This window comes from Callospermophilus lateralis, unplaced genomic scaffold (assembly GCF_048772815.1).
Source record: "Callospermophilus lateralis isolate mCalLat2 unplaced genomic scaffold, mCalLat2.hap1 Scaffold_349, whole genome shotgun sequence".
NCBI lineage: Eukaryota > Metazoa > Chordata > Mammalia > Rodentia > Sciuridae > Callospermophilus > Callospermophilus lateralis.
Window position 1 is genome coordinate 408908 of NW_027513993.1, and position 144179 is coordinate 553086.

Below are 144179 nucleotides of genomic sequence, written 5' to 3' on the forward strand. Positions count from 1 at the left end.
TCTAATATAATGAAAACAATTATCATGATACGTCATAGAGTGAAATAATTACAATAAAATGTATCCCTCTAGATTTTCTGGGCATCTGTTAGAAGAATTTCTAGTCATGTGTAGTGTTTCACTATAATAAAATGGTTTTCTATTAAATAGTTATTTTCATCTCCTAAAGGCAGAATAATAAATATAATATACTATATATGTAACATAAGGTACATAAAACACATTTAAAATGGTACATAAGAATTTTGATATTAAAATGTATGTTAATATATAAATATTTAATTTAAAATGCATGAGTTCAATTTATTTGTTTATTAAATAATCATTTTTTAGTTGTAGCTGGATACAATACCTTTATTTTATTTATTTTTATGTGGTACTGAGGATCCAATCCAGGGCCTCACACATTCTAGGCAAACACTTTACTGCTTAGTCACAACTCCTGCCCAAGTTCAATTCATTTTTTTAGCTTGAAATAAGTTTAGCATTTGTTTCTAAGAATACCCTACATAAAAAGTCATAGGTAAATAATTACTGGACAAAAAGCAAAGTAATAAACAGCACATACAAACGCGAATTTTTAGGAAGACACTCTCTGGAGTGCTATTTATGGATTTTAGTCTGAATATATTTTGTGTGCCCCTTTAAATTAATGAATAATCATTAATTTTCACTTACTTTCTATAATTTGCAGGTATGGGATGGATTCTTTTGTCACAAACACCTTCGTTAGAATAAATGTTTCTCGAGGGTTTCCATGTAACCTCAATTTTAGAAAATATATTAAAAAATAAATGTGAAAAAATATTATCCTGCAATGGTTTGCTTTCTCTAACATAAACAATATTGAGTATTTACTATATGATACTTGAGACATGCCAACATAGACTAGATGAAGTTTTGTTTTCCACATAGATTATTTTTCCTCTGGAAAATATGGAGGAAATAAGAGCTGCCTTCAGGGACTCACAGTGCAGGAAGTTCTGACTCTTTTAGAGTACAGCTAGGACATAGGGCAGTTCCAGGAGAGGCAGAACAGGTGAGGTCACTAGAAGGAAAAGCACAAAGGGAAACCTAGAGGGAGGGTTATGGAAGAAGAAATCAAAAAAGAGCAAAGAGAGCAGCAGCCAGAGAGCTCTCTGAAGTAAATTCTGCATAGCCTAAAGTAATTGGACAAATCTAGATATCTATATTTGATAGAATCAACTTGTATTTGATGTTATCTAATAGTAATATTTCTGATAGTGACAGTACCTAAATATTCTCTTAAACATTATGAAATTATTAAGGAATTGTGGAAAAGTGCCATAATATAGGGGGATACTGAATCATGACATTATTTCCACCTGCACTGAACTTACAGGTTTGGGGTTTCTCCAGTGAGCAATCTAGAAAAGACAGTGCTAAAAACTCTTAGTGGAACAAAGTTTCAATGGTGCTTACATTCTTATTCTCAGATGGAGGGTGAGTTGGAGGTGGTTACAATCAGTGTGCTACAGACAAGAAGGCATAAGGATATAGGAACTGATAATCCATCTAAAAGTTTGGTGATGGGCTTTTCTGTATAATTTTATCTTAAGTATTGTAGGAAGGAACACATGGAGCTTGGTTAACATATCTCAATTGTCCAATATTGGATCACTAAATTTATCACAGAATTGTGCCTGGAAGAGCAATCTCTGGCTCTGCTTAGGCTCCCCCAGGCACCTGGGATAATCCAAGAGAGAGTCTAAAACCAGTAAATTTAAAAGGAACCTTGAGATAAACACTGTCAGACCATCTAGATTCTTCTGGGGATATAGAGTAGTATTCAGAATTCAAAGTTAATAAAGTATAAACTGAAAGGAGTACAAATACCCATCTAGGAAAGAACCATAATATGAGAAGAGTTGTGTTATTCATTAGAAAATTCCAAAGTGAAGGATAATGTAGCGAAGGGAAACAAGTATAAGTCTAATTATAGGTATTATAGTAAAATTGGGAGATAAAAAAATAATTATTTGTGAACTGAACATAATTATTTGTGAAGAAGCTGGACCATGCAGATCAGAGTAATAAAGATAATGGCCATCAGAGCTCCCCATCTTGTTCAAGAGATCTTAAAGTGCCAAGTTAGCAAAACCTACAATACTTCGTATTAATCCTGAAAGTGTCAGAAACAATCATGCTTTAAAAGTGGTAAACTTTTTCATTATTATAGTTGCATTATAATTATATGTAATATAGTGGGATTCATTGTGACATATTCATTTATACATGTGACAATTTGGTCAAATTATCTCCTGTACCTTCAGTTTTCCTCCCCTCTTTCCTCCCTTCCAAATTCACTCTCTCTAGTTTACCTTAGTACTTTTAGTATTATTATTTTAATTAGTGCATTAGTGTTATATACAAAATATGTATTCCTTGTGATATATTTGCATGTGCACATAGAATAATTTCTTGGATTTTGTTCCCTAGTATTTCCCCCATGCCCTAACTTCCTCATTTTCTCTGAATTCCTTCCTCTTCCTTCTATTTTTGTGAGCTCACTAACTGAAGTAACAACATTTCCAGATCATGCAATGTTTTTATCAGTAATATTGTTTCATATTTAGTGACAAGATACATATGAAAAAGTCTAATTGAATCAGATCCCTAAAGATAAGATTATATAAACAAATCCATTGCAAACTATTTGACCTATATGATTGAAGACTAGAATTTAGAGTACATAGTGAAGAGAGTTGCAAATCACTTCAGCAAGTTTTCAATTTTTATTATTGTTCATAAACCATAAGTAATGAGTCCACACTGATAATTAGATTGTCGGGAGAAATTTTTGCATTACAGTTTTTTTTTTCTGTCCATTGTAAATGTATAGACTATTCTAAAGTGAATTAGTGATTCACAATCTTCACAACTTTAGTGGGATATATTTGACATGCCATAAATTTTGTCCTTGTTTTAAATGCACTATTCAATAAGTTAAAGGCAATGCTATATTGCATTATGTGTCATTGAACTTTTTAAGAAAGTCTGGACATACACAGTTATTAATGAAAGAGGAGAATTATACCTTAATTGAAGATGTAAAATCTTCTTGTTATTGTTTGAAGTGCAGACTGGACTCATTCTACTGCATTTTTTAATGTGGTACAATACTCTTCTTATTAAAAAGAATTAAGGAGAATCCTAAATCCTTTTTGCCCCAAGTTGGATCCACAATGATTTGTAATTTTAGTCTCTGGTTTAGTGCCTGGTTATTGTGAAATTGAGTTGAATGCAGAACTATGAGTTTTAAAAGCCAAAGAAAAATCAATGGTAAGGTTAAATTTTTTTTTATAAAATAGGACAAGTTGAATAATATTGTTCCTTCAATGGAAATGATTCTACTAGAGAATGATAACTGGGCAGAGTTAAGAGCAGACTTTGATCATTTCACTTAGAGAAATGGCAATTTCAAAATGAAGTTTAAGGATTTAAGATATACATTGTGAAGCAGGTGCATGGTATTCTGGTTTGAGTCCAGTGAGACAGAATACACTTGTAGGTAGCAAGATACATTAAGTAGATTCATTACTTATAAGGAGGCTGCAAGGGACAACAGAAGTTTAGGATTCATTGCATTAATTTAAGGTAAAAAATGTATGTACATGTTTAAAGTATTACATATTTTCTTTGTGATTCCATGACTATCTACCAGTTTCAAGATTTAATCAAAGTAGTCAAATGATTTACCCTAAGTCCATATTTACAGATAAGATTTATGACAATAAAGTTAATAGGAAAAAAATTCAGAAAAACAATATATATATATATATATATATATATATATATATATATATATATATATATATATATATATATACAAAGTCATATATAAGTCAGAGAGGTCATATGCAGTTTCTTTGTCCCTACTCTTATAGAAGTTAAAAGAAAACATCCTTCTCACTTCTTCCAAATGGCAGGAGCATATAAGAGAAATTCCTGACCCTGAAAGTCCTTTTGAAAAAAAGTTGATAAAATGAACTAAGAATCATTTACTTTTACTAAAATGATACAAATATTTATATTTCTCTTAAAAATCAAGGGAAGAAATTGCAGGTTATTGTGGACAAAAGTAATTTATGTTCATTAGTAAATGAAGTATAATATTCTTTATAAAAATACAAGGCATCTCAAATAAAAGTTGGAACACATTCAAAACCAATAGTCTTAGTCTATTATTTTAATTCTCAAATTAGTTAGAAATACTTACACATGTTTTTGTATAATGATGACCCTCTTCTTCCACCATCCTTGCTATTCCCCTTGTATCTCCCTTTCCATCCCACCCCTATTCCCTATCTAGAGATAATCTTCTTCCCATGCTCTCCCTCCCTACCCCACTTTGAATCATACCCCCTTATATCAGAGAAAACATTCAGCATTTGTTTTTTTTTTTGAGATTGGATAATTTAGCATAATCTTCATGTGAATTTGGTGTCAACATACCTTATATGCAAACAGAGATCTGATAAATTATGGTATAAAGTGTATTAAAAATTGCAATGCAAAAAAATAAGAGAGCTCAGTATAATGGCATAATTTGGCATGAACATACTTTATATACAGAGTTATGAGAAACTGTGCTGTGAATGGATAACTATGAATGTAATACATTCCACTATTGTCATGTATGAAATAAATAAATAAAAAGAAAAAAATACTTACACATGTTCTATTCCCTATGTTTCATTTTCAAGAGTAAAGTTGACAAGTGAAAATATTTATTCAATGTCACAATAAGATTTAAACCATTTTTCCAAATGTAATATGTTATGTTTAAGGCACTATTGTTGAACAAAATGTCTTTCAATAATTTTGTTCTCTAATACTCCTAGGTCTGCATAGCTATTGGCAAAGAGATGTATCACTGCTATGATGGACAAAACCCAATTTTTAATTTTATATTTTATTCATTTTAATTCAATTAGGCCCATGCAAATAATGCCCCCCATATGGGCAGCACAACTTGCAGTTATAGATATGGATATTCTTCTGGACAACCACTTTATCTGGAAACCTGTGGCACATGCTATCAGTGTCCACTCATTGAATATTTTTCATATTGTTCCTGCACTTTCTGTATACTCTCACCCACAAATAGGGAAAACTGTAGGGAAGTTTATTTTCATGAAATATAGCCTTCAGGAAAGAAGCAAGTGGATCGATAGGAAAAGACTATCATTCTCACACTGCAGTGGGTGTGGAGATATTCTGAGGACAATGCTATTACTGGTCTGAGGATCTGCAATAGGATTGAATCCAGTTGCTCACTCCAATTATTTATTTATTAATAGTCCTTATTCTTTTTTCCCTGGTATTCTTCCTTTTCTTAAATGAATTCATTCTTTCTTCTTACCAGTAATTCCTGGAATCATCTCTCATATAAATCCTTGCTTTAGGAATAACTTCCTTATTTACTCGAAACAGGATTAATAGACTTTAACTTCTATCTCTCCATATTCATGATATTCCTTCCTTTTCCCCTCACTAATACATTTGTGAACCATGTCAATATTTTCATCACCATTGCTACTCAAATATTGATATACTGCCTGACAACATCAATGAATATAAATATTTAATGAATGATTGGTTGGGTAAGTGAATAAATAAATGTATGCATAATCAATAAAAAATTAAACAGAGTAAATTTCAAAACTCAGTGGTAGTTTTCCACTTTTCTACTGCCTCTAAGCTGATGTCAGTTTTCCTTTTTCTTATGATTGCTAATTAATGTATTTGTTATCTACTTTTTATATTATTGGGTTTTGTGTTTTTATTTTTTTTTTTCATATTTTCACTGTTCTCTCAAGAGAGCTTATGCACATATTTTCTTTGCTAGATTAACATACTTAATCTAGGTCTTATATAGTGCTTTCTTCCAGTTTTATCCTCAGAATCTACCCTGTATGCACAACCTTCTGATTGTTTTGTTATCCAACACTTTCATCAGTGCACAGTTTTTAACAAGCACATAAGCTGGGAATTGTATTTCCTTAGTTTTGCAAATGAGGTTAAACAATAACAATTTTTAAATTAAATGTTGAGAAAAAATTCAGATATCCTAATGTATCTGAGTCCCAATAGGAAACACACAACACATTCTAATTTGAATAATATTACCAAGTGGTTAACTGCAGAAGCACCTCAAGAAATAATAGTGCATAAAGCTGGACCTGATCAAAATTGCTATCAGTGTCCCTAGAGACCTTTTATTGAAGAAATCTAGTTTTCTGAGTTTCTCATACAAGCAGAACCAAGGAAAAGTTACTCTCCCTCTCATTTCTCTGCTTTCTTGCAAGGGCTCCTCATTGGCCAACCCCAGCAGAAACCAGAGGACCCAGGTCTATTCGTCCAAACTATACAGATTGTTCTGTCAGGATGGTTGAATAGAGCAGGAGAAGTTACAGGGTAGACCTGGAGTAGCAAATAGAAGACCTAATACATACTCATGAATAGAAAGCTCAATTCAAAGCTCACTCCTATTCAGACAATTTCTACACTTCCAGATCCCCTTTAGCGAATAAATAAAAATATTTTGAAGAACATCTTAATATTTTGATAATTAGTATAATGAAAAATGTGGTAAGAATATCTTTCTATTCTGCTTCAATCACATTTAAGATATTATAAGGAAGCTTACAACTGCTAATAGCATGCTAATGCTTAAAAATAACAATACAGTTATGTGGCATTTTTAAAGTTCAGAATTAAAGCAGAATTAATAATTCAGGTATGCGATTGCTCAGTAGGGTGACTATATATAATAATAGCATATTGTGTATTTCAAATGGTAGAAGAAGAGGTTTCTTAAGTATTCATTACAAAGAAAAAGTGATAAATATTGGAGAGGGAGAGATATGTTTAATGTGATTCTACAATGTGTACCTATTACAAAACATCACTTGCTGAAACATTAATTGTGTATTTTTGTCTTTTTTAAGTATCAGTTCAAGATAAATTTATTTTAAATAACAAAATTTAAAAATAGTAAAATATTTATGCAAAAGATCTAAAATCAGCATATTATAGTGATATAGTATTCATAACAGCACAATACACAATTGCAAATTTATGAAAGCACTCTATGTGCCCATGAAAGGCAAATGAATTAAGAAAATGTGGCATATAAACACAATGAAGTTGTAATTAACCATAAAGAAGAATGAAAAGATGGCATTTGCAGGTAAACTCATCAAACTGGATAATTTTGCTTAAAAAGTAAAGCAACACATATAATACCATGTGATAAAAACATTTTTCTACCTTCTCAATATCATATGAATATTTTTATTAAAAAATGTAAACTAATTCCCAAGTATTTGATATTTTTATGTTTTTACTGTATTATTATATTTTTTGTTATGTAGTGAAAAATGAATGTATTTTTAAAAATCATTTTTGTGTTCCTGATATTAAAAAATTATAGTTAGTTTTTTGGCTCTTTTATTGTCTACTCATTCAATATATTAATTTTTACTATGATCATTTCAGAAATTCAATTCTATACTAAATACATTCAAAGATTGAATACCATTTTCAGACACGGTAAAGGTGAGATTCAGTCATGCTAATATAGTTTGTTTAGTAATGGTGATGTTTAACATCACTGTGAATTATCCTAAGGAAATGTTAGGATAATATCTCATGCTTTAACAACTGCAGCTAAAATTTCTAAGAACAAGGCCATTGTCTCTTTAAAGTTGAAAAATATTAACTTTTTCCCCATATAATCTTATAAGTACATTTTCAAAAGCAATTTTAAATATTTGGACATACTTTTAAAATTTGTTGTAGTTGAGAAAATACTTGCCAAATTCCCACAACATAGTTTTAAGTAAAATATAGAATTTATTTTCTTTAAAATATTGACTCGTAGATAATATTTTTGAAAAAAAGTTTTAAGAAATTTGATTTAAAAAATCCATGATTAAACAAATAAAACAAATAACAGTATCCTCAGAAAAATACAACATAACTTATTTCTTAAAACATTAAATATATACTAACCTCAATATAAAAGTGTTGAGAATACACATTACTTTAAAAAAATTGAGTTTTATTTCTTGGAGAATAAGAAAGACAAAAATATGTTTGAATAAATCACACACTGATAGTAGACCTTGTGTTAAATCCAAAAGGAAACTGATTTCTTCTCATGATAAAGGTCCATGTAATATTTATAATTCTCATCCATTCCTCCTTCTTGCAATAATCCTTGGCATCACAGTCTTTCTCCAAATGACTAAATGGTGCTGCATCTACCCTGAAAACATTACTGGATTCCAGTTCAGCTGCTTGCACTCTGTTGTATTACATTTTTCACCTATAAAGTCTGAGTCAGTTAGCATCAAACACACAAATTTCCTCATTGAGAAGGAACATTTAAATCAGAAGTGTAAATATCCCTTTGAAGGAAGCTCTGATTAAGGCAAAGCTCTTGATTAGGACTTATTTTATTAGTATTAATTGATATTAACATTAGTATATTACAAAATATTTTTCATGCATTAATTGACTTACAATATAAAGATTATAGTATATGTTAATATGAAATAAAAGATAAAACAATACTATGCTTATTTAAATTTTGTTTACTGTGGTCTTATTTTGTAAATTCCTCCTACATGATGGTAAAACTCAATGTAAACACATTTGAACTAAACACAGATTATGGCTAACCATATAATCCGACTTCTGCAAAATGTGGGTGTGTGCTGTGATATGTCATATTGCTTTTCTTTCCTTTAATATGAAGATACTACAAAGGCTTTTCTATGAAAATATTTTATTATAGGATTCTGTTTCTCCTAATGTTAAGTAAACTGAACTTTTCTAAGGCTGTGTGGTATCTTGGATGTCTTTGCAAGTTAAGTACATTCATTTAAAATGTTTTATAATTGTGTAAGTTATAGGCAATGAAAGGTTCTAAATTGTGCTATCTGTGTTTTCATTTAACCAGATATAAGTTGTAAGAAACTTTAGAAATATCAATAATTTTTTTGCACATCTGAGTCTCTCTTTGCCAAAATATCTATCATAACAAAAGCAAAATCTCTAAAACTTAGGTAAGTAAAATTGTTTCAGTTTTGAAACCTAAAAAGAGCTCAGGTGGAAAATGGCATTGACAACCAGAATTTTCTCTCTCACAAATCACATTAATTTTGCAATATGTCTCTTTTCCTACAAAAATATGGTTTATTAAATGTTTTGCTAATTTGATTGGGGAAAGATCTGTAATATTTATTTTCCTATATGTACCATTGGTAAAACCATGCTTTGTCCCTCAATGGTGCTTAATAAATAATTTGATAATATTTTGTAAAGTGAGATTGAATTATGTGATAAGGCCTAAGGAAGTTCAGACGTTGAAACAATTAAAGATAATCAATGATGAGAGAATTCCCCAATATATTTTATTACACACTTCATAAAGTTAAAAAAAATAGTTTATATATTTTTTTCTGATGGAATCCAGATTCTAACACAAACATTTATTGAAATATATTTTCAAAATTCCAAATACTAAAAATTAACTCAGATATTGCTGTCACAAGTGAAATAAGAAGTCAATATTCTTACATGTGAATTTATTTTTTTAATTATGGTGCTTTTTTCAAAAATTGCACAATCTTAAATGATTTTATTTTTAGAATATTAAATATGAAGTACCCTTTGATATCCTTATTTTGGTAGAAAGATTCTTACTGTTATTTCTGACAAAAACACCCGTGAGGCATTCCTCCTCACTTCTACTCTGGCTGGAATCCACATGAGCATTAAGTGGGCTCAGAACTTCTAGTTAGCACCATGATACTTATAAACAGGCTGAACATGTCAAAGAGTTAAATACATCATACTCCAGAAGTTAGTCTATGTTCTCAAAATAGTATCTGGTACAAATACTGGGAACTGAGACTATTTCTTTTTTCTTTCTTCTTTTTTCTTTATTTAATTTATTTATTTACTTGTATTTATTTAAACTTCTTGTTGAACCTCCAGGGAAAAGGAGGTCAAAAATGGTCTCTTTGGAGAATCTTTAATTTGATTACTTTTTTAAGCTGAAATTTTCTAAGGCTGTGTATTATCTTGGATGTCTTGGCAAACTTCTTATTTTCTCTAAATTTCAGAACTAAAATTGTGTTGAAGAATAATTTCCTGAATGTGTTTTGCAATACAACTTACTAAAGCTCCATTTTTCAGCATAATGTTCAGTTATAAACCATAAATAGAAAAGTTCTAACTGGAATTAGACTTAATATTCTCATTGCTTTGCTGAAATTTAAAGGCCCAGGTGCTGTTACTCTTAGATCCTATCACCTGAAAACCTATTTACCACTGCTGAAATCAAATGCAGAATACTTTTACTATCAAAATAGCACAGTTCATTAATAATTTTCTTTCAAATAAACTTCTGTCCCTGGGCTATTACTTAAATACCAAATGATCTTTATTCAGAGCTTTAAAAGGCAACAAAAACACATTGAGAAATGGTTTATTTAGCACAGGTTGTACTGGAACACATACAAATAAAGTCAGCCGCTGGTTCTCATGCATTGCAGTAAATCCCACTGTTTCTCCTCATTGCTCCAATTCAGAGATTACGAACATGTATAAACTATTTTCAACTAATAAGATATTCTCTCTGGAAATGCATTGACAATTACAATGAAACATAAATATTAAAAACAATTTTAAAAACAAGACATGATTATATAAAACAGAGACTTCAACCTTTGTGTGTTTCTCTAATCCTCACTGAAGTACTTTAATCACGCTTGTAATCAAATTGGATGCATAAATTTGCTTTATCTATATACTCTATTTTCTATTCCGCATCAAGTCACTCTTGTTTCTGGTATTTTCCTGCCGTTTACATCAATAAAAAGCCACACTCATCCCCACGGAGAGCATTTTATTACCAAATACATCTAATTTTCTAAAGTGTAAACAGCTTTGTATCAGTGTTATCCATGCTGTCAACAATTAGCCTGGGAAGCAGCACTATAAAGCACATAGGGCTGATGTTGATCAAATTTCAGTACTTTGACTCAGGATATAATTTTGGAACTAAGTGCCTGACTTGCACTGATAAGGAAACACTATCCTCATTTATCAATGTCTATCTGAGGGGTCAGAATTCCAAATATTCTCAGATGGGAAGTATAGTAGTTAAGACTGGGAAAAAAGGCTATCTTTACTAATAATGTTAAAAATAATATGAGTTTCTTGGAGGTGTTACTCAAAATGTGAGCCCTAATGAAAAGGAACTTATGCTATTTAGCTCTAGTTAATTTTTCACATATGGTGCTGGTAACCTACAGCAGCATAATTTTTTCATCTCTATGTGTTTTTAGGAGTCAGAAAATTTAAATTCTTTTCTGACTTCTCCAATAGTTAAATGTTAGCAAAAATACTGACAGTTCTCACAAAAGACTAAACACTATATAACTACTCTTGTGAGCTCTCAAGTAAAATAATAGTTTTTTATTTAATACAACACATGTCCTTAATTGAACACTGGTGGTACAACCAGTATGGAAAGTGGGATGTATATTTCCCAAGAAACTTGGAATGGAACCACCACTGGCCCAGTTCTCCCACTCCTTAGTATATAGCCAAATAACTTAAAATCAGCATACTACAGTGATGCAGCCACATGGATGTTTAGAACCGCTCAATTCACAATAGCTAAATTATGGAGCCAAACTAGGTGCCCTTCAACAGATGAATGGTTAAGAAATGTGGAATGAATATATATAATGGAATATTACTCTGTCATAAAGAAGAGTGAAATTATAGCATCTCCCAATAAATGGATGGAAACAGATACTATAATGCTAAGTGAATAAGCCACTCTTAAAAAATTCATAGGGCAAATGTTCTCTCTGATACATGAATGCTAACCCACAATAAGGCAAGGTGTGGTGAGATGAATGGAAACTCATTGGATTATATAAAGAAGGATAAAGGGAAGAGAAGAGGGATGGGAATAGGAAAGACAATAAATGAATCAGACATAACTTTCCTATGTTCATATATGAATACACACCAGTGAAACTCCACATCATGTACAACCATAAGAATGGGATCCTAATTTTATACTCCATGTATGTATAATGTGTCAAAATACATTCTACTGCCATGCATAAAGGGAAATTGCATGGAAATGGAAGGAGACCCTCAGTGTTATACAAAATTACATATAAGAGGTTGTGAGGGGAATGGGAAAAAAACAAGGAGAGAAATGAATTACAGTAGATGGGGTAGAGAGAGAAGATGGGAGGGGAGAGGAGGGAAGATAGTAGAGGATAGGAAAGGTAGCAGAATACCACAGTCACTAGAATGGCAATATGTAAAAACGTGAATGTGTAACCGATGTGATTCTGAAATCTGTATTTGGGGTAAAAATGGGAGTTCATAACCCACTTGAATTTAATGTATGAAATATGATATGTCAAGAGTTTTGTAATGTTTTGAACAACCAATAAAAAATAAAAAAAAATAAAATAAAATAGAAAAATTTAAAAAATATATTTTAAATAACAAAATTAAAAAAAAAACTTTAAATAATATTAGAAGTAACCTTGTGACTTTCTCTTATTTTACATATAGTATGGATCTAATCTTGTAGGTTATTTGCCTTTAAGTCAAAAGAGTATATCAAATTATGCACACCAGCAAGGGACATGTCTCTCTCTTTCTTTCTCTCTAACTCTCTCTCTGATTTCATTAAAATGTGAACGAATTAAAACAATGAAAAACTTTCTTTGTTTTAATGAAAATGGGTGAATGTAATGCATTAAAAATTGAGTCTGGGGTTGTGGCTCTGTGGTAGAGTGTTTGCTTGCGTGGACCTACACATGCAAGGCACTGGGTTTGATCCTCAGAAGCACATACAAATAAATAAATAAAATTAAAGTATTAAAACAGTTTATTTTATTTCATTTTAAGTCACATAAATTTTTAAATGAATCAATATTTTAGGAAAAGAGTAAGACAAAATAAAGCAATAATAAATTTTATAAACATCTTTTAATCAAATCAGTATTTGTAACAAAATTGATAGAATTCCTTTCACCATTCATATATAATACATTTATATATTCATGCAACTAACATTGATATTTATAATTATGAACTTAGAAAGACCTAAAGAGAAACAGAAAATTTGACTAAAATCTCTATCCTTCACTGTTAAAGCACAAATAATTTAATGTGGTTAATCGAATTAATTTCTTATTGAAATGCAAATTTAAACTACATTGAGGACTGGTATTGTAGCTTCGCAATGGAATGCTTGCCTTGCAAGTATGAGGCACTGGTTTGATCCTCAGCATCATTCATAAAATAAATAAGATAATAAAATGTATTATATCCATCTACAACTAAAAGTATTAAAAAACAAACAACAACAACAAAAAAAACTACACTGAGATTTTTATCATAATCCAGTCAGAAAGGCAATTATCAAGAATATAAGTAACAATAAATGTTGGCAAGGATGTGGGAAAAAAAGATACATGCATACATTACTAGTGGGACTACAAATTTGTGCAAACACTCTAGAAAGCAGTATGGAGATTCTTCAGAAAACTTGGAATGAAACCACATTTGACTCAGTTATCCCACTCCTCAGCATATACCCAAAGGAATTAAAATCAGCATACTATAGTGACTCAGCCACATCAATGTTCATAGCAGCTCAATTCATAATAGTTATGCTATGGAACCAACCGAGGTGCCATTCAACAGATAAATGGATAATGTGGTACATATATATAATTTAATATTACTCACCCAGAAAGACAAATGAAATTATGACATATGTCAGTAAATGGATGGAACTGGAGACTATCATGCAAAGTGAAATAAGCCAATCCCTGGAAAACAAATGAGTGTTCTCTCTGGTAGGTGGATACTGACTTACAATAGATTTGGGGGTGGGCAGGGAGAGAGGAGTGAAGTTCATCAGATTACATGGGGGAGGGGGGATAGGAGGAATGGAAGATGGATAGGAATAGGAAAAACAATAGAATAAATCATACATAACTTTTCTATGTTCTTATATGTATATACCACCATTGTAACTCCACATCATGTGCAACCACAAGAATGGGAAGTTATACTCCATGTATGTATGAGATGTCAAAATAACATTCTACTGTCATGTATAACTCAGAAGAACAAATAAATATTTTTCAACCACTGTAAATTCCTAAAAACTCAATTTCAACTTTTTTAAGAAAATAAGGGATTAGACTTTAACAAATTAAAAAATTCAAAAGCATGGCACTGAGATTTAGCTTTGCCCGTTTTACTTCTGACTTTCCTCTCCCTTAGTTCTGTGAATAAATTCTTAGACTCTATTGTGATCAAGTAGCTATTTGTTGCTTCCAAGTTCATCAAAGTAAAGGGATTTTTTTTTCATCTACCAAGAATCTCAGTTTTTTTTTCATGTATTTAGTCTTGTTTTCATATTTTAAGTGCTCTCTGTGGGGATCTGACTCACCAAACAAACAAAACAAGGTTGTCACTGGTCTAGTGGGTGTGTTCAGTGACATCAGAATCAAAGGGCCAACAATGTGAACTGTATGTAATTCACAATTTCTTGGGAAGAATGAATGCTGACTGGGTGATAAACCCTTCTATATTGAAAATATCTTATGAATTGCATATTTGAATAATTTGATAGGGAAATGGAAACTGAATAAATAAAAATCAGTGAATTATTTGAGTTTCTGAATAATTTAAATCCAAATACAAGTAAAATATGTCAGTCCTCCAATGAAAATTCATCATCTTCTTTTCACCTTCAAGCATGTTCAAAATGTCATTGAAAGTCTATAGTCATGCTACAGCTGTTATCAGTGGGTGGTGGGCTTACCACTGTAAATATGTCCCTACCTGCTGCTGCTTCTCATGGTGACTTAGATTTTTCTTTATTTTGGAGGTCATTTAAAATGTTAATTTAAAAGATATTTTAAATTTTATTTCTTGGCAAAATGTTGTTTTAATAATTTTCCATACATGCTATGAAAAATTACATTTGTTGGATTTGAACAACAGTAATTTATGTTTGCACAGGTCTGGAGGAAGAAGTTTGATATTAGTTCCAGTAGATCAAAACTGAAATATTGGCAGGGCCACATGCCCCCCAGAGGAAAAGTTGCTCCATTCCTGTTTGCCTTCTGATGATTGGCAACGGTTTTGGTCTGTTGGCTCTGTGCAGCGTTCAAGGAGAACATCTTCAGATTTTACCTTACTTTGTATTGACATCACCTTCTCTCCTCTGTTTATTAGACACCCTTTTTCCCTCTTTCATAAGGTCACATGTAATTGTATTTAGAAACCAAGCACAAGCTGAGATAATTTCTCTCAAAGTTCTTTTCCTTATCACATCATTTTGCAGGGAGACATTTTTTAGCATAGCACAATAAAATCTGATTTATCAAAGATCTGAATGTAAACCTTTGTAAATATACTATTATTGTCTGTAGATTTAAACATTCAGATTTTCTTTTTTCTACTAAATACAGTCAAGCACTATAATTTTGAGTTATTTGAATATATAATTGCTTGATCAACTATATGAAATAAAATATATAATTTAATTGCATATAATTGTAATATTTGTTTTTTTTTTTTCAAGATTATCTTTTGTCTTTGATTCTGCTGATGGTCCACTGCTCATTAAACACTTTCTGGACCTTTGCCATATGCTACCCTTAGTTCCATAGGTATGTGGTATAGCAGAAAACAAATGAATAAAAACAATAAGAAAGAAATTTTAAAGCCATAAAAACTTAGAAGTCTGTAGGAACAAGCAAAAGAGTAACTGTGAAGGCATATTGCCTCTAAATTGCTATGCAGATATTATATATTATTTAATAAACCCCACACTAATCACATAGTCCCTATAGCTAGAACAATCTCAACATATATCTTTGTATCATGCTGTTATAGAAGAAAATTCTCTAAAATGTAGGGGTTTAAAAAAGCATTTCTTCTGTCAGTCAACAGTGTGCCTTGGGCCAACTTTTGTGGTTGTTTGCTGGTCTTCTATGATTACTCAAAAGGCTGTGATCAATAAACTTGGCTTGAGCTGTATGATCATGAGGGCCACGTTCAGGATACTCATGATTTTTCTTCTGGCCATGTGTTTCCGTAAAATCAACATAGGCATTCTCATAAGGTGAATAAATCCAAAGCAAAAATGGAACAGAGCATGCCCCAGGTGCAGTTTTGGCTCCCTATTTACCCAAATCATGTCACATGATGAGGTCCTCAGGCAATGTTCAGAGCATGGATATAAAGAAGCATGTATCATTGATTATTGGTGTTATAATATTCTCCCACATTTCTTGTTTTTTTAAGCAATTTATGCAGTGTCATTAAAAATGCTTGATTATTCCATACCCGGGACCTAAGGGAATCTTTAATTATTTACAGGAAAGATTTTATGCCCTTGAAAATGCTCAATTTATTAGTGTCTACAGCTTCATACATGAAATATTATTACATTGTTTTAAATTAAAAAGGGTCTTCTGTTTACCCTTTGGAAATTCAATATATCACTGAACAAAATATTTTGGAACAATGATATTACCACTGTACAAGAGTTACTAAGTTTCTTAGACATGTAAGCCAAAAGAAACCAGAAAATGTGGATAGAAAACATACTTGGATGAGACTGTAGAATGAGATGCTTTCAAATAATGTACTTTCATAATATCTAACCAAATAGTTTCTTATTAAATCCTCCTCAAATTTCTCTCATATCTGAATGTTCTTGTTAAAATTAACTACCTGTTCATTATTTTCTAACATGCTAAATTTTGTGTTAAGCATAAAGAAAACAATTGAATAGTTTATTACTTCATTTATTCTTGTAAGAATTTGTTTCCTGCTTTATGGACAGAATACTAAGATAAGTCTATACATGCCATACTCTGAACAGAAAAGTAAAACAAATCCACATGTGATTAATCCACATGTGATTAGTTAAAGAGAATTAGGCTACATAATAAAGTGAAAGTGTCACCTCATTAATTTTGCAAAGATAAAATTCATGAATAATAATTATGTTTCATGACATTTATTGACTACTTTGCATGGATTTCAAGAAGGTACACTAAGCACTGGGAAAATGTGCAATTGATTAATCCACAATATAAACACAATTTCCTTCAGATATCTAGTATATATACATACAATCTGATGGAATTCTTTTATTTTAATAGAATGAAAAAAATAAGAATGAGCCACATGCGGTGGCTGGAATGCCAGTGGCTTGGAAGGCTGAGACAGGAGGATCCTGAGTTCAAAGCCAGCCAGCAAGAATGTGAGGTACTAAGTAACTCAGTGAAAACTTGTCTCTAAATAAAATGTAAAATAGGACTGGAGATGTGGTTAAGTGGTAGAGTGGTCCTGAGTTCAATCATCAGTATCAAAAAAAAAAAGGAAGAAAAATGACTTCATAATTTTTACATTTCCTTGTGTAATATAACATCTCAGCCTACTAAATTATCAATAAATATTTGTTGCAAAAATAAACAAAATGTTGAATTATTGAATATAAAGCTACCTGCCTATTTAATAAAATGCTAAAATTTTTAAAAATTATGACTTGAAAAAGTTTTATATTGTTGTAGGCTATTTTTAAAATGAACCTGTTATCTGATTGGATAAATGAGTTTTGGTACAGCTACTATGAAAAAAGTTATTTGTTTATCTGAAGCAAAACATTTCATATAAGCCCAAGAAAAAAATCATTCTTAAATACTTCAGTAACTTTCAGTGATAATCTTAGTAACCTGAGCCTGAAAACTTGCAAAAAGAGATGGCTCTATTAAAGAAGCTTTATACCATTTATTTTTGTGTGTGTGTTATCTAAAGAAAAAACAATTGAATATTTGTTACTTATGTTATATGGATGTATTAAGAAATGAACAGTTTTGTGTCCAAATTATTTATTGTTTATCTGGCCTAATTCATGTAAAGACATATAAAAATGCCATCGTTTTTATTTTTCCAATGTAGCTTCTTTTCTGACTGGCACAAAATAGATACACAAGGAATGGTATTTCTTGAAAGAATTTATAAATGACAATGACAGCACTCAAGAGAATATTAACATAATTCTGATAGTTGATCTGAAAACCCTGACAACTTGATAATCAGCAAAATAAAAGATAGATAAATTCTTAGAAGAAAAAAGATAAAAAAAAAAATGTATAGTGACTTGAAAAATATCTTCCTTGGAGCTTTATCCGTTAAAATAATTTTCAAGAGTACAAGCAGTGTAGTATGCTTTGGCTCAGATACTATCAAATTGACACTACTGAAAATTGTGCAAATGCTATCTATAAGAGACAACGGAAGAAGGATGAAGTGGGAAACTGTGGAACAAAGAGAATTACTAGTTACTCTATAAAGCTGCAAGTATGATTTTCTGCAGAGGTGGGTGTGTGCCAGTGAACGTAAATGAAACCACCAGATAATTTTTAAACAACTTCTATAACAAATGACAAGAGAAACCGGCCAGGGCTAAGTAAGTGATTATCAAGCTTAGGTATGTCAAGAAGAGACAGAGAAATGAAATTGGAAGAGCTTAACTCCTGAAGGAAATTCAACAAAAGCTCCTATTAGAGTTTTCAAAATTATTAACTTTGAGGCCGTGGAAAATTGTATAACTTCTAGTGTCTCAGTTTTCACACCTGAAAAAAAAAATTAGACGTTCAAATCTGACCACAAACAAATTGACAAAACAGCATATTTTGCTTTTCCTTCAGAGTGAAAACTGAATCTTAAAACAAGACTTTTGTTAGGGAAGAGGTTTGCCTGTCTAATTGTACTGATTGTCAATGAGAGTGGCTTCTTTTGATAGAAGGGTCCACTTCAGAAGTGAAGTGCCTGAGAAGGAAAAGAACAGACATCAGAGCAGATGAACTTCTACATCTTTATGCAGAAACAATTCTTTGTGGAGTTTAAAACTGAGCATTTTTTTTTCTGATCTCATTTTTATCATTCCTGTTTTTGTAAAACTGGGCTTTTTTTCTGACCTTTGTTTTTACTGTTACTATTTTTATTTTACCTTTTTTAAGAGAGAGAGAGAGAGAGAGAGAGAGAGAGAGAGAGAGAGAGAGAGAGAATTTTTTAATATTTCTTTTTAGTTTTTTGGCGGACACAACATTTTGTTTGTATGTGGTGCTGAGGATTGAACCTGGGTCGCACCCGCACGCATGCCAGGTGAGCACACTACCACTTGAGCCACATCCCCAGCCCACTGTTATCATTTTTATTGGAAATACTTTTCTCCTCAGAAAACTTGTCACGTAAGAGTTATGTAACTGTAGGTGCATTTTAAACTCAAGCTGATAATTTCCATAAGGTTTTTGTGTAGATTAAATGAAAAGATGGCAGTAACTGAAACATGAATGTTATTGCTTAATATTCATTCAAATAATTATTCCAGTAGAAAATTACATGTATATATTTTAAAATGCATTTCACTAAGTCTTAAATATTTTTAAATTATGAATTGTGCTATTGTTTCTTTATGAAGTTTTCTTAGAACTCTATAAATTAATCATATTATTTGAATATCTACAAGGTAGCATTCCTTGAGAGATAAATTCTCTGAAACAAAATACAGCATACTTATGAGAACAAAGCTTTAAGCATATGTCTAATTTGCTTTGTGAATTTGACTTAATCTTTTTTAGCCATTCAGAGATGCCATAATGAGGCTGGATTTTTAAGGGTAATAATTTCAGATTTTCCTCATTTTCTATCTACAGCTGGAACATTCATATGCTGTGTGCATGATGTATTTTTATCATTTTAGTTTGCATATGACCTTTTCATTTTTCAAGAATTTAAAGGAGTTTATAATAAATGCTCATTATTAACCACTAATGAGCAAAGCCTAAGGTTTTTCTCTGCTCATTTTTTGTGTCCATAGTTTAATAATTTGTTGAGAAATGGCATCTTCCATGTTTTATTCCTAAATAACAACTTGGTATGTGATATTGCCATAATTGAACAAGTGTGTATAAAATAGCCAGCCATAATATACCAAACCCTACTTCCATTTCATAATGTTGCGGGGTTAAAGAACAGTACATCCAACGTGTTTAATATTTAGAGGAATGTGTATATGTATACACACACACATAAACAATGATATTTCAAAAATCATCTGAACAGGCTATTATAATTGAATGTTCAGCAAATTTTATTTGTTTTTTTCTCATGTATCATCAGCAACTCACTTTTATTCTAGTATATATTTAGGCAGGTCTAATTTTCACTTTTTATTTTAACTTTGCATTTTTGTATAGAGAAAATTGAAGCAACAACTTATAAGAGTATATGTTGACAATGAATGAAAAAAACATTTCTGAACTACAAATAGAAAAAAAAATAGTTTGGAAACACTAAAGAGAGTAAACACCAGATAATAAAATAAAATTCTTTGTCACAGAAAAGTACTTTGAAAAGTCATAGACTTGAGATATATTTTTAGTGAAACATTGATATTTAATCAGAAGAGTAGAGAAATCTCCTAGTCCCTCACACTCCCCAAATGCAAATGAACTGTAGTATAATATTTCATATATGCCAATTAAAAGTCATAGATGATCAGAGTAAAGAAAAAAGAAGTACTGATTTTTCTATATAAATACTGAGTATACAAAAATAAGAAATGGATGCAACAAGATGTGTTTCAGATTTTGGTTTATTTTTTGTATATTTGAATATTTGCATGTGCATAATGAGATATCTTGGGGATAGAACCCAAACCTAATCATAAAATGATTCATTTGCAATTTATATTCATAATCTCTTGGTATTTTTGTACCATATTTTTAGAGTGCATATATTTTGACTGTGACTTCTTCCATGAAGCCTATTATGACATTTCAACTTGTGGTGTCATGATGGTAATCATAAGATTTTAGATTTTGAAGCATATTGAATTTGGCTTTTCAGATAGCCTGCACTTGAAAATAGGTTTAAAATTATTAAGAGGTAAAAATAAAGAGGTAAATGTATGCAATGCTAGCATTAATCAAAAGAAAGCTGTATTAGCTATACAAAATTTAGAAAAAGCTAATTTCAAAACACAAATTTTCAGGCATAAAGAAGGACATTTATCAGGTGTTAGGAAGGTATCAACTCTCCAAGAAGAACCACAATTATAGATAAGTGAATGAGGCAAAAGAAACAGACATGGGAGAGAGAGAAAAATCCAAAATTTTAATAGGAACTTCCACATCTATTTGTTGGATAGATATTTACAAATCAAATTGGTAAAAAAGTCAGTGAAGATATGAATGAGATGTACCTACCTGTCCATTTTATGTAATTGACATTGAATATTCCATCCAAAGACAGTACCATGCACATTCTTTTCAAACAGGTATGGAACATTAACCAAAATAAACCATATTCTTGGCTAAAATCTTGCCCGAGCAAACTTATAAAATTAAAAATAATACAAAATAAAATGCAGAAGTCAAACAAAATATTTTCTAGATTTTCAGTGGAATTAAAAGTATAAATCACTTGAATCAAAGTGTGAAATATGATATATCAAGAACGATGTAATGTTTTGAACAACCAACAATAAAAATTAATAAAAATAAAAATAAATAAAAGTATAAATCAATAACAGAAACTTGGAAAAAAACTTAACTGTTGATACATTAAAGATTCCTCTCTAAATAATACATAAACTAAGGAAGTTTTCAGAGAAGTTAAAAATATGTAGGACCCAATAGAAATTAAAATGTATCCTGTTAAAATTTCAGGGACACGGTGTAAATTCTCTCTTCAGAGAAAAGCATGTATGAAGTTGGACCACTGTGGAGTGTACCTGCAATCCCATCTCCACATAAACAGAGAAGGAGCATCAGGAATGCAAGAAAAGCCTGGAAAACATATAAAAACCCCACCTCAAAAATGCATATGTTTAAAAACTAGTTAAACTGATGTTCTACCTAAAACATCATAGAAAAAAGATTAATATAAACCACATAAGGTAAAAGAAATAGTAACAATTAGAACAGAAGGTGGGAGTGGTTGCTCAAAACTGTAATGTAGCTACTAGGCATGATGAGGCAGGAGGTGCAGGAATTCAAAGTCAGCCTGGGCAACACAGTGAGACCCTGTCTTAAAAGTTTGAAAAAAGGTGCCCAGGGATATCTCAGTGATAAAGTGCTGCTGAAGTCATTCCCAGCCCTGCAAAACAAAAACAACAACTATAAATAAAATAAAATAAAATAGAGCAGAAATAAATGAAAATAGGAAACAGTATAATAAAAAATCTGTTTCATTTAAAAATATAAATGACCAATTTATTTTTATTTAGCAATCAAACTAACCATGAATAAAAGTAATAAGACAAAGATTAGCAACACCAGAAACAAGTTAAAATTGATCACCATTGTTGTGAATTTGAGAGGCATAGAAATTATAACTAGTGAATACTGTGACCAAGCCTAGGGTCACAAATTTTATATCCCTGATACCAGAGTCCTATTGTAAGACACAAACTAAAAACAAAAACAAACAAAACCCCACCGCACACAAGGAGAAATATATATCCCTGAACCTATTAAATCAATTAAACACACAATAAGTTTATACTAAAAATGTAACAGGTCCTGATTATATCACTTGGGATTTCTTACAAACTTCAAGTAAGAATAATACCAATTCTAAATAATATGTTTCCAAAATATGCAAGAATATATAATACTAGCTAATGTATTTTATGAAGCTAACATTACCCTAATATCAAAACTACAAGTGATATTCAAAGAAAGGAAATCCAGGTTATATGTATATAACAAACACAGGTGATTCATTTCAAGTCTGCTTCGATATTCAATATTTGTAAATGTTATCTACAATGCCAATTGATTTACCAAGAAAAATCATTATAATCATACAATGAATAGAAAAAATATTGACAAAGTCCAACAATCATTCTCTATTTTTTAAAAAGTCTCAATAAATTAAGAATAGAAAGGAATATTCCTAACTTGATTTTACCTAAAAAAAATTATCTAACATCAATCACAATACAGGAACATGACAAGAATATCTGCCATAACTATTTCTTCAACATTGCAGTGAAATTCTTACCTAGAATAATGAAATAAATAAAAGGATATATTGATTTTAAAGGAAGAAATAAATATTTGTTTATTTGAGTATGACATAAATGTCTATGTATAAAATTTGCAATGTACAAAAATCTCAAATGATTAGCAAATATAGCAATATTACAGGATGCAAGTTTATTTAGAATGAGTCAATTGCTTTCCTATATACCAGTGAACAATTAAAATTTTAAAAGTTTTATATGCCATTTACAATACACACCAAAAAAGAACCATTTGTGTATAAATCTAATAAATTATATACAAGGTCTTTACACAGACTACAAAAACTATTAAATAAAGTAAGAGACATATAAATAAATTGAGAAGTAGTCAATGTTTAAGGATTAGGATATTCATTTTTGTTGAGAAGTGAATCCCTTCCAAATCAATTTAAAGATTTGAGTCATTACAATGAAATTCTAAGAAAATTACCTCCTGACTATCAACAAATTTGTTCAAAATGAGTATTAAAAAGCAAAAACCTTCAATGACCAACACAACATTGAAAAGAAAAACAGGAGTACTCACATTCTCTATCTCAAGACTTAAAGAAAGTGATGGTGATCAAAAGACTGTGGTTTTGTGAAGGAGTAGACACAAAGATCAATAGCACTGAACAGAAAGTCCAGAAATATACTCCTAAAAGCCACTGGACTTCTAAATATTTTCCCAAGTAATTTGAAAATGTGTGTTTACACAAAGACCTGTATGTGAATCTGTATAAATCTTTATTTACCATCTCTGAAAGCTAGAAGCAACCAAGGTGTCCTTCAGTAGCCAAATTGATAAACTGGTACATCCATACAGTGGAATGAATTCCATAAAAACAAATGCATTATCACATCACACAAAGTCAAAGATGACTCTTAAATTCATATTGCCAAGAAAAACATCCAGTGTACAAGGGCTACACAATGTATTATTCTATTTATATAACAGCATGGAAGTCAAAAACACAAAGATAGTTCATAATTTATGTTTCACAGTAGTCTAGAGAAGTCTCTGGAGATTACGAGAAGTGCAGCAGATTTTCTTTTTTAAAGCAGTAAAACTATTTTGTTGAGACTAAAATGGTAAACTAACAACACTATAAATGTGTCAAAATCTATAGACCATTATATTACAAACAGTAACTTTTAATATGCAAACTAGAATTTTTATTTAGGAGATAAAATGATCTAAAAATTGAAAGAGAATGTGACAAAATAATCTCACTGTTTGACAAATGGTCAAAACTGCATCACTGGTAAAGTTATGATGAGTGACATTGAAAAATCTAAGACTGAAGGCTAAAGAATTCTGATAAAGTCGTCTTATGGCTTAATAGTTCTTAAACACTATACTGGGATTGAAGAATTCCTAAATGGAGGACCGATGCTAAGAAGTAGTTTTCTCAGTAATGGAGTGAACGTTTTTCATAAACAAGAAAGACTACAAACAATGATGTAGGTGGTAAAGAATTATAGATGTGATGTTACCCTGACTCATTCTGAGCCTAATGAAGCCACCACAGATGGTTACACACTGCAACACTTACAGACAGATTCTGATCCTCACACATGTATTTTCTTGTTCTATTATCTGAAGACCTGAAACACACACCTGGTAATGAGAAGCACTTTTACCTTCCCACAAATTTGTAAGATAATTTCCAACAAAAAGAAATAAGCCTTTTTGAAGAAATGGCTAATTCCAGAACTCTGTCAAAATAGTTTATAAGACAAGACTGGAGATTGCAGTGGCAGACTGTAAGATAGTGTTCAGAATATACTAACAACCAAACACACACACACACACACACACAAAAAAAAAAACTATTGAGGACATGCAAAGGGCTATATGAATGAATGGAAATAGGTTTATGAATAAAGTAACATTGAATTATAGGCCAAAATATCAAATATCTATGAGTCCATTGTCATATAAATAGATGACTAAATATTTAAATTGAGAATAGACACATATCTCATGCAAAATTAAAACGTTTTATGATGAAACTCTGCTCTTAAGTCACAGAACATAGCTCCATGCCTCTTACATGTGGGCAACATGAATTAACTCTCTTGCAAGAACTGCATAAGGATTTGGGGAAAATTAGCAATGTACAATAAGAAAACCTGAAAAACTAACTCAGCCAGAGGGTAAAAGTTAATATCAGCAGTGATGTCATTTGAATAGCATATCATTCTGATCTATGTGAAGAGAGTGGCACTTTATCTCTCTGTTCTTCCCCAGAACACATCCTCAGTCAAATCATGAAGTGAAAATATCTGACCAATACCCAGTGAGGGACAGTCCACAAAGCACCTGATCAGTAATCCTTCAGACTTCCAAGAACCTGTGAAGTAGAAATCTGAGAAACTGTCACAGCCATGAGAATCTTAGAGTGACCATATGAAATGACAACCCTGCATGGGATCCTGAATGGTGAAAGCACATTAGGTAAAAATAAGGAAAAATACAGATTTTAATTGACTGAAAATTATCAGCACTGGTTCATGTCTGTAATCCCAGCAGCCCAGGGAGCTGAGACAGGAGGATTTTGAGTTCAAATCCAGCCTCAACATAGTGAGGACTTAAGCAACTCAATGAGACCCTGTCTCTAAATAAAATACAAAATAGGGCTGTAGAAGTGGCTCAGTGGTCGAGTGCCCCTGAGTTCAATCTCTGGTACCCTAACAAAAAATTATGTAAGAGTAGGGGAAACTAAATATAGGGTATTTATATGTATATATACATATATGTTCATATTTATACATATATAAGTTTTCTGCACTTAGTAATTTTAAAAGTTTATTTTTAACAGTTGTTTTATTACTATAACAGCAATACAATGAGAGAGTGGCAATAGTATTGGAAATAAAGATTATTCATATCTCGGTGGAAGTATATTGACATAATAGGGCAAGTGATAGGAAGGTTTTGTGTGTGTGTGTGTGTGTATGTGTGTGTGTGTGTGTGTGTGTGTGTGTGAAAGAGAGAGAGAGAGAGAGAAAGAGAGAGAGGGGGGGGACAAAGAGTTTAGAGTACATTAGAGTTCATTTAATAACAGAAATATTACATTCAGAAAGTGGAATACATAGATTTGGATCTAATGAATTCAAAGCCAGTGAATTGCCAGGAGTATATATTTAAAAAGTAGCAAATACTACTTACTTATGAATATGTTTTATATATAAATACATATATATATATATATATATATATATATATATATATATATATATATGCTATAGGAATTATATGTATGTATATTGTGTATATAGATATACACACATAAATTTAAGAATTCTTTGAATGCTATTTTCTATAGAGATAAAAATTGCTTCATGAAAGAACTCCAAATGTTGATGATACCAAAACAAAGAAAGAAATGAAAACAGAGTGAGCACTCAGTGGAATTACCTCTGTAGAACATGCGAGGGTATAAAATACTTAAAAAAAAGAATGAACCGAGGGGTAGAAGCAGAATTTGAAGATGAGAGATGACAATGTGCTTAAAACCATGGAAATCACAGGAAGATGAAAGGAAAGGTCGTTGGAGGGTTTCAATTTTGAAGTTACTAGTGAGCTTCAAAAGAGACAGACTTCAGGCTGTTAGTCATGAGTGAGTGAGGTAGGAGAGTACAGTACACTGTACCTCATTACTGACTGAAGTGTGCATTTCAGAATTCTGTTAGGGTCCTGGCTCTGCCACTTGCTTTTGTCTAAATAGAGGCCTTTCGTTACATTTTTAAACCTGATATACTAATTTACAAAATAATAATGATAATTAGTGTCTCATAAATGTATTCTAAGAATTAAATGTTTATAGTATAATTGTTAGCATAGTGTGTGCTCAGTAGAAACTCTATTTTAGTTGTTGCATTCTTTAAAAATGGTTACAGAGCAGAAATTTGGAAAGAAAAATTTGATAATTGTTACTGACCATCTTAAATCATTCAGTGACCAAAAATATATAGTAATTTTCAATCAGGTCAAGCATCATATTCAGTGAATGATGTATTGGGAGAAATATAAGGTAAGTAAATTACTTTTGGAATTTGTATCTTTAGTGTTGCTAAAGGTTAAGGTAGAAGTGCACTCAAGGCAGCTAAAAAGAAATGACGTTGAACATAACTGCATTGAAAAATAAAGGCCAAGGTTGTATTTAGATGACTTATGTGAATGCAGTAAAAGGTATAATGCAAGGTGGTTTCATATATTTGGATTACTGGTAATACACACATGGATATCTTCAATTTTGTAATAGAGTTCTATTTGTACTGGGGAAAAATATTGTGTCATTCAGTCTTGACTCTTGGGTAAGATATTGGATATCAGAAATAATGATGTTATTTTCTTGATTAAGTATAATAATATGTTGTATTATGAACCATAATTCCAAGAAGTTCCTGTTGTTTTTATTTTTCATTGTAGAGTAGTAAATAACAGTGTTGTGGTTGGAAAATCAGTGAGAAAATACCAAGAATGGAAGTTAACATTAGATTTATTTAACTCTCCATGAATAAAGAACTTTACTTCCTATTCATTTTTTATTTCTCAACTTTGCACAAGTTGTTTGGGTATCAGTACATCCCATAACATTAATTTTAAAGTGAGAGAATAAAAAATGTGATTAAACATAAATACCTAAGGAATTTAAGAACTTTGGAAAAAATAGAGATTCAGACTGACTGTTATAAAAATATGTGCACTAAGAATTTCAAGAAACTTGAACAACGTGGTGGTTCATAATAAAATTTAGACTTATTAACATGCAATGGCTAATATATAAGTGTATTATTTATATAGTGTAACATATATTAACCAACCATGAGGATTTAGTCTCACTGTTTTATAACAAATGTCAGAGACAAATTATTAAGGTTTTCCAAGTCTTTAAATAATTGTGACTGTTTATATGTCTCTGCCATAATTAGACAGAGTGATGAAGATAAATAACATAATGTTAAGGAAACAAATATTTATGAATCATCTAGATATGCTATTTTTATATTATTCATATATGCACATAAGTGTATTTGTATTTTTACACAATAAAGAATGTGGCATATTGTCTAATAGCAGTCAAGAGTTTTGGGTAAATGACTGGAAGTTTGGTGTGAAATTATAAACTCCAGAACTCATATTGCTGCTGTTTGAGATTCTATCTTCTCAACAGAAAACTTAAAAGTTTCAGAATTTGTTCATATCATGTTTGGCAGAAAACTGAAATGAGATCTGAATTTGAAATGGAATACATTACAATTAAATCTATAGTTCTTTTTCCTGTACTCATTTGAAGCTCATAATGTATGAAAGAATAAAAAAGTGTAACTGTTTTTAAAAAGAAACTACAATTAACATCATCACAGAAAATGAAGACTCATTTAAATATGACTCATCTAAATATAAGAGCAGAGCAAGCAGGAAAAAAAGAGAACTACCAAGAAAATTATTATCACAAAAATAGGATAAAATATTAAAAGATACAAAATTAAGTATAAGACAATGAGCCATTACATCCAGACCACCAAACAAACAAACTAACAAAACAGCAACAAAATAATGAATACCAGAAAATCTGCCAGAAGTGAAGGTTCTGAGGCTGCATATTTACAGAAGCCCTCAAATGTCTAGTCCTAAGAATTAGGAAATTCTCATCCTTGGCTCATTAGTATGAAATTTTGTAAATCCGAGGGTAAGAAAAAAAATTTTAATATCATCCAACACAAACCATTTCACATACACATGAAAGAGTAGTGCAATCATATTTGTCTCTTCAGCTGAGTTGTATGCCAGAATATGATAGCATACTTAAAATAATGAGGAAGGAACGATTACAACAAGAACTGAATATCCGGACAAGCTGCTGTAGTTGAGGAGGCAAAAATAGATATTTTCAAGCAGGGGGTGATTTATACAATGATCCATTGTACAGGCATACTCTTTGGAAGGATACTGAGACTGTTTACTGATTTTTTTTATCACCTCGTTTTTATTTCTAGTCACAGTTTGACCACCTCACATATAATACATACGCAGTTACATCTGTTATTAGTAATTCTCAGTTTTATACAATAGCTATTGAAAATTTTGCAAAGATTTCTATAGGGAATAGTGAATATCTTTTAATCTTTGCTTTCGATGATTTATTTTTCCTCTTTGCCTCAAGATCTGGGCTGTAGCTATTTTCATACTATTTTCTCTCTCTTCCTATGCACACCTAAAGAACTTCTGCATCTGTATTTTAAAAATGACTCCTTTCTGTGATAGAAGTGGAAAATTTTAATGTATGATCAATCAACAACATACTTCAAAGATTTCTGTGATTTATGACTTAAAGATCTCTATGAGTCTCAAGATTATTTTGTAATCCACAAATGATTTAATGGACTTGTGATTATAGCTAGAATTTAATAGCCAATAAATTTCAGAGGAAGCTTACAAAACATTAGGGTGCAACAAATTAAGTTTACCACAGTGACCACTAGAACATTGAGAGATGAAGAAGGAACTTGCCTCCTTGGACATTACTAGCCAGAGACAGAATTTGGTACAAAAGCAATTTTATATTATTTCTAGTGTATCAATCACAAAGTTTCACTGCTGGATGTTGATAAATATTCTTTGAATAAAATCAAAGGTAGTATATTTAAAAATTTATAAGTAACATACTTACTTATATATAATATGTACATATATATTTCTATAAAGATACATATGCAAGACAATAAAATTATAGTTTAATTATAGTTAATAGTCAATATTTACCCATATAAATATAAATTATTAATAGTTTTATATTGCTTAAAACTTGAATGAAGTTTTGTGATTGTTAATATAAATTTTTTAAAAAAATTGACTGGGTATCTGGTTCAGTGAGAGAGTGCTTGCCTGCTACATTGAGGTACTGAGTTCTATATTCAGCAGCACATAAAAATAATTTAAAAATAAAGGTATTGTGTCCATCTACAACTAAAAAATATTTAAAAATAAAAATATTGATATATTAAATCTATTTTTTGTCATACCATAAAAAGTATTCTGTAACACTTCTAATTAGTTAATACTAACAGATCTCTTTCCCCATATCGATTTTTCTAGTTTCCCATTGTAATGAAGATTATTTCCATCACTTTCTTTTGACATAATTGGGTGGTTGGCTATTAGAAATCAAATGCTTTTTTGGTTGAAAAAAAGTTTGCTGTGATTATCTGTATTATTGTTATATGCCAAATCCCTATGCTGAAATCTATCTCCTAATTTGTCTTTGCGACTGCATTCAATGCTAGGGACCTAGAAGAGATAAGTAAGGTAACAAAAAGGTTACATGACTAAGACCAAATCTAATATTCAGCAGGTTCTTTTAAAAAAGTAAATAAAAACATAAACACAGAGTGAAGACAATGTAAAAACACAGAACAAAGAATTTATCCTAAAGCAAAGAGAAATGCCTCAGAAGAAACCAACCCTCCAGAACTGTAAGGAAAAGCACCTCTTGTTAAGCATTTCAATCTTTGATATTTTGTTAAAGTAGCCCTACCACACAAATAGTGTTGAAAATGTAAAAGAGATAGATGTCCTAAAAATAAAATTTATTAATATGATTAAAATAAGATCCACAGGTTTCATACTTTTGCTTAGTATTTTAGTCACATGGTTTCACATAATCTGCCCCTCCTAATTTTCTTCACGTCACATGGCTTCTGTTGAATGTAGATCCAATGATATTCCTTTACAAAATGTCAAATGCAATAATTTCTGCCAATAATAATCATTTCAAAAGGGAATGATATTGCACATTAACCTTCTTCAGGAGGTTTTTCTTCATTACATAGTGAATCATGTTGTGTGGGCAAATCTAGAAATTATCTTAATTTTTCTCTTGGGAAAGATGATGATATTATAAGCTTCCTAAAAAAGTATGTAAATATTTCCCAAAGTGTACTATATTAGAAAGTATTATACTACATGAATATTGTAGTTCTCAGGAATGAGACTGAAGTAAAAACTGGGTGATCAGTAGAGGAAAGCAAGTTCGTCAGTCATTCCTCAGAAGGAGAAAAGGAAACTATGCAACTGGTAGAAAGAGGAAAAAGATGGGAAATGCAGATTTGAAGGATCCCATTGCCATAGCATCAATAATAGATAATTTTAAAGTAAGCATTTGTGTGTGCATATGGCTGAGTATAATTTACCAGTTATTCATATTTCCAGGTGATTTTCCTATATGTGAATTCTTGGTTTTATGATCTTGTAAATGTTAAATATATTCATAGATATTTTAAAACTATAGTTAGATATTGATCTTAGATTTCAGATGGAACTACAACAACTTTAATTTTCTAATTATACATAGTGTTTATCTTTCAGAAGACACATTTATAGGTTTAATATTGAGAAATATACAACTTTAATTAGTTAATATCTGTTATGTGTATTTCTAAATAGTATACAATCCAGTTGAAATTAACATGAGTGAAGTTTACTAATATGCTCATTAAATTCAATATTTCTTAGGAACTTGTATCAAATTAAAAATCTATTTACAGGGAAGTTGTAAGGGATGATGAATCTGAGGATTGTTGTTTGTGAGATAGCAAAGAGTTAACTCTGAGCTGTAGTATAGAAGAGCATTCACAAAGTACATGTTAGTAAGTGCATCAGCTGACTGATTTTGCATTTGTGTCCCTTTTAAGATTTAGTCATTGGATTCAACATTCTGAAGTCCCTGACTTATTTGTTCAATAACATAAAAAATATTTAGAGATGTATTGTACATCTAGCCTATGTTATTTGATATGTATTTTTTTCATTGGCCAAGAAAGAATCACTAGAATGTAATAAAAATCTAAGAAACTGTAATGAATTGCTCTTTCTCTATTTAAATTAATAGTTGTTGTTCCCTTTGAAAATATTCATAGAAATAGAAGCTGGTATTTTATCTACAACTGAGAGTTTAAATGATTTGGTGACTTTTTAAAACCAATTTCCACACACCACTACAGTATAAAACAAAACCAATATTTATTTTAATGTGGAATTTTAGCCCTGAGGCCTCCCTTTATAAAGAAGGATTTTTTTCCATTTCTTTTTTAAAATTTTATTTTTTTGGAAAAAAACTAATATATTAATTAACATTCTTTAATTTGAACTAATGTTACGATCAAACATTGCTTTTCAAATTCATGGGTTACATATTTAATTTGATATTATTATATTTATTTCAATTTTCTGAAAGGGTAGGAAAAGCAAATATGTCTTGGCATACAGTTTTAAAAAGAAACACCTTTGAATTATAAGAAGATGGAGATCAGAGTTTCCTTTTTGTCTCAAAAGGAATGAGAAGAGTCAGCAGGGTGCTGTTGCTCCTTGAAGATGACTTTGTTTATTCCTCTTTATCACTGAATCCTGCAACCACATCACAGCAGAGTGTAGGGTACACCACTTTAAATGATAAGAGTTTCAATAGGCACTTTAGTGGAATTAAGAAAAATCTAACACTCTTCCACCGTGATGCCACATAGCTATCTTCGTTGTAGGTTGTCATGTCAGTAAATCGTATTTAATAGGCCTGAGCTTGTCTCAGCGTGTTTCTGAAATAACAAAACAAAACAAAGCAAGTACATATTATAGGATTTATCTTGTGACAACAGAATAAACCAAAACTTACAGTGTGATAAATACAGCCACTTGCTAGAAACCAGATCGTCAAAAGAATCCTGCATTATAAAGCCTGTGTGTGTGCGCGTGCGTTGATGTCTACTTGTGTTGCTCCTGTTAAAAAATCTCTCCTCCTCTGCACCTAGCCTCCGCCTCTCCCTAAGTGACTTTGTCGGGGTTGTAGCTCTCTTCTTCACGGAACATGTCAGCAAGGACCTTGAAGCCCGCTCCCCAGTCCGCCGGGTAGTCGTAGTCCTGGTCAGCATCAGTGGCGAGCGAGTCAATGGAGCTGAGCGACCTGGCTAGCGACCCTGCGCCCTCGTAGGCGAAGGTGGCCAGCGAGTCATAGGGCGGGGCAGCAGGGTCCAGGTCGTGCTCCTGCAGCCTCTGATGGATGAAGTCCCTGATGTCCGTGCTGTCTTCCACCGGGGGCCTCTGGCGGGGCAGGCAAAGTGAGTCTGGCTTGATATCCCTGCGGGTTTTGTTTTCTTCGACTGCTGTCGGGTTTCTCAGCGCCCCATGTCGAAGGCCTGCGTGTCCTCCTCTCCACCTCCTTCGTCGTCATAGTGAATAACGTTGTCTCTTATGTCTTCTTTGGAGGTCATCAAGGTATCCTTCTTCCTCTGCCTGCGCAATGCGATGTACAGCACAACTATGGCTGAGAGGAGACAAATTGCAATTGGGGAAAAGAAGGCAGATGAGTCATTTATCATTCCAAGAAAGTTAAAATTGATCAAGGCATGCTGTTTCCAATCTTAGATTAAAAACACTACAATCAATAGGAGCACGTATGTGTTTATGTTTTTCTCATTGTCTGAAGTCAACAACTTTATTTGGAAATGATAACAAGAAACCACAGAACAGTTATTCAAAATATCATTTTTGTCCTTATATTTCCATATTTTAGATTTCAGTTTGACAAAAATGCCGGGGTGGGTGGGGGTGGGGATGTTCTAACCATACAGAGTTGTAAGAATTGATACCAAAAAAAAAAAAAAAAAAAAAACTTAAATATCATCATCATCTGCAAGATGTAATTATCATGGTTAATTTCCAAATTGTAGTATTCTCATTTGGAAATTGGAAATTTGTGTTTTTAATGAAATAAATAATTTTTTGAGGTAATCAATTAAAAATAATTAGGGGAGCAAAATCATTTTGATTTACAATGGAAGAGTCTGGAAGACTCTTGTCATAAAACTAGAGAGAAGAGAAGAATACATCATGATGAAAGTACATTATTTCACTTTCTCCAAAATTAGAGTCAGGGCATTGGAAGAAGGGATGGAACCTAGGGAGGACTTCTGTACACTGAGACTTTGAGAGAAGTTTAGCAGCTCTGCACTTTCCCTATGACTTAGAGAATCCCCAAACCTAAGAGACTGTTGTTTGATTGCCTGGGGAGTATGTGAGAGACTGAAAGCCTCATAGAGAATTCCTGAATGCAAACTGGTTTAGGAGTCATCATGGCAGTAAAGCAGACTATTATAGACTTCCCTGAAGTCCACCTAAAAGAAAATCAAGTAACACTGAATTCTTGGGCTTCCCATCAACTCACAAAGGAAATGAAAATGGCAGACCTAGTGAAGTCTGTGATTGGTTACAGAAGTCAAAGAATAGTGGATATTTAAGCAGACACCATGGAAAGATGAAGAGTGCCAATATTCACTACTCTGTTCGAGTGAATTCACAGCCTCTAAAATAGCACAGGTATTTTGCAGGCATTAGGAAGCATAGAATGAAGGAGTGCATGGTAGATTTCAGGGCTTTGTAATGATGAGCAGACATGTTACTTGCTACCCTGTTTCAAGGTAACAATACAAATAGACCAATACACTCCCAATGTGCCTTCTCATTTTAATCAATTAAAAATAATTAGGGGAGCAAAATCCTTTTTACTTCTATTGGAAGAGTTTGGAAGACTCTTGTCATAGAACTATAGAGTTCTTTCATCATGATGAAACTCGGTTATTTCTCCCTAGGCAATCAAACAAGTCTCCTAGGTTTTGGGATTCCCTAAGTCATAGGGAAAGTGCAGAGCTGCTAAATTGCTATGGAATTACTCTGGCATTCCAGTAGTCACAAGACAAATGAGCAGAATGAGAAAGGAACACTTGATTTGAACTTAAACCTAATTGATTATGTTCAATTCCAGATGTTAGAATTTTTTTGAATGTGCTCTTTTAAGTTTTATATCAACAGCACAAATAGATACTAATAATTATTTATTATAAATTATAAGGACATAATATTTCATTATGCTTATGAAAGTTATTTAGATGTAATTAATAATACACATGTAAATTGGACTACAACTTTATCATTCAACACAGCATGAACATTTGACTCAAGGCATGTTCCCACAAGGTATCATCGAATTTCTTACTCCATGTTCTACCTCCTACAAGTGGTTTAACAGTTTTGCTTTCTATCCTATAGTTACTAGAAAGTGTTCATCTTTTTCAGAATATTTTTTCCTGAATGGAAAATATGCATATACAAACTTATCCCACAGTGCCCAGCAGTGCATCTGTTGTAATTTGATTTTAAAATTGAAATCTCTCTGTACTAGTGTGAATATGGCAATAAATTAGAAAGTGAAATAGAAAAGCTGAACAGTTGATGGGAGAGGCAAAGCCCTGAAATTGGTTGACAGTCACCATCACAGAGATGGTGAACACATTTTACTTCAGTCCTTTTCCTTTGTTGTGTGCCTAGATATTTTAGTCAGTTTTCTTCAGAGTAGGAATAGCTAAAATTTTGATGTGAGGGGATGTGGGAAAATTGGAAGAAGAATTGCTTCTGAAAGGCAGTTTTAACTGAAGAAAATAAAATTTGGGGATTCCTGTATATTCTATTTCTTTACTGCCCTTTTCTTTCTTCTCTTTTCAAAATTTGAGACCTTTTGTTCACCTAGTACATTTCTTAGAAGACTATAGGATCTTTTATTCAATTGTAGTAATTACTAGAATATAAAATGAATTGAGAAATTGTTGCCAAAAAATAGATATATTTAGAGAGAATCTCATTTTGCAAAGGCCACAAACTTGAAAATCCAGTTTTATATTTTAAATTATGTGACTTATGAGGGATTAAATAAAAAATATATCTCATAAAATATTGTAATATAGATAAATTATAACAAGAAGTGACAGCTCACTGAACAAAAATCTATTTACATGGTAAACTGAGAGGGAGAGCATGCCCGCTCAAGAGAGAGAGACAGACAGAGATAGAGACATAGGAGTGTGTGAGAGAGAACTTGATCAATGTTGAAACTAACCTAAAAGTATAACGATACATAGTAGGATTGCAATTAAAGTGCCAGTGCTCAATCCAACAGGCAGAAAAATTGCTTCCACATTACAAGACAGGATGGTACCGTCAGAGTCACACCTACAAACATGAATAGTCCTTGTGTTTGTACTGCTCTGGACAGGGTAGCTGCTGTCTTCTATTACAACAGGGAGAAAATACAACTCTTATTGTCTGCGGCTGTATCCATTTCTTCTGGTTTCAATTCCAGCTGTGTTGTCTACAAAACAGGACATTCAGATAACATGGTTACTGTGAGTTTCACTTCAATTCTTTAAGTTGGTATCCACTAAGTATAAGAAGACCTTCTTGAATTGGTAAAATGCAACCTTATATTAGTTATGTCATATATCATCATGAAAGCTGCCAGAAAAATAATCCTTAAAGAAGGAGGAAACACTAATCTTGTCTGCTACAAGAATTACCTTTCGTATTTGGAAAAAAATACAGAAGGTTTTATGAGAAAAGAAGTCGTTGGGTTACTCTTTTTTCTTTTCTTATATGAAAATGTCATTGAGGAAAAGAATATTTCCACACATATTAGCATAACAAAAAAATTAAAGCATTAATCTGTTGAATATCTTATATAAGAATCTATTCTTTAAAATTCATTAAAAATCTATTGACGGAGGCTATGGTTGTAGCTCAGTGGTGGAGTTCTTGCTTGCCTAGCATGTGAGGCATTGGGTTCTATTTCAGAACCACATAAACAAAATTAATTAATTAATTAAAGGTATTGTGTCCATCTGCAGCTAAAAAGAATATTTTTTAAAAAATCTATTGACTCTTTCAGATTAAACTTGTGATTTTTCCTGTGTTTTACATGGATCATTTATACATAAACAAATAAACATGTTTATATACGGACCCCCCATATTCACACATTCCATAGCCATGGATTGAAAATTTGAGAAAACAAGCAATGGAAAAAAATTTCCATTGCTATACATAAAGAGTAAAATTGACTGTTTATTTTTGTATCATTTACATTGTGTTAGGTATGATAAGTAACATAGAAATGATTTGAATTTTTCAGAAGGCTGTGCACAGATTATGTGTAAATATTATGAAATTCTTTATAAGAAATTTGTATTTCTGAAAACTTTGGACTCTATGGGTGTTAGGGTCCTGGAATTAATCCTTAACATACCAACAGACAACTGCAGGTATGAGTGTGTGTGTGTGTGTGTGTGTGTGTGTGTGTGTGTGTGTGTATGCATGTGTAGGTATTTAAATGCTTTCACTCTTGCACATCAGATAAAAAAAGAGAGATGGAAAAATACATTCCAATTATAAATGTAAAAATACATAACAATTTGTGAAAATCATGAACTATTACCACTTTAATGTAATTAAAAAGGAAAATCATTTTAACTTGAATAAAATTAATAGTAGTGATATTTGTAGAAATAAAAGACACCAAAATTCCATTTCATATAAATTTAATTAATGTTTCAATTGAAAATATTATTTTGCATTCATTTGCTCTTTTCTTATATGTTTCTATTCATGAAAGCATAAATTTTAGTTTATTTGAAAACTCTTCATTATTATTTCCAATAAACTCCCCCCAAATGTTTTATTTTTACAAATAAATTGACATGTAGTTTATTATTTATCAATATATTAACATTCATAATTCCCACTTGAAAATAGATTTAAAAAATTAGAAAAATATATTACTCAATAAAATATAAGTCTGTTAAAAATGTTATCATTTCCATTATGTTACATTGTACTGTTTGTTGATACTCAATGGAGCCAACAGAAGTTACTGAAAAATGGAGTACCTTGATGAACAAAGTATACATGTGATAAGATCAGGGTTTGTTTTGGTAAGATTACTTTGTTATTATTACAGACATAACACTTTAAAATTAAGAAACAAAACTTTAAAATGCCAGGTGTCTACTAGGATACTCCCAATTAAATTTACATGTCAAATGATTGTGGGGACAATAAGGATAGAAAAGTGGAGACTAGTTGAAGCAATGCTAAAATCTTCAGCACTTGATGTTTTTCTACATGAATCTGAGGAAAAGGAACAAAGATTAAGTGTTGTAACCTGAGTGAAAATAATTAATAGGTTTATTTGTGTAGCAGTACTGAGGATTGAACAAAGGAATGTTCTACCTCCCAGCTACTTCCCCAGCCTTTTATGTTTTTATTTTGACACGGGTCTCGCTAGTTTGCAGAACCTCAAACTTGTGATCTTTCTGTCTCATACTCTTGAACTATTGGAATTACAGAAATGCACCACAGTGTCTAGAATCTTTTGGGATATTTAAAATATTTATTTTCAGTTTATTATTTTTTGAAAATAGATTGCATGAAAATTGTACATTGTCAATAGTGAGAGAAAAAAGATACAGTAAACCTCATTTCCCCACTTAAAACATTTTCTGTACCCTAAAAAGTGTACAAATATAGCTTGCAGTAAAGAAGAGCAATAATTGACATTAAATTCTGTAGCAGGTATATGTGCAGTCTATAAGCAAACACTGCTCCTGAGACCAGAGGGTCTGGTCCATATTATCATGATTATCTTGGTCTTCCAACAAAGATGAATTAGGGGGGCATAGCAGATACTCAGAGTGAGTAAGTGATATGAGCGTCAATCTTATGATCTGGAAATCTGATTTGTCTGCATTATATTCATGAATTAAACCAAGGGCATCTTGCATTGGGCTCTATGAATTCTTTCTCCATCCTGTTGTCTTCATCTTCACAGCCAGTCTCACATGATAATGCAAAGGTGCCAGGACTAATCTTTTCTCCCTCTCATGTCTTTTCCATATTACATAAGACTGATCTTCCCAAAATGAATATCTGAACATGTTATACTGTTGCATAAACTTTTCAATGACTTATAAAATTAATCTATTTGAATTACTATACCTTTAGCTTATTTATAAATAGTGTGAACATAATGACCTGATTTGTTTTGGACAGCTCTATTTTAGATGAGTTGCTCTAACTGAAAACTATAAATATTGTCTACTTCTGTTCTCAGAAGTGTTACCATTTTCATGATAAAACATGTGGTTGTTTTATTCATAAAATCCTTCAACTTTGGGGTGCTGTTTCATGTACAGCTGTTCTTCAGTCATTCTCACTCAACTTTCTTTGGTGACAATACATGGGTACTCCAATTTCTTTCTGTAATTATTTAAAGCAAACCCAGTTTTCTCAAAACATCCTTGGGCGTCTACCAATAATCACCATCATTATCATCCCATTATAATTTAAGTACTTAGTTCTAGAAACAGAATTTATTAAAACTTTAGCTTCTCACTACCCAATATTATAAAAATTGGCATTTTAATTCTTATTTTTTAGCATATAGAAATTTTGAAGCCAGGAGCAGTGTGGCACATGCCTGTAATCCCAGTGGCTCAGGAGGCTGAGACAGGGGAATAACAAGTTCAAAGCCAGCCGCAGCAAAGGCAAGGCTCAAAACAACACATTAAGAACCTGTTTCTAAATAAAATATAAAATAAGGTTGGGGATGTGGCTTAGTGGTCGAGTGCCCCTTAAGTTTAAACTCCAGTGGTCACTTTATTTATAAAATCAAAAAAAAATTAAGAGATAAAAATGTCAAAGCAAAAAACAAAAACAAACAAAAAGGCAAAAAGCAAAACTATAATTTGCAATTACTTAATAGAGAACACATAAACCTTAATATAGACAGTTCCCAACTTCATGGTTAAATATTTTTAGTCCATATGTTGTATGAAAGCATACCCATAGTATGAAATTGTTACCCTTTTCATTTTTAGTATGATATTTAAAAATTGCATGATATATTCCAAACTTTATTCTAATATAGACAATCTGTTAGATGATTTTGACCAACTGCAGATTAACAAACTGTTCTAAACACATTTAAGATAGGATATGCTAATCCCTGATGTTTAGTAGGGTATGTATATGATATGCAATTTCAATTTAGTATATTTTCAACTTTACGATGAGTTTATGGAGACATAATCCTATCATACATTGAGAAGCATCTGAAATCCAGTATTCTTAATGTTTTTTTGTAGTGGATATAATAGTGTCACATGCAATAGTAGTAGCAGAAGTAGTAGCAATGTTGGCGAGAATAGTAGTAGAAAGTAAGTGTAAACATGGTATATGAGGGGATAACTAAAATTATAGTGGCAGTAATATATTATAACCATTATGTTTTATACTTTGTATACATGAATTTAATACAAGTAGGGTGAAGTTCTCATTGTTTAGTACAATTTTCTGAGCGTCAACCATTTTGGTATGGCCTGGGAATCATTCTGATTACAATATCTACATTAGTAACCAGTGCTATACTGAGTGTTATTAAAATAAAACAGATACTATAGAGTTACCTATTTGTATGTACAAGAAATATGCATGGGAGCCAAAGGATATATTTGATAGGGACAACTTTCAATTTGTCTGGTAGCTTTTTACATGCATGGCTCATTAAGAGACATTCCTTTGTATGGTGGAAATACATTGGCCTTCTAGATAGATCCATATAGATTAAATATTTAACTTATTACTATTTAGGCAATGTTGAATTTCTCATATGTGGATTTCTTTATTTTACAAAATTGAATGCTTTTAGGAAAAGTATTGATTCCTCTATGTGTGCCCTTTGAAAAAGCTACTTGAAAAAGGTAAATCTTTAAGTGTTTATACTTACTTCTGAAGTCACGGACTGTAAAATTTGGTTTGATGGCAGCCTCAGGGGATAATCTAAAGGAGAACTGCTGCCCAGCAGGTGAAAGATCTCAATCTGCAGCACTGACTATCTGAATTATCTGAAACAAAGTTAAGATTAAACTTGAAGTCAATCAGTTTTGAAAGGAACTTTACATAACAGGTTTATAAATCCATTTAATAAAGTATGCTACAGAAATTATACTTTTTGAATTCATTTTAACAGGCCAATTACTCACACATAATTTTTTTAAACAATTTTCTAAATGTTTACAGGTTTTAATAGCAGGCTCAATTATAGGACACAGGTTAATTCTAAATCAATATATGTCAAACTGAAAAGCTTAACAGCATTGAAAATTCTCACTAATAAGCAAAATGAAATTAAAATGTACTTGTTTGCATTTTAAATTAGATGAATTAAATTCTTTCCAGCCTAAACATGAAGCTGCTTACTGGAAACAAATATTTGATTATCTAAAAGTGATAGAAATAGCAAAATTTTAGAACTGTTGTTTGTTAGAATGAGTTTTATTTTCATGTATAAAACAATGGGAAACAAAGAAAGAATGTGTATATTGTTTCTGTTGTTACGTTAATTATCCTTCATTGGTTAGGAACAAAAATATGTTTTTATAGATTTCCATAATAAGCATTACAATCCCTATTTCAAAAAATGTTCTTCACTGTCACCAAAAGTAGCACATAGTCTAGTTAAATTCCTGATATTTCAGTAAGAAGCTCTTAAATTTGAAAATAATCAAAAAGTAATTTCTCAGAGCCAAACTATTACATTCATAATTCACTACATAGATAAGCAAGTTACAATGGCTTTAAGTGATTAGACAGTCAGCTCAGTGGTAGAGTGCTTACTTAGCATGCACAAGAATATGGATTCCTTTCCACCAAAAACAAAACAAAACAAAATCAGAATGGCTTCCAGGCACTTTTGAATCAACATATCCATTAGCTGTGTGCCAGAAAGACTAATTTCAGGAAGCATGTGTGGGAAAAGACAAAGGATGTGTGCTGATCAGAGGATCATGCTTTTGAACTAAATTTTAATCTGGCAGAGGAAGACGTTATATTCAATTATGGTAACCTGCCATAATTGTAAAAAATATTAATCATATGGCTGATGCTATTAAACTGATGCTTTTGATTTTTGTTTTATTTCTGGTTTTTATTCCTGGTTAAATCCAGTCTCCGGACTACAATTTACCTTCCCATATATTTGGGCACACAGAGAGATACCTAAATAATGGATAGATGAATCACAGTTGTTATTGGCATTTATGTATCAGTGCAGCATTAGTAACAAAATTAGGGATTTTGGATTCTGGATTTGAAATTTTAATTTCTTACCATAGTGCAAACTCTTTGCACAGAATTTATTTTCCTTGTATAATTGTCATAAATGAGACTTTTATAATTCATCATTAGACAATGGAATATGATAATTTAGAAAGAATCTTGATACATATCCTGAAAAATTAACTTTTTTGACTCAGACCAATGTACTCCAATCATAGAATTTCACCCCTAAAAGTTCTGTACATTACTTAGGGATCAATATTTGATTGTCAATTTTTATTTTGTTTTCTTAATGTTGTTAGCTAGTGCCACTATTAAATTAAAAAATATTTAACAACAAAATATCAAGAACATATTTTTGAAGAAAGAAAATCATCTTAGGACAGCATATAGAAACTATTAAAGACATTCATTTATCTGGAAACGTTATTTGGATAGTACTGCCCTGAAGAAAATAACTCTCACATAAATTTTCACAGGCTTACATAAGACCAACTTATTCCCTACTATTTCTCTCCTTTTTAGAAAAGTACACACACACACACACACATATATATATATATATATATATATATATATATATATATATATACCCATATATGTATTTTATATATATTCAAGAATAATCCAGAAGAGAGAGCTATTTGCTATGCATGGTTTGTAGGCCAGGGGCACTATAGTCGGGTACCCAAAGCAGAAAATGGCAATATATCACACACCCTGCAAACTCAAGGGACATTTCAGCACTGTGCTTTGAACATAAGTATTGAGGAGTAGGACACAAAAACCCAAAAGATATTTTTTGATATAGAGTTCGCAAGAACACAACAGATTTTTCACTACTTTGTCCACAAATAAGAAAATCTGGTTGATCTCTAGTAACATGGACTTGTATCAGTATTTCAAATCTTTTACTTTATTAGACAAATAGAGCTAAATAGAGCTCTGTTCCCAGAGGCTAATTTCATTTGGAGCATTATAAGATTTTGATTAGTCTGATATTATTGATATTCCTAAGTATCCAGAAGACAAAAAATGGCTTTTTTATATACTTTGGCACAGTGGAGCTCCTCAAAAGTGAAAAAAATAGTTAATTTGTAGAAGTTTTGTAAACTTCTTTTAATTTTCCAATTATCAAAAAAATTAATTTATGCTCAAATACTTATGTAGCATCTACTATTAAAAACATTGGAGCAGAACAAGCGAAACAGACATCCATATTGTGGATGCTTTCAAGGTGATAAGGTTTAATCCATTCTGTGACTATTATAAATTAATGATGCAGATTTCTTATTTGAGGTAACATGATGAAAATATGTAGTAATGTAATTCATTTAGTCATTTCCTCACATCATCTATGAATGATTGGGACAACACAGTCAATCTAGAAGTCTCCATGCTTATGAAAATGTAACTTTACTCAAGAAAATGGTGTCTACTTGACACATACAATTACTGAGCACTTGAAATGTTACTAGAGTGAACATGGGCTCTAAATTTTATTTAAACTTCATATAATAGTTATATTGATAGTACATATCACTGGTGCACAGCTTTTGGACAAATAATCTACTAAGTAGTATTACATGCACAAATTGAAAGACAGTAAATTTTAAAGCGTGCCCTTTAAAAATATTGTTTCAAATGTAAAATTTATTTCAAGAATTAAAACTCATTCAATTTACCTAAGTAAGTGGTTATGTTATTTAAAAGTGATTGAAGTTCACATCAATATATCAGCATAGAGTGTTTGCTCACAGTTAAGTTCTTTAGAAAAGCCACAGTAAGAGAGTACAAAAATGGCAGAATGCATAATCCAAAGAACTTGCTAGGAAATCAAAACTTTATTTCCCATGGGATTATTTTCACATCCATATTCACCATAATCCACTCAAGTTTAATATCTCTTATGATGTATTTTATGAGGACTTGTTCTGAAATATGAGCATATGCACATGTATATATGTCTGGACTTAGAGTTGAAAATATACACATATGATGTGTCTTTAAACATTTTTTTTGGCATGGGGCAGTGGGTTCTGGGATTGAACCCGGGGTTTCTTTACCAATGAGTTATATTTCACTTTTCTCTTTTTGAAATAGGGTTTCACTAAATTTCTGAGGCTGACCTCAAACTTGTTATCTTCATTTCTCAGCCTCACAAGTCAATGAAATTACAAGTGTAATTGGTGTACTCTCGATTCACACTATTTGTAAGATACTCTCGATTCACACTATTTGTAAGATACCTGTCCTGGTTTTGCATTTTCACAGACGGCTGTCTCCTATGGCACAGATATTTCTGGAGGAAATTCATTGACATCTAAGACATTAATTAGTATGTTGACTTTGCTGGTAAATAATGGATTACCTGTTGAAACATAAAAACATAAATTATGATTAAAATTGTTTTAGTTATTCTTTATTCAATAAAGAACATCAGTGCAACACTGATGCTTAGGTGTCAGAACACAAACAAGGCATATTACCAGGGTTCATCCCTGAAACTCACCATTAGGTAAGACCAACCACTTAGCTGGCATTTTATAAGTTCAGGGCATTTCTGGTGGAATGACTTACCTATCTTACCAGGATTAGTTCACAAGACTAATCTTTGCCATTAGCAATATTTTTTATTAGATTAAAAAAATATAGTTTTCTAAGTTTTACAAATGTAGTAAAAATTTTACTCTCTGACATGTTTTACATCTTAAATTACCCTTTTGAAATTAATCATCTCAGAAGTTTCTTCCTGAATAAAAGAATGATGAGTATGAAGAAGAAAGAGAAATTGATTTACATAAGTTATAATTAGAAAAAATAGCTTTAAGGGAGTAAAATCAAGGAATATCATAGAAAGCTAGGATATCCTGAAATTACTTGTTGATTATATGAAAGAAAAGAATAAGCAAACTTTTGTTAGAGAATAGGTTCTTTCTACAGTATCAAAATAAATCTCAACTGAAAAGGTGTCAGTTAAAATCCCATCACAGGGTTTGGGATCAACCTAATAACTTACCCTTTGCTACCTGTCATTTGCTGAAGTATGCTCTAAATAATTTCTTACAAAACATAAAAGTATTACTTACAAAACATAAAAGTATTATGTTTTAAATAATTAGTTTAATGAATTATAACATAATACTTTAATATTTTGTAAGTTTTAGCTTACAACATACAAAATTTACCTTTAAGATTTTACAGATGAATCAGTTGTCTCAAATTTTTAAAGGCCTACCCAGATCACACAGCTAGAAGAATGGGGAGTTAAAAATGTAAGTCCAGGAGTATGAAAATTGAAAGACGTATATATTCTACCATACATTCTGTCTTGATTCTTCTGTAGAAGAAGTTAAATTCTTCTATATTGTTATTGAAAATTCAAGATATTCTTATACACCTCTATCTGGAAAGCTTTAAAGAAATGAGTACACAAATATTTTGAATGACTGATTGTCATAAGTCTATAAAATTCAGTAGAAAGAAATTTTAAAATGTTGAACGTTAACACAAAAAATATCTACACGTTGCCATATGTCACTGTGAAATCTACTCATGTATACCAGTATGGACAGAGAATATATGAAATGAGGATACTTGGTGTAATTATGAAAACTATGTTGTTAATCTTGAAGAATGATTGTGAAAATACATATGATGTAGACATTGATATTGGTGAAAGCATACTAAATTATTTGATAAGAAAAACTTTGGCTTAGTTTTCAAAAGTTATTGAACCTTTCTTATTCAGTTATTTCACTGAGTTTCCCCATATAAAACACAGGATATCAATAAGTCCTACCTCATAGATTTGTTGTATTAAATAAGATGATGTTTTACATAACTTTCAATGTTTTGGTGAAATTCTTATTATTCTTATGACCAGTTATATTCTGTGGAGATTAGCTAGAGACAGTTATTTTATTAGTACTTACATTTATGTAGTGCAGAATAGGGATAAAAGTCAATTTGCTAAACTTGGTTTAAATTTCTAAAAAAAATCTGTATATCAACAATAAAAATAAAACAAATGCTTAATACTTTAAAAAGTAAACAATGAATCAACAACATTCTAAAACACATTATACAGATTAACTCATTTATGGTTCATGGTAACTATTATATAGACACTATCATCAACCCTATTATGCATATGGAACTCTTAAAAAAAATGGCGAGTTGTGACTTTTCCAAAAACCACAATTGAAGGTAAAAATCCTGACTTGGAATCAGATGTTCTGGCTCCTTAGTGCTTCTCAATTCTATTATTTATTATTATTTTTAAAAAGCACACTGATAATTATACAGCCACTTAAAATAGATAAATAATTTATATTATGTCTTAGATTTTGCTGTTAAGAAGAATGACAACCTGTTCAACATCTGGACAATGGGAAACAGTCTACTTCCTATTTTACATGGTAAAGTGGGTTCAAGTCCAGAGCCCACATGAAGAGGAGAATTTCTTTTCCACTTTTTTCTAGGGTAGGAGTTTTATTTCATTAGGTTAGAATGAGAGGGAATTTCTTCAAGAGGAGACAAGTCTTATCCCTCAATTGTATTTATCTTAACAATCTACTTTTATAATATGTAAAAAGATTATCAAAATGAATTCAGGCCTACATTCATTCATCAAAAATTCTGGGTATTCTTTGAATTATTGAATTATTGCCCTAAAATGTCATTTTAGTTGATGTTTTCTATGAGTAAATTTTCACAAAAAAAAACATCAATACTGTAATAACTTATTATTAATAGTGTTTCTCCAGGGGATGCTTTAAGCGTTTTAACTAAGACAAATCTTTGTTGTGTGAAACAATTCTGTGCACTGCAGGACACCTAGATTTCCTGAAATTAAATGTCAGAAGCCAGCATTGCAAAAGCCATAAAATAAATGTTCAATCAAGGATAGAGGAAAAACAATAAAAACAGCATGTTCATATTGCTGAAAATGAGTAATGGGTTTATGGATTTAATTCTGTTATTTTTTCTCTATTAAATACATTTTTAATTTTTCAAAATTAAGGGCTTAAAAACAATATACTGAATTCCATAGTGCCAAGCTAGGTAGGAAGAACATCTCTGTTTGAGAACTACTGAAGTCTAATAAGCCTTGAACTTTTTGCCATAGTATATAATTTATAAAAGTAATGCAGCATTCTTTCATTTAGGTATACAATTTACTAAAGTATGTTGACAAAGTAATGACATATTTTCTTTCTGACCCATCTAATCTATATTTCACAGAGCAATAATGAAATTTTATTTAACTTTGATTCAGCAAGAGTATAATGACCAAATATTTGACAACAAAATTATACAGGGTTTAGTTATTATTTAATACTTAAAAAACAAATTCAATTGTTGGCTTAGTAAACATTAAACAACTGATGTCACACATAATTGTGATGTTCCTAATCGACCGTTTAAATTTCCATTATCATTAGTCTACTTTGTTTATATTTTAATTATCTGCTAATTAATAATTTGTGGTCCATTTATGATAACCAAGATATAATTCTGGTCAGGTGCAGGGTGCACATATGGCTGCTTTGAAGGCTGAGACAGGAGGGTCAAACAAGCCTCAGCAATAGCAAGGCACTAAGCAACTCAATGAGACCCTCTCTCTAAATAAAATACAAAATAGGGCTGGGGATGTGGCTCAGTGGTTGAGTGCCCCTGAGTTTAATCCCTGGTACCAAAAAAAAAAAAAAAAAAAAAAAAAAAAGAAAAAGAAAAAAGAAAGAAAGAAGAGAAATAAAAGAAAGTATTCTGTATTTGTCTCTCATGCCTTCAAAATATTTTGTCAGATGTTTGTCCAAATCCTAAACGATATTGCAGTCCGTTCTCATGCTCACTCAGTGAATGAGAATTAGAATTGTTTATTCATATTTAAAGTACAACTTTAAAATAAGGAAAAAGAAAAAAAAATTACCAAAATCAGAATAAAATAAGAAATATATTTTAATCATAAACAAAACAAAATATTGTAAAGAAATATGATAAGTTATTTTATTGCAAAAAATAGTAAAAAAAATTATGGTCAAATTCTTATAAAGATTCAAATGATCAAAACTGACAGAAGAAATAGGAAACATTTGTGTTCCTAAAACAGGTATGAAAATTTAGGTATAATGAAAAAAGATTTTTCACGATTAAAAGCCTTTTTCCAGATGTCTTTACTAGAAATTCTATCAAACGTTTAAAAACCAAATAGTGTAAATTCTTCAAAATAGAGGAAACATTTATCACTTGATAACAAAGCCAAACAGAAACTTCACAAGAAAGCAAAAGTACAGACCAGTATATTTTATAAACAAAGGCCTTTACCCCCTAGCTCAGCAACAGAGCCCACTTCAAGCCCTACCTGGGCGTTACTTAAAGGGAATGAGCAAACCCCTAAAACCCAATCCTTGCCTTATTTGAGTAGAATATTCTTGAATATCTTTTCCCCAGTAAACAGAAAGTTTCTCCGTGTGCTCACTCTTTTGTCTTTCCAGGGCTGGAGCTGACCCTTGGGTTCACCGAGCTGAGCCATCCTGTCTTATGTTTCTGTACTGTGTGGTTAATTAACCATTTTCTTAGTTATTGATACAGTCAGGTCCTTTGATCCCTGCTCATCGCCAGTCCAGCTAGGTGGTGATAGGAAAGGAGAACATTCTCAAGGCAAAAGCTGGGTTGGTCCTCTCAGAGAATGAGAATATTTCCTTTCCTGCCTTTAATTTTATTGGGGATCCCAGGGAAGTTTCCAGAGAATCCTACCCAGGTCCACCTCTTGTCTTGACTGATAGCAGGATGACATTGGACTTTCAAGTCCTCACTGTCATCACATCTGTAGGTCACTTTGGACCAAGCTGCCTGTACTCACAGGAAGCTGTTCTTATAGATTCTATGATTTGGGTGGATCATACTTTTCATCCTGAGTTACAAGATCTGGTATGTGTAAAAAGCCCCCCTTTTCAGAGAGAATAATTTGCATTCTAATTGGCATTTGGGTCTGCATTTTTCCTTCATATAATAGATAGTGTGCTGAGGACTGTTAACATATTCTGTCAACTTAAGCCAGGCAGGACTGCAGGTAAATTGGTTTTTAAAAAAGAAAGCATGTGGGAATTAACACAATTAGTACATTTAATAAAATTATTCCCTTCATGTTCCCATAACTCTAGTCTGCCTGTTATCAATTGGAAATTAAATCAGAAATCTTTTTTAGAAACAGGTAACTAGTGACTATTCTTTATATATAACATTGATAATCCTAGATAAATAGACTATTACCTAAAGAGAATGTAAAATTCATGTAACTGTACTATTCTCTCCCAGGTCTTCTCAGTGCCAAGTGGTTTCATAGAGAGCAAACCGAAGGCAATACATTTATGGAGAGCTCTCTTTTACATAGTACCTTGAGACTCTGTACCAGATTTAAATTTGCCATAGTGTCCTAGTGATCTACAAAATTTTAAAATTTTATATCTATGAATAGGTGAGAAAATGGGCAGAATCTTCCCTAAGATTTCTGCAGAAGCCAAAGCAGAATTCTGAGTCTCCTCAGTGTTTTTATCAAATCCTGAGATCTGAGATGTCTATGAAGGAACTGAAGAGCAAGAAGGCATGCTGCCTGAGATTGCCCAGGCAATTATCACCTCTCTTCCACAAGTCACCTCATAATGCACTCCAGCCACCATGCTATGGGGAAACCCCTTTCAGAGCCAAGAGAGAGTTTTGCAGTATTCAGCTCTGTAGATACTCAATAAATATAGTCAAATAATGCAACATTTCTTAGAACCAAGTGAGAAGTCTAATACAAAATGTTTTGAAAATTGTAAAGTTCTAACAAATACCAGGTTTTGGTTATATTAATAAACATGGGAGCTACTTTGCTTCCTTATTTAAAAATGACAAGAGCTTTGGAATAGCTATATCAGTGAAAATTCCATTTTGTGATTGTGTACTAAATTATAACTACAATCACTTCAAAATTGGAATTGTAGCCTTTTATACCAAAAACTGAATTATAATTGTACAAACTGAGTATGACACATGTAAATGAGTGAATAATAAAGGCTTTCTTTGGCTTTCCTCTTTAAACCAGTTCACTTCTAAATTGCAAGTCAAGTTAAACTATGTTTAATAATAGCTCTGTTTTGTGGTGTGATCTGCAACTAGACTGAGCAATCCATAAAAAGGATTTAAATTATTCATAGATGCCTATGGTGAAGTCAAATATTACCTTTTGTGCTTCTGGTTCCAAAATGTGATCTCCAAAGGAAAAAAAAATCCCTAACAATACCACTAATCTTTTTATTTTTCATAATGAAAACTGTATGAAGAGTAAATTATATATATATATATATATATATATATATATATATATATATATATATATATATATATATATATAAATTTAAAATAATATGAAGTATTAGATACTTTGAATTCCTTGAGGACAAGAACTGTGCCATATTTATCTTGACATTTAGAATATAACACAGTGCTACTACATGATACTCAATAAAATATACAAACAAATAAATATAGTATTAAAAACAGACTAGGCTGAAAAGCTAAAACAGTTTCTATGGAGTTGACAAGACAAGAAAACTGTATGGATCACGCCCCACTGATTCCTTGGTTCTCAGTGTATGTTCCCTGAATTAATCCATGCTTAATAAAATCTATACACCTATCAATTCTATTTTACTTTATGTAAAACCATTTGTAATATAAAAGGTTATTCTCAAATTACTTCCTCTATAATAATTACAACAACATTAGATTAATATTTTATGGTCAACAAAGAATAAGAAAAAATGCTAAACATCACTAATCATCAGGGAAAAAAATGAAAACCACAATGAGGCATTTCATCATCCCAGCAAGAATGCTGTCATCAAAAGACTAAAGATAACAAGTGCTGGGAGAAAATAGAAAAAAAGGACCCCATGCACATTGTTGGTGGGAATGTAAACTAGTACAGCCATTTAGGAAAACAGAATAATAATCCCTCAGAAACTTCAAAATTGGGCTACCATATGATATAATATTTCCACTCCTGGGTATATACACAAAGGAAATGGAATAAGTATGTCAAAAAGAAAAAATACACTGCCACGTTTACTGTAGCCAAGAAAAGGAAACAACAGAAATGCAACACTTGATAAATAAATAAAGAAAATTTGGTAGATATTTACAATGGAATATTATTCAGCCATGAAAACAAAATGAAATTCTATTACTTATGACAATAAAAATAGAAATAGAGATAATTATACTGTATACTTCAGAAAGCTAGAGAAAGGATTCTGTTTTCACCATAAAGAAATGATTAATGTCCAGGCAATAGATATAGTGATCCTGATATAAATATTACACAAGTTCAAAGATTTTGAGATATTACTTGTTATTCCACAAATATGTATACTTTTTAGACCTTAATGTATTAGTTAAAGATAAATGTAAATAAAATTAATAAATGAACAATAAATAATTTGAAATATTTGAATTTTGAAAACACATAGAATTCACTAATATTAATTTTATAATAAAGATGATTTTATATCAAAATTAATGAACAAATGTCCTTTGGTAAGTAATTAAATTTCTGAAACACCCAGTTACAGAGATTTAATAAATCATTAATAGTTTATATTTCTATGTAATTTTCTTTCATTATAATCAACTAAGATGCAAAAGCAATAAGAATATAATGCACAAAATAATCAGTTGTGTTTAAGCCTCTTCTATAATTTCTTGATTATTCAAAATGTGGTTTATAGCTCCTAAAAATATTTGTTCATTTCTAGGCATTCATGTCTTGTTTGTCTTTCTACATCCTCATCATTTTTTTCTTCTATGGGCACATTTTCAGTTTACTTAACTTTTCTTTTTCATACTCACTTATAATCTATTTTGCTGATAAACACATATATCTACTGAAATCGAACACAGCCCCTCATACATGCTAGGTGAGGGTTCACCACTGAGCCTCAACCCCAGCCCCACCAAATATATTTTTCAAAGCTAAATTGTTACTGAATTATGACAAGTATACACAAATGATGGCAATGATTTGTATGAGGAGCAAGCATATTCTACCCTTTATGTTCAAAACTAAGCTCAGAGTTTGCAAAACACCGTTATTTCTGTTTCTCTGTTCTACATCAGTTTACTGCACCCCTTACTCTTATCCCCTGCCTGAAACCTGACCCCTAATACTGATGTCTCACTCCCCACCCTGTATTTTAACATTAAATGAGTTTCAATTTTCATCATTTTAATCTTTCCATTTTCATCCACTGTCAACGCTTCATAGAACACTCAAGTTTTTGTCTTAAATTATAACAAAATTATTTATTAGCTTTTTCTACTGTTCTCCAAACCTGCTTTTCTTAAATCCTTTTAATTATTCTTCAATCAGCATACATTTTCAAAAATACAATTCATACTTCTATTTCATTTTTTTCAGCTTTTACCTCTTCATAATAATATTGAAATATCACATAGGCTGGAACAGAACACAAACCTTAATTTTTTCTCACCTTGATTATCTTTATTATAGGGATGAGAAAAGTATAGGGAAAGAGACAAAGACAAATACAAAAGAGTGTCACCTTTTACTCACCCTAAATATATTCCATATACTTATTTCTTTTATATTCAATTACTTTATTCTTAGTATCAGTGCTTTTTACAATCAAGAATGAAATAGATGATATTTCTAGTATCCAATATACTAAAATTTTAATATCTTTTCCCTGACATTATAGTTAACATGCAGCAGTATTGTGGAGGTACTCCTTTCTCTCTGCTCCCACAGCACCCTCCTTCTTTGCTTTTTTTTGATTGACATTTTTACATGCTATTTTTTTTACAGTATACTGTGCTTTATGGTCATTATTCCATAAGCCCATCTAATGAAGTTTTTTTTGTTGTTTTATAAACATTAAAAATGGCATGTTAAGATACACAAAGGAATAAATAAATGAAAAAGTATTAAAATACTGCTGTCTTATTTATACTCATGATGAATAGTTTTGAGATTCTAATGAATAGAAGGTATAATGTAGTGTTGGTGACTTAAATTGTTAATATGTAATATATTTCAAGAAAGGTTGAACATACACAATATATTAATTACAAACATATCCATGTAGTTCATAATGAGTAATATACCTTGGAATCAAAGATGTATAAGATAAAGACATTTCTTCTAAAAGTTCATGCTAAATTGATAATATCACTCTACAAATATATTAGATATGATATATCATGTCAATGTAATAGTTTTGATATTTTTTTTTCTATTCTTGAACTCTGTCAGGTTAAAGGAATATTTCTGTGTTAATGGAACTTTATCATATTTGTATAAATATATATTTGTATATGGATTTCAGCAATTAGGTGAAAAGTTCATCATGTAGTTTTTACTTCTTGAGAAAACTGATACTAATTAAGTAAAAAATAAGGCTGACATTAATGTTGTACATGTGATTTTGTTGAAGCAATTATATTGATTTAAAGTACTCTTAAGCAGTTTGATTATGTTAGTATAATCATAAGCAGTTGAAGGTTTAAAATAAAATATAAGCTCTCACAACATAAATTTGGATTTCATTATATTTGCATAGCATATAATAGTGAGCAAAATGGAAACATTTCTAAATTAAGTTGATGATCGAGATAACATTAATGATTATTTTTCCATGTTATATGATACACTGCAGAGCTTTATGAAATAGTTTGAAAACTTTACAAGTGATTCATTCTTCACAGTATCACTCTTAGAACTACTATTGAAATGTTGCCAATTCTAGTATAAATAAAATTTATTTTCATTTGAGAATACAAATTAGTTTCAAATAGTTACTTGGGGGAAGAAAAAAAGAAAATTATAAAATGGTAGACAAACTACCTAGATTCTACCAGGAATCTATGAAAAGGCTTCTATGAAAAGTAAGAGAAGGTTAATTATCTGGGCAACTGAAGGAAGAAAAAATGACATGGGCTTAGAATCATAAGCAATTGCTCCATGCCATCATCAAACCTCATCTACGCTGAGTAGTGACAGGTTTCACATTTTTATTTCCCTCAATTTGTGCTCATCTTTAGGACACTGGAGAGTTTGGCAACATTCCCTCTGTACATCCAACTGTCCCACAATGGTTGCAGTATCTGATCTCAACATGAACTTTGATGCCTCTATGACTTTGCTTAAGCAGTTTCCCCACCTGATGTTTGTTTAATGACATAGGGTGCTTGTTTCCAGTACAGGTTTCTTGACAATAATCCCAGAAATTCTGATCCAATGTGACTTGAATGTACCCAAACATCTGTCTTATAAAAAAAAATTATCCCAGATGACTGTGATACTTGTGATCATAGTTGGGGAGTAGAGGAACAATAGTAGGAAAAAAAAGGCAACCCAAGGATATTAGTTTTCAACAGCATGCATAGAAATATTATAACTATTTTGAAAAGTGATCCAATCAACGGGAAAAGGAGAGTAGGAGAGTACTGCTGGTCAGACACCACAAAGAATTCCAACTCACCCTTGTCACCAGCTCCCTGGTCAATCACAGTGAACCAGATAATACACTGTGAGGCAGTCAGTGCTGGACTAAAGAAATGCATTCCAAATCCACCAACAAAAAAAGTTGGAGAAATACATGCCTTTTAGAAAGGTGTTAAGCAAAGGACATACAGGTAGAAACAACAAAATGAGGGTAGACTCAAACATATTGGAAAAACTAAATTCTCAGTGAAGCTTTAGCTGGCTGAATGAGACTACAGACAATCTTTCCCCTCTATTCCCTCTGTACATCCAACTGTCCCACAAAGCTTGCAGGATCTGATCTCAACATGAACTTTGATACCTCTACGACTTTGCTTAAGCAGTTTCCCCACCTGTAATCCCCTCTTCTCCCTATGACAAGGTACATTTTTCCGTATGTTTCTTTAAGCTTTAAAGTTTTATGTGGTGGTAGGACTTATTGTTCCTTGTTCTTACATGCACACAATGTATGTGTGTGTGTTTTAATGTTTTAAACACTCAGTTTAAATTAAAAGTTATATGGGATATAGTGAGAACACTTTTTATTTTGAATTGGCATTTAAATCATTTCACCAGATATTTGCTTCTCTCACAAAATTTTCAGGACTTAGAGGCCAGATAATATGGTTCCTAAATTTTCTTCTTTTTAAAATAACTTATTTAGTTGCCAAGAGTCACATAAAATAGTCAACCTTTTTAAAATGGTCTATAATTATCACTGCCTTCTTTTTACACACTTGCTTTACTCTCTGTTTTTACATGTTGTTTAGATTTAGTAGTTTGCCTCTACTGAACCAAAATGTGGCAAAAGCGATGTGATGCAATTTCTCAGAGTAGGTTACAGAAAGTTCAATTTCATGGAGTTCAGGTTGAGGCTCAGTGGTAGAGCGCTTACCCAGTATATGTGAGGCACTGAGTTCGATTCTCAGCACCGCATATAAATAAAAAACAAAATAAAGGCCCATCAATGTCTAAAAAAAATTACAAAAAGGATTAATTTTGATCTTTCACACATTCTCTGTCTCCTGTGTTTATTTTGATCGCACTGACTGAGAGTTGTAAACTGCCCTAGAAGCTCTCATTTACAGGAAACTGAGAACATCCTGGGAACAACAGCCTCTGAAATTCTAAGTCTCAAGTCCATCATCCTACAAGAAACTGAATCTTAATATCACCTATGGAGTGAACTTAATTAAGGTCTAATGAGAGAACATTTAGAGGACTTATTTCACCCATGAATGAATAAATGAGATAATAAATGTTGGTGTTCTATGTGACCGAATTCTGATGCAATTCGTAACATAGCATAATTATCTAATATCCCAAAGTTAAATAACACCACACCTTTAAGGAGAGGTCTTTTTTCTACTTTCTCATAGGCTTCCTCTGCAAAGACTGAGAACCTGCTGACAAACAGCAGTGATGTGCTTGAGAACACATTTCAAATCTTCCTCTCTTAATGTGTAAATATAATTCCCAGTCTCATGTCCATCTATTTTTGGAAAAAGTGTTACTGGTTTGTTTTTGTAGCATAGCCAGCCCATTTACAGAACATCTGTACCATATTTTTTATTCAAAATGCATTTGAAAATTACCATGACTATTGTTATTACTCATTTAAAATAAAGGAAGGAAGCAGAAGTTAGTGGATACGCATCCCAAAATGTATTTTGGAGAGTCAAAGGGTCCAAACCCAGGTTTGTTCTCTTTAGCTGTGTGGTGCTGGGCTATGAAGAAATGTCTCAAAGCATTGATTTCTTCACTCCTACACCATGGATAGTAATACTAACCTTGAAGTATTATCAAAGGGGACCATATGAGTTAATGGGTACACAAGTATTAGAATAGTTTAACTATTTTATTATTACTTCACCTTGTCTGAGAATATAATTTCATAGCTAGTTTTTTGGCATACAGAGAATCATTTCAGAATATTCTGCCAGGGGCTGGGGCTCAATGGTAGAGGACATATGAGGCACTGGGTTCAATCTTCAGCACCACATAAAAATAAATAAATAAAATAAAGGTATTGTGTCCATCTACATCTAAAAAATGTTTTAAAAAAGAATATTCTGTCTAAAGGTCATTTATTTTTACTTAAATCTTTCATCACTTTAAAACCACATAGTGGTCAGTCAACCCTTTGCAACTTCTTTCTAGTGTTTACTTAAATATGAATTTTATGGAATTAAACACAATTTTAACAATTATAACTTATTTTAATTCATTAATTTGGTTAATTTCTATCTATACTTTCACTGCAATGTCCTTAAGAATTGACATTATTTATAGTTTTCTCATAACCTACAACAAATGATGTTTGCACAAATGGTTCTTAATATAGTAAATAAAATAAATGCATAATTCATGTTGAGCTTGAATTATAGTAAAAAATCTTATAACTTGATTTTTCTGTACATATGAAAATCATATCACATGTTCTATATTAAGTAAAATAAGTTCTAACATAAAACTATCTTCATGCAGACACCTTAAAAATTGATTACCAAACAATTAAATTTCAACTCATGAACTTACACAAATATATGAAATTTCACAAAAATAGCATTTAGGAAAAGAGTTCATTGATTTTTTTTTTACTTATTTCATAATAAATAAAACCAATCCATGTTATTATTTGAATATCAATAAGAAGAAAATTGTCTCTTATGTAATTTGTATATATTATAAATATGAAATAAATTATAGGACTTCAGTGTCATGGTCACTTACCCTCTTTAACTAAGGGCATTTGTTACATTAACACCAAAATATTTAGATACATTGGCCTTTTGAAATTTTCTGATAATTTGAATGAGGTGAAATTTTGAAGCTTCCCTCTCTTTTAAAATTCTTGAGAATTATTTGGACCTCTGACTATAGCAACACTGATAAATGATTGATTTTTAATTAATTTAAAGTTGTTCTGTCATTGTACCATTTCACTTCACCTGAGAGGTTTTAATAGAAGAGTCAGGTCAAAACATATACTAGTTCAACCTGCAGTTTGGTCTACTTAAACAATTTCATTCTTCATGCAAGAGCAAGTATTGGGTATTTATTTCTCATCCATTCACTATGATAATAATATCTGATCAGTGGGATAGCTTGATCAACGAAGTCAGCTTAAGGAATTGGAATATGAATCATGTTTACTTTAAAAGTTCATTTGCAAAAAATAAAGACTCAAAATTAGCTTTTATTATGGAATCTCTAATTATCATGTGATGATATTTTGGCATCTTTATTTTGTCCTAGAAGACTTCTTTGATGGGTCTAATATACATTCAATCGTCTTTGAACAGATACTGAATTCCTCAAAATGGAATTGATGGTCAGTCTGTTTTAGGAATATTAATTTGGCATCACTCTCATATTGTGTGTGTGTGTGTGTGTGTGTGTGTGTGAGAGAGAGAGAGAGAGAGAGAGAGAGAGAGAGAGAGAGAGAGAGAGAGAGAGAGTATATATAACCCACGTAACTCTCATGAATAAGCATGGCTATACAACTGTTGGTACCCAATCCACAAAATCTACTTTGGTAAAGAGTCCAGGGCTCTAATCTTAGGTTTGTCATCATTAGCTGTGTGACACAGTGCTATAAACAATTTGAATTCCTTTACTCCTATACTGTAGATAGTAATACCTTGCAAGTTTATTGAGGAAATTGATTTCTTAGACACATGAGATACATATGTACAGATGTATCTTATATACCTAAGTTCCAGTGCTGACTATTAGGGCTAAGAAACTACTTGTTATCCATAAACTAGGATTTCCTTACTCGCATTTTCCTAAAATCCACAGCTTACAATTTGGGAGAGCATTGCACTAATTATAGAGATAAGTAACCAAATATGGTTCTATAAATTTAGGAAATCTAATTTTTCAGTGACTGAAGACTTTTATTTTCACACAAGGGTTTATACTTTCTTCCCTGCTTCAAGCAGTTGAAGCTAAAGGCTCTAAAAGGAGGCCCTGGACATTATTTGTATGTCTATTCTCACACCATTACCATGGTTTTGTAGCTACTGGGAGAAAGAAAACTTTTATAGTATGGTAAAGATTACCAATGGATTATCCACAAACATTTAGCTTGAAGTAAGGCAGGGGTCTATTACTCCTACTTCAAAGTGATTTTAGCATTACTCACAATGGTTTTGTATTAAATAGTTTAGGAAAATAATTTTCATAAATTAATTGTCCTCAAAATTCTATAGAAATTAATCATTGAAAGTTATCAAGAGGGAAGAATTAACCTATGCAAGTACAGCAGATACAGAACAGAAAGGAAGAAAGATGTTCACCACAAGTGAGACTACAGCAAACAGTGTACAGAGAATGCAGGTGGAGGGTCCACCAAGACTAGCTGACTGGTATTCAACTCTACAATAGCACATTCGCTCAAGTAGTTCACTTCATACTCTGTGTCTGAGTCTAGCTGAGCAAGAAGGTCCAATCTGAACAAAAATGACAAGAAAAAGACATTGTGGTAGCACAGCCTGTAATTTACCTTGGCAAGAGTTTTTGAGTTTTCGTAGGGTACAGTGGACATAGCAGATAGGAACTGGCATGGAGAAATTATACTGTTATCAAGAATTATACTGTTATCAAGAAGGCTGCTTGACAATCAAGAGGAAGTTAAGAATGTTTAAGGTTTACCATTGTGTGGTGGTATCTGATTCCTATGCAAATGTCTCCAAAAGCCCCCAACATTAAAGGATCAAATCACACAAGAAAATAATTGGCCTTCAAACATTTACCTTTACTATCAGTGCAACTCAACGCTAAAAGTGGTGGGACAGATAAGAGGAATTCATGCATTTTTATTTCCTTCACTCCCAACCCAAGAGACCTGAATGTCTATATCCTTATCCCCACATTCTCAAATATACAAATTATGGTTTCTTTGGAATCTTCAGTGATTTATTTCCATTTTACCAAAAAACAATCTTGACATGGAAAGTAAAAAATAACATTTTCATGTTTCTCACAATTCCATGAGTTAATATTAGTTTCATAAGGCAATGGGGAGTACACTGTGGTATTCATCTAGCAAGTGGAATTCATCTAGAAAGTAGATTGGATGAGGGGTTTCAAGACTGACATAACCATCAACTGACATGTAGTGTTGGAAGGCTGAACTGAGCCCCAGTTGTAATCTGAGCATCAACAGGCGATCTCTCTTTTATGGCAGCCTCAGAATAGCTAGACTTTCCACATGACAGGTTAAAATTTTAAGAGTTAAGTATTGAAACAAACAATGCAGTAGTTATTTAGCAATCAAGAGTTACCTGAAAGTCGTAAAATTGGCTAACAATATTCTAAAAGCATGGGGGTAAGGTATCTGACTGTTCATGTTGAGCCGCAGTTGTTACAGATAAAAAAAATTGTTCCACATTTATGCCCCCACCGAGTTGAGACTGATCAAAACCCTTCCACAGAACTATTCATAGCTTCTCTCTGATCTGAAAGGTGAAATTAGCAGCAAAAGTGTTATAAATTTGCACCAGATGCACAAAACAAATGAGAAAACGAAATGAAAGATACTTAGGGATTTTCCAAAACTTTTAGGAAATCATAAGCAGAAGAACTAGGGGAATGCATTTCTGTTGAAAACAACCAAGTAAAAAGAGTCAAATGTCACATTTCCACTCTAATTGATTACTTAAAGAAATTTTTATCACATTCTCTATTATACTGTTAAACCATAAGAACTACAATTAAGCTCAGTTGACAGGATTCTATTTTGGACCAAGCAGAAATGAACACAAGGAACAATTAAAAACAATTCTAGGGATTCTCTGCAGCTCTTTGCAGAATCGCACTTAAAAGTGTATTCCACAGTTACATTTATTAAAAATATATTCTAGTTACAGGAAAGAGACAGGGAGAAGATTTTTTAAATGCTCTTCTTGATTTCAAAAAATATTTTAGAGTGAGTAATTTTATTTGATTATTATTTCTTCTTGACCAGCCTATGAAACTCTTAGGATCATGCATGGCAGAAAAGCTGTCACTCTGGTGACTTTTTGAGAGTACAGAGTGAAAACGATGAGACCTCACAATGAAATGCTTTTCTAGGTATTCATGCGATACTGCAAACAGGGCTCATTGGCAGCTGTCACAATATCTCTGGACTTATGCTAGGAGGAAAAGGAACAGGTTTCTGAGTTTCCCCGGGAGACCACTCAGCTGTTATTGCAAAAATAAAAAACATCTCAGCAGGGACTCATTTAAAAGTGTTAAATCCAAAGAACTGTGGTATAACATTGATTCTGTCCATGCCATACTTACTAACTTTACTCACAATTATGGAGAAATTATACTCTGTCTAGTAATTCATTAGTGGCGATGGTTCCTTCTGTTCCATCTATTGTAAAGTAGCTGTCCCCATCACTCTTCCAATTTATGAAGTACCTGCATGTGAAAAGAGTAAATGCAAATGTGCAATGGTTACACATTAATCATAATGGCAGTTAGGCTAACTTGACACAGTTCCTTATTTTTCTCCCTGTAGCTATTACCCACCTTGCAATAAAGAAGAGTGTAAATGACAGCTTCTTTATTGCAAAGTCAGTATGCTCAAGGGGAAACTGGAAATAATGAATGATTTAGTACTCCTGCTGTTCATATTATTTTAGGGTCTTGACACCTTGAAAGCTCAGCAGAGACTGAAATTCTAAAGCTGACCATGGGTTTCCTTAACCTGCTGAATACTAAACTTTTTTGAGCAGTAAAAAAAAAATCCTTAACAGTGGCTGTGAAAGGGCTTTGGATGAGGGAGACTTCTGCAAACAATAACAAAAATCTATGCCAGAACTGAGGTAGAATCTTGATTTTAACACAGACAGGGGAAAAAATCACATTATGGAAAATGAAGGAAAAACTTTGACAATTTGGTGATTGTACAAAAATATTTGTCTTTATACAAACATAAAAGAGCCATTGCTGTTTTATTATACTATATGTCAGGACAACTTTCAAAAAGAAGTGGTGACCTTTGCTAATGATGTCTTTTTTATCGTTTTTATTGTCTGACATATTTGGTAATAAATGTTGCTGACTTATGTGAAGCAATAGGAGTAGAACATCCAAGAAAATGAATAACAAAACAGAAATTTCATTCACTTAAGTCTTTAGGAAATGGTGAACACATGAACTGGTATGTTATCAATTATAATAACAAGAGTTAGCATTTTTAAAGCTTGCCATATTTCTCTCAATGTTGATAAATATTATCATTAATTCATACAGTAGCTCTAAAAATATATTATCAATCTCCCCACTTTACTTATGAAATTATAGAAATGAAACCATAGAAACAAGAAAGAATTTGTCCAAGTTTCCATAGATTCAATGTTTTATGCTGATATTTGAACAAGTCAGTAATGATCCCCATATGATCATCACTCTGTATTATTACCAAATTGACAAGGGATATTATAAGGAAGAGCTCTGCTAATCATATGGTGTGATGCACAGAACATTTACAAACATTATGTTTCTGGCAGGGGAACAAAAGATAGGTTCATAACAGTGGCTGAGAGCAGGTGACATTATTGCAGCTGGCCCATTAAAATACCCATGCCACAAAAAGTGATCCTGTGTTCATCATGAAAATTCAGTTAAGGGAAGTGTATCTCCAAAGAGCAGGTTATTATTCTGGCAAGCTTGTTATTATTCTGATAAGTTTGTAGTTCTCATGTCACTGCAGTCAGAGATCAAAACTTGTTTGCCTGTACAAATGAGATTTATGAACTAAACTTGTCAATATTTGTTAGTAATTGATTTTCCCACCTGAAGTTACTGAATGTAATGGAACAGGGTATAAACCGTGCAATTAATCTTTTTATATCATGGCTGTTGATTTGAGGTGTGAGAATGCATTGAAGCCATGTGATTTCAATATAATAGCTTATCTTTTAGGAATGCTCTCAAAAATATAAATGAAGTTAAGTTACATTTAAAAGTCAGGAAGCATGAGAATATAATAAGTCTAATTCTCTCTGTAGCATGTTCTTTTTTGAACAAGAAAGAATTGTCTCACAATAGTCCTTTTAAGCACTTCTATTCAACTAAATATATGCCTAATTGAAGAAGAAAATTGCTACTGAATGTGTTTATCAGCTAGCATTTTAAAAAGAATTTTTAATGCATACTATGTTCAATCATGCAACTCATTATATTTGTTGGGTGTACATCATGCAGTAGACACCTTGCTAGAGCTGAAACATGAAAATTAAGTAAAATAAACAAGAATTGGGGTTACACATATCAACACATGATCTTAATGACTGATAGAGGGATAGGGAAGACCATAGGAGAGCCAAGAAAAGGCATCAAGTGTAAAATCAAATGGTTCAGGCAAGACATCCTGTGCCTGATGTTTGGTGGCACTAGAAGGATATGGAGAAATGATCTTGAAAAAGAAACTAAAAAACCCAAAGTGAAAGGGAAAAGATGGTATTTTAGAGAGCAATGCAACCACACTATCAGACCTGTGAAAGTAGTATAGAGAATTATACATTGTTAGTAATTGCTATAGAAAATACTTGAGAGGAACAATAATGAGAAGATGAGTGATTTAGGTCAAAGAAGACCTTAGACATACTATTAAGTAGGTAGACCACATGCTAAGGGAGATCAACACTGCTGAGCAGGGTCACAGGGGCTTACATTTAACCCCTAGAAAAGTAACTTGTTGGATGTATTTGAAGAGGATGAGACTGTGAGCATTTCTGGATCTTCAAAATCTTGACAAAAGACGGAGAGTAAGCAGGGTTGTAAAGAGACTTGATTCAACAGGCTTTGAGGAGTGATGAGGAAAACTAGGGACACTTGCAGCCCAAAGAAGACACAAGATACATTAGCTGACTTTAAATTGGTAGAAATGGACACGTGCAGGGGTGACAGAATTACTTGTTATGTTTTGAGGGAATAGGTAGGACTGAAGAAGAGAACATATATAAACACAGATTTCAGATACTTAAAGCAAATATTTTTATATTAGAACTGTAAACATTTATAAGGGGTTTCCTCAGGAAATAGTACACACTGTGGGCGATTTTGGAACTGCTCCAGTAAGTTCCCACTTTGCTAAAATGTACTTCAACTTCCATAAACTTTATTGAGATATAATTTATATGCTAAAAAATTCACCCGCTTCATCCGTAAAATTCATTCATTTTAGGTATCATGAATGTTGTGCAAGAATGTGGTAGTTTTTAGAAAATATTTTAAATTTATTAACTCTATATGTATATATTGTTATGTGTTTAATTTTCTGGAAATTTTATTTTTATGGATAAAAATTGTGATGGGGTCAAGGAATAAAATAATTCTGTCCCTGAGGAGTTTTTAATGATAAAAGACATTCTCTTGCCTCCTGTTTAAAAGTCATTTGTTCTTGTGTAGGTAGACCTTGGTGCATGATTTATATTAGGTACTCTCCAACGTGACAGACAAGAACTGCTACTTTATGTTATTTTTAAATTTAAATTCATCATACATTTCTAAGAACATTTTAGAATACCTCTCCAATATATTACTTGATAGTACTTTCCACATTCATTTTTAACTTCATGTACACACATGTATTAATGTTTTAACAGACATATTTGAGAGTACCTTAGAGGTTTTATATCCCCTGGATACTAAATATTAACATGTTTCTCCAAAATCAAAGACAACTAATTTGTCCCAATATTGTTGAGGGTTAATGTTAACAATTTGGTTAGTGCAGAAATAAATACTTACTCATACACTTAATCTCAGAATAAAGTAAAAATAAACAGAGGTGAGTTCCCTGTAATTTCAGGCAATTCTGATGCCCAGCCTATGGGAAACTACAAGTCAAAATTAGTGGCTTTAACGTTTTTATGGTTTAGATATTAGGTATCGCCCAAAATATTATGTGTGAAGCAATGCAAGAAGGTTTAGAGAAGAAATGATGAGGTTATGAGAGTCTGAACCTAATCAGTGAGTTAGTCCCCTGGTGGAATTGGCTAAGTGGTAACTAAAGGCAGGTAGGGTGTGTACAGAGGACACAGGATGTCTTTGGGGTATGTATTTTGTATTTGGTAAACGGAGTCTCTCTCTTTTCTTTTTCATCATCATGTGAGCTGCTTCCCACTGTCACACTCTTTCATATAATGTTCTACCTGACCTCGAGGCCTAAGGAATAGAACAGGCTGTCTATGAACAGGACCCCTGCAACTGTGAGTACTCAAATAATCTTTTCCTCCAATAAAATTGTTTTTTATCAGATATTTAAGTCACAGAAATGAAAAAGCTAACCTTTATTGAAATCCTATGCTAAGCGGCAGAAGGAGACCCTCTTACCAAGAAAGGTCACTGACTAAATGTTTTCTCAGGGCCAATTAATCTGTGTTTACAGACTGACTTCACTTCACCCACTTTCATATTGCCCCACACTCTGTGGCAGGCCCAGTCTGATAGGCAGAAACTTTCTCAGCTCTCCAAGATCAATATCCCTGAGCCCTTCCCCTATCTATGATCTTTGAAGTCCCACAGTATCAGATTCACTGAGGGAAAGATGGGATATACTGCAAAATGATATAAGTGTGTTATCTATACAAAAAAGGGTTGAGACATTTGTGAGGCCCAAAGAAGTAAGGTTGCCTAGTGTAGTTACGTGCTACAAAATGTTGAAAAAAAATGCGTGGCCATTTGCACAGAACCAAGGACTCAAATTGGATAACTTTGCTACCAGAAATTTATAATCATACAAATCATGTTTCATCAGATTTTATGTAGTTTTATATTTTCTGCCTTTTGATTAGATTGTTTATTCCTTTTACATATAAGGTCTTTGAATTAATATTGAATCTGCATTTGCCAGTTTTTTTTCCATAAGTTTTGTTTCTTTTTTCCTCTATTCCTTCTCTACTGTTTCCTTTTTCATTAAGTGAATATTTTGCATTGTAATTTAAATCCTTATACTTTTTTTCATTGATTTATTTTTTCTTATACCTATTCTGAGGTTTGACCATATACACCTTATCAGATTCAAATTCCCTAACTGAATTCCAGTACTATCTAGAAATATTGCTCCTATATATCTATGTGCTTTTATTAAATATGGTATAAACATATTTACACCAACCTTTATGTATCTATGTCACAAGTCTAATAAAACATGGTAATAATTATGAAATATGTCTATTAAGGCTTAATAAAAGCAAGTAATTGGAGAAGAGCTTCAGATCTCTGGGTTCTCAAGGACTCTGTTTCAGCCTGGGCAAATTCTCTGAGCCAGTGCTCTAGGCATTGGGTGTAGACTTCCTGTTCTGCCTCTCATTGTTCAGGGTGTTTGGGCCCCACATTATTAGTCTCACTGGGATAGAACCTCCAGCTGTGTGTGATACTGACTGGAGGAGAGATGCTACTGGTCCCTTAGTCACACTCACTAGAAATTTAGCTTCTGAAACCTGGAGGTGGAGGGGATGAGAAATATTGGCAGCCTGACCCTCCTAGCAAACCATTATCTCTTGATTGGCTACTGAAGAGAGGGAAGACATGTCTCTTTAACCACAAATACCCAGGGCAGGCATTTCTACCAAGGTAGCTGGGACATAATAAGGAGGGAGGTAGTGGCTTTGGGTCCACTGCCAAAGTCTGTTGCTTTTCACAAATTTTTGTTTACTTACTTGAGTAAATAGTTCTTCTTGTGCTGTTAGCCTTTAGAAAAGTTTTGAGAGACAGTAAATAATTGTTTTTTAGTTTGATCATTTTTTTTTAATTTTTATTTGTTTATTTGTTTTACCAAGGAAGGCCTCTGCAGAGTTCCACATTGGCCATTCATTAAGTGGAATCTTCATCAATTTTTACAATTCTTTTCTTCCTTTATATTGCACTTAACCTGCATTTTATTTTTAAAATATTTCATTATTTGAGACTCTACCCATCTTGGAAATGTGAACATCTTTCTTCCATGCAATGTAATATGTTAGGGTCTGTAAACAAGTCAAGATGGCGCCTGGCATTTTGCCAGAGGGAGTGGTTTGTGAAGTAACGCCAGAGAGCCATTAAGTGTGGAGATTCCTTATTGGTTGACTGCTGTATCTAGTTTATGTTAATTAAGATACGCTGTGTGGAATGTATATATACCCCTCCTATTCTACAATAAACGTCTCCCACTCCTGCTGTATCAATCTACACAAGTCCCTTGTCACCCCCCGGTTATTTTGCTGCAGCCGGACCCCAGCAGATGGTGGCCCATATGGGGAGCCCCAGGACACTCGGGGGTAAGTGACGAAAAAAAAAAAGCTGCCCGTCCATAGATAGGAAGGGAGCAAATCTGCTCGTCCCTAGACAGATAGGGCGAGAGGACAAATGGCCATTTCGAGAAAATGGAGAAGATTGATACAGTATGTTTGTGTCTTGTTTTGTCTTGAAATGTTGTATTGTCTTTGTGACGAAAATATGGAAGGGGTGAGAAGTAAATTACTAAGAGAAGAAGGCACCCCAGTGGAACCAAGAGGAGTTAGGGCATGTGTTGATGGAAGTCCAGGAACTCTAGTCAGAAAGAAGAAAGTTCAGAGGAGCAAGGATTATCAGGAAAAATGTTGCAGCAAAAGGCTATTACTGAATCTTTTCGTTACTGGAGGGTGCATGAATTGGCGTGGCACGGCGGCTGCCATGTGCATGAGCCAGTCATGGCACAGCAAGGACTTTCCAACCGGTGGCAGCAGGCTCTTCCCCGCCCCCCCCGCCCGGGGAGCAGGACACCACTGCGAGAGAGCCCAAATCCAAACCTGACCCAGAGGCACAGTCTCACAGGCTCTTGCTCCCTGTGCCCAGTGGCAGTTTGAGTCCGGAACACTCCCCGGACTCTCCCTGGGTCCATCTGGGGCTGCCCGGGATGCTGCAGGCGAAAGATGGCCCGCATCCCTGAAGTTTGATCATTTCCAAGGCCGGTAACTACAATGGTTCCCCCACACCTGGAAGCTAATGAGTAATGAGCAATATTAAGGCTTATTTCAAATGTTAAAAAAAACCTTGAGATAATGTACTAAATTGTTCAGAAGGTTGTTTTCTTAGCACCTGCTGGAATACTACAGGATTTTCTTTAGCATCATTGCTGGAGTTCCTGCCTTTGTCCCAGTGCCAGTGAGGACGAGGGTGGAAGAATTTCCAGTGTTGCTGAGAACCAAACAAGACTTCGGATCAAGCTAGCTGCCTGCAGAACTTACCTGGACTGTGATTTAAGCTAGCTGCCTGCACAACTAACCTAGACTGTGATTTACCTGAACTGTGAGTTAATCTATTGAGACACTGCTTTACCTGGACTGAGACAACAAACTGTAATCTACAACAAATTGTAACTCGATATCTTTGCTAACAGTGTCATTGCTGGTATTATTTTTCCAAGGGCTCCTTTCATGGAGCCATCAATTGGCTTGGAATTGTGGCATTTTGTATCCTCCCCTTCTGCTTGTAGCAGATTATTTATGGTGTTTGTGTAAAAATCACTATGGTTGTTATTTAAATTAAACAAAAGGGGGAAATGTTAGGGTCTGTAAACAAGTCAAGATGGTGCCTGGCATTTTGCCAGAGGGAGTGGTTTGTGAAGTAACTCCAGCGAGCCATTAAGTGTGGAGTTCCTTATTGGTTGACTGCTGTATCTAATTTATGTTAATTAAGATAAGCTGTGGGGAATGTGCATATACCGCTCCTATCCTACAATAAACAATGGCTCCCACTCTTGCTGTATCAGTCTACACAAGTTCCTTGTCACCCTCAGGTTATTTTGCTGCAGCCGAACCCCGGCAATAATATTCAATTAATACGGTAGATTCCAAATAAGATAACATAGCTTGTATATATTTCCTGTAGGTGATTCAATCTCTTTTCTTTCCCACTGCCTTTTAAATTATTTAAAAGTAGAGACTAGTTTTGTTCATCTTTCTGTTACCAACTGCCTGGGATAGTAATCTCCACAGACAACTTGCAACTTACATTTTGCACTTAATTTGATGCACAGAAACAATTATTCCAGTTTATATGACAGCCAAATATTTCCACTAGAAGGCAATAAGAAATTTTAACATGTTTTATTCAGGAAAACCAATTTATTTTTCTGATTTGCAGAAGAATTTATTAGCTTTAATACTCAAATTCCTAGATCCCAGAAAAAACTTCACATTCCCAGACAAAATAAAAATTTACCATTTTACTTATACTTAATACTTGGAGACATGTCATAATTTACAAATTTGATTCAAACAGAAATACAACTTTGTGTAGTTAATTACATACATTTTAAGTTTTTTGACAACATATTAAATATTCAATGATTTGCATAATGTATGCATAAAATAATATGTCAGGCTGACGACTTAACTCAGTAATATAGTACTTCCCTAGAATGCACAAGGCCTTAAATTCAGTCTACAAAACAAATAAAACCTCTAAATAAATAATAATGTGTCTACAGCATCCTGTATTTTGTTACCATAGTAAGCAAATTTCATTTACTTTGCTCAGTCTGACACTGACATATAAGTGCACTGCATAAATTGACTATTACTGAAATGCAATGAAATAGTTTGAAGAACACTTGTTTTCTGGACAGAGTGAGTGATGTAAAATATCACTCATTCTTTTTACAGTTAGGTGTGAAATCTTTCTTTCTAATGCACACTATTCTTCATTTCTACAAAATTTGGAAAATAATATGTACCCGACTGTGTAACTGTCTTGTTAAAAAGATAAAATGTGTTGCTTAGACCCAGAATCACACGTGTCAACTTGCACTGTGTGTTTTTGTGTGTGTGTTTTCCCTTTCTCTGTCTGTCAACATTATTTCATTTAATTTCCAGATAAAATATACTTCCATACCCACAAACTTATGCTTAGTTCTAGCATCAAGTTATGCTATACATTATCTTCAACTTTAAAATACCTGAACTACGAAGCTCCGCACAAATCTCTCAAACACAAACCATGGGCACAGATTCTCAGGCTCTGTATTATAAATGGTTTCTGTGTTTGGCTCTCATTCACCATTTTATGTCACCCAGTTTTTAGATTGTCCCCTGGTGAGATTTGGTACCCTTTTCTCTGGATGTTCTCCTATGAGGAAGCCCCCTGACTTCTGGAATATGGCTGAAACTTATACAGACTAGTATTTTTCTGATGTCCTGCCTTCACATGACTGACTGAATCCAGTGCCCAATGAAAGAGTAAATGTTGAACAAGAGCTATCATTTTTTTTATTGTGATATTTTACCCAATATAACAATTGGGAGACCAGTAGCAGAAAAAAAAATTGCCATGATCTAACTGACAATGAAACCACAACTATAATTTTTGAACATTTCAAGAAGACACGGCATAGTTTCTAAATATAGAAGGGCTTTTCAGGAGATACACGTTCCTAGAGACAACAATCACACACTTTGAGTTTCCAAGAGTCTTCATTAAAATATAAGGATAGATTGATATTTACTTGCAACTAATCCCAGCAGTACCCTTTTCAATAAACAAGAGACATAACAATAAAGTATGTTTGTACCATCTTCTACTTACTCAGTAATAGTTGAGATTTAAATGAAAAACTAAATACTTATGATATATAAAACAATTCATACAATTTTTCAATGACTATTGCAAAGAAAACTGGTTTAACAATTGAATAGAAATAAATTAAAAAAAAAAAAAAAACAGTAACCTGACCTGTGAAGGCTACCTGATAGAGTACAGTTTTTATTACTTCTTTGTAAATGAGTTTTTAGAAATGCCTCAAAAACTTTTATTCTCTTCATTAGGTAAGCATTCCCCTTAAAATTCTTTCTTTTAATTTACCTAAATAACTTCCTCTGAGTTAATGGAAATGCTAACTTTGACCCTGTCCTAATTCTCAAAACATTTTGTAAAAAGTACTTGATGGTATTGAACTATACTAAAACTATTACATCTTATTCTTAGGTAATAAAATGTAAAAATAATAATTCAGGTCAATGTAGAAAACAGTCTTTTGTTTAGGTAATTATTATATATCAAAATCTCTTCATTCTTATCTCTAAGTTGCTAATATTTTGTTGTTGTTGTTGTTGTTGTTGTTGTTGTTGTTGTTGCTTTTGTGTTTGGACAGCTAATGAAATGAAAATCAATTGAATCTATTTGCAGAAACATTTTAATGAAAACTTCAGCCATATACATCAACACTCAGAGTGTAATTGCTTCCTTAACAATAACAATTAAGCTTTAAACTTTTTTCTTAGAGATCTCAGTGTTTATATGAACCTTTTTAGGCAAATATAAGTTTAAAAAGGTTCGTATAAACACTGAGATCTTTATTTCTTTCATTTATTTATTTCTTTATCTTATATTTCTCCTTATTTTTAAATTTTTCTTAATAAATTCAAAGTTGTATCTCAGTTTGGATAGTTGATTGTTTGTTTTAGATGTTTAATGACAAACTAAACACATTATAAAGTTAGAATGGTTAAATAGTTGGCACTCTTGCTGGGACATGGGACACAGTGAAAGGGGAGGCTAAGGAAGAAGGATTGTAAGTTTCAGGCCAGCCCAGGAAGTTCATTGAAACCTTGTATCAAAATAAAATAAAAAGAACTAGGGACATAGCTTAGTTGCAAAAACACCCTGGGTTCAAGAGAGTATTAGAGAGTAACACACACACACACACACACACACACACACACACACACAGAAATGTTTCACTTCTTTGTTTAAATATCTCATTTGGATATAAGTAATATGCTTAGAATAGGTGTCTAAAGAGGTATAAATATAAAATGTGTTAATAAAATTATATATATATATATATATATATATATATATATATATATATATATATATATTAGAGAGAGAGAGAAAATTTTAATATTTATTTTTTAGTTTTCGGTGGACACAATATCTTTGTATGTGGTGCTGAGGATCGAACCCGGGCGGCACACATGCCAGGCGAGCACGCAACCGCTTGAGCCACATCCCCAGCCCCTAAAATTATATTTGTTATGTATTCATTTTCCTTTAATTTTCTCATACTTTCCTTTTTTTTTTTGTTTGGTATTGAGGATTGAACCCAGAGATGCTTTACCATTGAACTATATGAACTATATTTTCGTTCCTTTTAAGTTAAGACAGAGTCTCACTAAGTTGTCCAGAATAGCTTTAAAATTGCCACCCTTCTGCCTCTGCCTCCTGAGTACCTGGGATTACAGTTGTGCACCAAAGTGACAGGCCTGTTTTTGTTGTTGTTGTTGTGGTTGTTTGTTGTTTGTTTTTTTTCTTAAACAGTCACACATTGTATTCTAACTATGAATCTTTTGATACATGTGCATGTCAGTGTTCAGACTCCCCTGTACTCTGCCATTCTCTTGTTCTATGTGGACTATGTATTTTGTCTTTAGATACTCTCAGAAAAAGATTTTTTTTTCTTTAAAAAAACATCATCTGTTCCCAGAGCATTATATGTGACCATTTGTTCAATTTGTTGAGACCTTGAAGCAGCTTGCTGTAATGGTGGAAAATGTGGTTTACACCAATACTAAGCTTGGGTTCTGAACTTGATGTCTTGAATATAAAACACAGGTTCTCAGCTTTGTTATGTATTGAAACATACAGATAGCAGGGTTTGATAATACAAATAAAGAATGTGCTTAATAAATGTAGGCATTTCATCCCTAGAAATATTTCTGACTCTGGATCTTATGCGTCCTTCATTGGGCCGTGGTTCTCAATTCAATCCAGCTATTTTCTGAATTCCCTGCAGCACTAAATGCATGTTTTGCCTTTGCTCGTGGTGTTCCTATGAAGGGGCCTCAAGTCCTTATGAGTGACATCCATCACTTCTTTCCTACAAAATCCTCCTGTGTTATTTCTTTTGTCTAACCTACATGTTTAAATTGATGTTAATGTTGGTTTCTCAAAAATGAAAATAGCAAAACAAGAGTTTTGTATTTTGTTTTGTTGAGTACATAAGAAGTTCCTTTCATTATAGTTTATCAGTGAGTTCCCTGTTCAGTCATAGGGCCTTGTACTTACATGGGTGCACTGTATTATTTTATAAGAACATCTGACTGCTCTTATTAACAATATCCAGGCTAGAGGGTAGACATGGAATTTCTTAATTTATATCAATGAGTGTTAAACATACTTATCCTGAAGTACTTTCCAGATAGCTTCATCATAACTACTTCATATTAGTGCCTTGAAGTAGTATGTTTGTTCATGTCATCATTAATTTTATTTACTGTCTCTAGGAGCCACAGCAAAATGGTCTGGATCTGTTTGCTATTTTATCTAAAGCAATTTACCATTTGTGTCTTAAAAGCTTATATTATGTTTTAAAGAATTTTTTATTTCTTTTATTTCTTCTAAGTAAGCTTGATTTCCTACAAAACTAGACATGTGTACTCTTTAGTTAATTTACACTAAAATTATTCACATTCTAATAATTCATTGAATGGTTTATGACAGATTATTTCATGGACTAATTTCTTTAATTTTCTAATGATTATTGACTTTTACCGTATTTTTTCAGGAAAATATATGATGATTATTTACTATGCATTTAAAATAACTAATTATTATAGGTCAAACACATACATACACAATTTCAAATTAGTGTGACAAAATAATTATTCTCCAAAAGCAACTGAAGAAATTATAGAGAGAATGAATGGAGCCAAGTGTTGTGGTACATGCCCATAGTCCCAGCAGCTCAGGAGGCTGAGGCAAGAGGAGCAAAAAGTTAAAGCCAGTCTTAGCAAAGGTGAGGCACTAAGCAACTCCTGTCTCTAAATAAAATACAAAATAGGGCAGGGGATGTGTCTCAGTGGTTGAGTACCTCTGAGTTCAATCCCTGTTACCATCACCCTGCACACACACACACACAAACACACACACACACACACACACACACACACACACACACACGGTAGAAAAGAAAAGAAAGAGAATGGAAAGGGTTTTTTAAATGTTTGCTCCCTCAGCACTTGGAGATAAAGCAAGTAACCTGAACTACTACAAAAGGAAAGCATAGCAATTCAGGTCCATGATACATCCCATGTTCACCTGGGTGGTCAGAACTCCTGAGGAGTTACCTAAGGCAAAACAGGTTGGCCTCTGAAATAAATCACCATCCTTTCCATTACAGTGACACTGCGTAATTGAATGTATTACTAAACTAATATAAAATTTCTTTGTAAATTAAAGCTAATTCTTTGGCTATTTGTTCCAAGGCTTATAATAATGAGAACTTGGGGATCTAGCTGTATTTCTTCAAATATTTTGCCATCCTTTCTGAAGACATGATTTGATCTTCTGGTATCTTGATTTCTCTCTCTGTAAAATAATATGAGCTATTCTATTGTGTGTGATGTGAGACATGTGCACATTCCAGAACTAGTACAAATTAAATATGATGATATCATTATATGTTGATAGTCGCTTGATACCAATATAAATAAATCCTTATTTGGATATAAGGTTTGAGGGAACAGAATTTTTTTTTCCTAGTGAAAACAAAATAAGCAATGCATGCTTGTAAGAGTGTTGTTGTCATTTTGTATTGTCAACTAGAAATATGGTATATGAGCAAGATTCAGAAGGACCAATAACATGATAAGAGCATGTCTACAACAAGTATACCTTATTGTCTCCCAGGGGCGGGTTCCTGCTGAGTTTACAAGCAATGGTTACCCAAGGTGATTAGGTGAGATCACAGTTATGAAAATCAAATCACTGATAAGTTTTAAAATGCATTTGAACAATTATGAAGACATGATTTAGCACCACTTTTTTATTGTTCAAAAAATCACATTCCCTATCACTAAAATAATTTCTTATACTCCACTTCTTTTCCTTCATCCTAGACTTCTGCTTTCACAGGTACCAAAAGAATATGCATATTTCATTGCCAATTCCAAATTACTGAAAGAACATTTAAGAGACATAGCGTAGTGGAAGGAAGTTACCTCCATCATTGGGAGCAAGGCTATGACAGGGATAGTGAGAGCAGGACTTTTTTTCTTTGGTTTTCTGGTCACCCCGAGGTGGACAGACATTCTATGCCCCAATTTTCCACTGCATAAGATACTGAGATGCCACAAGTCAAAAGCATCTTGGCCAAGAATCTGTGAACTGAAATCGTAAGCCCAAATAAGTCATCTTTCATTTAAGTTTATTTTTCTCATGTATTCTGTGACTTTGATGAAGAGCTGACTAACATGGTACTATTTAACAATAACCCCCAAAATGTGCAAGTGAAAACCTACTTGATTCAATACTTTTATTGAACAAGCTTTAAATGCAATATGCAAAGTTAATATTTTTGAAGTAAAACATGTATCCTAATATGCAATGCAATGTTATTAATAAAATGTAGTATGCATATGCTTATGAATATATGAAAGGGCATTTTTCCAAATCTATCCTAAGCAGAGGTGTGTGTGTGTGTGTGTGTGTGTGTGTGTGTGTGTGTGTGTGTGTTGGCCTTTCTTTCTTAAGGGCTTACATACATGAGGATTTTGATATTATATTTATAGAACTTATGCTCTAATGTCATAGCAAAAGGAAGTTTGATCAATCTCTTCTCAGAAAAATTAATTTCCTCCCCCACTCTTTTTTTCCCTTTGTGTAAAATGATTATCTGTTCTTAGCTTCTATAAATGCAGTTAATGAAAGCTATATGCCATCAGCATATTTGCAAGTAGACTTCATACAAAAACCAATTTCAGAAAAATAATTCTCTTGAGGGTCCTAAATCTTAAGGATAGCATAGTTGTGACAAATTCAAATAAGGCAAACTCCCCAGAGATTAACACATTCAGCTGTTACTGCAGTTTCTAAATTAGTGTCCCCTTTAATGCATGTTTGCCTTGAGTTTCTTTGAAGTATTTCAAATCAAGTCCTGTCTGCTTTTTCTCTTTGGTCCACCAATATTTATACACAATATCTTTATGTTTTTCATTTAACATTTTTGGAGTTGTTTCTTCTCATTTGATTCTGCAGGTTTTCAAGTGATGTAAGAATTCATAATATATCTTTTACTGGAAATTAGTTTCAACTATTGTAAATAGTTAGCTCTTCCTAACTTAATAAAATAATCCACGAAGAATAGTTTATGGCATAGAAACCAACACACTATTTGTTTCTTATTGTAAACTTGAAACATACTTCCTTTTCTAGAGTCCAGTTGGTTTTATGACTCTAGTAAGTTTTTCCTGTATTATATTTTATCAGTTAGTAGAAGAGAATTATTTCTGTTTTCATGATCACTTTTTATTTTAAAATACTGTGATTCAGATCACAGTATTCAGATACTGTGATCTTAAGGAAAAGTAGTACCTATAAAACTTTATAAAATATTTATTAAGATAAAATATTTAATACTTTTTAGAACTGCAGCCTTATCTCTTTACTTTGTATTTGCAATGTGAATTTTAATTATATATATATATATATATATATATATATATATATATATATATATATATATATTCTTAGAATCATTTAAAGAGTGTATGCACTACAAGAATTTGTTATATATAATGATATATGGTCATGATCCATAAAAAATATATATGCAGTGTTTCTTAGAAGCAAGTCCTATTAATTAATTACTGAGTTTCCCATGTATTGTTCTATATTTGTAAACAAAATATTTAATCATTTTGATTTTTGCATCATACAGAAAATATTTACAAATGAATAGTTTGCTATTTGGTTGTAGTTTATAATATAGAAATCAAGTCATTAATTTAACCAATATTTATTTATCTACCCCTATGTTCTAGGTAATTGTATTAGTCAGCTGTGTATTGCTTTGAGCAAAATAACTCTCAAGAATAATTTAGAGTAGAAAAAATTATTTTGGGATCACAGTTTCAAAACTTCAGTTTATAGTTGGCCAACTCCATTGCTCTAAACTTATGATGTAGCAGAAGAAAGTCACAAAACCTATGGCAGTCAGAAATGAGGGGCAGGAAGAGAAAGGGAGGGAGGAAGAGCATAGAGACAAATATATTATTATAATTATATATATGTAATATGATGTGATATATAATATAATACAATTCAAGAACCAGGCTTCCAGTGGCATTCTGTATTGTATTGTATATAATATTATATACAATACAATATATATAATATAATACAATACAATTTTTTATGGATCATGACCATATATCTTTATATAAAACAAATTCTTATAGTGCACATATTCTTTAAATAAATATATATATATATATTATAATTACATATATAATATAATATATGTATCATATTATATATAATACAATACAGAAACCAGACTTCCTTTAGCTATGCCCCATCTGCCTACAGTTACCACCCAATAATCCACTCAAGTTATTATTCCATTAAATATATTAATCCACCAATTATCTTCTAGCCCTAATCACTGTCAAAAATCCCTACCTCTGAACCACTGCTTCATGGAGTGAAGTTTCTAGAACAAATTATAACATTAATGTTTGAGGTATGTGGGATTCATCAAGACCAATGCAGAAGAGAGGGGATTGGTGGATTGTGATCATATCTCAGCTACTATTAAGACTGATACAGAAGAATTGTGAATTTAGGTCAAGCTTGGGCAACATAGTAGAATCCTGACTCCAAATATAAATAAATAGATAGATAGATAGATAGATAGATAGATAGATAGATAGATAGATAGATAGATAAAAATCCAGTGAAGAGCAGTATCTGGCCTTCTGAACTTTATATGCTGAAGGAAAAGTAACAAATCACATATGCAGCTCATAGAATGTGGCAGATTAATCTAGAAATATTTTATACCACCACTTATTTTAATCATCACAAAATTCCTGCTAAGGAAGATAAAAAAATAGAATGGACATTTTTTGAACATGTAGTATCTCCCCATCCAATTTTATCAATAATTAAAATAAATTTTATCTGTTGCCTTAGCATGCCATATGGGAAGCTTGGCTTCACTTTTGTGTCTCTTCCCACATGTGCTTTGTGGATAAATGTGTATTTTTGCCCATCTGATTAAATTTCTGGTGTATTGAAAAAGTAGCTAGTAATAGGTACACATGTTGCAGTCAGACTTGCCTCACTAGAAATCATTTTTATGACCTTTATTGTAACATGTTCTACCACAAAGGGTAGACAATACTAGGGGCAGAAGAAGAGAGCATTAAAAGGCAAAGGCTGGAAGAACAAAGGGGAAAATATTTACAAATTAAACTAAGACTACTAGGGAACTGTGTGGTAAGTTTGCCAGGCAGAAAATCAAAGCCAATCTTTCTTTGAAGCTGGTTTAGTTCTTGGTGATGATATTACTTCTGGCTTTACTGTGCTCAGTGTAATGATAAGAATAATAGCAGTAATAAAATATCCAGAATAAAAGATTAACACTACTAAATTTTACCTTGCATAGTAACACTGTTAAAAGATATTAAACAAAGAAAAAAACAAATAGATTGTACCCTAATGTGTCAAATAATTATATATTTGATATTTAGTTTTCAGAACATATTTTCACTATCATTGTTAAGTGAGCAAACATGTTTTTACACCAAACGAAGATGACTCAACAGGATATTTCCACAACTGGCATGATTCAAGTTTGTTGTTTACTCCATGAACATGGACCAGTTTCATGTTTTCAAAACAATTCTGTCTTTTGACAACTCTCACAGAATCAATTAGATCCATCTTCATCTTGGAAGCAGGCACTACTCATTAGAAGAAAGACTAGGGTGTGACTTTAAAATAAAGTGGCATTGCCCTGACTCCTATGACATAAACAATGAAACTTGAAAGCCCACTTGTGCAGGATAATTTCTCTGAAATGTATCTTTCTTTTCCTTCTCATACCAGGATCATTAATTTGACAATTTTCCTGGGTTTGAAACTGTCCCTTTACCTAAGGATGTGTTCTACTTATGTAATCTTTAAATTTTTCTGCATGAAAGGGTTTTGAAGTGCTGCATTAGAAGGACAACTTTTGTTAATGTTTTTTGTATCATCATGTAATTCAACAATTAAAAAATTGAATGTGATTTCGACATATGCAATTGGACTGTTACCCCAATTCTCTTTTATTAAACTGTATAGAGTTTTAATCAGTGTTTTTTTTCAATGTTTTCATTATTTTTTGTTACAATCTTCAGTATTTCTTTAATAGCTTTACACATTTATTAAAAAAACTATAATTTTGTTTGCAAGGCATTTTCTACTCATTCTCTTTAGATTAACTGGAACTGAAACATGTTGCAATGTTGACATGCAGAAAAACAGCCTGAGCCCCATGAGTAAACTGGCCAGTACTTGACCTGAAAAGTAAGGTATGCTCATTACTATAATTTTTCTCCCTTTTTGTGAGACAGATGTGCTTCTTTTAGAGTTCTGTCCTTATCACAGATGTGCTATAGAAAATAAAGAATCTGTTGTGATCTGAGTGGCCATGCTCCCCTTGTATATATATTGATGTTGTAACCTGCAATGTAATGGTATTACAGGTCAGCATTTTGTGGAGTATTTAGGTTCAGAGGTGAAACCCTTATGGATGGTATTAGGGACCTTTGCATTTCTATAAATTATGGGCATTCAGAGTCATCCTGCATAAGGCACAGAAAGAAGAAAAGAAGTATAAAGAAAGTTTCTGTCTACTTAGAGACAGAAGGTAGATGGTAAAACCATTCTGTTGAAGTTCAGAGAGAAATAAAGAACCTACTAGGAACTGGAGGAAAGGCAATATTTATTATCAAAGATCAAAGAACTTGGGGAAGTGTGTTCACAGTCTAGCATTTTGTGGAACATAGAACTTTCAAGGTGTGAAACTTACTATTTAGCTGAGTTTTCTACACAAAATGTTGGAGAAGAAACTTGGTTCATTCTAATTACTTACAGCAAAACGTGGAGGGAGATTAACTAAAGATGGAATGGTTAAGCCAGTGGAAATCATAATCTTAAAATGTGGAAATAGCTCATCCATACTGTAAAACATGAGAAAGTGTGTTTAGAAGAGCACAGTAGGGGTTGGCAGACTACTAATTTGATAAAGGGATTCCTGTGGGTGTGAGCAACAGACTCTAACCACCATAACAACAAAAGCCAGGAGTAAAGATGTCATCACAGCAGCAGCAGCTCTGCCAAAAAGAACTGAAGAAACCAGTGAGAAAAACAAAAGAAGGCTCGCAGACTTCCAAAGCCCTACAGTACCTTCAACTGAGAACATGTGCTTTCCTTAGTTCAAAAGAAGGATTCCAACATAATCTAACCTCCCTAGGGCTAGGGTCATGGCTGCCTTCCCAGTGATTTCACAGTGCAAGATCAATGCCTGTAGAGCCAAAGGGTGAGGATGCCAAATAGAGGGCTGGGAGGCCACCTTCCTACATGGGTAGGGCCAACATAGAGAGCAACAGCATGTGTAGAGTCCTGCTCAGGAGTAGGGGTGATGTTAGCACCCTGATGAGTGCAAAAGCCTGGAGCTCTGCCCCAGTGGTCCAGGAGGGCAGAGGACTGACCGAGAGAAGGTTTATTCTTAAATCTTAGGGCTGAAGGGAGTCTGGCCTGCTGCAGTACACATTCACATAGGACTTGTCATCACTTTTGCATTGCCTGCTTTTCCCTTTTTGAATGGTGATGTCTGACCTAGGTCACAGAATTGTATTTTGGGAATACATAACTTGTTTGGTTTCATTGGTTCATAGCTGGAGGGAATTTTTGCCTCAGCATGAATCTTACCTTGAATCTCAACCATATTTGGTTTAGATATTATTTAGCTAGACTTTGTACTTTAGACTCAAATGATTATGTTGGAATAATTTGAGACTTTGGGAGCTCTGGGGAAGGAATGAACACATTTTGAAGGTGAGGACAAGAATCTTGATAGGTCAGAATGGAATGTTAAGGACATAGTGCTTGTGAACATCTCACCCCCTTAAGTCATGATACAAAATCTGAATCTCCAATATGATGGTATTAAGAGATGGTGCTGATTAAGCTGTGTGAGTGGGGCCCACATGCTCCTAAACAGTGGACCACAGAGAACTTTCTGTCTCTTTCTGCCTCATGACCACTGAAGAAGATGACCACCATCTTCTAAATATTCACCAGATACCAGAATTGCTGGCACCTGGATTTTGAAAGTTACGGCCTCCAGAAATCTGGGAAATAAATGTTTATTGTTTAATTCACCCAGTCTGTGGTAATCTAAGACTACAGCCTAGACTGACTGAGCACCCCATGGGATAGATTCAGATGAATACAATAAAAAAAATACATGCTTTCAAACCACTTCTTCAGATTGTGCTATCTACAGTGATGTGCTTTCTACCACTGAATACATGACACAATTTTTTGGTATTTACTTACCACATGTCATAAAATCTTAAGAGATATGTTTATTCCTCTCTATATCAATAGAGTATTTTTGTTTTAAAAGACTACATAATGTTTTCTTAATTTGGTCCAGAATAGTTTTTATTGCTGTTCTTTATTGGTTCTCAAGAGTTGAAGATGTGTAAGGTCAGTTAGCAAACAACAGAATATGGGAGAAAGTCTCAATCCTATTGCAGGATCAATGTAAGGAAAGGAAATTTTATCATCCATCCACAGTGCTATTGTAAGTTATAGCTTTATGGGAGGGAGGGAAAGAGGAAGAGAGGAAGAGAAGAGAGAGAGAGAGAGAGAGAGAGAGAGAGAGAGAGAGAGAGAGAGAGAGAGATTGATTGATTAGTGAGGAGGTATTGATAGGAAAGAGCTCTGTGCAAAGTCTGGATTCGGGTCAGTTAGCAAACAACAGAATATGGAAGGAAGTCTCAATCCTATTGCAGGATCAATGTAAGGAAAAGGGGATTTTATTATCCCTCCACAGTGCTATTGTAAGTTATAGCTTTATGGGAGGGAGGGAAAGAGGAAGGGAGGGAGAGGGAGAGAGAGATTAGTGAGGAGGTATCCATAGAAAAGAGCTCCATGCAAAGTCTGAGTTCTGGGCAATTCCTTAATTCATCTTACTCTTGGACTGACTAAATGTGTTTTCATTGTCTCAATCTCACATTCAGAATGAAAAGTCATTACAATAAGAAAAAAAATTGCTTTCAAATAGCAAATGACAAAACCATCCATTTTTAAACACTAACTTTGGGGACAGAAATTTTAAAATAATTATAACATGGCTGCTACATTCTAGGCACTGTGAAAGTGTCTTAAATTAACTAATTTGGAAAATCATTCTTTGAACTTCATTTATTAAATCTTTCATAGATTAAAAATTGAGATTTGTTAGTTTGTGTGACATATCCAATAGCTTATCTGTGGTAAATGTTGCAAGGAGGACTGATACAGATGTTTTGTCCAAATCCTACAGCACTTCCTCTATTCTTATATATAATTTATAGCATCGTATTCTATATGTGAATCATGATGCACTTTTGGTCAGAAAATTGTTATTTGTTAGTTTTTGTTTTGTTTTCAAGACACATAAAAAGAAAATATTTCTTATTCTTACCTAACAGCACTACTGCCCACATCCAGGTCTTGTGCAGTTACAGCGCCAATTATGGTCCTGACAGGGGTGTCTTCATAAACTTCCATGGTGTAAAGTGGCTTGCTAAATACAGGAGGCTCATCTACATCCAGAACACTGATCTTCACTGTAGCAGTGTCTTTGAAAGGGCCAGCAGAGTGAAACCGGTGGTCAAGGTGAAGGTTGGAGGCCTCTACTTTAAAAGTATATGCCTTCTTCGTTTCAAAATATAAAGGCTGTAGTGAGGACAAATCCAAATTGAAGTGTTACATTTTTTATAGAATGTGGCATAAACCATGAGCATCATTTCAGAGCAATGCAAGTTGGTATTAATTATACTGGTTTTGAAATGTCTCACTTTTATAATTAGTGTGTAAGTAAAGCACAAGGTCAAACTTTCTGGGTAACTCATAAACATAATCTTTTGCACATATTAAATTTACATAATGTACTTATGAGCATACATACTAGATAGGGGTTACACATTTTATAAAAGCAGTTTGAAATCAGTTAATAGTTTAAGGAAAGCACTTCTCACATCTTATCCAATACTGACATCTAGTGGAAGCAAGCAGTGATAAAGAAATGGAACAAAAATGGAATTGTATAATTGAAAATTTCTAGATTCCATTTGTAAATTTGGCATAACAGCACATTTTTAAGTTCATTTTTCCTATTGTGACATTAGTATCATTTTCTTTTAAATAATTATGAATTAATAAGTCGTTTTATTAGAAAACATTTGTATCAAGATTCAAAATCACACACAATGGTAATTATGAAGAGTGTTGGTCTTTTGTGTTCTCAGAACTCCATATAAATACTGGTTCTCCCATGCATTGTCAGTAAGTATCACCAAGAATTCAGGCTTCCAACATATATGAACAAATTAAAGAAGGCATTGGAACAAACATACAAGTCATTTTCCAGATTTTCAGTAATGCTCAATTTTAACTTGCTACTATTTACATTCACCCTCACTGTAAATGTTAGTTTTATTATGAAAGTAACTGAAAATGCTATATTCCAGAAATATGGTGCTACTATGTTGCTTTGTTAAGTGATAAGCTTAAGTGTAATGACTCAGACTTCTAATCTCCAAGGAAAAACTAAGACAACACAAATTTAACATTAACAGTGAATACGGGGACCCTTAAGTTTCTGTTTGCTAAAGCAGTTCCCTATAGTGTGACCACAATGATTTGCTAATTGCCTTGTCAGCATCTGTTCCTTTATCTAGCACACCAGAGGAAACTAAAGGAGGTTTATTTTCACTTTTAAAGACATGAGTATTATTTTATGTATTTCTTCTGAGAAAAAGAGAAAAAAATCACTTATGTATTTAAAAACTCTCACAATTCAATGAAATCTGCTATGGTAAAATCAGTTATAAGTCTTGTATATGCATCAAGTAAGTCTCCACACAATATTTTTAATGCATGAGACCATACATTTATTCCCCTTTAATTATTCCCTTCATTTTATCAAGTTCATTATATTCTTATTCCTATTTTTATCTTTGTTCTATGCAAATAATTGATTTGACTTTCTGATAATTTAGTCATACCTGTTAACATATAACATTGATTTCTTTCAGTTTTTATTACTTTCCTGTTAGAAATGTTTATTTCTCTTAAAACAAATAGAAATAAAATTGATAATATGGCCACTGGTCCCATGATTAGAAATGAAATATCTAAGAAAGCATAGATAGAGGATAATTCCATGATGATATTTTGACCCATCTCAAGCTTGACTCTCATGCTTTGAGAAAGGAATCAGACTCAAGAAAATACAGCTAATTTCCAGAAAAATATGTCAAAATGTTATTTAAAACAAAAAGAAGAAATCAGTACAAATAGTGAGAATGAACAGTTTCGAATAAATAAGACCAAAACAAGACAGGACACATATTTTAAATATTAAGGACTATAATGGTGAATATAAGTTAGGATTATTATGTAAGTTTCTGAGTAGTGAATTAGTAATAATTTAAATTCTTTACAACAATAACTTTCGTTTGGAAAAAGGAAGAAACAAATAACAAATTAAAACTTTCACCACTGAATTAGTTAAAATATAAAAGGTTCTGGCAAGGCAAGAGGTATCCCCTTGGAAAAACAGAAAGGTACAAAGGTAAATAAGATTTTTTTTTCTCTCAGCATTCAATAAATTATAGAATAAAGGCATGTTGTCTAATGGAGAAGTTTGAAGAAGCAATAAATTTCATTTAAAACACCATAGTAGTTGTCTGAAAAAAAGAGAAAAAAAAGTAAATTGAAAGAGTTCACTGGCTAATTCAAATTAAAGAAAATACAAAGTTCTTCTTGCATGTAAAAAAATAAGTGCTCCATAAATGTTAAACAATGTATTTTCCTGACAGTGAACCCTAACATCTATCTTAGAGCAATCTAATTTTAACAACTTTGGAGTCCTTGATTTCAAAGCAAACTGAGTTGCCCCAGCTCAGACTTATTCTCTTTTGGGCACCAAATCCACGGCTATCCTAAAATGTAGGCATTCTTACCAACTGTTTCCCATCTCTAATTTTCCTCTAGATGTTGAAATGCCTCTGACTATCTGTACTAATGTGTATATTTGTATATATAGCTTATATATTGTATATATGGTTTTATTTTCCCTCTTAATAATACATTACATCTGTCTGGATGAACTTGACTCTTTACTGGTAAACCGATTTCAAGCCAGAGACAGAAAGAGACTTCTGAAACATTTTTCGCTTTTTTAATTTTACTTTTATTTTTAGGAGATAAGACATGATGTATGTTTTTAAAGAAGTCCTGGCCTATCACAACAGGTAAGAATTTGGCAGTGAGGGAAATAGAGAGTGAGATGAAAGAAGCTTTTTGTACATTTAGATTTTTTTTTTTTTGCAACCAAAACGTTATTTCCTACGAAGATCAAAGAACAGGAGAAAATTGTAAGAGAAATGCCACAATTATATTCTATGTAGACTTCTTCACGACTCTGACCCTTAGGCAAATTCACAAAATGGTGTAACTCTGAAAGAGCAAAGAATCACCAATCATCTCTACTTGCCTGTACTCACCCATCTGACAGACCAAAGCCATATTTGGAGGGAGATTTTGTAATCGACAAAAATTCTAACATTTGATATAATTATAGAACAGAAAAGATTTTTTTTTGGTAATTGCTAGAAAATTGGTTCTATTTTTGATGGGATTAAATAAATTTGAAATATTTATTTTTTACACAGTACTTTGAGAATTTTATGACATTGCTCTGGGCATATTTAATTCAGGGAGCCTTTCTAGAAGAATAAGAAAAAGACTGACTAAAGAGAGTTTAACTGAGCAACTTCTTTGGATTTTTCTGTAACAAAAGATTAGTAAGATCAGAACTTTTGGAAAACAATTCACAATATAGGAAATTGTGCTACATAAGACCGTGACTATGGTGAATTGGAGAATGGTATATTTAGTTTCTCTCTGGAATACAAAGTGAGAGAAGGGTCAAATTTTCACCTTTTACTTCTTTTTGTTACATTGCTTTATTTACTCTTTGCTGAAGTCCAGATAATTAAATATACATAAAATGTTCAGTGACAAATAATTTTTGTTTCACTTAAAAGGAGGATAAGCTATTTTTAATATTAAATATCAGAATAACCCCCTGGGCTCTTTTAGGCCTCCTGTTGTTTCCAGATAATGTTGAGTGGAAACAGGTACCTATAATTACAGATACATGAGAACTGGAAAAAAACAGCTGTGGCAGACAGAATTCTGAGATGCTCCCTATTTTTGTCCCCATTGCCCCCAACCATTTTATGTAATAATTCTGCTCCTTAGTGTGAGGGACTTGTGAATTAAATGGCATATTACTCTTGTCAACTTGTTCAGTTCTGTGGAAAAAATAATATGAATATAGAACTAAGGCCCTTAATCATTTGACATTGACTGAAGACACATTCTGGTGATGTCTGACCTAGCAAATGGTGCAAATGATTCTGGCTGGACTTTTTTTTTTTCTCGGTGGTGCTGGGGATTGAACCCACGGCCATGTACATGCAAGGCAAGCACTCTACCAACTGAGCTATATCCCCAGCAGCTCTGGCTGGTCTTGAGCAAGTGAACATGTGAGCACAGGAGCCAGTGTGGCAAGTGCCTAAAGGATACCTATGAGGATTGAGACTTGATCTCAGCCAGGAATTAACAAAACAATCATAAAACCTCAGCAAAGTTAATTCTGCAGGCAACCAGTTAGCTTGGTAAAGAGTTCCAACCTTGTATCAGATTTCAACCTCAACCCACACCTTCAATTCAGCCTGAAAAGCTGACAGTGAAGGACCAGGGATTTGGCTTAGCCGTCTTCCCATCTATAATGTTATTGCAGCAGTTTTCATGATGAGCATCTATCAGTTTTACCAACAAAGTGAAGGGAACACTCCAAAAATGAACAAAAAACAATGTATCCTTGGCATTAAGGCTGTACTCAATCACTTTGTAGGTCTTCACAGTCAAGAGAATAGAAAACTGTGAAGGGACACAAATGAGCGAGGAGTGTAATGTTTTACAAAATGTACTAGTCCCTTTCAAGATAAGGAGTTAGAAAACAGATTTAAATCAGACTGAACCATGATGAAAATACATTAGAAAAACACTCTTCCAAAGCAAGTTTATATACCAGCTGAACAATAAAGATAAGATGTTCAGAACACATATTATTTTGAAAGAAAGTCAAGTTTTTCATGAGTTAATTTTATGATCAATAAAGTCAATTCCTCTCTGAGAGAAGAGATGGGAAAGCTTATATATATATAATCTCCATTGAAGAAGGAATTAAATTCAATATTTCACTAAAAATAATCAAAGATTTGATGAATAATTGATGTTCTTGTACCACATGAGAAAGTCCCTATAGTGAAGAAGCATGCAACAAAATAAAATGTGGATATTTTAAATATAGGCTTTACTTTTGACAGTGTTCACAGTATTTCTTATACAGTTAAAAATTATATAACTATAAATAAAAAATTGCCATTTTATTTAAAGAATAAAATAAACACTACATCCAACTTATCTCTAAAAATATTACAACAGAACTACTTATTTAAAATGGATTTAGTTTTTCTTTGCAAAGTTATTGCATTCCAGTCTTTTGTAATACTGAAAATATTTTGACGGTCATTTAGCAAGTACCTGAAAGACCATGGACATTAGTTCAATGTCTGTTTTTTAGTGACAATAATTTCTGGAACAAATCTAGTAACAAAGACAAAATAAATCAAAACAAAGGCAATAATGTCAGGGCTTCTTGCTACACATTGTCAATAATAATTTTCATAAAATGACAAAAGGTTTCATCAAGTATTATAAATGCTTAAGTGAAATATATGAGTCACATACATGTACAGTATAAATCATTCCTATCTGGAGAGGCCAGTTATTTTTTTTTGTCACATATCATTATTCATTGCAATGAAAGTATATGCTTTTCAAAATACACCATAGTTGAAAATAAGCCATGTGATTTTGAAAAATGTATCCTTCTTCCATGCACTTCAAATTTCCCATTAATGAAATCAATAAAACACTGCTTTTCTTATATACTTTGCAAAATATTTTGAACTTTATATAGTACGTAAGTGAACATGAAATGTTTTTTGTCTTATCCAACAAAACATTAATACCCTATATATTTTAGAGATTTTCTTTAACAAACAGGACAAAACATAAACACGATAAAGGACTTCAAATAAGAAAAATCAGATATGTCATAAATGAGTGTCATAAGTACAACAAGTGCTGTTGCAGAAATGCTGAAATTTTGTAAAATAAAGTAAGAGACAACCAGTTTGGGAAGGAGGGCTCAAAAAAACCGTTGATGATAAGCAAGGGAGATAATACTAAGTAACAGGAAAGTATTGAAATTCCTGTGAGCAAGAGACTTCCATGAGAATGTGGAACAGCTCAACAACTCAGGTAGACACCTGCAGTGAATTTGGTGTGGGTGAAAAGGAGCTTGTACATGTGTGTGACAGTGTGTACAGAGGCTGGTAAAAGAAAATATGCAGCCTGCTTTTGACCTTTCCAGCAATGGGGACCAGATAAAAGTCTAAGTAAGATAATCAGATGTAGTTCCCACCCTTCATTCACAGGATGAAAGAGTTCCTGAAGGAAGATAAGGGGTGAAGCTGGCAAATACTTAGCAGTGTTGGATGGGAGTATTAAAGAAGGATATAAGCCACAACATTAATTTCTGCTCAGAAGAAATCACTGGCTAAGCTCTTGCCCTGTTTTTGGAAAACAAAGGTCTAAGGGAATGGTAGAAACCTAAGAAGCATTCTGGACTTTTTGTTAAAAAAAACTAGAAAGGACAAAAATAAGACAGGTCACATGTTTATTGGAGAAAAAGAAGGAATATGGCTTTATACATTTTGAGGTTGAAAAAAGCATTAAGAAATATTCAAATAGAAAAATCTGCAAAGCAGTAGAAAAATTGACCTTGGTTTTGTTAATTCGGGGTTAATTTAGAGTTGAATCTATTAAGAAAAGTTGGGCAAGGTATTTAAAGAATATAAACAAGGTTTAGAAATTAAAAAAAAAAAAACAAGAGAAAGACAAATATTTGGAAAAAAAACAGGAACATAATATTTGTAGAAACAACATAAGGAGTACCCCTTTCTCTGAAATTAGGAATGTCAGAGTTACTAAAAATAGAATTTTTAAATTTTATTAATTTTTTTGAGCATATAAATTAGTCTACAATTTATTTTCATTTTATTCCTAAGAGATATTCTAAAATTTACCACATGATGGTGCTGTTACCAAGTCATATAGTGTGGAAATAATTCTCAGTCATATAAAATGATAAAATTAATGAGTTTTACTGATTCATGAGTAAATATAAAATATAGATGCCCAATGGAACCAATTGAGGCCACAGCCTATTTATAAAAGCGTTCTGTTGAAAAGTCAAATATTTCATCTCCTATTTAAAAATCCTTCTACTTTACATTTAATGTGATCTTTAGTTATGTAAATTCAAAATAAAAATATGCTAAGATAACATCAAACTGGTTAAACTTTTTAATTTCAAAAAATGTTTTACTTATTTTATAGTAAATAGGCCACTACTTCATCATTCTTCATTTTAAACAGATGCCACCACTACTTTGTAGTTCTTAACAGACATTTTTATAGAGATGGTACAGGACTCTTTCTGAAATTCTGCAGGATATTAAACTGTTCTTTGTATAACTGAAGTATTCACTCTACTGTTTTAATTACCTAAGTTTTCATTCAGCAACAAGCAAACCAAAGTGTTTCTCAATATATTTATCCATTTAGAGTTTTTTAACTAATGTAAATTCCTCTTCATTTTTATATTCAATAAGTATATATTTTATTTTTCTCATAGGGAGTAATTACTAAGATATAGTTTATTTGTCTTTTAAATATAAGAATTTTTTTGAATTTAAAACAGCTGATTTTCTAATTGCAAATATATCCCAGCTCCTAGATTTTAAGATGTGATTGAAACTTTCAGTAGCATTATTCTAGTTTTTCTAGTGTTGGTATTGCTATATTATTCAAAAACACATAAGAGAATTTTAATTTGTGTATACTTTGTTCAGTGTAACATGCAAGAGTAGAGTAAGAGTTGGTTTGGGTTTTTACCAGTATTGTGTGCTTTGGAGAGATTTACAAATTTTCCTAATTTTACTCTGAATTCAACGTAATACAGTGAAATGACACCTTTCTTCATTCTCCTCAGCTTATATAAACCTGAGTTTCATTTTTATATATCCTCACCCTACAGAGGAAAAGGAGAGAAGTATACAGTAAAATAAAACTAAATAAAAGATTTTGAAGATAAAACAACATTGAAAATATGTGCTTCAGAACATTGAGCATTTGAATGTATTTTAAGTGGGTTAAAAAAAGAGAAGCTCTGTTAAATTGAAGAATATATTATTTCATTCCTCTACTGCTGCTTAAAAGTTTGTCAGCCAAAAATTTAAAATAACTCATCTTTAAAATACAGCTATGTATTCATATGTAGGATATATATTTATGGATTTCCTAAAAGTATTTAGTATACTTAAAAATATGATTTATGTAGGAACTGTCAAAAAATAATTTTAAGATCATATGGAAAATTAAAATACTACTGTTGATGTTTACATTCATATTTATTTTTGCTCATTTCATTCTTCAAAGACCAATAATAAGTGCAAGATAAAGTTTTCTGAGAACCTACTGCATGTAATGCTTGAATAGTCTTATTACATGAGCTTTAACCAAAAGGATTCTGTATTTTAAATACAGCTGCCATTTTAATTTATTTTGAGTTTTCCATGCACTTTATTCAGCTGAATATTTTTCCATTATTCCTTTTTCATAAAATCATACCACCATGTTTGAGATATATATATATATATATATATATATATATATATATATATATATATATATGTGTGTGTGTGTGTGTGTGTGTGTGTGTGTTTGTGTGTGTGTGTGTGTGTATGTACATAAGCACATTTCATGCAATCCAACACGTAGATAGATGTTAGATATTTCAAAAATTGTGTTGCAAAACTTACTTCTTAGATTTAATAGATGTAGTCTATAGATTGCATTTTTTTCAACAGAATAGGTTACTAGGTAGAGATTGCCCCTGGTGGATCCTTATTTAGAGATCACAGCAAGTTAAAACATTGAAAGTGACTCCAAGTATTCTGTCAGGTTTTGTAAGTACTGAATTGTTTGGTGTAATTTTCTACATGATAAAAATAGTTATAACAATATGTTTTGACTGTTTCTTTAAATTTTGCCAGAATCACCAATTCTCGCAGTCTTTACTTCTATGAGCATCTCAATCTGTTTCTTGGATTAATTTCAGTGATCTTTTCACTGGGCTTTTCTCAGCCTTACTTAAGTAAGTCTTACTTGCTTAAGTCTGATTTTCCTCAAAGCATACAGAGTAAACTGACTCTATTAGAACAGAGGTGATTTACATATAACTCCCCTCATTATTACCAAGCTCAGAGTCCTTGACCTGACCTACAAGACCTCCATCATGGGACATTGAATACCTTTTCTCCAATCAACATTCCTTTTATTCACTGACCTTTCCAGTCTCTTTGTCCATCAGTCCCTCCTCAGAGAGAGATTTTGCAATTGTTGCTCAGTTTTTCTGAACACATGTAATGTACACAGTTGTTGTTCATCTGTCTTTCTTCAGAAATATGCTTATATTTCACCATAGCCCCAAAGTCTTCTTGACCTTTACTATAAGACTGCCTTTCACATTCCTGTAATCTCTTTACCTTGATTTATGTCTATCAGCTTGAATCTATCATTGCTGATAGAGATATTTCATGTGTCAATTTTCCGATTTTCCCAATTGAATGGATGGAGCTGGAGAACAGGGAATGTCTATCTTTGAGTCCAAAATGGATCTGGGACATGGTGGCTACACCATAAATATCCCTTGAATGATGAAGGGAAAGGTATAATCACAGATTTATTTGGACAAGGAGTTTTATGCCAGTAAGATGAATGATTAATTTACCTCAGAAGGAAACACTGTTTTGTCTTTTTTAGAGATACATTTTTCAGATTGATTATCTGCATTATGTAATTCAACTTTAATAAGGCATTTCCATAGTTTTATAAATCTCAAAGTCAATCCAATAATTTTTTTTTAAAATTCTCAAAAATTCAAACAAAAAATGATGTAGCACCTACTCACTATTAATCTTTCCTTGGACTGAAAATGCATTTTTACTGATTAATAATAGTTAAGTTTTTTTATAATTTATAACTGCAACACTTCCTTTAAACATTATATTTTTGACTTCATAAAATAATAAAGAAATATAACACTATTTCTTTCCAAATATATTTAAAAATAAAGATTTTTCTGATTGACATATAATCATCAGTTACTTACAGGCATGGATGAAAAATAGGTGTCTATAAAAGTAAATATAAAATATATAAAACTACATTGATGAATATAAAATACTTTTATAATAGCAAGATGAAAGAATATTTAAATGTAGATATGCATAATTTAGTATTAATTCTGTCACTCAGATTAACTTTGTACATCTAATTAATTTAATGGTTAAATTTTAAATTTTAAGATACTATTTATTATCATAAATAGTAAAATATTTTCTACCATTTTTAGTATTATTAGCTTATTAATATTTGTTACAGTTGTTTCATTTGGATTGATTTTGAAAAATATTTAAATATTATACTTTTACGTAAAATTAATAAGAATATTCACTGATATGTTACTGAGTAGAAAAGAGAAATACTACATAACAATAGAGAAATACACAAGAATCATACACCTTTTTTCTTTGTGTAATTCTCAAATTCAGCATTAATGCATAATTTTAGATGGTATCATGTGTGTTAACTAACTTCTGGACTAAGTACAATTTATGTACATTTGTGGGAATAAAAACAAAATGACTATCTATATGAAGCTTACATTTTCTTTTATGATGATTTTCATTATAATTCATAGTGTTTCTTATTAAAATTCAGAGCTCCTAACAAATATGAGAAGAAAAGACTGATTAATAGCACTGATTTCAAAAATATTTCTTCTGGGTTGAAATGTTCATAAATAGTAACAGAAATGACATGTACTGCAGTTTGGGGTTAAGAGAGTATACATTGAACAAGGAGAGGGGGAAAGAAGAGCTAAATTTAATAAGATTCACTTTTTTGCTATACTTCACTACTCAAAATTCATTGTTTTCTTCATTATAATGGAAGCAATCTACATGCCTCCAATGGAATCAGGTTTCTTTCTCACATTTACACACTCCTTCATGTGCCACTACCCAATAAAAGACAAAACTACATATTGGGCAAGTAACGATTTCTTTCAAGGGTCTGAACAACTTTGCTGTCCTCCTCCACTGCTCTTTCCACTCTCCCTTTCTTTCTCTTGCTCTAAAGTTTGGGCAGAATCACAATTCTCTCAATCTTCACTACTATTAGCACCTAAATCTCTTTCTTGTATTATTTCAATGATCTCTTCACTTGGGATATTTCTAGTCTTACTTCCTAACTGATAAAAGTAAAAGTCTCTGTAGGCTTTTTTCTTACAGAATTCTCAAGTCCATTATTATCCTTTCTTATTTCTTCCACTTCTGCACTGAATAAAACTTACCAACAATAGTGTTTCTCCACTGTGATATCAACTCTCACCAATAATGTGCTAACTTAGATATTTATACTCTGTGTTCTCCAAAAAGTCATGAAATGTCAAGATCAAATTTGGTAAGATAAAAGTTATTGATTGTTTTTTTTATTTTTAAATTGATCATTTTTGTACATATATTGCTATAAAATTAATTAGAAATTAAACTCTGATAAGAGTGTTAAAAAAGTACAGAATCAAATTATTATGCTTCAATTTTCAATATAAATCCATATTTGTTAAATCATAGAATAACACTATCTGTGGGAGTGAATATTTCATAATAATTACTTTTTTATTTAAAATATTACTAATTAAAGTAAAATTAAAATTGCTTATACTCTTTCATTTTCTTTAATTATTTTTAGATAGTAAACTGTCAAAACCTTTGTTTATGTACCTTTTTTAGTTTGATAACTCCTTCTTGTGTATCCTCATCTGTGACGATGTCAAACAAATTCCCTCCATCTCCGGGAACAATAGTGTACTCAATTTCTGCATTTTGTCCAAAATCAGGATCCAGAGCTCTTATTTTTCCAATAGCTGAGCCAACAGGAGAAGATTCAGGAACTTTCAGATGGAAGATGCCTGATAAAATATATGTAATTTGCATTGACAGTGAACTAGTAAAGGAAGATTATCAGGTTTGAAAAATGTAGACTGCACAAAGTAAATCAAATTTGGAACATTATAGAGCAAAATGCAAAGGCAATTTGCTGTCAAGGATTATGATTATATGTAATAACTTCATTTTCACTTCAGTAGACCTGCTTTTGATTTTTAAATGGGTATTATAAATAATAGAGTGTGCTATATTAAAATTACTGTGTGGAAATATTTTAATATGATGGATATCAAATTATACCTTCTATGTGAGGGTAAAAGTCTTCATAATTGTCACCAAAGTAATCAATACCAATAAAATAGAATCTAAAACACAATAAAAAGATATATATATATATATATATATATATATATATATATATATATATATATATATATATAAAATTAATAAATTGATAATAAATAGATAATAGATAGATGGATAGTTATTTATGAATTTGAAGGTTATGTATCCAGAAAGTAACCATTACAATGACTATGAATTCATCTTACAATGAACTGAAATGATAAGCTGTACACTAATACAAAATTCTACCTCGATGAATTTAAATAAGGCATATTGGAGACAAAGATTCAGCTCATTTTTTTAATAGGTAGAGAGAGAGAGAGAGAGAGAGAGAGAGAGAGAGAGAGAGAGATTTTTTAATATTTATTTTTTAGTTTTTGGCAGACACAACATCTTTATTTGTATGAGGTGCATCAAACCCAGAGCTGCACGCATACCAGGCGTCAGCTCATTTTTAATACATATTAACTTGGCATACTTTCTAATATTTAAACTGAGTACATAAAGTTTGAACTCCCCAATTTTTTCTTTTTCTCATTAAAGGAGAAAAAATTAAAATGATCATTTTTACCACCAAATAGAATACTTACATTACATGAAATATGTACTGGATCAGAAAAAAATGTAAAAAAAAGAATACTTATCTGTGGAAAATATTCCAGAACTATGAAAATAGTAGACATAATTTAAAACCTTTGTCAAAAATTTAAGGTTTAAGATAAAGAAAATAAATAAGACATACTATTTTTTGAACATCTCATCAAAGTGAATATTAATGGGGTAAACAATAATATTCAAATCAAAGTTAAAAATTTTAGCAGATGCTAAAATGAATGAAGAAGTTTAATGTTTAATTTTGATACTGGAATTCCAGTTTCAAATTCTATAAATAAATTTTGAATGACACTTTCCCATGGACAAACAAAGTGCAGTGATTAAGTTCTTTTAGAATTCTAGTACATATGTGAATATTGAGTTATGACGGCACTCAAGACTTTTCTTGCATGGTGAAGTTCACTTAACAAATTACTTTTTAAACTTATAATTATTTGCTTCAAGATGGCATGAAAAATTATTAAATTAAGTCACTTCATTTTTCATTACCAATTATTTTTATAGAATATATAGTTATTTCACAATCAGTTGGCAAAACTTGGTAATCTCATCAGCCCTGGTAACAGTTAAATTTTGCCAGCTACCCTCTACCTCCCAAATATTTCCCATTTTTTCTTGTAAATTATTTTGAAATCTGCCTTATTTTAACTGACATCGAAAGAACATCACCTCAATAGAACACACATTCTGTCTTAAGAGGGCTAAATATCCACCTATATCTTGTTTATTTGATGCACAAGAAAGAAGGTATATATATATTTGGGGTTGGTACCAGATATTGAATTCAGGGGCACTCAACCACTTAGCCACATCCTCAGCCCTATTTTGTATTTTATTTAGAGACAAGGTCTCACCAAGTTGATCAGCGCCTTGCTTTTGCTGAGGCTGACTTTGAATTTGCAATGATCCTGTCTCAGTCACCTGAGTTGCTGGGATTACAGGCATGAGCCACTGTGTCCCACTAGAAGGTATAGTTTATACTGACCTAAAATAATTGTGAGTAAGTAATTAATTGTTTAGTATTATACATGTAAGATGACTTTCTAAAAGAATACACCATATACAGTTTAAATAAGTAAATATACAATACAAACAAATGATAATAAAACTTTCTAATGACAATGTTGGAGCATTAATATAGACTTTATTAAGGAATCATATTTAATGAAAGTCATAGTAATTGATCAAAGTAGCCATTTCTCATAAACTAGTATTATTTTCATTAGGTTTTATTTGCCAAACAACACAGTTGCTGCCAGATGTTCAATGTTCACTAAATTCTAAGCAGGGTTTGAAACCTAGGCCACCAGATCAACTAGAAAAATCAAAAATGAAAGGATTAAATGTTGCCCAATTGTCTCCAAGAAGGATAAAGTGGGAAGTGGGACATTCAAGGGCAATCTGTCTTTTATCAAAAAGTGACAAGTACCTAGTAGAAATTAATGTGACCATTGTCACCTACATTCTTCAGATCACAAATATTTCTCAATAAGTACAGATTTGAGGGACTCCTGAGTTTTGAGCAAGCATTAAGATGCTTGAATTTATTTTTAGTGTGGCAGTAAGGCATGGGGCATAGTCACTCAAGTTTTACTCAACATCTCAAAGAGAAAATTCAGAGAAAAGGAACAGAGCACAGAATATATGAGATATTTTTCAATTCCTTTTGAATTTTTTTTCAGAGTAGAAATTAGAAGTTTATTAAGGGACAGCACAAAAGACTTCTCCCGGAGGAAGAAGGGGACCCAAGAAGTGGAATCCCCCTTTTAAAATTTTTAATGTCAATTAAATGTAAATATGATTTATTAGGAAGTGAGTCTACAACATTTGATTCTCACTGTGTGATTGGGATAAAAATCAGTAGAAACAATAAAACCCTTAAATTGATAGTATGATTAGTCACAGTTCAATCTCATGGTCCATCAGTGTTAGAGTCTTAAATTTTTTGCTGAAAAAATAGAGAAATGGAGGTTTAAGTTGAATGAGTACTATAAATCTCCCTCTAATAGGATATTTAGTTAGGAAATTTATTGTTAAACATTACAATAAAAATTGATTTGAGAGCAATAGCATGATGCTCTATACAGGGGATTTCTGTTGGGTTGGTGAGGATACCTCCCTGAGGAGTGCAGGGCAGGTGTTGGATGATATCTTTAGGGAAATAGGAGGATATAAAGAGCATAGGGTATTTCTGCAGACACTTTACAATATATTCAGTGAGAGCAGCTTCAAGTTGCGTATTAAATTTTATAAGGTAGCTTTTCATTTGAAAAGTATAGAAGCAAAAATAAATAAATTGTATATTGAGAAAAATAATAAAGACTAGAGTCATGTCCACTGGATAATGGTTAGTAAATATGGAAAGTCTAGCCAGAACTGAGACCCTCTATTGTGAGAAAAAGCACTTTAAACTTTGAAGGGTACCAAATAATGCAGACTAGAGATGAAATAACCCCCCTTGAAGACACTATGCTGAGATGTGAATTTTATGCTTTAAAAAAGAACACTTTATGAGGCCATTAACAATAAATGTGAAGATAGCTATACTTTGTAGTACTCTGTCAATATAAGTTATAAGTTATCTAAGCAGTTCTTTTTGAGAATTGTCATCTCAGAGCATTCTCACAAATTTCATTAATATTTAATGGCTTTGGAAAACTTGTGGTAAATTCAGAGTGGCATTGTCCATATATGGTTGATGTAACAGCATTTGACTAATCTGTATCCCTTAAAATTAAGACATAATAAAGAAATTATTTATCACTTACATTTCTTCTGTGCATCGAGGTTTTAGTGCATGTACTTAAAAAAATATAAATAATGTTTTAATTTACTGAGAAAATATGATATAACCAAATATATTAAATGAATGAACAATTTATAAATATCATAAAAACTTTCAGCAATGTGAAATTTTTTTTAAAAAGATGAAATAAATTTTTACAAATTTACTTTTAAAATACATTTTATATTTAAAGCAATAAGTCTTCAGATAACAAAAAAAATTGTGTAAGAGCTCAACATTCAACTATTTATAAAGATCATTTGTATATGACAGGTAATAATTGGAGCTTAAAAATACTAGAACTTCATTGGATTAGATAAATGAGAATGAAGGGAAGGGAGAGATGGGAATAGGAAAGACCACAGAATAATTTGGACATAATTTTCCTATGTTCTTATATGAATATACAACCACTATAACTCCACATTGTAAACCAAAAAAATGGGAAGTTATACTCCATGTATGTATAATATGTCAAAATATATTTTACTGTCATGTATACCTAGAAAGAACAAATTAAAAAATTTAAATACTAGAATGTTAGGGTCTGTAAACAAGTCAAGTTGGCGCCTGGCATTTTGCCAGAGGGAGTGGTTTGTGAAGTAATGCCAGAGAGCCATTAAGTGTGGAGATTCCTTATTGGTTGACTCTTGTATCTAGTTTACGTTAATTAAGATAAGCTGTGTGGAATGTATATATACCCCTCCTGTCTTACAATAAACGGCTCCCACTCCTGCTGTATCAATGTACACAAGTTGCTCGTCACCCCCCCCCCATTAGTTTGGTGCAGCCGGACTGCGGCACTAGAATGCTAGAAATATGAAATGTTTAAGAATAAATTGATATGAATTATTAAACATTTTAAGAACTCAAAATTGTATCCTTGAGCCCACCTAAATAATTATACTATTTTTTAAAAAAGTTTACATTTAATATTCAGAATGTGTATATGCATATACATACACAATCACCTAACTGTAGATTACATAATTAGATTTAGACATAGAATTGTTTAAATACTGATCCTGTATGTTTTTTCCTTGAAATGCCATCTAATTGCACCTAATTGCATTTGATTTGATTTCTTAAGCAAATGTAATAATAGACAAATAATGTAGTATGTCAAGAACATACCAAGAGAAAGCAACCAACATTGTTGTAAATTAAAAAAATAATAATAACTTTATAGAAACTTTACCTATATCTCTGTGACCTTGGGCAAAATATTTAGTGATTCTTTTATTTGTAAGATTGGTGTAATAATAATTTTGATTCATCTTGTAGATTTATTTTCAAAAATTCACTGGTACAATAGTAAATAAAATTTAGTATATATATATATATATATATATATATATATATATATATATATATATATAATAACATACTTTGTATTATCCATTACTACTAATTAAATTTTAAATAATATTTTTATTGATAATGTCCCCCATTATAATATTTTTTTCTATATGAATAACAGTAAGAAAGAGAAAGCTGCATACAAATGTGTGAGAATGAAAAAAAGAGAATGCTGAAAAATTATTTTATATTTTACTAAAATATTTATTTTCTTGTTCTGAAAATTTTAGAATTCAGGAATAACAAAATATTTTGATAGTTTAGTAATATTTTAGGTCCTCTGTCTTCAAAATCCTAAAGCACTTTTTTAATTAAAAAAAAAAAAAGTCCGCAAGAAAAAACCTTTCTGATGACAAAATTGAGTTCAATCTGGGCTTAAACCAAACACATTAAACATCTGTAAATAGAACCTCAGGAATGACAAATCTATCCCTACTCAGTCTCAGAATGGCTATGAGATCAGTGACAATAAATTTGAAGAGAACTAGTGTTCATTCTACTCTACTGATATAAGTTTTCTAAAAAAGTTTTGAAATTTTTCATCTTAAATTGTTCACAAACTTATCATTACCTAAAGCCATTGAAAAACTTGTATCAATTAAAAGAGAAGCATTTTCTAGCAATGATTGACTTAGTAAAAGTGCAGGTTGAACACGTTTTAAAATGTCAAGGATTGGGCACCAATAACTTTACTATTTTAGTTAAATTATTTCCCTTTTTAAATACAATAGTAGAAAAAAAAGAAAATTCAAAGAACTCAGAAGAGGAAAGGAAAACAAAATGTTTGTAAAATCTAGTGCAATTCAGAAATGTTTATATCTAATACAATCTCAGTTCTCAACAACTAAAAGAGAAAAGAAAGTTTACAAAGGTTATAAATGTCCCTTCTAAATTGTACAAGCATGTACATGAATTGTTAAGTATATATCTAAAATTAATGGATTAAGTTTTATAAATTCTATGTAATGATAGCAATAAATCTTTTCTAAGAGTGATAAGAACTCATCCATCTAAAACTTCTGGTTCTATGCAAATAAGACAATGCAAAAATATAGGGCCAGATGTAAATCATATTTATATAGTAAGTTAATTACTTAACATGCCTGTAATTCAGGTAAAAGATTAAGTCCAACTGCAGCTTCTAGTAGCTTTGTCCACAGGATGTTGAAGACAATATAAAAATGGATAAACAGATTTTTTATAGTTTTGTCTTTCTCAGAATTCAATAATTTTCTTTTGAATGATTACATAAGAGCATAAATTTATACATATTTATGAGGTTCCCCATCTTTTAAAAATATGTGTATATTGTGTAATGTTCAAATGAGTTTAAACATATCTAGGAGTGTTAACAATTTAATGTCATTGAAGAATTTAATTGAAAAATCAGAAATATTAATCTAGCATGGCAACTTCGAAGGTCTGAAGCAATGTTTATAATTCTATTACATGTATGATATTTAGACTGAGAGTGTGAACTGAGCCAACTTGATATTGGGTCTGTGAGGTCATCTAATAGGAAACAATCCACAGAACCATCAATCCATAGAATCAAACCACAGAAACAACCACATGAAAAAGCTAATAGGCTAAGAATTTCCTGACTTATAATTTTCTTTGTTCAGCTACTCCCACTGTGATCTATCAACTCCAATATCAGAAGGACCACTGGTATATTAATCTGTATAAATTCTCATCTTGTTCCTGTCCTTTCCATATCCACTTGAAAAGTTTGATTTATCATTTCAATAAAATACTAATGTGTGGCCTATATATATTCCCAATGCCCCCCACCTTTTTTGTACAAGGGATTGAATTCAGGGATGCTTAAACATTAAGCCACATCCCCAGCCCTTTTTAATATTTCATTTAGAGACAGGGTCTTGCTGAGTTGCTCAGGGTCTTGCTAAATTGCTGAAGCTGGATTTGAACTTGTGATTCCCCTGCCTCAGCTTCCCAAGCTGCTGGCATTACAGGATAAGCCACCATGCCTGGTTTCTGACATTCTTTTATTACTATATCTGACAAAAGACAACCCTTAATAGTCATAATTAATCTTCTAAAGAGGAGAGATGTATGACTAAGAAAAAACAAGAAAGACAGCTAGATATTGGTTTAAATTATGATCATTAACCTAGAATTCACCTTCCTCATTGCTTGCAAAGTATGCAGATGCTAAAGTAACTACCATTCTCTTTTCATTTCTATTTTAAACCAATCCACTCTCCACAAACTCAGCTTTACTAACTTCACTAATTCTTTTCCCAGATAACGACTGTGAACTGTATTTCACAGAATGAAATTAGAATGGTGTTATGTAGATTTTTCACTTTCCCAAACCTGCAAACAATCCCTCATTAATATTCCTGTTATTGGAATAGGTACAGCATGTTCATTTTTCTCCTTATTCCCCTCTCCATTTCCTCAGTGAATGTCTTTCCTTGGATGAAAACAATGTTGAGCCAGAACATCATCTGCAGCAGTAACTACAATATAGTGGTCAGTTTTTTGTTCCCTATTAATTCTCCAAGATATTACTCCCCAACTGTAGGATACAGCAAAGCTAGGGGTTTGGTGTGTCCTTGTTTTAAGGTATAGTTTTGCTTCTCCAGGTCTGATTTATCTGAGTGGCAGTGAGTGAAGAACTCTTGGAAGCATCTCATCCTGCAACCCCCAAGAGCAAGGAATTGCCTCTACTTTGATAGAACACTGCCTCACCCTCCAGATCCCTCAGTGATGCACTCCACGCACAGATTCTCAATATGAGGAAAATCTCCTTTGTAGGACTTAAAATGACTCTTGGGTATTTTTCCCTTCTGCAGCGACATCTTTACCCTTCCTTTTGTTATCATGTAATTATTTTTACAAACAGCTTTCCTTGGGTACTTCAACATTCTTAAACATATGGAAAACACTATCCCAAGGATTTGCTCCCTGTCTGGGAAAATAACAGCAGCCATTGTGATCTGCCCTGGTTGTTGAGGAGGCTCTTCTCTACATACCTGAGGCTAGGAAAAGAGCAACCACACTACTTACTTTGATTATATGGGAACTCTTCATCACTCTCTCAAAGAATACCTCAGCATAAACTTTTTCTATTATTTCCCATACTCTATAAAAAGTGTTTAAAAAAACACACACACACACAAAAAATATCTTGTTCTGACTAATGACTCAACAGCCTTAAATGCATTCTGACATTTTCATTTTAAATTCTACATTTGACTTTGGACAATACTTGGCTAGATGATATTCACTGCATTTTAGCATCATGGTAAAAATTTAAATAATAAACTTTTATCACATCTGTAAGCATCCCCCTCCCGCTATTTAGCCAATTTCAATTGAGATATCCTTCATCTTCCCTTCTTACTATTGAACTCCAGCAATATGCAAATACTGGTACAATTTATCACACAGTCTGTTTTCACAATCAATATTCTTCTTAACTGAGATATTCCCAAGAATAGACAGTGTTCATATTTGATTATTTCACAAAGGTTTTCTTTTGCTCCAAACTGACTCCAGGCACCCTTTTAATTATTGTCCCCTTTTTAACATAATTTCTCCTTTATTGTCACTGTGACCTATTTCTACCTAACAAGCAAGCCACATGTAGACTTAGGCTGGTTTTTGAAGCCACTATTCTGTTAAAGATTTCCTCTGATATTGCCAGTTTTATTTCTTTGTCATTAAATTCTTAACAATTTTTGGGCATCATTCAACCCTCTTCATCATTCCCTCTTTTTTGAAGCACACTTCTAACATCTCTTACATTCTCTATATAGAGTTCTGGTTTCTTCCACTTCACAGCTGTCCCCTCCCCAATGCCCTTTGTTATGTCCTCAAGATCAGATAAAATTTCTGCTGCATGTTAGCATCATATGGAAAGATTTGGATACAATGCTGCAGCCCAAGAATAACCCAAAGAGGAGTTACTTTAGTGGTTCTGTGTTTAGACCTGAATAACAGGATTTTTTACATTCCTTCTGGTTCTATTGATAATCATGGTCAAGAGCCATTGTCTCCAGCCGCCCCTTTGATTTTTCTCTTCTAGTTAATTTCATCTATCCTCTTGACTTCATTTACTCTATTCACACTAATTTTTTTTTTATATTTTAAATTTCTCTCTATACACCTTCTGAGTTTCATACTTGGCAAAACATTATGATGTTCCAAAACTTCAAGGCATCGATCTTGTTGCATTCCACATAGAGCTTATAGGATTGCCATGTCCCCCAAAAGATATCTAATATGCAATGTCTCAGCAAGTAGTATTTCTCCTGTTCCATAAATTAAAATCCTCCATTGATAGAAAATAAATACTACCATTTTTTATCCAATAAAATTGTTCAAATCCATACACATAATATCATTTTCACAACTATCATAGTCTTTGCTAACAGAGATCTCACACATATTTCTTCTCTGTATTACTGTTATTGTGTGCTAACTGAGTCTCCCGTAGTACTTCTCTCTGAGGTACCTGCAATGTCTTCCTCATGCTCTTCTGCAAGAAGAGACAGGGTCATGTCTATCACTCACAGGGAGTGAGTACATTATTTTCTGACACAGAAATAACATGGAATAAATGTATAAAGCTTTTAGAAAGTCAATGGACATAAATATGAAGGAAAGAAAGACATTTTAAAATACATATTACCCTTTAAGAAGAATAAATATTTTTAGGAATCATTTCTAAACTTCTTTACATTTTGTAGCATGTATCTAAAATCTTTCCCATCAATAAATATTTTTATCATCACATTAGAACTATGATGTCTATACTGTTATCATAATTCCCATTCATACCCTGGTAGGGTATGACTATGAACATACATATTGAGTAGGGAGGGAATGCAGGTATAAGCCCTGAGTTTTAGTGTTTGTCAACTTCTATGGCATAAGAACTCCCACCACAGATAATTTCAAGTCAACTATGTGTCATCATTGAACACAGTCCTGGGAGATGTGCCCTATAAGCTCAGATAATCTGTTCAACACCTCTTTCAGGTGTTCTAGGTTATGAGAAGGACAAGTCAAGTGGCATCTCTGACCCACAGAATGATTACTTTATTTGGTTTGTCCACTTGGTCTCATTTTACTACCTGAAATCAATTAAACTGAGGCAATTTTTTGTTAGTAAGCAAGCTTTTAAAATACAAATAACTCAAAATTAATACTTTCAGCCATATTGAAGCATGTACATTTCAATAATGTGTGACTTAGTGGGTTAGGCATAAACAGGAGGGTTTCTATTTTCAAAGTTTAAAGAGCACAGTCAGTGAAAATACGGAGAAAAAGATCATCAGGAGATTTAAAAATATTCAAAAGGGGATGGGGCTTTAAAGATAAAATTTATTTATTTCTACACTCTTTCTATGCCAGTAGTGCAAAAAAAGAAGGAAAACTGACTACATTTTTTTCTGGACTTCTGATTCTCCTTTCCTTTTTACAAAGTACCTCTATGCAAGTATAAGTTTTACATCTAATACTGCAGTTATAGTAACTACAGTTTCAATAAACATATCTATATTTCCCTACAAATCTAATTGTCCTTTATATTTTTTTCAAAAATTTGCATTGGAATTTCAACAGCCCATTTATATTACTTAATTATTATCAGAATAAAAATCTCTTTCACATTCTATAATATATATATATATATATATATACATATATATACATATATATACATAATATATATATATATACATAATATAATATATACATATATATACATATCTATATATTCAATACATATGAATTATATACTCACTATTCCTGTTACATGGTAATAAACATGATGTGGATCTTGGCAAGAGTTCACATCCTTTCAGGTGCATCAATAACTTTCCATTGTTTATTCATCTTAACAGAGTGCATTTAATATTCCCTTAAATCCTCCTTTAAATATGTAAATAGTTCTTTCAGTTGACTTTATCCCTATAATTTCTGATTAATCAAATAAGATATAGCACATTAAGAATTCTAACATATATTGTCAAATAACCTTATCAAAATATTCCACAAAAATAATACAAATTTTCTTATGATTTAGAAAAAAAATGAGCACCTTTAAACTAAGATCCTATCTGGGCATGGTGGCAGATGCCTGTAATCCCAGCAGTTGAGGAAGCTGAGGTAGGAGCATCACAAGTTCAAAGTCACGCTCAGGAAATTTAGGAGGCCCTAAGAAATTTAGCAAGACTCTGTCTCAATATAAAAATAAATAAATAAAAATGGCCAAGGACGTAGCTCAGTGGTTATTTGCCATTGGGTTCAATTCCTGGTACCAAAAATAAGTAAACTAACAAAATTTTAATAAATATTTAGACTTTCAAGACTGGGATTGTGGCTCAGTAGTAGAGCACTTGCCTTGAACCTGTGAGGCACTGGGTTTGATCCTCAGCACCACATAAAAACAAATAAAAATAAAGATCAATATAGATATAGATAGATATAGAAATACTTAAAACAAATAAATATTTAGACTTTCAAATTCAGCTGACCTCATCTATTTATTCAAAGGATTGGTTACTCATGAATTTCCTTTTGAGACTTTAATAAGATAATCTGGAAGAGATGAAGTTTTGTAATATTCTCTCTCATGGCAGAGTTTAGTTTCTTTTAGCCAAAACCAATTCGTTAACTGACAGTCCAACTAGCTGTCTCTTAATTTGATTTCTTAATGGCCATCATACCATCATGAATCATGTGCAAATGCACTGGCTTTTCTTTTTTTCTATTGCCTGTATTTGACTGTTGGACTTTCCCTGTTTAGTTGCCCGTGCCTTAATGTTTCACTAGCTATCACTACAAATCTCTTCAAGTATAAATATCTGACTATCATTTATTTTTTCAGGAATGGTTTCAATGCACTCTTTGATTTTTTTTCTCTCTCCCCCTTCTCTTTCTTCTTCCTTCTTTCCTTCCTTCCCTTTCTGTCTTTTCACTTCTAATTTTTTATAGTTCTATATATACAAACCTTTAAATAGGATGTCATGTTTTGCAGTGCTGTAAGTATTTCAGTATAGCTTTGGTTTCCCACTAACACTATTATAATAATATTATTTCAGGAATCAATGTCGATATCACTTCTTCCAACATTTCCATTGTTCTGTAATGATATGGATTCCCATCCAGTACATTTATATATATTGTGTTCATAAGTTTATCACTGTTTTTATTCCAAGTTGTGTGATTGTCAGTTACTTAAAAAATCTATACTTGGTGCTTGAGGGAAGAAATTTAAAAATTTATTCTCTTTATGCAGGTTCAAATAAAAAATTATATTATTTTTACATTATTCAATTACTTCAATTCATTACTTCAATAAAACTGCAGTTTTAATTATTTTTCTATTGAATGATATATTTTATTACATCTAATATTTGTTAATAAGATATATTTCTTACATATCAGAATTTTCTTTCCAAGGTTTTTACTATTAAACTTGGTTCTGTGTTGCTCTTATTAACAAAACAGTTTCAAAATCCAGTTTCTTTGTCTATATAGCTCCTAAGACCAATAATAAAGCAAAAATGAAGTAGAGAAATGTGAACCATATGGAGTTAAAGGTAGCTTTAGGATTCTTTCACAACTATGGTTAAAGACTGTCACTAATGTCAGAAATTTAAGTAATAAAGACTTGATCTGCTTTTTTTCATCTTCTCATAACTTCATTTTCTTTTCAAGATTTTTCATACTCTAATGATAAACAGAGCATGATTTCTTTAATTCAGTTATTTTTTATCTTTGTGTGAGAGTTCATGTATCACTTCTTTGCTTATATATCTTAGAAATATTTCTTTGTGGCTTTGATTTTGAAAACACTTTTTAAGAATTTTAAAGCCTTTTTCAATGGCCTTTTGCTTTCTCCCCTCCATCAAGCTCATCATATTAACACAAAAGTCATCTTCTTGCTGAAGTCATTTCTTCATTGGTCTTCCTCTTACTTAACTTCCTTTTTGAGTCCAGAAGATCCCCGTGTCCTTTCCACTCTGTTATTGAGATATCTCCAGGCTCTGCTTCACTTACTGTTTCTGTGGGCTTTCTCTACACTACTGTATACTTCAGTCCTTATCACATATAAAATCTATTTTATCTAAAAAGCAATACATTGCATTTTGTTTTATGTTACATTATTGCCCTTAATGTAATTTATGTTACATTATTGCCCTTCTGCAATAATGTAACATAAATACATAGTGTATACATATTACAACTTTGTAACATTTGTATTCAACTTACTCCAGGCTCAAAGGCTTTGATTAGCCATATTATGGGAGTGTTATTAGGTTTTGTTTGTTTATTTTTTTGTGTTTGGAGAATAAACAGGTCGCCTGCCCTTAGCCAGAATTTCCAGGCAAGATAGGAAGTGAGGTGTAAAAAATGCACTTGAGAGTAACAAGGAAGCTTGTGAAAGGAACTGAGTGATCCTCACCATATCCAGATGAGTAGTATAAGGCCTTCTCTGAACTCAAAGGCCAGGAGATATTCTATTTTAACACATATAACACATATTCTGAGACTGTGTGTATGCTTGTGTATATATAACCACATAAATATCTATGTGCGTATATGTTTATACTCTTGAATTGACCCCATTACTTAAGTAATTTGATTTCATAATATATACTTTAGATCAGCTTGTTAGATGGTTTAGCCACTTAAAATTTATGTAATAGAAATCATTAATATTTTTGTAGCTTACTTACAAATAAAGATCCTCTAGAGATATCCCTGATTGTAATAGATAGGAGCCATATAACTCTCATGCAAAACATTTTTAAAAGAAAATGCTTTCTCTTCATATGATTTCAGATAGAGTTCTTTTTGTAGGTATCAGGTTATTTCCACTTCTGATCCAGTATTGTTGGTTTCATTTGTGGACACTTTTCTGGGTTACTTGGAGGAACTTTTTGGGTAAACATAGGCATCAAAAATAAATTTCCACTCTAGAGAGAGAGTTAATTTAAAAATGAAGTTCCTGGATGAATCTCTTTTACTTTTTAAACAATATAGCATTGCAATTTTATTTCTGAAACTGAGTCATTATAAGAATTAAGTGAGAAGGAACATCCAAATCATTGTCACACAACAATTTCTATGTTGTGTGAAACATAGTAATTTATTAGTCAATACCATAGTCATCATCATCATTATCAGACTGAGAAAAGTTATAAAATCATGGGGCAATCAATTTTAAATCAACAGTAAAATGACAAACTATTTTCATAAGTTTTATACAAATACATTTGCCATTTATGGTTTCCCATCTTCTTTTATAGAAGAAAATGGATGCAAATGGGGGCTTAATAAGTCATACATGCATATGAATACACATTGCCATAATGCACTGTGATAAGTAAATTCTAAGAAATTATGTTGTGCATGTTTAAGCAATGGAAAAAGTATGTCAAATTCATCTGAAGCAAGATTTTTTATCATAACTGCTTAAGAGTCATGAGCAAATATAGCTAGTCTGGGGAATTCTCCTTTAAGTTATTTATGTAGGAAATACATGTTTCCTTGACATTAACATTCAAATAGATATCATTTCAGTTCATAATTTTATGTCACATTTGCTGTTTAATTGCTCCATATGAGAAATGTTTCTGCTAGATGAGCACTGGCCTCAAAAGAAATGGTTTTACTGTGTATAAATGTATTCTGTCTTTTTCTCTGACGAATGTAATTCAAAATGATGTTACACTAAAAAGGTTTTGACACAAAGACATGTAAAACTTCAGGCAGTTGGACTAATTTTTTATTCATGCAAAACATGAAAACATTCTTCCTTCAAATAATTCAACAATATCTCCCACTTATTATAATGCTAGACAGTGGTTCAAATGTGCATGTAATACAATCATAAAATAATTTGATCACAGTGATCTGCTAGGTAATTTTCTATTGCCCTCTTATTTTTCTCTTTATGAGTATAGGCAGTTTAATATATGTTATGATTGTTTTAGAAGTGCATTTAAAATAATATTGTTTTAGAGTGGCATATAAAGAAAACCATAGTTTTTATTTTTAATATCATGTTAAATTAGAAGAATTGTGAACTTCAGAGTTAAAAAACTTGTAACTTCAATTCATTGTTGATAACTGAGTATTTATCTCTCTAAGGGTCCATCTTCTTTATAGGCAAAGTGATAAATATTAATCTAAAAATGTTATTGTAAAAAAGAAGATAAGACAGTAATCATAAAGTTCATGGAATAGCTTATAAATGCTCTAACAGTTTCAATGCTCTGTTCTTTCACATACTTTCTTGTTTAATCACCCTTAAAAACACAAATTGAAACTTGAATAAATACCCAACAAGCCTATGGACCTATCCATATTCTTTTACGCCCTACATACGATCTAAAGTTATCTTTCTGTTTCAGTGGGATCTAAGCAGGAATTTGTGTCTCCTAACTATATGTAGCTTCTCTTGAATCAAGACTTTCACTGTGTATTTTCCAGGTCTATTATCCCTGCCCAAACTTCTACAAAATACTCTTCACCCATACCTGTAGGACATGACTTGCTGCCTGCTTCCCAGTCTTGGGGCCGCACATGTGGCTGGGATGGCGCCTGGCAATCAGCCAGTAGGTAGTGTGGTGGTGACAGAAAAAACAGACCACCTCCAGGATAGGTCCAGTACTCTTCCACCCTCGTGGATAGCTTATGCCTTCCCTTACAGAACATGGGAAGGGTGTATAAGTGAACTCACCCCACCCCTCTGACCTTTATCCTGATTGGCTCCTGAGCATTATATTAGCTGTGTGTACTTCCTCAATAAACAAGATCCTGCTTTGAAGGTCTCCCTAGCGTGTCTGATTGTCTTTCGGTGAGGGAGGGCAGGGTGTGTTTGCCTGGGTGGCGAAGGCCAATCAACCTTTGCCTTTCTTGGCTCATCCTGGTCAGGGCATGCTTTCCCCATGTCTCCCGCAGGTCAGGAGGAAACCAGGGGCTAAAACCCTGACACATACCCACTAATAGGACATCTTTCCACTGGTAGTGGTTTTGAATTTCTGACCTGGAAACACCACTATCACCCATATAAATAAGAATATCACATTTCCCAGAACGTATTTGCTACACTATAGATTCCACAGGCTTTATATACACAAAACCTGAATCTGAACCCATGTTTAATATTGCACATTTTACATGCAAACAGAAAAATCTCTCAATCCATACTGCTCAATAATCTATCACAGCTTGCCGAATTTAAAGCAGACATAAAAAAATAAAAAAAATAAAAAATAAAACAGAAAGAAAGGAATAAGAAAGAACTACAGGAAAAAAGAAAAGAAAAAACATGGATAGCTTTTAGAATTTGAACCATATTCTTTAATGAGATCATATAATAGGTAATCAAAGTAATTATTTGTTTCTCCTTTTAATGTTTTTTCTGTTTCCCTCAATAAAAAAGTAAGAAAAAATATTGCTTTAAGGAATTTTGTGTTATTGCTCATAACGTTATCTAGTAAACTTTGTTATATACTTTCCATGTTCTAAAGTTTGGTGTTATCTTTGAAACAAATTCATACATTTTTTTAAATTGACAGAAACTATGTATGTTTAGCATGAATCACATGGCATTTTTTAATATGTGTCCTGGTAGAATGGTTCAATTGACTAATCAACATATGCATTAAAGTATAATGATTTCTAAATGCCTTTCCAAACATTTGGCAATTAGACTTTCTGATTACTAAATAAAAATATATACCAATGAAGAAAATATAGGTTGAAACTATAAAGAAAAAAGTGACAAAGCATTCAAATATGAAAACATGTAGCCAAAGCAATAAAACATACAATTATTTAAATATTCTTAGTGCTACAGATTTTAGTAGATGAACTCCCTAATTGTCCTTCTGAAGTGGAAAAAGAAAAATCATTTTGGTTTTTAAACTCTCTAGACAAAAAAATTACCTGATGACTTAATCAAATTTCTTATAAAACTATGACTAAAACCATTCAGCATCAATATTCTAACTCTGAGGAACAGAGAAATAATTCCCCAAAATGCACTGGGAAGTGAATAGGTACTGATTGGTGTTAAATGTAATACTACTGTAACAGAAAACTAGATGAAATACAAGTGAGAAATACTCATTTTCAAAGGGAAACACAGAGTTATAGAGAGGATACAGGTGTGAACCATTCTATTATCAAAAGAAACTGTAGCAATTTTCACCTATTGCAAAACTAAAATGAAATAACTAGTCAGAACTAAAATAATAAAATATCATCAATATCATCCTATTCACAAAAGTATATGAAAATAGTTCCATGTGTATATTTACAAAAATGGAGTCACAGAATTATTATCTTAAATATATAATAAAAAATATGATGGTACATGTGTTATAAATAGGATGCCTTATATCAGATTATGTATATTTGTGTTACGTCTTAAGTTAATAATGTATCACGGTAAGATCCCACCCAAATAACTATAAATATTTTGTTTTAGTTAACATTGATTTAATAAGTCTGATTGTTCAATTATTAACTCTATTTTCTATTAAAATAATATGGGATGTGAAATACATTGAAATTATAAATTCTGAAGTCATGCAATTTTTATCTGTTGACTTATGTTCCCTGAAACCAAAAAAAATGTCTGGGAAATGATTTTAATTGCTAATGCATTATATAACATTGTAATTTAATAATTTCATATGGCTCTGCAAATTTTGAGTTAGGGTAAATTACATACTTTTGGGGAAGCGAATTGGATTGTCGTTGACGTCACTGAGGGTGATGTTGACTACTGTTGTTCCAGCCAGTCCTCCTAGTTGTCCTCCCATATCTTTGGCTTGAATGAGAACTTGGTATTGTTCTTTGACTTCTCTATCCATGTTTGCCAAAGCTGTTCTAATAATACCTTGAGGGGGAAATAGTAACAGAAGACAAACATCACAAATCCTGTACTTTCCATAATAAAATAGATTGCAACCACAATAAAATGATTCTATGTAGATTCACTAGCAAAGTTATGCCGGTGAGAAATCATGTGTTATTTAAAAACACCTTAAATGCTCAATACTTAAGATATAATTTAATTTCGGAAACAACCCTACAATGAGATATAGAGCAGCAGTGAGGAATTATTAAAAACTACCATATTAGTTCTAAAATGTAACTAAGAACATTAGGTTAAATTTTATTTATACAAATGTGTCTATTTCAAATAAGAATTTTTTAAAAAATTGGTAAACATAATCATGTGAAAAAATGTACGTGGTCAATTTGTGTTGAGTGTTCACTTTCTAATGATTACCATTTTCTTCTTCACTTTCATTTTCTAGGATAAATATGCCACTTAGTTTTTTATAATTCGTGAATAATCTCCTTTGCACATTATATTTTGTCTTTCACCATCTCCCTCAGTTACTTTAGCAATAGATTTTTCACTTAGGTATCATTAAGCTTTATAATTGCTGGGACTTCTGTCTCCTTTGTCACCAGGTCCTCCAGCACCTAGGACAGTGCCTGATATTTGGAAGGAACTCAACAGCTGGTTGACCAAATAAATGATTGTTCGAGTGAATTTATCCATAATTACATTTTTAGTCATAAATTTAATGGTTCATATGCATATTTATACATGATGTTCAGTTTCTACTTTTGTGTTCAAATTTAGAACTAATTTATATTTACACTTATTCAAAAGGAAGTAAGTAAAAGCTTCCAGCATTCTTTAAAAAAAAAACTGAATGCATTAACCTAATTCTTATTTTCAGTCAATGGTTTTAGGGTAAGATGGGACAGCCTTTGCCTTCAACCTGTGTGGCACTAATAGTGGTGTTTCATAATGGAACAAGTATGTATGACAAAGAGTGTCAACAGGAGCACATAGCATTGAAATCACAAACCAAATATACATCCTCATTTTATCTTTACTTTCTACTTACTATCCAACTACCAAATGCCATTTTGAAGCCAATTCAGATTTAACTGCAATCTGAAATTTTTTTTGACACTTGGAAGAAATAATTATAAAATGACAGCCTTCATTTTGCTAATGATGTTTTATTCAAGAATTGGTACTGACACCATTTTGATTCAATCTGTTTGTCTCCACCTTAAGCTCCTGATGCCTTATTTCCAACTAAATCTTACAACTAAGATTTTTCATCTCTAGTTTTTAATGTCTCTGTCCTGCCTACCTTAATCTGTGTGACTTCTTTCTGAGTTATGCTTTCTGCAAATTTTAGATAAATCCCTGAGTTTGATTCATATATTCATATGCTTACTGACTTGTTCTTCTATTCACTAAGGCCTAGCTTTGCACAATTTATTTTAAATATAATAATTACAAATATATATAAAATATTTTTATTTGTTTAATTCGTTTGTGTTTGAAAATCCTCAATATCAAATTAGAGAGAAAGAAAAGAGAGAGAAGGCAGGAAAGAGAGAAAAGGAGAGAGAATTTTGGACTTGTTTCTTTCTGCTTAGTGAAGTGTATAAAAAAAGCTATGTACTGAAATGAAGTTAGATCAAAACATTAAGATAGAATTGCAAAGGGGGTAGATACATATAACTCACTTTCAGAATATCTGTTTTTTCCTGTGATCTTTTTTCCCCCTGTGATTTTTAATTTTGTCAAGTTGTCCCCATGGCATCTGCCACCCTGCCCTCTTCATCTGCCCTGGGTATGATAGGTGACCTGCCTTCTGTTCCTTGCCCTCTTTTGGTACCATGCTGCCTAACTAACTATAAGGTAGTACATTAAAATTTCGGAAGAGCAAGAATATATGTGATGATGAGAATGATGCTCTTTCCGCCATCACTTACATTCAAGAAACCACGGTTCCACAAAAATAAAATGCAACATTTGCACATTTTTGTAACTTGTACAAATCTGGGGAATCGGGAAGACTATAATATTGAACATGAAAAGAGAATTTTTCATTACATCACTTTTTAAAATGCTGAAAATTTCTCTTTCAGGAAATTATTCCTCTTATGGCCACTTGTGTATCAATCAATTAAAATATAAAAACCAATCAAACAAGCAAGAATAGATTACATGGTTTTGATGTAGGAGGACTTTGCAAAGAACTGAGCTGCAGTACTTCCATACCAGACAGCAGGAAGCAGAAGAAAATGCTTCAAGCCAACTAAGTTTTCATGTTAGTATTAGTGTCCATCCTATCTACCTTCCTTTTGGTATTTGTATATAGATACAGTGGCTGACTTATAGGAGAGCAGTTGAAAACAAACCAATGAATTTTATAGAACAGTATAAATATTTCACAAAAATGATGCCACTTACTTTAATTCATCCCATAGAATTCTAAAATAAATCATTTTTGTTGGATAAAAGGAGACAGAGATAATTAATCCTGGGATTATTTTAATATCTTCTAACTGAGGATATTTCTAATGTATTAATCAAGACAACTAGAATGGGAAGAATATTGTTACATAGTTTCTGCCAATATAAATGGACATATATGATTGAGATAGTTTTACACATTTAAAATAATATAACAAAGAAAAATAGTCTTCAGAGAGTTTATTTTCTTTGGCAATAGTCCCTCAATCTTGATGAATGTCTGATTATTTTATAAAATACAGTAAATGTTCCAAGAATGCCATTTTGAGATGAAAAATAATACAATATTATATAGGAAAAAATATCATAAACAGCATCTGTGATCATCTAGTATATAATTTTACAAAAGCTAATTTTTGAATGAAGAGGTAAAGTTCAGTACTAAGACATGGGACCACAGATCAGGCAAGCCTTGTACTAAAGTAAGTATTTCATTCACCTTTTGTTATTAGAATTGAGGATATAATCTTCTTCTCCTGCTCTTCCTCCCTATCCCATTTTGAGTCACCCCCCTTATATCAGAGAAGACATTTGGCATTTGTTTTTTAGGGATTGGCTAACTTCACTTAGCATAATCTGCTCTAATGCCATCCATTTCCCTGCAAATGCCATGATCTTGTTATTTTTTAGTGCTGAGTAATACTCCATTGTGTATAAATGCCACATTTTTTTTTAACAATTCATCTATTTAAGGGCATCTAGGTTGGTTCCACAGTGTAGCTATTGTGAGTTGTGCTGCTATAAACATTGATGTGACTGTGCACCTGTACTATGCTCTTTTTAGGTCTTTAAATAGGGAAGAGAGATGGGTGGGAAAAAGAGGGAGAAGGGGAATTGCATGGAAGATGAAAGGAGACCCTCATCATTATACAGAATACACATATAATGTTGTGAGGAGAAAAAAAAGAAGAAGTGTGTCACATTAGATTGGGTAGAGAGATGTGATGGGAGGGGAGTGGGGAGAGGAAGGGAGGTAGGAAGGGCAGCAGAATAAAATAGACATTATATTGTTATTATTACATTATTATTGCTATATGTATATATGTGACTGTATGACCAATATGATTCTGCAACCTGTACAATCAGAAAAATGAGAAATTACACCCCATTTGATTCAAATGTATGAATTGTCAAGATCATTTTACTGTCATGTGTAACTAATAAAAAAATAAAAATAATTAAAAAAAGAATTGAGGATATAATAGACACAATCAATTGCTGCCTCCCCTCTTTTCCCCCCCCCCCGCCCCACAGATCTACTTTAATACTTTTCTAGACTTTGCTCCTTGGCTCCAGGAAGCCTTAGGTCTATTGGCAGTGTATTGTCAAGTAAAACAGAAATTGGCCTGGGCTTTTATTCCCATAGTAGCCCACATCCCATTTCTTCTATCCCAGGGGCCCTCACTAGATAATGCCTGTGTCCCTAGACCCTCTCTCTCCTTCAGTCTTAGTAAGCTAACAGCACCCTCTTGTTATTCCTTCTCCAGGTACTATGTATGCCTTAGTGATTCTCTAAAGTGTGCATGTGCTTTAGCCAATTGTAGTTTAATTAAACTAATCTCAAACTGTCCCATAGTGGCATATGAGACATATGGGATGATAATTCATACACTCTCTGTACAGTTCCTTTCAAAATTTATATTTAATGGTTTTGTGTTTGTGGGAGTAAAAAGCAGATCATAAGGAAGTACACAGTGATTTAGGCAATTTCATATGGTGATGAGTGTTGTGAAGACTATAAGAGCAAGTGCCTTGGACGTGGGGGTGTCAGAATAATCTCCTCTGAGGAAAGACTGTGGAGATGAAATCTCAGAGAAGAGGAGGCAGATCTGGAAAAAAACAGGGTGGGGCATTCTAAGGAGAGGAGACAGCAGAGCGTCCCTACTTCAAAGCCCACTGGAAGAGCCCTCAGGCCCAGCAGATGAGAGAACATGACATGAAACAAGACTCCAGAGGGGCAAAACAGGCAGACAAGTGTGTTATTCAAAGACAAATAAGCCTTTTGAGAAAGCATCTTGAAAATTATGTGATCACTTTTCAGTTTCACAAAAAGTCTTCTGACATCTACTTGGTGACAGTCCAGAATAAAAACACAATTTGGGGGACTATTATGCACAATCCCCAAGTTATTACAGATCCTACTGGATTTAATATAGATTTATTATTATTGTTGTTGTTGTTATCATTACAGTTGTTATTATTATTATCTGAGGCAGATTGACAGATTCATCCTGCTGTCTTTCTTTTTCAGCAGTGTAGTGACTGTGTCAATCAGCGGGAGACTGACATTTCTAATTTGTGGGTGACCATGGATTAGTAGCATTGATAACCTAACTTTTAGTCTTGGACCAATCATGATATTAGACATATATTCAAAATGATGGTGATTTAACGAAAGGACAAGGTGGTTGGGATTCATTTGAGCAATGCAAATTCCAGAATTGTTATATTCCCTATAAACATAGTTGGGATGGAGAAACTCTCAGGAGAAATGGCTTCACTGCAGTCACACACCACCACCAGTCATAGATTCCGAGAGGGTGGCATTTGAGGTTCACACCTTGGAGCACTCTACCTCTGCTATCCCAGCCTTGCCAGGCTACCTGTGCCCCTGTACTTTTCCAGACATCTCACTCTTATTGTCTCTGTTCCACAGATGGCAGGCTGCTCATCTTTCTCGTTCCTATGTTAGTGTGTTTTTCCTAAGAAGTCATTTCTGCCTCAATGACCAGCTCCATCTCTGACTCATATGTGACTATATCCAACAGGATTCAGGCTCAGATGCCCGTTATTCATGGTACACACTTGCTCTTTTTTTCTTATCTTCCCTCAATAGACAGAAGGCTGCAAGAAGACTGAAAAAATTCTTAATAATTTTTATGAATGTATATCTATTTTCCTGTTTCACCTTTATTAATACAACTCTCTATATTTTTCCTATATGTAATAAAGGTAAAATTATTTACCTTCACGTAATAGAGGTAAAATAATATGCAATACTTTTAGTGTACTTGATACTCATTATTTTGAAACCACTTTTCTTTATGTTTTGTTGCCTGCAAATCAGAAAATACAAGCATGTTTTTTTCTTTCCTTTTATTCAGGGAAGATACACAATATCCCCCATATCAATGCCCTGATTTAGCAATTCACTATGGTCTTTTCCCTGTGTATCTATTTATTTTGCAATAAATATCAAATAAATACATAGAATAAGGTTCATTGCAAAAGCCTTTTACATTCTTCCCAATTCATCTTCATGTCACTTTAAAGCTTAATTCTGAGACAGAAATGTCTATGCTATATTTTAATCAATCTTTATTGTGTCATGGAAGAAGAAAATATTTTCAAAGACAGAAGGGAATCAGGTTATTTTTTTTCCCTCCAAGTCCTAGAGATTTAGAATAGCATTATAGTTTGGGTTTGGGAGATGAACAACAAATGAATCCCATCATTCTCCATTCACTGAGTAATCTAGCCCCAAGAAGTCCCAAAGGCCACCAATGTGTTCTCATTAGAGCAGCTATAATGGTGAGTTTCCAATGATCTTCTCTCTGAAGTCTTCAGAAACTGCAGGACTCTCAAAGTTTTCACAAAATCCCCACCTTCCCACTGAGCTCTCTGATTGTCTCCCCTTAACACCCTTCCTGACTCACTGGAGGAATCTACCTTCTCTTCTTGCCTCCTGCAAATGTTATCCCATCGTAGGTTCATGAAAAATTTCTCAACTTCCTTCAGATTTTTTTTCCTCAAAGTTATCTTTTAAAACATTCTTGGTCATTTGATCCAAACTCTCATGCTAAATTTGTTTCCTATTGCTTCTGTCACCAATTACCATAAATATAATAGCTTGATACCATATCAACTCTAGAGGGTCTTGTTAGCCTCAAGTCCAGCTGTCAGCAGTGCTGTGTTCCTTTCTAAACATTTTCATCTTCTGGAGGATGCCTAACTGCCTGTATCCTCATCACTATTCACCATCTTCTGAGGCAGCAACAGAAGCAGCTTCTTTAATTCTTTTTTGACTCCTCTGATTCATTAAGAAAGACCCTTGGGATTACTTGGGTCCACTGAAAGGAAACAGGATGATCCCCATCTCCATAGCAGATTATCTGATGGATAAATTATACCTGCTACTTAGCTCTTCTTTGCATATAATATAACACATCTGCAAGTTCAAGCAATTAACAACTTTTAATACTCGGGTTGGGTCATTATTCTATGAGAGATACTACTCCTCAGCATTTCATGACCTTTGTCATTTTCTCTTTAGTTCTTATTGCTATTCAAAACCCTGTTTATTTTTCTTAATTATTCTCTTTGGTTTGTGGTCGCCAACAAAATATCAGTTGCTGAAAGCAAGCTTTTTTCTCTGTATTTTTGGAGAATACTTACTTAGAATAATTTCAAGGATACAGTAGCCACTTAATAAATAATATTTTAAAAAGTAGATTTTAATAAAGTAACAGTTAATTTACCATATGGAAAAAAAGCATACATACATTTTTTTTTCAAGAGAGATTATTATTTAATGTGTTTTTAAAAATTCTGGTCACTATTTGCAGAAAAGAATTTCTGATATAATTTTGAATGGGATGAAGGATTTAGTTTGGACTTAGATGTATTATAATTGCTCTATCATGAGAAACATCTTGAATAAGCATTATTTTTGACCAGAGAGTGATCTCTTTAAGTAAATCATAGGCTCCAGGATTGACCAAGTAATAATCAACCTTTACACAAGTAATAATGTGGAGAAAGCAGTATAAAATATATTTTATATATAAGCCTGTTAAAGATAGATGGCAGGATAGGAACAATAATAATAGTGTAAGAACTAAGAACTTTAGCAGCATAATATATATTTCCATTTTCAATTTCACAGCTAAGTAATTAAAAATACTATATAAGAGATCTGTTTTTTGTTATCAGTTGATTTGAAAAGTTACTGAGTTTCATTTCCTTTTAGACTTAATTGGCCAAAAATGATGCATTTTGAAACCATATTGTTTTGATTTTATCTCTCTGACAGAAATTATCAACAAGAACAAATAAGAAGAAGAACTGTTTATTAGCGGTTCACAATTTCAGAGGTCTAGTCCATCGCAGACTGACTCCATTGCCCTGGGCTTAAGATGATGCAACACATTATGGGGGAACATGTTCGGTGAAGGAAAGCTTCTCCCCTGTGGCTGGGTGAGGAAGTAGAGAAAGAGAAAGGATGTGGTGAGGAAGGGCCACAGGGAAGATACACTTTCAGGCCACATCCTTTAGTGATCTATCTCCTCCAGCCACATCCCACCTGCCTGTAGTTATTACCCAGTGATTTAAAATAAGATGGACAGATAAGTTTATAGGTCTCATGGCCAAATAAGTTTACCTCTAAATATTACTGCATAAACAGTAATTTTCAGAAAACACCTCATACCCATGCCATTATACATATTAGTAAAAATTCTGCATCCATCACTGCATAGATGAAGTTTATATGAACTTCATCTATGCAGTGATGGATGCAGATGTAAATGTTGTCAACAATGTATTTAGATAATAAGAAGAATTAACAAGTTATTTTTAACAGGGAACTCCCACTATAATAGGCCTTAACAGTTCCATAGGACTTAGGAGTCATTTTCCCCAGGAGATGTTCCTCAAGAAGTTTCACCCCTCTAATCAGTCTATATCTGTAGTGTCCATTAGTAGCATTATTCATCATAGAAAATTGTGTATTACAAAATTCAAATATAACCTTCTGAGGACTTGATGGGCTCCACCCAGTAGATGGGAATCTACTTGATTCATCTCAGTATCACTGTGGCCAAGAACCTGCCAGACCATAGGTTATAAATAAATGTACATTAAAAAAATTATTAATTAAACACATTACCGATTATGGTATTGATCTATGATACCAAATCCAGTGATGTCAAGCTCATAAGATTATGACACATCCCCTTTTTACACACAAACAGTGTATTTAGATTAGAGAGCCATTGAGAGAGCTTCTCCTCGAAAGCAACACAGAATGAAACTAATTCCTACAGGCATATTTTACATCCCTCTGAAGTATTGTCTTTTCAAGGTCAAACATTCTTATATCTTTCTGCTTATTCTAAATCAAGGCTAGTGGAACTCAATTACACTTCTCTTAAAGAGGGACAATGCCCAATACAAGGGGATCTTTTTCTATGATGAATTCATGGCCAGCTAATATTGCTACACATATGCAAAACATTGCAGAATAGCTAAACATGTGTGCTTTTTTATCTTAATAATGGTGTGTTTCCTTGACACATTTTTCTTCTTAATATGCACTGCATCTATTGATTTTCTTGCCCTTGGTGTGTCCATAACGAGTCCTTGTTTTAATGTTTCCTGGCAATTCATTCACTCTGGCCAACACATATTGAAAGAATGGCTACTTTGTGTGAGCACTCTTATCCTTGAAGGATGGAGATATTAGAAATTTAAGTTTGACAAAATTATATTATGAATTAATATGAAAATAATTTTCAAGACACAAGATATCACAGGCATTTGCATGGTCTTATAAAGTATTGGTTCAAAACATATGGTATGGTCCATGCTGCAATATTAGTATGAAGTTTAGAATACCAAAACACTTTAAAACCTAAAAAAAAAGTCAAAACATAAGAACACATAGAATATAGATTTGAAGATTATTATATCTGAATGAACGATGATAGACTCAAGAACAAAAATCTTGGTAAGGTCACTGAACTAAGGAGGGTCACACAGCCTGGAATATCAGAACAACAACAACAACAACAAAAAACAAAAAAACAAAGTAGCTCATGCAACTGCATTTTCCCTTAACTGTTTTGGTATAAATTATATAAATGATGTATACATACACAAATTCTAAAAGAATTTAGAAAGGACACATGTTTCAAATTTAATGTAAATAAATTGGCCAAAAATTTCTGGATATAGAATACTAGTTTTATATCTATACCTTGTTATTTATACAATATATCTGTCCATTGTTGGTTGCATAACAATGTAAATATACATAATACTGCTAAAATTTGCATTTAAAAAGTTAAAATGTTGATTTTTTTATATCTTGTATACAGACAAAATTAAAGTTTATGGAATAACAAATATATTGAAATTGATATTAATAAGCTTCCTCAAGTAGGGCTCAGATATTTTAGAAAAGTACAAAATATCATCACCATATGATACACAATGTAGATATACAATGTGGAAATCACTAGTTAATTAATGCAGACTAGTTACTTGGAATCATTTGGAAAAAAACTAAATGCATTAAAAAATGTTAAACATTAATTAATGCATTAGATTCAGTTATTAAGAGTAATATTTTTTGTTCTAACTTGAATATCTCTATTATTAAGGTTACTATGTTCAGCAGTATTCTGATGCCATGCATTAGATAAAATACTACATTATTTTGCGTTTTAAAAAATATTTTATAACTTATAAAGGCTTTTCATTGCTCTTTAAACATTAAGTGTAATTAGGCATTATGATTTATATAATTAGCTGATAAAAGCTTATGATATAATAATATATCATTATATGATATAATAAATAATTCAATGTCTTATAAACATTAAATATAATAAAATAATGCATGTTTTATAGATGCACTTACATTTGGATTTTTAAGAATATTATTGATTTATAACTTAAGGCATATATATGAACATGCTATAGCAAAGTATTTCTTGGTTAAGACAAAAAATTATCTAATAAATAAATTTTAAAAAGTACCATTTCTTGATTTATTTCATTCAATAAATTAATTTATACTAAGGTCATGTGTTTATATTTAGAAAAAAAATCTTGCCATATCTACTCAGAAATGTTAGGAAGGCTTATCAAAGTGAAATATCAGTACAAGCATCAATTTTATTTTCTCATGTCTAGTAAATAAAATATAGAAATATTTATCTCTTCCTAAGTATTTATGCACCAGAAGTTTTGATGAGACTCTTCCTTTAAGAATTGTTTTAAACTGTTCTCTACACTCAAATGTGGAAAATTTTAGATAATATTGGCTTTTCATGCATTTTATTTAATAACAGAAAGAGGAATCATAAAAAGAAGATATATGGCTGGAACAAATGGAAAGTATTTCTGAGAAATTGCAATTATCCTTGATTTTTGATTTATTCTTATCTATCACAAGGTGATAAATTTGACAAAAAGTCTTCTTAATTGTTTTTGTGCATGAAGAACTAGTTTTCATTCTTTTAATGAGGTGTCCATTTCACTCTTTTTCTGTCTAGTGGTCTGAGGCATGGCTACTATGAAGACTTCTGTCTCCAGTGAAAATCAATGCTTCAAAAATCTATTATGTACTTTGTGCCAGAATTGTTTCACATTTAGTTCTATATAATAAGCATTATACAAAAATATAAACATGAAATTATGAAGTCATAATGTGTATTCATATATTATGGTGTAGTGTAATACTTTTGAAATGAATTAGAATTTATTTAAAGTTAACACTGCCCAAGTAGACTCAAAAGGAGAGCATTTGTCTTGACTCACATACTTGATATCTGTATGGCATTAATTTGACTATAGCTAGTATATTCTTAACACAAGTATTTAGTTTATCTCTGTATATTTTTTTCTTATTTTCAGTTAGGTTTTAATTATATCCACATCACCTAAAGTTTTTCTTAACAGCATGAAGTCATTCATCTTTCATTGGCCACCCTGCTTAGGATATAAACACATGCAGTCTATAGAGTACATAATTGCAAACCCATGAAAGTATTCTAAAACTGACCCTCTTTCTTCACAAGTTGCTATATACTTTTTTTTCTTTCTTTTTTCTCTCAGGAGTGCTCCTCAGAGACTGAAGTAATTCATATTTTCATTTCTTATCAGATTTTCAATAAAAGTAAATTTGGATATGATTTAAAACTCTTTAAGAAAAAAATAGCCCAGGGGCTGGGTTTGTAGCTCAGTGGTAGAGTACTCACATAGTACATATGAGGCACTGGATTTGAGCCTTATCACCACATTAAAAAAATAATTAAATATAGGTATTTTTTCCACCTACAACTAAGAAAATCACATTTATATTTATATATGAAGAAAAACTAATGACCCAATCTAATGAAAGGATACATTTTAGATGATGTCCCTTCATTAATCCTTTATATATTCTGCCCATTTTCCAAAACTCTGTAATTTCTTGGAAACTTTGTGTCAACATAAACTTCATTGAACAACATCCTCAACTTTTTTCTTCTTCAATTTCCCCCGTTCTTCTAAAATAAATAATTTTCCCATAGTTAACAATAATCAAAAATCTTGTTTAATAATGTTATTGACATATGTCTTCCTACATTCACTGCCATATTTACTGTAAAATACCTTCTAAAGGTTACTTCCCCATTACACACTCACTGGTAGCATTTCATGGTCTAAGTTTTAATCTACAATACTCTGTCTAAACCAGAGGAAATTTTCACCTTCTGGATTCTCTTCCCCTTATAATTGCTTCTTGTTTTAGTTAGCCTTTTATCTCTGTCCCACAAATACTCAACAAGAACACCTTAAAAAAGGAAAATTTATTTGAGGTTCACAGTTTCAGAGGTCTCAGTCCATTGATGGCCAATTCCTTGCTCTGGGCCCAAGGTGAGGCAGCATATCATGGGGGGAAGGGTATGGTAAAAGAATCCTGCTCTTCTTGCACTAAGGAGGCAGAAGGTGGGGAAAGGAAGATGTACCCTTGCAGGGCACATTCCCAGTCATATGTCTCCTCCAGCCATGCCCAACCAGCTTACAGTTACCATCTAGTCCTTTCAAACAAAGATGAACTTTAGGTTTCAGATCTCCCAATCCAATTACTGTACCTCTGGACATTGCTTCATTAACAGAGGAGTTTTGTAGCAATACCTCATATCCAAACTATAACATTTCTCAACAGAATTCTTAAAGGAAAGATGTGATCTCTTTACTCTCAACTCTTTTTTTGGGTCTAGACAAATAAGAAATTCACTATCTTACTCTCAGCTTCAAAATTTCTGTTTTCCCCATTGACTTCATCACAAGGGAAAGAAGTGAGCATTGACAGTAAGTTCTGTATGCCCTGCATTTGTTTCCAATTTAGTAGAAAAACAATATGCTTTGTTTCTAGGCAACATTAGTAGATGGCTAACTATTAATAACATATCTCATTGGCATACCAGATTTCAGCACATACCTCTTTTAGGAAATATATTTGGATTATATCAATAAATTGTATACAAATATATATATATATATATATATATATATATATATATATATATATATAATGTGTCTTAAAATTTATAAATTTAATATTTTTCATCAAGAGTAATTGATCTGCAAATTTTAAAGATAGTTAATTTTAGTATATGTTGACAATTCCCATTATCTTAAGCTAACATAAATAATAGTGCCCAATTTATTTTGCAACTTATTTAATTGCACTATATAAGAGGGGATAGAATGGCTATCACCTGGAGTTCCTGCTTTAACTCTGATGTGACATGGAATACCTTCTTCATTCACTGGTTAGAGTGGATGACTCTCCATAACAATGTATTTAGTGTTCAAAAACAGACTGCTTAGAAGAACAGAGATCTCATGTGATATATCAGGGAAAATAGGGGTGAGGGTTTCCTCAGTGGTAGATCACTTTCTTAACATGCATGAGATCTTGGGTTTAATCCCCTGCACCACAAAAAAAGTGGGAGGGATATAAGATCTTTCATGTGCATATGTTCCTGCCCTTTCTACATCATCCATATTATATTTGACTTTTAAATCTGCAATTTAGGTTAGGTTGTTGTTGTTGTTTTTTTTTTGTTGTTGTTGTTTTTTTTTTTTTTAGAAGTGTGATGGCTTTGAAGACACAGACTACAGAATCAATGGTCTTCATGTCTGTCATGCTCTCCTTTGCTTTATTACAAACGTGTCTCTTGGCTTTAGCCAGCCACTTATGACACTTATACAGACAGCAAAAATAATCTAGGATTTCTCCATGCACTGATAAACCTAAAAATGGAATGTAATTTAATTCAGTTAAGAAACCTGGAATGAAAAGTTATTTAGCCAGATATTAAAAAAGTAGACTTTTGAAAATTTAAAATAAGACAACCAGAGAAGTTGTAAGTATATGTGAAAATGTTTAGATTTACACATGTCACTATCTATAGCAGATAGGTGAGATGCTAGTTTCTTTACTCAGTATGAAGCTCACAGAATCTTTTTTGCTGTATTAGAATAGGTGATTTACATGCCAAGAATTAATTAAAGTTTAAATATTTGAAGGAGTGGTGATTAGGTTTTCTCTAATAAAAAATTACCTGTCTTGGGATCAATAGAGAAATAAGGTTGTCCCTGAAGAATGCTGTAAACAACTCTGGCACTGTTTCCATAGGTCGGGTCATCTGCATCCGTGGCCTTGACCTGGAGCACATATGCACCTGGAAAATAAGAGAGTGTGATTCTAGCTTTCTTCCTGTACAGAGTTGAAAGCCATTTCTATAATTTGCTGCACTCTGTTTTCCTTTGGAATTTGGCATTTCTCATGGATGTCATGAGATTTTATGCCAATGAAGAAAATTTAACTGTTACCATCAAAACATCATATAACAATACATCAGAACCACAGTGAGATATCACATCACCATATTACAAATGGTTAGTATCAAAAAGACTTAGAGGCTAACAAGAGCTGGTGAAGATAGGGAAATAACAGAACTCTTGCTCAATGCTTGATAGAATGCACATTAGTACATCCATTTGGGAAATTAGTGTGAAAGATCCTCAAAAATCTTATAACAAAACAACTTTTTGAACCAGTGATTCTAAGAGAAATATAACTAAAGAAAATGAAATCAGAATGTGTAAGTCCATCTGCATTCCTCTGCTCATTGTGGCACTATTCACAATAGCCAAGAAATGGAAACAACCAAAGTGTTGCTCAACTGATGAGGAGATTTAAAAAAAAGTTACAAAGAGGATAATAATCTGCCCCAGAAATTAAACCCTGTCCCTTGTGGCAGCATGGATGGAACTATAGATCATTATGTTAAATGAAATAAGCCAGGCACAGAAAGACAAGTATTGCATGATCTCACCTTTGTATGGAATCTAAACATCTGATATTATAAAGGTGGAGAGTGATATGGTGGTTCACGAAGGCTGGGGAAGTCAGAGTTGTGGAGAATAGGGGAAATGTTGATGAATATTCTGAGTAACAAGAGGAAGAGCAAGATGCTCTGGTGTGGTACTGCATCTAGGGGACTATAGATAACAATAATTTATCATCTAAAAGCAAGAAAATAGTATTTTTAAGGTTTTCATCATAAATAAATAATGAATATTTGAGGAGATTCATTAATTTTATTTAAACATTTCACAATTTTTACATGTGTCAAAGGATAACACAACATATCATTAATATATATAATTGCTATATTTTCACATATGAGTTAAAATAAATTTAAAAATGTGGAATCATAGAGCTGTTCTTCAAATAGCACATATTTTAGACATCTATTTTAAAAGTTAAGTCCATTTCCAGTAGATAGATCATTGAACTGAAAGTTGTCAAGATAGTATTATTGATTTCTACACTAAAGAAAACATGGACACCACTTACATTAGCTCATCTGCTTACTGTGGATGCTTTAATTTCATGATTAGAATATCAATAGCTAAGCTAAAATGTTTAGAGGCTTACTGAACTTTAGAGGTTAAGTGATTTGCAATTTCAGGTTACAAATCAGCAACTGCATACACGCATTAGGAAGCCTTTAATTAGAAAAGAATACTTAAAAAAGTGAAAAAACATATTTAATTGCAGTGTCAAATAGCTACAAAACACCTCTTGGTCTCAAGACTAAATTAAACTGAGGGTTCATTGGCATTGAAAAACACTGAAGACAGTCCAAATTATCTGCAGCTTTACTCCTTTTTTTTGAAATTGAGAATATTATTTAAGTACTAAAGGGAAGTTGGAGAGAATTTTTCTGTATTTTTATCTTATCTACTTAAGCACGTTCATAAATCAGTCTTCAAGAACCTTTTAAGTACAGTTTCCCAATGTCTTCTTCGACATTGTTATTCTTAAATGAGTAAAATAAATCAAAGATATCATACATAACTTGTAAAAAATTATATTTTGCTTTTAATTAGAAATCTCTGCTAAGCATAAACACACACACATATGTATATGCTGAGCAGGGATATATATATATATATATATATTGTGTGTGTGTGTGTGCATGTGTGCATCCTAAGTTTTACTGTGCACTCTATCCCTTGGAGGCATTCAGAGTAGTTGCTGTTTTTGGGGAAAGCACAGTTGGCCCTTTCCATTCAGTTATTTATTTAGCCTTTTCTCTCAAGTTGAACTTTGAATAAACTAAGTCTTATAAAGTCTAAAGGAATGAATCCACTCTTCACCATTACTTTTTTTAAAAAAGTAAAGTATTAGAGATTAGGGTGCTAACTTTCCCTGGGCACAGTGGAGTGTACTTCAAATCCCAGCTCAGTAAGAACCTGAGGCAGGTGGATTCCAAGTTCAAAACCAATCTCTGCCTCTTAGCAAGACTTTGTCTCAAAATACAAAATAGAAGAGCTGAGGGTATTGTACCACAAAACAATAAATCAATAATAAACAAATAAATAAAAATTATGAAATAAATGACAACTTTTTGTAGATATTCAATATCAAATGCTTTTGCTTAATATGCTTTGGTATATTCTATCAACAAATGAAAAACATGTTATAGCAGCCTTTCCCAGGGCAAGAAACTTCTAGAAGGAAAGGAGGAATATATTGCTAAGTAGATAAGAGTGATGAGTAGTATTTTCCATCACCAGCACCAACATTTCCATGCCATCAATAGTTGCATTAATCATACCACTAATCATAACGAAACCATAATCACACACATACACACACACACACACACACACACACACACACACACAAGAAATTTCATTATTGATTAGTGTTTGCTTCTGTGAATCACTATGTTCCTGTCGTAAGGAGTCATCAAAACTGATCTTTGCTCAATGTTGTAGATATGAACATTTTATCAAGAATAAATTTTCCTCTCCTCAACAGTGATCTTTACCCTCAGATTCATTACCTGTATTTCTTTACCATACATGTGTTTTATAGAAAAGCCTATCAATTTTAAATATTACCCCAATCCTAAATATGAAATTGCAGTTTGAGAGGTGTGAATTGTTCTACTGTATAGGTACATTTGAACATAAAACATTTTTTAATAAGTAGCAAATAAAAATGTTTAACAAAATAGACATATGTAGTAATAAATTTAATAAAAGTTTGCCAAACCTATACCACATGCAATATCAAAGAGGAATACAAATATAATCTTGTCTTCCTTTTTACGTGTCTGTTTTTAATGTTATTATGAACTTCCAATAAACATGTTGAAGAAATTTTTTCTTGAAATCTAATATTAAAATCTTGTGTAAATCATTTATAAAGTTTGTCACTTAAAAGAGTGAGAGTACTTCATTAATACATATAAGTAGCAGAGATTTTTCATTCAATTCTATTAGTCACATGATAGCAAGAATACATGTTTCTCTACTTGAAGCACATTATTAAAAAGAGCTGTCTGTTCAATTTAAGAATAGGTGAGGCCTGGCTTGCTATGTCAACTTTCCCATGCTTTTCTCTATACTAACACAAAAAACAAAACTTTCATGTTGTTACATGTTTCATGTTGTTAAGAATTCTCAGTTAGAGGGCTGGGGCTGTAGCTCAGTGCAGAGTGCTTGCCTAGAGTGTGTGAGGCACTGAGTTCGATCATTATCAGCCACAAAAAATAAAATAAAATAAAGGCATTCTGTTAATCTAAACCTATAAAAAATTTAAAAAAAATAATTCTCAGTTAAATTTAAGGAATATTTATGCTTCTAAGCAAGACTACCTTCTTCAGTGCTAAACTCGCACACCAGTTGTTCTTAACATTATTAATTACTAAATGCCCAGGAAGTAGAAAAAGATTGTGGATTTGAGGCGAAGGCATTTAGTGTGCAATAGGAAAATAATATACTAATCAATGATTTGCACTGAAAATGGAGGGGTCTTCTATGTTGACAACAGCCTGGAATTTATTTCCTATGCCTCAAATTCAAATACAATAATACAACATTCTAACTGCAGTGCAGAGAGAATGTAGTTCACAGACAAAACATTACTTTATAAATGGTTGCAGATAGTGTGCAAAATGTTTGAGGCAGAGTACCAAATCACTTCAAGTTCACTTTACACTGCCCTAATCATTACAAATTTAATAGTGTATTTTTAGTAATAGTTAAGCCAACCTTAACATATACATATAAAACTAAGAGCAACAGAAAAATTGAACATGGAGTTGTATTATACAATAATGAAGAAAGAAAATGCATCAGGGAACCCAATTGAGAGAAACTGAACTAAGTAAGTGTTCCCTAACATCTAAATGATCATATTTAGAATTCATTTGAGATCCAATTTGGATGTGGTATTAGTAAGACTATGATAAACAATAGCAGCAACAAAATACTAAAGGCTGGGTTGGCTTAAACAACAGAAAGCAATGATCTCAAATTTCTGGAGGGAAGAAGTCTAAGACCAAACTGTGAATTTTTTTTTTCTGGTAAGACTTTTCTTCTTCCCTTCCAGATGGCCACTTTCTCACTCTGTCCACATGGTCTTTCCTTTGTGCTCATGTGAACTGGGAGAGCTCTGCCATCTCTTCATCTTCATATAAGGTGACCAGATCTATCAGTTTAGGGCCCCACCCTTATGACTTCATTTATGCTTAAAAACTCTTGAAATGCTGTGTCGTGAAATACACATGAATAGTTTGGTATTGGACATATAAATTTAGGGGTGGATTACAATTCAGAATAAAATTGAGGAATGTTTTCTATAGTGATCAGGAAAAAATATTTGAGAAAAATAATTTATATGGACAAATGAATAAAATGAGGTAAAATTTTTGTACTTTTTTCTAGTTCATTTCTTTTTTTAAGAAAAGAGAGAGAGAGAGAGAGAGAGAGAGAGAGAGAGAGAGAGAGAGAGAGAGAGAGAGAATCTTTTTTGTAGACGGACACAACAAAATGCTTTTATTTTTACATGGTGCTGAGAATGGAACCCGGGTCCCGCCTGTGCTAGGTGAGAGCTGTACTGCTGAGCCACAGTCCCAGCCCTAGTTCATTTCTTTAACAAATAAAATTCTATATCCTTATTGTATACAGCGTGATGTTTAAAATATTTGCATACACTATGGAGTAGCTAAATTGAGTTACTTTTTATATGCATTACTTGACATACTTATCAATCTTTGGGTTAAAAAAACCTTAAAATTTGTACTAATTTCATTAGTGATTTTCAAGTATATAATACAGATAGTTTCTGACTTAGTGACAATTCAACTTAAGACTTTTTGTTTTAGTTTCAAAATAATATGAAATTTGTGCATACATTCATTTTACAGTCAGTAAAAACCATACTTCAAATTGTGAAATATGCTCTTTGCCTGAGCTAGTGATACACAGTAGATAGGACACCCCCTTAGTAATCTCAGAAGCATCAACAGAAGGCAACAGCTCCCACAGTCAACCGTTTGACCATGAGGGTAAACCACCAATGCTCTTTTTTGGAGATAGGTATAACGAATTAAATAAAATATTCAGCACTTTCTTATAAAATAAGTTCATGTTGATTTCACCCAACTCTAACCTAACATAACGGTTCTTAACATGTTGAAAGCAGGTTTAGGCTCAACTGTGATTTTCGTATGTTGAGTGTATTATTCAATACTTAAATTATTTTCAAATCACAATGTTTTCATTGTATGTAAATCCACCTGTACATTGTTATTAATTACAGTCACTGTGTTGTACAGTACATCTCCTGAATATATTTACCCTGAGATTTTGACCAAGAACTCCACAATCCCCCTCTTCCCAGCTCTTGGGAACCATCATTCTACTCCTGGCTTCTATGAGGATTTTTGAAGAACGTTTATTCCACGGAGAGACAAACTCTAGGGATAAGTCACATTAAATGTGCTGAGGGATCCAGGAATAACTGAGCCACACTCACTGGGGATAACAAATGACACAGAAGGGATAATAGAGAAAATGAATGTGTATGGCTTTCCAAAGCCATTGTTAGGCCTATCCTACTTCTCCAACACGTCATTGTCTTTGTCTCATTATAACTCATTGTACCGTCTAATTACCCAATTATCCCTGTTTCAGCTTTCTTTTATATAAAATATAGAAACATGCACACATTCTCAAACCTTACTTTGATCACTCAAATCTTGAGTAGACATCCTACAAAAGCACAAAAAAATTCTTCTGATTTTTAACTAATATTTACTTAGTGAGTACTCGTTTTAGAAGTTTCTGTTTATTGTCTCTAACACAAATAATTCTGAACACAAATAATTCTAACACAAATAATTCCATTGGCACAGCTCAGTCTAAAGGCATTTGAATTCAAACATATCAATATCCATTGTCAAGTTGTTCTACAAAGGACTATACTAATTTACATTTTGGCCAATGTATGATTTCTAGCATTCTCATCAGTTCTCATATGCAGTTGTGTTTTGACTGCACTTTGGTAGTCCATCACCTTATGTTTATTGTCATTTCCATCTTGTGTATGCATTAGATACACACACACACACACACACACACACATACACACACACACACACACACACAAATATAAATTGGTATCATATTCTTAATCATCTGTCCTTTACACATTATGTTATATATTAATCGGCAAATTGGTCATTTTCTAGCTTATTTTTATTTATTTTTTTACCTTTAGTTTTTTATTTTATCTTGGTTCGTGATTTTTGTGGAACACCTTTTTTTGGTTTGTTTGTTTTTCCCTTTAGCATTTCTAGGGGTTTAATCAAGGGATACTTTATCACTGAAATACACCCCAACACCCCTCCCTTTTAAAATTTTGATGCAGAGTCTTGATAAGTTCCCAAGATTGGCCTCAAACTTGTGATCCTCCTGCCCCAGTCTCTCAGGTTGCTAGAATTAGGTGTGAGCCACCACAACAGGGTTCATGAAATTAGGTTGTACTAATTAGAAATTTTTATGCATATATGTTAACATATTGTGTGTGCATGTACATTGCATACATACTTTAAAATATTATGCTTTGTCCCTGGTGAGATTAAGTTGTCTTTATTGTCTCTTCTTCATAATTTCTATCACAGTGTATATGGGTTCTGGAACACAGAAAAGACTAGTCACTTTCTTTCACAATGGAACCACATAGGCCTTGCTTCTGCTTGCATATGTCTTGTGATAATTATGCTTTATTTATTTGATTAAGTTAAGAGTGATATCATCAGTGTCTGAAAGTCATTATAGTATCTCTACGGTCTGCATTTCATAACACAGGAATTGAAGGTCAATGCTATTATCACTGTCTTTGATACTTCCACAGATGACTGTAGCAAGACAATGGTAGATTGCAGTCATATTAATTCACAACTTCAACTGAAGTAGTCATTAATTTGTTGGTGCATGAATTTATCCTTTCAGTCAACATACATTCTATTGTATCTACAGATATCACTTTCAACATACAAGAAAGCATATTGCATAAACATATATTCTGCCAATGCCACTTTTAGCATGAAAATTTTATATTCTGCATATTATATTACTTGCATTTTGGGTACTTAGTAAATAAGTACATAAACTTGCTGGAAATGCATAGACAATTTAAGTGTATTAAATCTAACATACAGTTTCTATTAAATTTTTCTTTAAAATATTCCCAATGTATAGGAATATTCTATTCATCAAATACGTCCTTTGCTGTTTATCATTCTGAGACTGACTAAATCCATTTGCATCCTCACCACTATGAATTAAAAAGCATCTCAAATGCTTGGGGAAAGATTAGATTTATCAAGAGGTGCATCATTTTTTTGTTTTTTGTTTTTTTTACTTTTGCCTTATGTACATTGCATTAGAACATTGTAAATGTTCTAGACATATAATAGGATGTATGAAATGATATACATTCTGACACTTATTCAGCTAACATTTGAAAAGAAAAATACATAAAATTGAAAAACCATGAATTATATTATCTAGAAAAGTGTATGTAGTATATGCTATTTAAATACATGTAAAATAAATTAAATACACAGAAATTTATGTTTTTTCTTTTTTCATCACCTATAGGCTAACAAAGTTTAACACTAACATGAGTGATGAGCTCTTCCCTTAATATTAAATTCTCATCTGAATTTTATTTTCTATGTATTAGACAAAGTGACTTTGGGACGTATTTTTAAAATATAATAAAATACAAAAAAAAGTAGACTATAATAAAATTGGCCCACTATATATACTTGAATTCAGAAGTACTCTAATTAATTGGAAATGTGATCTTATGAAAGTTATTATAAAGATAAAGTAATTTCAGTGCATGTGTAGTACTAGAGATTAAATCTAAGACCTCACACATGCTAAGCAAGTGCTCTACCACTGAGCTACATACCTTTATTTTTATTTATTTATTTTAAATTTTGGGACAGTGTCTCAGTAAAGTACAGCTGAATTCCAACTTGCAGTCCTCCAACCTGTTTCCTGGATCGCTGTGATTACAGGCATTTGCCATCATATCCAGTGAAAATACAATAAAATACGAGAGAGAGAGAGAGAGAGAGAGAGAGAGAGAGAGAGAGAGAGAAAGCAGAAAGCAGTCCCAAAACTGTCCATACACTAGCACTATTTCTATCACCCACTCTTCCATGCATGCAAAAGTAGAATTCTGTGGAATCAATAGGCTCACGTTTAAACTACATAATTTTTTTTAAATTTTTTTAACAATGATTATTTCAGGATTGTATATGTGACTCATTTCAAGCCAACAAAACTCAAAGAGCTAGGTGCTGGGACTTTCTAGAAAATGTTCTCTTTATTTTTTTCTCTAGAAATAGGTGTGTGGATGTCTGAAATTGATAGTCTTTTAGAACACCTTGGGAAGAACTTGAATGGAAAAAGTCAATCAGAAAAGGACATAACCCTAGAATTACAAGAATGGAAATAAAGTTTGATTTTTTTTTGTTTTGTTTTTGTTTTTTTTTGTTGTTGTTGTTGTTTTTACAAATGATGCCTGAAGCTCAACCATCAACACTTTCTATAATTTGAGACCAGAAACCATTTTTTAAATGCTACTTTAGACTTTGACTTAGATTTTCTGTTACTTCTACACAAACAATATTTTGCAAGTTATTTAAACCCTATTGGCCGCTTTTACCTCAGAATGGAAGCATAAACTGTTCAGTCTTCATTGAACTCATTAATGCATTAATTCATGTAAAAATATGAAAAACTCCTAAGTGTAATAATTGGCACATAGAGAAAGCTTATCACGACAGTTGTCACAGTCCTTTAGCATTGCAATGAAAGCATAGAGTCTTCCTCTATTTCCAGTAATTTATTGTATAATTTGAGATGGAATTCTATCAGAACTCCTCTCACAAAAACTTTTCTACTACTGCAGCATTATCTTTTGGATACAGGATTTTAAACATATCACTGCTCTTTCCAAAACCAGGCCCAGGCATAGCTGTAGTGTGAACATCAAGACAGTCTGATTTCTGTTTTCCATTCTAAAATTTACCTAGTCAGCACCTCCAAACTCGATCTATAGGACATTTGTTTTTTTTTCTGCTGTCCAACAAAAGTTAGAACTTGGCTGTTTAATTTTGGAGACTAACAAGTCTGAATTGCTAAGAATTGAAAATTTTGTGTTGCACCTTGACAGTGTGATGTCACTGACAGTTCACCTTAATTAAAATCCTGGTTCCCCTGAGACTCCAAATATCTGTTCAGCATTTAGAACTCACAACAGCACTGCTTCAGCTTTCAGGTACTGCTTCCAATCAACTCAGTTTGCTCTCAAGAGAGAAAGGTGCTCCTCATGTTTCCTGGTTTCTTTGAAGGCATTTAATTTGGAGGTCCCAATCTTTCTTCAAGTTATTTCACTTTATGGTTTCCTTAACACCATTTCCTCTTTGCTTTCTACTTGCTTCTCTGATCATCAGTTAACCTTTTATATAAAATCACATTTAGCTCCCTACGTGGAAAGGTTTCTGTGCTGTAGACTTTTACTCTAAAGCTGTATGTTCTACTCCTTAATCTCATTCCTATTAGCTGCTAGGTGCTAGACCTTGGTCAACATCCATAGTTTTCAGTTGTTTCAGAAGCAAAATTGCCAGTAACTAGAACAAGATAAGTCTTGATTGTATTCTAGAATAATTTTTTTTAGAACTTATTTTTCAAATTAATTCCAGTGTATTATTAGTGAATCATTGATAAAATATGTCCCTCCTATCTGATATAATTTTTAATTAAAATATTAGTTTCTCATCTAGATCATAGTATTGCAATTTTTAATAACCCCAAAGCTGCTTGTTTAGTACCTAGCATCAATTCTGTGTAATTCAATCACACTTGTCTTTTATGTAAAAATGTAAATTTGACTTTGTCCTCAGCAGTATCTCAGATGTTCTTGTAAACTGCCTCTCCCAACACCTCCAGGTTCATCTCTCACTAAGGACTCGTGTTTATGTTGCCTCTGTAAGATAGCAGTTTCCTAAGAGATAGTGCTGGTCCATATTCTGCTATGGATTCATGCTGTTGTTGATGTTAGAAATATCTGCTTTGCCTACTTCAAAGACTGGATCAGTAGCTCCTCTTACAGAAACTCACTTCCTATATGTTCAGAATGTCTTGGTTCCTGTCTATCCTTCCCCTACTGTGTCTTCCACCAGTGACCTACAGACTGATTCAGCTTTACTTTCTTTTGGAATCTCAGAAATACTATAGATCTTGGTTTATAGTACGTACTTAATTCGTGTCTCTTGTGTAAGTTTATAAAGGAACAAATATGTCTGGCTAAAAAAGTAGTTTCAATCAATTGATGTTAGAAGTTTTTCAATGAAGCCTTAGATTCCTTGACTTAGCCTAAAGGCTCAATGTTCCACCCTGTCAATAATTGTGACAGCAGCACTCTTTTGCTGTCTGTTGCAGAAATCAAAGGAGAAGATTCAAATCAAAAGTGTCTTGAGAACTCTTAAGGGCAATGGCAAAATAGTACAACAAAAGTGATTACTAGCATATTGGTAATCCTGACACTTTAAGCCTGCTAAGTTTACAGAAGAGTGCACAATTCTACTTTTATTTCCCACAAAGAGAATATACTTTCCTAAGAGCAAAAATTAATCTGACATCATATGCAGAAAATTTGTTTGAATAACATTTAGAGATTGTTATTGTAGTTCACATGACCTGCAACTAGGTGACATTAATACTGATTATCACACAGAATCAAAGGCATGATGATACATATGACTTTACCACACTTGCAAAATTGTTTCGCATTCCCTTGAGTGCTAGGCCCCATGTTGTAAATGTGTGATACCAGTAACCCTGGAGTCTGAGATAGGAGAATAGCAGGTTTGAGGGCAGCCTGGGCAACTTTACAAGACCTTCTGCAACTTAGTGAGATCCTGTCTCAAAATAAAAAACAAAAATGTCTGGCTTGGTTCAAGTGCCTTCTGATCCAAATTCTCCCAATTCATTAACGTGACATCAGTTTCTTCTTCTATAAAACAGGAAATGTTGGAATAGATTCTTCTATGCAGATAAATATTATGACTACTGACAGAGATAGATTGTTTTTATAGTTCCTGAAATCAAACACTGTTGAATGGCCCAATCTTCACATATGATCAAGTTATCATTTCACATCAAAGGTTTCTGTATGAAGATTGGAACGTGTGATTTGCTTTACAGCTGCAATATAGCAATCATTCTCAGGATGATTTTTATTTTAATATTAGAAAACAACTTTAAAAGTTAGGTATCACTTTCAAAGCTCACTAAAAATAAATAAATATTTGTTTTTATAACTATTTGTTTATTACTAATTTATCATTTATACAATAATGTTTTATTGACCACTTTGAAAATTTCAGAGTAGCACACACATGAAAAGGAAGAAATATTATATCATTAAACTATAATTTCCATGCATACTATATGGAACACTGAATTTAACCAAGAACTTGCACGATTAATTCAGATAGCTGGAGGCATTCCTGTTACTTATAAAAGAAAAAAATGTTTTTTTTGTTTTTTTTTTTGTGCTGTACACTTTTTTATGACACTTTTTATGACAAAAGTAGAACTAAGTATGCCATTTATTTCCAAATAAATGTGATGGGTCTTCACTAATTTAGGACTTCAGTATTTATCTTGAAGCTTCTGCCTCTATACTGAAGTTTTTTTTTTTTTTTTAATATCTCAGTGATTATGTCATTACATGGAAATTTTCACATATAGTATTTTTAGAAAAGCTTTCAGGTTGTAAACCAATGATAAAATATAGTAGAGATTAAAAGACAAAAAAGGGATTAAAAGTCCAAGGGAGAATGAGTCCTAGTTAGCTGAGTTTACTTAGAAATGTATTTTATGACCCAGCTGTGGAGACAGAAAAAAAAACCTAATAAAAATCCAGGGCAGCAGTAGCTGATGCTCTGGGATGAATATTAAAACAGTGAATTTGATTCATATTTGATTTAAAAGGTAGATTAAAAATTTGGTGAGGGGCAAGTTTGCCTAGTAGAATTGAAAATTGTTAATGAGTGCTATTTAAAATAATAATACAAATAAAAAAGAAAACTGTGAGAAGATAAATTTCAATAAATTTAGCAGCTGGCTAGAAGTCCATCAGGCAATTCAGAGTCCTGAATGTGTGCTAGGCCTGAGATTGGGCTCAGTTGTCCTCTCCTTTCCTGAGCATTGACCTGGGGCCACATTCAGGCAAAGGCTGCCATGACTCTGATATTTTGGCTACCAGTATATATGGCTTTGAAGTTCCAGAAAGCAGTTTGGTCTATTCCATAAATCTTACCCCAAGGAGGACCTCTTACTCAAACAAATTTATATTTCCTTCAAACCATCCACCCCCACTGCTATCATGATTTCCTTCATGACCTCTTTTGTAGAGATGCTCTTTTCCTTACAGCGGAGTTGTACCTGGAGTGTGGCTTCCTTTTCCTCTTCAATATCACTGCACTAGGCTGGCACTTGTTTATTAGAGGATTATGTTAGCATGGAGTACTTTACATGTAGTGCTCCTTTAGTTTTTCTTCTTTAATCTGACATATTTAATAACCAGAAGTGAATACCCTATGAACTAGAAGTAATAGATAGCTAAGTCCTTGTGGTCCCCAGCCATTAGCATTTTCTTCTTCAGAAAGGTAACTATATAGGCTCAGGACTTCTTTTTTTTTTTCTTTTTCTTTTTCTAATGGTAAAAGGTGGAATATTTGCATTTAAATGCAATCACAAGACTTCCCAAATTTCAAAGTTCTGAAACCACAGAACTTTCATTTACTCTTCCAGTAACTGACACTGAAGATACATATTTAATACCAGGGGACATTTTTTAGATGTTCTCTGGTGTGTTTTTTCTTTATTTTTAAAATTTTTTTCTCAGTTTTTAGTTGTTTTTTTTAAATTTTAAGGCATGCATTAAGTGACCAGAGTTTCAAGCAGCTAACTGAAAATAAGACCCCAAAACAAGCAAAAGCAAGAACAAGAAGCACCACCATAAGAGAAACCAAAAAACTCTGCTGTTAAAAACAATGTTTGAAGAACTTAAGACCATTTTATATGAGTTTTGGGGAATTCAGAAAGTAATTCTCATCTGTAGCCCCTCTTCTTCCCTAAAATGATAGAAACACAGCAATTAATATATTAGGAGGTACTACAATATGTGAAACACAGTATAAAATATTTGATGTGTATTATTGCATTGAAAGTTAAAACTATCCTACCTCTATGACTCACACTTTTTTTATAAATATAAACATTTACATGAAGTTTTACTCAGATTTTTTATTGCTGTGACCAAATGATCTGACAAGAACAATTTAGAGGAGAAAAAGTTTATTTGGGGGCTTATAGTTACAAAGATCTCAATCCATAGACAGCCTCCTCCATTCCTTGGGGCTCAAGGTGAGGCAGAATATCATGGACTAAGATTATGGTGGAGGAAAGTGGTTTAAGATATCATACCAAGAAGCAGAGAGAGAGCTCTGTTCAACAAAGACAAAATATATACCCCAAAGGCATGCCTCCAGTGACTCACCTCCTCCAGCCACACCCTACCAACATAGTTACACCCATTTAATCCGTATCAGTAGATTAATTCACTGATTAAATTTAGGCTCTCATAACCCAATCATTTCATCTCTAAACCTTCTTGTATTGTACAAAACATGAGTTTTTGGTGGACACCCTGTATCTCTATACCATACCACATGATAATGCACGTCATCTAAATTCAGGACTTTTAACAAATGCAATGGGGGGAAACTCATTCAGCTGAAACCAAAGCCTTTGCTCATAGCCACCATAATGATCAACTATAGGGTGAAAGGAACTCTGGGTTAAGTATCAAATTTCCTTTTATTTGTACAGCTTGCTACAAAAATTTGATTGATTTTATTTGCATTTTTGTTTTAAATCAGGAATTCAGCTCTATAGAAATGCATTATTCATTGTTTTTTGTTTTATAAGTACCCAAATAGTCTATTTCAGTCAAATTTAGTTTTATATTTATGGATTTGCTTTTTTGATATTAAATGATATTTTTTAAAAAATACATATATATTATAGAATTGCACATTAACTGAATATTTAGTACACAACTTTGAAATCAGTTTTGTATGCTTAACACTAAATATAAGTAATATATATTAAGACTTAGATCTTTATTTTATAGTCTTATCATTTAAAAAACTAGCTCCACTATAACCCATATTTGACATTGAGAAACATAGCAGAGGAATTGATAATTTATCAAAGTGCTAATTTCTAATGCATTTGTGTACTTCATGATTTATGATTTGGGATTTCAAGATAAATAATAGATGTCTTACCAAATCAAAATAAATTCCAAAGCAATATTTGTAAAATTAGATCAAACAATATTTCCAATAGTTAATTAATAAAACAATGTCCAGGATTCTTTGCTTCGTTTTTAGCATGAGACAGATATTATCTATAGATTTTTTTGTTCATACTATGACAAATTAAGCACTGCTTCATTGTGCTGATTCTCCCATTAATTGAAAAAATTTTGTCAAATTTTATTTTTATGTCAAGTTGTTTGAGTTGTTCGTGACTTATATGTAATTTGCTTTATTGACACACTCTCACACAGGCAAACACAGAAAGTGATATGAAGCAATTGTAAAATTTATGAAAGAGATGAATCCTTATTATTTTGCTAGTATTTCAAGAGGAATTTTTAATCAGAAAAAAAATGTTTGAACCAACATAGATTGGTTGTATTATTCTCATTATTGTGCAGGTGTCTATGTATTCTATTTATAGTACAACTACCACATTTAATAGTTGACTAATTTAAAGTACTATATTAGGCAGTTTTTAAAAATTGTCATTTAAAAATACAACCAGTTAATTTTTGCAACTCTTTTATGAGGTAATAACTTATTACATTAGACTCTATTATAACAACTTCCCTTGTTTAAACAAGTTAAGTTCGCAGAAGGATACTATAAAAATTACCATTTCATGCATATTTTACTGGTGAGAAAACTAAGATTTTCTCAACTTTACCAAAATCCTAAAATTATAAAAGTCATTTATGATTGGACAGCTGAGCCACTGTTATAGGTTATAGTGTGACACAACTTCTTCCTTTACATAAAATGGGTATTTGCCAATTGAAGTAGATATTTGGCAGCATCACCTTTAGCTCCATATAAATCCACCTGTTAGGGGCTGGGAATGTGGCTCAAGCGGTAGCGCGCTTGCCTGGCATGCGTGCGGCCCGGGTTCAAACCTCAGCACCACATACAAAACAAAGATGTTGTGTCCGCCGATAACTGAAAAATAAATATTAAAATTCTCTCTCTCTCCCCCTCTCTCACTCTCTCTTTAAAAAAAAATAAAAATAAATAAATAAATCCACCTGTTATATAAAAAATTCATGCAAATTTGTAATATGTGGTCAAACACAATTTGTGGGTAGCAAATTTGAACCCATGATGAAATAATTTCATAAATATTTAAATATGTAATGTAATTTTAAATTTAACTCTCTTTGATTTGAGTTGCATTTCCATGCAAGTCTTTTTTAATTTAATATGTCTTTACCAAAACATATCTTCCAATGACTTAAAGCAATTATCCTTTCCCCATTTATTTTCTTTTTATATATTTAGTATTTTTCATAGTTTCAATTATATTTATTTTATTTCATACTTATATTTATAATGTCATCAGTGTTTTTCAAATACTCCTTTATATTAGTATGTTATTAAATCTATTTTCCTAAATAGTCCTGGATAGTACATCCATCTTTTTTCCTTACAGTTTTACTGGATAACTTTCTCTGTTCTCAGTATGTCATGTTTCATTCTTTCTTGACTTGGTTCCTTAATTTTGAAAGAGACACTAACATGTTCACAAAATTACTTGGAAGGTATATGTGTTTTTATTTACCATCTGGCCACATTTAGCATTCTTGGTTCAAAATCATGTTTCTTGCAACATAAAATGCATTGCTCCATGAATTCCTAGCATCCTTGTTGTCATGTTCCTGTAAACTCTAATGTCACTTTGCTTCTTTGTTTATAGTAAAGTTCGAGACAGGGTCCAGGCTGGCTTCATACTTGCAATTCCCCTGCCTCAGCCTACCAAGTTGCTGGGATTACAGGTGTGTACCACCCACTAGGTTGATTTGTATTTCTTTAACATTTATTTTTTCTCTCTGAAATTTTGGAAAGGTTTGTCCTACTTTGCATTCTGATAACTAAAATGAAGAATAGTTTTTTTAAAAAATTCTTTATCCTGCATACTTTTTAGTGAAATTTTAAGTCTCTACCTCATATAATCAGATTCAAAAAAATTATTATCAACTTTGTTCTTTCTGACTTCTTTTTCCTGGAATTCTTATTCTCATATTCTCTTGCTTATAATTTCTCTTGCTCCCCCACCCCCAACATTAAAAAAGAAGAATCTCTTACACACTTTGTTCTATTTTTTAAAAAATGCCTCCTCTTTGCTTAAAGATAACTTCAAATATTAGGTATAAGAACTTATTGTATGATTATTTCATTTTTTCACATTTTTTAGTTCATTTTATTTTCCATTGTCACTTGAATTTCTTAAATATTGGTAGAAGTGGTTTCACTGTTCTTTTGAGTATGCTGTTCCTAATGTTTTTTGGTTTAAAATTAATTTTTATCTGTTTTTACGTTATAGTTTTCCTCAAATGTGTGATGAGCTTTGCTCTTTGGCTCAACTTTTAAGATGAACAGTAGCATCTTTTTGTAAGATAGGCTTGTGTGGTCAGAGCTTGTTTACTTAGGGCAAGGGCTTCTAACAGGTGTGCTGTGAAACATGGTGTGAAGTGAAGGTGGTTCATGTTTGGTAAGAGATTGATTACCTCTCTCCCAGAAGCAGGAGTCAGAGGCCTCAGATCAATATCCTCCAGTGTGCTACACAAATTGTCTTATTATCAACATGGGTTGTCACTGTTGAATACATTTATGTGATAAAATGTGATAGGAAAATTTAGGATTTCCTACTTATAAATAACTACAACTTATTAAAGTTCCTGTTTATTATTTCTCAACTACACAATATTTGAGAAGATGTTCCACTTATGTTCTCATTGTCTTCATCTTTATACCCTCATTTAAAAACATTTCTCTGGTGATAACTCTTAGAACATTCTTAATTTGCCCATTCTTTTACTTTTTGTGGAATTTTGGATTTAGACAGCTACTTTTTAAGGTTGATGTGATTTGGTTGTTACAGATGGACAAACATATAAATATATAATAATAACTATATACAAAAATTGTAACAAATACAATATTTTGAGAAAGTAGGTAAATACTAAGTTTATTTTACTCCTTTTTGAACACTAACAGCTGCATGAGATATGAAATGTGAAATGTAAAATCCTTCTTACACAGTTAAAATATGTGCTCCAATGACTTTTTGCTCACTTGCCCCATGGAGACACTGTGCTTCTATAACTTACAATGATAAACTTCTGAAATTGGAATTTGGCTATCATGTTACTCTTTATCTCTCCTTGTTCTGAATGAATATATTCACCTTCTTCAACTCTGCCTTGTATAACATGATTTCTCACTCTGAGCTTTATTGGCCAGCCCTCCGTGGTCCTATGGAAACTGATAAAAGTCATTTCTTGCGTCTAGAAACTCAATCATGGGTAGCAGACAAATCAGTACTACGTTGTAATAGGATTACACTTTTATGTTAATATAGAGCTGTTATGAACTATTTTACATAATTTGCTATTTGGGGGACATAATTTTTAAGAATAAAATCACTAATGAGCAGTGGTGAGAGTAGATGCCCTAAGCAGGAATGATACAAGTTATTTTTCCTCTTAGCCCCATATTTTCTTCCATCTTTTTTTTTTTTGTAGTAATGAGACAATTCTTTGAGAACGTGATAAAACAAATCACATGAAAGTATAAGATATAAATATGTACATTAATGAGGGCCTGAGAAGACCACTGTAGATAAGTCT

At 32.3% G+C, this 144179-nt stretch overlaps 1 pseudogene; it reads right to left on the reverse strand.

Moving 5' to 3' along the window:
* Positions 1-32943: 32943 nt before the first annotated feature.
* LOC143637789 (cadherin-12-like) lies at positions 32944-112019 on the reverse strand (annotated as a pseudogene).
* Between the last annotated feature and the right edge of the window lie 32160 nt (positions 112020-144179).